Here is a 144,179-nt window from a genome sequence, read left to right on the forward strand (position 1 = left end):
AATGGAAATATGGCTTAAAATGGTGAGGACTGGGTGCTTAATAAAGAAAGATATAAAGTGTTCAGAAAAGATAGAGAAGGGAAAAAGAGAGGTGGGATGGCAGTACTGATTAGGGAAGACATTGTAGCATTGGAAAGAGAGATGCCTTTGAAGGGGCAAGGACATAATTCATTTGGTTACCGTTGAGTAGCAAAAAGGGTATGATCACTCTACTAAATATATTCTATAGGCTTCCAAATAGTATGAGAGAGATAGAGATGTGCAAGAATTATAGAGTGGTGATACTGGGGAAATTTAATTACCCAAATAACGATTAGAATAATATTAGAGGAAAGGTGGGGGAGGCATTTCTGAAATGTGTTCAGGAGAACTTCCTTGATCAGTATGTTCTCAGCTCAACCACAAAGGAGGCATTGCAGGGAAATGAGGTGGGCTAAGTACACCAAGTGCCTGTGGGGGTGTACTTGGGTAAGAGTGATCATCGTATCATAAAGTTTAGACTCACAATGCAGAAAAGCAAGGAACGATCTCAGGTAGAATGTCTGGATTAGAAGAGGGCTAATTTCAACATGATAAGGGATCCAAAGACTGACAAGAAAAGCTGTCATGGAACAATCTTTAAGGAAGAGTTGCTTCAGGTACAGGCTAGATACATTCCAACAAAGGCGAAAGGTAAGGGAACTAAAAACAAGGCTCCTTGGATGACGAAGGAGATAGAAATTATGATGACACACAAAAAATGATGCATGTCAGGTGAATTCTTCAAGTGAGAACCAGGCCAAATACAATAAGCTGAGAGGGGAGGTAAAGTGAAAAATAAGACTGGCAAAGAGAGAGTATGAAAATAGAATGGCAGTCAACATAAAAGGGAACCCAAAAATCTTCTACCGGCATAAAAATAGTAAGAAGGTAGTAAGAGGTGAAGTGAGGCTTATTAGGGACAAAGAGGATAATATATGTTTAGAGGCGCAAGGCAAGGCTAATGTACTTAATGAATACTTCATATCAGTGTTTACTAAGGAAGAGGAATCTGACAAAATATCAGTAGAAGTGGAGAGAGTAGAGACAATGGACAGGGTAAAAATTGAGATGGAGGAGGTACTGGAAAGGCTGTCTATGCTTAGGGTAGATAAGACACCTGGTCCAGATGGCTTTCATCCCAGCTTGCTAAAGGAAGTTGTGGTGGAGATAGCTGAAGGGCTTGCCATAATCTCCCAATCTTCCCAAGATGCAAAGGATTGGAGAGTGGCAAATTCAAGAAAGGATGTAAGGACAGTCCTAGCAGATACAGGCCAGTTAATTTAACATCAGTGGTAGGTAAAGTTTTATAAACAATTGGCAGGGAAAAATCAACAGGCACTTGGAGAGTTATATGTTAATTAAGGATAGCCAGCATGGATTTGTAAAAGACAAATCATGCTTGATTAATCTAGTTGAATTTTTTGATGAAGTATCAGAGAATGTTGATGAAAGGAATGCAGTGGATATTGTCTTTATGGATTTTAAGAAAGCCTTTGATAACGTACCAGCGAGTTGTAGTAAATGGTTGTTTTTCAGACTGGAGGATGGTAGACAGTGGTGTTCCCAAAGGGTCAGTGCTTTTTTTGCTATACATAAATGATTTGGTTCTTGGAATACAGAGTAAAATTTCAACATTTGCCGATGATACCAAACTTGGAGGAGTGGCAGACAGTGAGGATGAAATGGGAACTGCCTCCAGTAGGACATGGATAGGCTACTGGAATGGGCAGACAAGTGGCAGATGGAATTTAATACAGACAAGTATGAGGTGATGCATTTTGGCAGAAGGGATAGGGTGAGGCAATATAGTTTAATGGCACAGATCTAAAGAGTGTGCATTGATCTTTGAAACAGCAGGTCATATTCAGAGAGTGGTTAGTAAAGCATATGGGGTCTTGGGCTTCATAATAAAGGCATAGAATACAAAAGCAGGGAAGTTATGCTGGACCTTTTTAAAGCTCTGTTTAGACATCAAGTAGAGTATTGTGTCTGGTTCCGGTCACCACACTTTAGGAAGGATGTGAGGGTCCTTGAGAAGGAACATCGGAGATTTACCAAATTGGTTCCAGGGATGGGGGATTTTAGTTACAAGGTTAGGTTGGGAAAATCAGGGTTGTTCTCCCTGGAGCAAAGGAGAGTAAGGGGAGATTTGATAGAGGTGTACAAGATTATGTCAGCCTAGGTAAGTGTTACGATCAGCTGAAGAGGGGTCGAAAGGCTCCCTCTTGTCCCTCTCCTCATTTGACCGCAACAGGGTTTTTTTTTTAAAGTGAATGTGCTTGCCAATTCAGTGAGTGTTTAACTGTTTGGGTGCTATGATCGTAAAAGAACCAATTGGACAGGTTTTCTTGAGATCTCGATGGCGAGCTTATAAATTGCCGCCCTACGTCGCCACCTTGATGCATTGGAATGTAGGGTATTTTGATGCAAATTGTGGTGGGCATTTTAGCTGCTAGCAGTCACATTTTATCTGTTCCTTTTTTAAAATTAAATTCAGATTTCCAGCTGGTGGAATAAAAAATCATCAATTGGCATAGCATGCTTTCGTGACATAAGTTAGACAAGGACAAACTGTTCCAATTGACTAAAGGTACAAGGATTAGGGGACTCAGATTGAAGGTTTTGGGCAAGAGATGCAAGGGGAATGTGAGGAAGAACATTTTTACGCAGCGAGTGGTCATGACCTGAAACTCACTGCCCACAAGAGTGGTGGAAGCAGATACAATCAATGATTTCAAGAGTAAATTGGATGGGCACTTGAAGGAATTAAACGTGTAGGACTACGTGGATTGAGCAGAGGAGTGGGACTGACTGGATTGCTCCGCGGACAGCTGGCATGTACTCGATGGGCTGAATGGCCACCTTCTATCCCATAAATGACTCTATGACTCAAAGAAGGGGGGAGTTACCCTGGTATCCTAGCCAATATTTATCCCTCAATCAACATCACTAAAACAGATCATCTGGGCATTATCACATTGCTGTTTGCTGTGTGCAAATTGGCTGCTGGGTTTCCTACCTTACAACTGTGACTACATTTCAAAAATTGCTTCATTGGCTGTAAAGCATTCTGTGACATCTGGTGGTTGTGAAGAGCACTATTAAAATGCAAGTCTTTCTAACTCTGGAAACCACCAAACACTTCTTCAATCTCAGTAAAAACCAATAGAAATCAATCGGCAACTAACCTGAAAGTAATTGATGATCCCTTTAAACAACATTGATAGGTGGTACTTCCTGCTGCTGAACACTGCTGTGTGAGGTTTAGAGAAGGAATTACCTTTTGCATTGAGCTCCAAAATGGCAGTGTGGCATCAAATCAATACTGCACACTGATTGATGTCACAATCTACTTACACTACTTACTTCTAGACTACGCTTCCAGCGTATGCCATGTGTGCAGTAATGGCCTCACCATAATGGCGTCTAGCAGGGCAGGAACTACAAATGTGCATGTGCACGGTGGATTCCACTCTGGAGGAAAAACAGCACTCTTGGCATTGAGAAAGCAAGTGCTATGGAGCTGAATTTCATGGCCAATAACCTTTCTTTGCCTTCTTTCACTTCTTCAAACACTGCCTGAAATGTTGTGTGCAGTTGCACTAACAGCAGTTTTTAGTTTTCTAAGCCAGTTGCAGGGACAGATGACTTGATTCTCCAATTAAGTCATTTGCCACAATGTTTTATATCTAAAAGAAGTGGGGATATGAAGTAGGCCTTCACAACTAGCATGCTATTTTCTTTTTGAAGAGTTCTTCCGCTGCTAAGTTGCTCACCTTCTCTCTCTTCCTCAATGGGACATGGTTCCACACACCTCGGTGAATACCAGTGAACTATCTAACCATGTTAATTAAAACAGATTACCTAATCATTATCTCATTTCTGTTTATGGGACCCTGTGGTGCACAAATTGGCTGCTGATTTTCCTACATTACAAATAACTGCACTTGAAAAGTACTTCATTGGCTGTAAAGTGCTTTGGGACATCCTGAGATCATGAAAGGAGCTGGATAAATGCAAATCTTTCTTTCCATAGGGGCAACACGGTTGAACCTGATCCTGTCCTCACCAGATATTGGCATGTGTGCATTTACAGGAGGGCTTTACTAGATAGTAATTAGGGGCAGTAATCTAGGTTTATTTCCCCTGACCCAGCTCTTCCCTTAGCTCAGGACTGGCTGTCCCAGCTTATAGCACTCCTACCACTAGGCTGAGCGAGATCAGTAGCCTTACTACAGACTGAGGTTCGAACTTGGGGCCGTCGTGGTCTGTATGGCTCAATTGATCACTGCTTTAGTTGAGCTGTTGGCATCAGGAACTTGGTGGAATGAAAGCCAAAACCCATGTTCCAGCTGCTCATCTGTGGACTTTTGGTGCCTCAACTCACTGTAGACCATCTTTACCTTCTTAAGTAAAATAGTATTTGTTTTTTTTAATATATATTTGCGTGAGAGATAGTATACTTCACACGAATAGGTGTAGCTCATTAAAGGTACTTTGTGTTGTATTTGATTATTTTTCTAGATGAAATCTCTACTCTTTTCCCAGGAGTCACTGTCTTGCTGCTTCTTCTATCTCCGAGGGGGTGCAATGTGGGTTGTACATAACTAGTTACTTTCACTCCACGTGCAACCAACAACAGGTATACTTCTGTGTGGAAAGCCTGATACAAACCAATTGTACAATGTTAAAATGAGTGTCTCCTTGCTGTCCAGTGAGACCATTGACTTTGTACATACTTAAACAGAATGGAATGAGAAAATTCCATCTGCTTCTTTTACAGACCATGTGCAATATGTCCTCTTATGGATTCAGCCTCCCCTATTTAACCTCCTGAAAGCCTAAAATGTGCAAAGGTGGTGAAGCAGAACTCTAGAATATTCCTCCATTCCAATATCTCCACTACTAAACCTTGACCAACTGTCTCTTCCCTCACCACCACCTCACTGCCCCAATAGCACAGGAACTAACATCTAGTACAGTCCCATCCCTATAATCTGCAATCCATTCCCAACCAGAGTTTTATCCAGCTCCTTTAAATTAAAGAAGCGACTCAAAATCATTCACACAAAGAATGATGGTTAGGAATAGACTGGGTTGAATAGTGTAGGTAAAATATAGGAATCATGGATGCCATGATGGATTGGTGGGTTGGGGTGGGTGGAAAGTATCTGTTGGGCTTTTCTGCAGGAATGAGCTAAGGTGTGTCATCTGCATCTTGGGAGCTGTTTTCTGTTTTTTCACAGAAACAGTGGGTGAAAAACAAATCTTCCAGTCCCTTTAGGCACTGGCTTGTTAATATTACACCTGTGCCCACCAACTGTGCTCACGGTCTAAGTATTGTCTCCAAACCTTACTGCTCAGTTAAATTGTTGGGAGTGTGTTCTCCTCATATAACTCTGCTGTACATTAATTTCTACAGAAAGCAAATACACAGATACATTGATATATTCACCCAAAAGATACTGAATGACTGCTTGACCAGATACTGAAGATATTGACCAGACTACAGTCCAATCAAACAGTCTCATCAACCTTGCGCTGTGTGTTATCGACTGTCCCTCACTGGCACTCTTAACTATGATTCAATTTGAATGTTTGCTGATGGAGCAGTTCAATTAATGGATGATGCCTTACTGAAAGTGAGGTCACAGGTTGGATCTCACAGCTTAAGTCTTCTGTAAAGGAAGCTCCTCCAACTGGTAAAGAACTGAGTCAAACAGATTAGCAAAGTCCTCAGTTTTGTCCCTGGTCTGAGCTGAGTCAGCTGATCTCAGTCAGGGTGATGGTATGAGCATTGGATTGTGCCTCAGTGTCCCTGGGGAAGCAACAGAAAAATCATTGACTTCAGATCGGAATTCACTGACCCCAATGGAAGAGTGAGTGCGTGCGCGCATGTGCATGTGGACATTGAGAGAAGACAGGATCAGGCTGGGCCAGGATGCTCTCCAGGGTTGAATGTCCTCTCGCCACTCGCTATCTTGAGTTATTAAGTGAAGGGTGGCTGCTTTGCAAATGACTGGAACTTGGGGTGCATGTGTAGAACTTCAAGACCACTGGAGAGATGGGAAGAAAATTAGGAGGGAATTGCTGGGAAGTTTCTATGCAGCATTACTGGGTCACTTAGGGGAGAGAACAATGAAAAAACAAAAGCACAATATTCTGGATGCTGGAAATTTGAAATAAAAATAGGAAATTCTGGAAATACTCAGGTCAAGCAGCATCTATGGAGAGAGAAACAGAGTTAATTTTTCAGGTCTTGACATTTCATCAGAACTGGGAAAAGTTAGAAATGTAACAGTTTTAAGCAATTGAAAGGGGGGAGGGTGGGAAAAAAGAGCAAAAGGGGAAGTCTGTGATAGGGTGGAAGAGATTAAATGACAAAGGGGTTGATGGTGCAAGGCCAGAGGGAGAGGTACTGGGACAAGTAAAGAAACAAAAGATGTGTCTCGAGGTGTGGATGGCAGAATCATGAACAGCTGTCGTCTGAAAGCAAAAACAAGAGAGTAAAACCAAAACCTGTAAAGAAGAAGGAAGCAAAATGGGCCAGAGGTTACAGTCTGAAATTGTTGAACTCATTGTTGATCTTGGAAAGTGCGTAATCGAAAGATGAGGTGATGTTCCTGGAACTTATGTTGAGATTTATTGGAACACTGCAGGAGGCCGAGAAAAGGGAGGTCAGCATGAGAGTAAGATGGAGAATTAAAATGACAGGCGACCAGAGGCTTGGGGTCATGCTTGTGAATTGAATGGGAAAAGCAGTCAGCCAATCTGTGTTTGGTTTCCCTAATGTAGAGGAGACCGCATTGTGAGCAGCAAATACAGTATGTTAAATTGAAAGAAGTACAGGTAAATCGCTGAACAATGAGGAGAGAGGAGGTAAAAGGGCAGGTGGTGCATTTCCTGCACTTGCATGCAAAGGTGTTGTGGGAAGGGGATGGGCTGTTGAGGGTGATTGAGGAGTGAAACCAGGGAGTTGTGGAGGGATCAGTCCCTTAGCAATCCTGATAGGAGAGGGGAGGGGAAGATGTGTTTGGTGGTGGCATCATGCTAAAGGTGGCAGAAATGGTGGAGGATGACCCATTAAATACAGAAGCTGATGGGGTGGAAGGAAAGAAAAAGGGGAAGAGGTGAGAGCAGAAGTGTGTGAAATGGGATGGACATGGTTAAGGGCCCAGTCAACCACGTTTTCATTCAGGGGATGTGGGCGTCGCTGGCTCGGCCAGCATTTATTGCCCATCCCTAATTGCCCTTGAGAAGGTCGTGGTGAGCTGCCTCCTTGAACCACTGCAGACCTTGGGACGTAGGTACACCCACAGTGTTGTTAGGAAGGGAGTTCCAGGATTTTGACCCAGCGATAGTGAAGGAACAGTGATATTGTTCCAAGTCAGGATGGTGTGTAGCTTAGAGGGGAGCTTGCAGGCGGTGATGTTCCCATGCATCTGCTGCCCTTGTCCTTCTAGGTGGTAGAGGTTGCGAGTTTGGAAGGTGCTATCGAAGGAGCCTTGGTGAGTTGCTGCAGTGCATCTTGTAGATGGTGAGGGGGGAATCCTCAGTTGAGCCAAAAGAACCACATTTGGGAACACTATGCTTCACTTCAACTTCTCCTAACAATGAGTAATGCAGTGTATTGAATCAGTTGCAGAGAGGTAATGAGGTACAAATGAGACTAAAATGGAAATTCGAGCTGATGCCTCCAGACCAGACACTCCAATGGCAAGTAATCAGAGTCCCAGAGCTGCCACTTGAGGTGCCTGGACAGATCTGGAGGCATCTTTCAATACGCACCAGCCAGAGTCTCCGGAATGGTCCTGGTGTGCTGTGCTCTGCACAACATTGCACACCAACAAAGTTTGGACCTGCAGGATAGACGAGGGTGCAGAGCACAGAGCCTCCTTGGATGATTCCAAGGAGGAGGGAAGGAGGTGGAATATGATACTGGCTATGCAGCTCCAATGCGCACATTGCTGCCCGGGATGCCCTCATTATTGTGAGGTTCACTTAGGTTCCATCAGTATACCCACTTAACAACTACATCCAAAATACACTTCTGCCTCTCACCCCCACAATGAGGCTAACACAAAGCAGTCCTGAAAACAACCACCAACCCCTTTCACATCCCCACATTAAAGGCCTGCTACCCAACCTGAACCCGACGGGACCTGCCGACGTGTCGGGTTCAGGTCGCACTTCCGGGTCCGGCATTCGGGCTTGGGTCGGGTTGGACCGGATCGGACACGCTCTATCACCACCTCAGGTAAGTGACTTTAATGTTAATTTACTTTTTGGACTTTAAAAGTGGTTTTGTTACAGTTATTTTAAGCTTGAGCAGGTAAGGAACAAAGTGCAAACGGAAGGTAGATTAACTGATGGTCGGATCGGGTCGGGCAGGGTGCGGGAAAAAATGGAAGGACTCGGGCTTGGGATCGGATGGGATTCTGTTGGGCTGGGGTCGGGTCTCATTTGCAGACCCGAGCCGGCCTTTACCCCACATTGGGCACCATCAACTCATATCTTCCCTTTCATCATCTTCTTCTTTGGCCTCCTTATCTCGAGAGACATCATCACACAGCTGAAAAGCCACTCACCATCCAGCAACCAAGAATGGGGGAAAAACGGGAAAGTAGTGCAAAAGAATAATATTAAGTGCTTCAAATAGACAAATGAAATTTACCAATCTAACAATATGTACCATATACTTGTGCATACACTTGTGCAACTACAAATCTTTACTCTAACTTGTCCTAGCACTTCTGTGTGGTGCAACTTCTGTGGCTTCAGCAGAGGTAGAGACAGGCTGCTCAGATCCCTGCTCTGACTGCTGAGATGCTTCTGGCTGATGTCTTTTGGGTTTTGGAGCCCCTGAGGGCCCTGCCAAAAACTGCTCCACCTGCACCTGTGCAGGGGCAGACTCAGCCATCGGGAAATGAGGCAGTGTGTGGGGTACTGACTGAGAGTGGTGGGAGGGGCAATGGGTGAGAAATGGAAATGCTTTGAGCCAAGTCCCCACTTCCATGTCCCCTTTCACCATCATGTCTCTCATGGCCCAGTCGCACTTTCCTGCTCGTAATGAGCTGGAGAGCACTTTTCTGCATTTCAGTGGGGTGATGAACAGCCAAGTACTATTCATCTTATTTAAGGTGGTATTCATACTGTTCAAGCCATTGGTGAGGACCTGCATGCATTCGTGTGATAGCTGTGTTTGTTGCACCATTGGAGGTGGCCACTCTCAACGAAGCCATAATTGCATTGACCAGTGGCATCATGGCACTCATGCTTGAGTTGGACTCCTCCAATCTCTCTTCAAGCATCCACAGTGTGCTTGGAATGCCTGCCAGTACATTGCACGTACTTTACTGCCACTCCAGAAGTGTCCTGTTCATCGACGGCCCCTGAGGTACAGCATCTGCATCCAGCTGATCAGATTGAAGAGTCCTGCGCCATCTGACATGAGCTCTCCACTGTTGTTCCTGTCTCCACCACTATCTGCTCTTGCTCACTTGTGAAGTGTTAGTCACTATGTGAAAACTCAACTACCTCTTTAACTTGTCCCACTGAAGTGTAAGCATCTGAGCTGATGCATGGTCTGCATAAGTCCTGTGACGATGCATCCTCAGAGGGAGTGAGCTGAGGAGTTGTCCTTGTCATGGATGACCTGGACCATCTCCTGCTGGATGTGTGAAGTTCCTGTGGGAGATGAAGACTATCAAGGTAAGAATGCTTGAAGTTATTATGCACATGATCATATTTCCGTGCCTGTTGACATCAAGTCTGCATGGTTAAATGTTATAGGCCATGTAGCTGCCTGCTATTGAATTCTGTCACCAGGTAACTGGCAAGCCCCTAACTGCCCAGCTCCGACAGCCAGGCATGCTGAGACTCTGCTAATCTTGCATGTGCCCTCCTCTGCAGCTGTTAATTGAGAAATGCCTGAAGAACGACTTCTGGTTCTTTGCCTCCCCCTGGTGTTCTCCGCTCACTGCTCCTCCAAGGAGGGACCTATAAGTGAGAGTAATGCCATGTGTTCAACCTCTGGATCATGAGCATTTGTTAAGGGTGACTATTGTTATCATCCAGAAAGCCAGGAGGTGAAGGATAGAACTGAAGGCAATCTTTACACACTTTTATAAGCATTTATTTGCAAAGTTACACACTGCAAACATGCATGTCCTAACCCAACAACCACAGTTTCAGTTTGTTCCTATTTATAGGAGCACAAGTGAATTCCTAGTTAATGCTCATCACCTGCATACAATCAATAAATTAATAATTGAGGGAGTGACATGACATTGCATAAAGATGAGGGTGAGGGTCCGTGGTAGATGGATAGGTGAGGATGTGAGGTAGTGCATAGACAAAGAGGAATAGGTGCATCTGAAAAGTAAGTTAATGTGAGGAGTGATGTGCTGGAGTAGGCCTGAGAAGGCAGAGTGAAGGGGTTAGGATGATACACACATCAGAATGTAGGGGTAATGTGCCATTGCTCCCACCTTTCTTGCTCAGGTCATTGAACAGTATCCTACATTGTATCCAGAAGCATGGCACCACACTCCTGCTGGCCTCTTTGGCAACCTCCAACCACGCCTTCTTAGTCTCAGCTGTAGGCTTCTTCCTCTGTGCCAGCTCTGGCTCAGTTGGTAGCACTCTCACCTCTAAGTCACAAGGTTCTGGATTCAAGTCCCACTCCAAGGATTGAGCACACAAATCAAGTCTGACAGTGCAGTATTGAGGGAATGCTGCACTGTTGGATGTGCTGTCTTTTGGATGAGGCATTAAAACGAGGCCCCATCTGCTTGGTCGGTGGGAGTAAAAGATCCCCGGCACTATTTTGAAGAAGAGCAGGGGAGTTATCCACAATGTCCTGGATAATATTTATCCCTCAATCAACATCACAAAAACAGATTATCTGATCATTAACACATTGCTGGTTGTGGGAGTTGGCTATGCACACATTGGCTGCCATGTTTCCTATATTACAACCATGACTACACTTCAAAAAGTACTTAATTGGCTGTAAAGCGCTTTGAGATGTCTGGTGGTTGTGAAAGTGCGATATAAATGCAAGTCTTTTTTTCTTTCCTCTCACTAGGGAAGGATATCTCCCTCTGGGCCTTTACTGTTCCCAACAGCACATCCAGGGAGGTGTCGCTGAAATGGGTGCAGTCTTTGCCTGTCCATACAACTCCATAGCAAAAGGCCTGTAGGTCTTCTTAATAATTCCAAACTCCTTCAACTTGTATGTTTGGCGTGTATCATTCGCTGATCACCATCGAATCTGCAGATGCTAATTGGATGGGAAACCCAGAGGTAAAATGGTAATGGCATAGTTGAGTTGAAAAGCCACTGCCAGAGACACTGTGCTTAATTCTGGGTTTCCCGTGTGCTATCGACCACCTCCCCTCTGCTACTGCCATGGTGTATGCACATTAAAACCCAGCCTGCAGGCTCAGGAACAAAAGCAAGTGATATAATAAAACCTGAATTTTCCCACCTTAGTTTTTTTTTACAGTTGTCAGGACAATTTTCATGTCATGAACCCGTTTGTTGAAGCAGTGGGCCTCCTCGTTGCTCTTTACCAGAGTTAACCAATTAAGAGCCTGCCTCTGGGCTCCCCAACCAATTAGGGAGGACAGGTGTGATGGCACGGCCATTTCTAATTAAAGGGACCATGGCATGTTTCAGAGCGGCTCGCCAGGATTAGGCTGCAGCACCCACAGGAATACAAGAACACAAGAAATAGGAGCAGAAGTAGATCATACGGCCCATCGAGGTTGCTTTGCCATTCAATACGATCATGGCTGATCTTGGGCTTCAATTCCACTTTCCTGCCCGCTCCCCATATCCCCTGATTCCTTGCGAGACCAAAAACTATCGATCCCAGCCTTAAATGTATTCAGTGATGGAGCATCCACAATCCTCTGGGGTAGAGAATTCCAAAGATTCACAACCCTTTAAGTGAAGAAATTGCTCCTCATCTCAATCCTGAATGATTGACCCCTTATCCTGAGACTGTGTCCCCATGTTCTAGATTCCGTGACCAGTGGGAACAATTTCTCAGTTTTCTAAACTCCAGAGAATATTGGCCCAATTTACTCAGCCTCTCATCATAGGACAACCCCCTCATCCCAGGGACCAATTTAGTAATTCTTTGCTGCACTGCCTCCAGTGCAAGTATATTCTTTCTTAAATGTGGAGACTGAAACTGCACACAGTATTCCAGGTGTGGTCTCACCAAAGCCTTGTACAATTTTAGTAAGACTTCTTTATTCCTGTACTCCAATCCCCTTGCAATAAAGGCCAACATGCCATTCTCCTTCCTAATAGCCTGCTGCACCTGCATGTTAACTTTGTGAGTTCCTTGTCCGAGTACCCCCAAGTCTCCCTGAACTTCAACACTTACCAGTTTCACACCTTTTAAAATATATTCTGCTTTTTTATTTTTACGACTAAAGTGAATAACTTCACACTTCCCTACATTATACTCCATTTGCTATCTTGTTGACTAATCACTTAACCTGTCTATATCTCTTTTCAGCCTCTCTACATCCTCCCCGCAGCTTACCTTTCCACCAAGCTTTGTATCATCAGCAAACATAAATACATTACTCTCTGTCTCTTCATCCAAGTCATGAATATAGAGTGTAAATAGCTGAGGCCCCAGCACTGATCCTTGCAGCACTCCACTATTTACTGCCTGCCAACTTGAAAATGCCCCATTTATACTCACTCCCTGCTTCCTGTCTGTTAACCAACCCTCTATCCATACTAATATATTACCCTTAACACCATGAGCCCTTATCTTGTCTATTAATCTTTTATGTGGCACCTTGTCGAATGCCTTTTGAAAATCCAGGTATACTATATCTACTGGTTCCCCTTTATCTACGCTACTAGTTACATCCTCAAAAAACTCTAATAAATTTGTCAAACAGGATCTCCCTTTAGTAAAACCATGCTGACTTGTTCTAATCATGCTATGTTTTTCCAAGTGCAATGTTACGACTTCTTTAATAATAGTTTCCAGCATCTTCCCAATGACTGATGTTAGACTAAACGGCCTGTAGTTCCCTGTTTTCTCTCAATCTCCTTTCTTGAAAAGCGGCGTAATATTTGCCAACTTCCAATCTGACAGGACCATTCCTGAATCTAAGGAATTCTGGAAAATCCTAGCCAGCACATCCACCATCTCTGCAGCTATCTCCTTTGGAACCATAGGATGTAGGCCATCTTGTCATGGGACTTGTCAAATTTTAGTCCCTCAAGTTTTTCCAATACTTTTTCTCGGCTTTTATCAATATCCTTAATTTCCTCACTGTTTTTAGCCTCTAAGTTACTGCCTGTTTCTGGTATGGAATTTATGGCTTCTACTGTGAAGACACACAAAATATTTGTTTAATGCCTCTGCCATTTCCTCATTCCCCATGATGATTTCTCCTGAGTCTCCCCTAAGGGACCAACGTCTACATTAGCTACTCTCTTCCTTTTTATGTACTTATAAAAGCTCTTACAATCTGTTTTTATATTGCTGGCTAGTTTACTATCATTCTATTTTTTTCATTTTTTTAAATCAGTTTTTTGCTGGTTTCTAAAACACTCCCAATCCTCCATCTTGCTACTATTTTTTGCAACATTGTAAGCCTCTTCTTTTAGTCTAATACTCTCCTTAACTTCCTGAGTGAGCTACAGATGTGTCTTTCTTGACGAGCTTTTGTTTTTGAATGGCATGTACTTTTGTTAAACCCTTTGAATTGTTTCTTTAAGTATTTCCCACTGTTCATTTACTGCCATACCTTCCAGTCTATTTACCCAATTAACCTTAGCCAGTTCTTCCCTCATACCATCGTAATTGGCTTTGTTTAAGTTTAAGATCCTTGTCTGTGATTGAAATGTGTCACTTTCAAACTTAACATGAAATTATGATGAATGGTGAGGTGATCTGGGAAGGCTGGCCTGCGGGTCTCCCACTCTTACCTGGAGGTCTAGTTAAGGGAGCTGAGGGGCTGCAGTAAGGTGAGCTCCCTTAAGGGCAGGAGGAAGAGGGCAGCTTCAACCAAGTAGGCATGGATGGAAGTGACCGAGGAAGGGAGCAGCAGCAGCTTGGTCCCTCTAACCTGGAGTTCATGTAGCAGGAGGATCCGGACCTTAGGAGAGCATGACAGGTGAGTGGAATAACACTATCAGCCCCACACCCTGATTTGCCCGGTATTTTCCTGCACAGCAAGCTTCAGGTCAACACACCTTACAGCTCCACTCATTCCTCCCTCCGCAGGCACTTCACATCCCCATCTGAGCTGCCTACACTCACATCTACCCTCAGCCTATTGTGCTCTCACACCCATGCCTTCCATGCAACATACATAAATGTTGTCCTTCACTCCTCTGAACACAAGCCATTCCTAATAATCCCACCTCCCTGCTTCCTCTCCTTGCAGGAGACGAGATCATACAACTTGGCTAGAGTCAAGGACACAAAGGTTGTGGAGGCGGGGTTGGTGGTGGGCTTCCAGTGATGGGCACCTTGTTGGGCACTGGCAATGCATGGCCGACTGCTCCACTGTGAAGGTGGTCTGGCACCATGAGGGTACAGATGAGAGCAGCGACCTACCATAACAGACTGAACCTCCTGAGGCTCACATGCTTTCACATGTCAGGATAGCTGGTCCATTGCCTTTACACCCTCTGGGCGTCTGGCTTCCTTCCACCTGCGTCTTGGTGCCTATTCCCTCTGGCCCATGGAGGGCCATGTCCCTGCAGAGAAGGCAACTAGTGCTGCTGTTGGTGTTGCTCCAGCTGCAGCTGGAGCATGCTGCAATGGAAAGCCCCCTGCCCTAGACCCTCAGCAGAGGAGGATGGTGAAACTGTATAAGCTGACAGCAGGGAAGTGCATCTGGGGGTGGTTGATGTGCTGTTCACATGAAGTGCCTTCCAGGCAGTTGGACTCACCTGCCAAGCAGTGATGGCGCATTCTGGCCAAATCAGTGCTGTGCAAGGCAGCCTCTCAGCCTGTCCATTTCTGTAGCTCTTCAGTGCAAGTGAACAAAGCTGCACAGCTCCTCAGTTTCACTGAGGCACTCCACATTCTCTAAATTCCTCTGATTTGCTACTTCAGACTCACCTTCAAGATACTTCCTTAAACGGACCTCTTCAACCATCCCTTTGGTCACCATCCCTAACTCCTGTTGCTTCTTGCTATGTTTTTGCTTCTGTCATGCACCCTATGACAAAGGTGCTAAATAATTAGTTGTTGATTGCATATTGACAAAGGCTGAGGAATCACTTAGGCCTATCTGCCTCTTGGCTGAGGTTTAGTGCAAGCTGTATATATTTGTATCCGTTAAGACTCTTCCATGTGACAAAAAATTGACACAAATGCTGTAAATTACAACCTATTGTTCATTCAAACTATTTCCAAAGGGGTTGAAGTTATTTGGATAAGCCATGGGTTAGATAATACGATGCCATAGGGTTAAACCAACTGCAGTTAAGGTTTGGACTGTTTGTCTATTCCAGTGGCTGTAAGAGGTCTATGCAAAATGATCTCAATCCAGTCCCTAATGAGCATGGGTCTGCAGCCTAAAACTGGCCAGAATGTAGTTCTGATTAGCAATCTCAATTAGAGGCCACAGGCTAGCTGCTATAGAAAAAGGAAATTCTGTCAGTAGATCTTGCTTTTCAATGTTGGGCCTAAGACACATCATTGGGACAGTAGATAGAGGTTGTACAATTCTTGACCTGGGAGTACAAGAGGCTGGGCGTGTGAAATTAGAAGAATTCTGTCCTCAGCACTCATCAATACGAGGAGCTCTTAAAGTTCCAAAAAAGATACAACGGCTAAAGAAAAAAATAGTTTAGCGAGATTTATTTGAAAAATGTTTCCTATGAGGATCTCATTTTTAACAAGTCAATGGGTAAACACATAGCCTGATGTGGTACTCAGCCATACAGATCGGGAATGGCCCTGGTTCCATCCCCAATCTTTGCAGGGTCGGCTGATTTCAGTCAGGTGGCAGTGAGGTTCCACAATTGGTTGCAATGTTCCTGGAGTAGGGAGAAGCAAAAAATATAGCTTGGATTCCTGCATCTGATTATTATCCAAGGATTTCTGCTGGAATAGTATGGCTGTGAATGTTGAGCAAGGAGAAGGTTCAGTTGTGACACCCTCTACATTGAATATTAACCGGATTCAAACTCTAAGATTTATGAAGTACTAAAGAGCCAATAGAGGCCTTGAGCATGAGCTGAAACCTTCAGTGTGAGGGGATGCCTGCCAGTGTCAATGGTTAATGTGGCCAAAATTCCCAGTAGCTTCAGTCAACTCTGCTTCAAGCAATTAAAGCCTGGCGATTGTTGCTGTTGAGGTGATTTAGCCAATATATAGGAAAATCCTTGTGAAACCATCTATTTTCCAAGATTGGATAAAACCAGAAACTGGGCTCTTGTGATTTGGGCTTTAGAAACTTTTTTTTAAATTTGATTACCAATTTAGTTGAAGAAATGGCCTGATTTATCCAAATATTGGAAGAGGGGTGGGGAAGATACACATTTCTGCTTATCTTTAGAGGCAGATCCAGTAGCTGACAGTTGTAAATGCACTGCTGTATTTAGAATTTAGAATTTAGAACATTACAGCGCAGTACAGGCCCTTCGGCCCTCGATGTTGCGCCGACCTGTGAAACCATCTGACCTACACTATTCCATTTTCATCCATATGTCTATCCAATGTCCACTTAAATGCCCTTAAAGTTGGCGAATCTACTACTGCTGCAGGCAGGGCGTTCCACGCCCCTACTACTCTCTGAGTAAAGAAACTACCTCTCACATCTGTCCGATATCTATCACCCCTCAACTTGAAGCTATGTCCCCTCGTGTTTGCCATCACCATCCGAGGAAAAAAACGCTCACTATCCACCCTATCTAACCCTCTGATTATCTTATATGTCTCTATTAAGTCACCTCTCCTCCTCCTTCTCTCCAACGAAAACAACCTCAAGTCCCTCAGCCTTTCCTCGTAAGACCTTCCCTCCATACCAGGCAACATCCTAGTAAATCTCCTCTGCACCCTTTCCATAGCTTCCACATCCTTCCTATAATGCGGTGACCAGAACTGCACGCAGTACTCCAGGTGCGGTCTCACCAGAGTTTTGTACAGCTGCAGCATGACCTCGTGGCTCCGAAACTCGACCCCCCTACTAATAAAAGCTATGAACAAGGATCTTCAGTCTGCCTGTGTTCACTACTAACAAGGTTTACTTGCAAGCTAGAAAATATAAGGGAGGTGCCCATTAATATAGCAGGTCTGTTATTCACTGTAATTAACATAGATAGGAGCAGAAAATTGCAAAGGGACATTGATGTATTAAGTGAGTGGACGAAACTCTGGCAGATGAAAGTTCAATGTGGGGAAATTTTGAGGTTGTCCACTTTAGGGGTAAGAAAGATAGATCAGAGTACTTTCTAAATGGTGAGAAGCTAGGAACTATGGAGGAACAGATAGATATTTTGTTCCATGTACAGAAATCACCAAAAGCTAGAGGACAGTTCCAAAAAATAATGTAAAAGGATATCAGAATGTTGGCCTTTATCTCAAGGGGGCTAAAATACAAAGGGGTAGAAGTTATGTTACGGTTATATAACAATCTGGTTAGATCTTATGTAGTTCAGTTCTGGACACTCCATCTCAAGAAGAATACATTGGTCTTAGATGGAGATCAGCGCAGATACACCAAAATGAAACCAAGGTTAAACTATGAATGAAGGTTGCACAGACTAGGCTAATATTCACTTGAGTGTAGAAGACTAAGGGTGATTTAATTGAGGTGTTTAAGTTGATTAAAGGAATTGATGGGGTAGATAGAGAGCAACTATTTTCTCTGGTAAGGGAATCCAGATCAAAGGAGCATCACCTTAAATTTAGAGAGAGCTAGGTTGTTAGGGGTGATATGAGAAAGCACTTCTTCATGCAAAGAGTGGTGGAAATCTGGAATTCTTTCCCCCAAAAACTGTTGAGGTTGGGTCAATTGAAAATTTGAAAACTAGGATTGATAGATTTTTGTTAAGTAAGGGTGTTGAGGGTTACGGAACCAAGGCGGGTAAGACAGATCAGTTATAACTGAATTGAATGACGGAACAAGCTCGAGGGGCTGAATGGCCACTCCTATTTTTATACCCAACTAATCTTAACATTGCATGTGCTATAGTCAGTTGAGCAATTCCAATGTAGTTATTATTAGCTTGGTACATACCACCTTGCTGCACACCTCTTCCAATCAGTAAATGTATAGACCTGCTCATCTCTTCAGTTCAATAAAAACAAGCTTAACTTGGTTTGGCAACCAAACTGAAGTTCTTTTTTCAAAAAGCAAATCCTACATAGCACCTGAGTAACACAGTTGGAAATGCTATCTGTTACACAAAGAATGCTTACAATCTCCCAGGCTCACTCAATACGAAATAATGCAAATCTATACATGTATAGTTCTTTCCCATCCCTAGGGAGGTCCCTTAACACGTACAATTCCCTGACTGTGAATGGAGGCAGATGACTTGTGCCCAGACTCCAATCTTGGCGGCTCACACTCCGTCTGCTGGCTGGTGAGATGTCTGGGTTGACTCACCCAGCTCCTTTCCAGTGGGGAAGTACTTTGTCTTTTTTCCCTTGACCTTTGGTGTATGATGGGTTTGAGCCCAGGCGGTATGTTTGGGGTGCTCATTTTAATAATGTGCCTCTGGAAGCAAAGGAGCTGAGATGCAGCATGCCGTGAAGTGCCAGCTGTTTGCTTTGCGCCCACCTGGGTCCTGGCGTCAGAAGCAGGAACTGAACAGAGGTCAGGTACTTTTCCATGGCAAGAGAAGGAGCATCAGAAGTTAGTTTGCATTGTCCTGCTCCAGTGTCCCTCTTGGTATCCAGATTAAAACTGGCAAAGACCAGCAATTGAGGGGCTGCCAGTCTTTGGCAGTGGGACACTGAGTGGCACAGGATAACCTGGGAAAAGCAGCACCAAAATCAAAACAAAGCTAAGATTACAATCCTCTTACTAATACAATCCATAAAATATACAATCTAATAAAATCCATAGGTAATATAGTCTCTAACTAATATAATCCGTAATCTGTATAATCCCACAACCATTATAAACATGAATTTTGCCAGGGTAAGAGTTTAAAATCAGCCAATAATGCTTATAGTAAAACGACAATAAAAACAGAACATTCTGAAAATACAAAATATCTTAAGCACCTGAAAAGGAAAAAAACAGATTTGCATTTCAGATTGAGCTTCGTCAATTTATCAACACTTTGATGAGGAATCCCACCCGAAATCTGAACCTGATCAGGGACCCATGTTATACCTGAACCTGACCAGGGACCACACTAAACCTGAACCTGATCAGGGCCCCATGTTAAACCAGATCAGGATTCCCATGTTAAACCTGAACCTGATCAGGGCCCCATGTTAAACCTGAACCTGATCAGGATTCCCATGTTAAACCTGAACCTGATCAGGGACCATGTTAAACCTGAACCTGATCAGGGCCCCACATTAAACCCTGAACCTGATCAGGGCCCCATGTTAAACCCTGAACCTGATCAGGGCCCCATATTAAACCTGAATTTGATCAGGGCCTCATGTTAAACCTGAACTTAATCAGGGCCCCATGTTAAACCTGAACTTGATCAGGATTCCCATGTTAAACCTGAACCTGATCAGGGCCCCACATTAAACCTGAACCTGATCAGGATTCCCATGTTAAACCTGAACCTGATCAGGAACCATGTTAAACCTGAACCTGATCAGGATTCCCATGTTAAACCTGAACCTGATCAGGAACCATGTTAAACCTGAACCTGATCAGGATTCCCATGTTAAACCTGAACCTGATCAGGGCCCCACATTAAACCTGAACCTAATCAGGGCCCCATGTTAAACCTGAACCTGATCAGGGCCCCATGTTAAACCTGAACTTGATCAGGGCCCCATGTTAAACCCTGAACCTGATCAGGGCCCCATATTAAACCTGAATTTGATCAGGGCCTCATGTTAAACCTGAACTTAATCAGGGCCCCATGTTAAACCTGAACTTGATCAGGATTCCCATGTTAAACCTGAACCTGATCAGGGCCCCACATTAAACCTGAACCTGATCAGGATTCCCATGTTAAACCTGAACCTGATCAGGAACCATGTTAAACCTGAACCTGATCAGGATTCCCATGTTAAACCTGAACCTGATCAGGATTCCCATGTTAAACCTGAACCTGATCAGGGCCCCACATTAAACCTGAACCTAATCAGGGCCCCATGTTAAACCTGAACCTGATCAGGGCCCCATGTTAAACCTGAACTTGATCAGGGCCCCATGTTAAACCTGAACCTGATCAGGGCCCCATGTTAAACCTGAACTTGATCAGGGCCCCATGTTAAACCTGAACTTGATCAGGGCCCCATGTTAAACCTGAACTTGATCAGGGACCATGCTAAACCTGAACCTGATCAGGGACCATGTTAAACCTGAACCTAATCAGGGCTCCACATTAAACCTGAACCTAATCAGGGCCCCATGTTAAACCTGAACCTGATCAGGGACCATCTTAAACCTGAACCTGATCAGGATTCCCATCTTAAACCTGAACCTGATCAGGGCCCCATGTTAAACCTGAACCTGATCAGGGACCATCTTAAACCTGAACCTGATCAGGATTCCCATCTTAAACCTGAACCTGATCAGGGACCATGTTAAATCTGAACCTGATCAGGGCCCCATGTTAAACCTGATCAGGATTCCCGCGTTCAGCCTGAACCCGTTCTTTCCCTTTTCAGGATCTCCTGTCTAATTCCAGAAATTTACATTTTTACTTCAGATTTCCAGCATTCACAGTTTTTAAACTCTGCAATAAAAATTAGACAGCCTTTGGAACTGGATCATTAACCATTTACAACCTACGGAGATACAATGGACAACAAATGAAACAGGAGGCAACAAGCATAACCAACATTAATAGTTTAAAACAAAATCAACGAATGGATTTGTCTTTTGAGCCTGATTATACAGCAATCCTTGAAGCTCATTAGCTTAGAAATTCTCTCTTACCCAAAATATAATAGTGCAATTAAAATATTTACAGACTGTCTTTTCAATATCTGCTCCAATGGGAGGCAGCAACAGTGAGTCAGATCTTCCTTGTGGAGAAACAGGGTGTGAGCTCAGCCAGAGTCACGCTTGGCAGAAGGCAGTATGTTCTGAAGTAACATTGCTTTCTAACAGCTCCTCTTGATGATTTATCAGTGTCCAGGCACAAATGGACGTGTTGTGATAAGAGAAGGTCCTAGTTCCAACCAGTTAAAGATGAATTGTTTGGTTTTTCCTGGTATGAGCAATAGACTGAAACCAGAAGCACAAACAATTTTTCAAAATCGATAGGCTTAAAATTATGCTATGCAACAGTGTGCAGAACATTTTAAATGTTCATATAAGGTTACTTTCTGAGCTATTTCACACCAACATTAACCTTTTAAAGGGTAAATTTTAAGGTTAATGTCTCCACTAAATTACACAGAATAATTTTGTATGCTATTATACAGATAAGGTTCCACATAAAAGACTTAGCGAAAATTAAAGCTGATGGATTGGAAGGCAAATTATTGATCTCGTCAGGAGATTGGGCAGTAGAAGACAGAGAGTAGGGATAATAGGTATGTGCTCACATTGGAAGAAAATCCCACAAGGATCTGTGATGGCGCCACATCTATTTGCTATATTTATTTATGGCTTTAATAACACTCTACAGTCATTTATACAAATTTGGTGATGACACAAATATTGGTGACATAGTTAATGCAAATGGAAACATAAAGTTATAAAGAGACATTGATGGATTAAATGAATGGATAAAATAGTGGCAGATGGATTGCAATGCAGGTAAGCCTGAGGTCATTCACTTTGGATCAAAATAGATCTGAGTATTTTTTAAATAGTGATAAGTCAGGAGCAGTGGCGGTCAAAGGAGATATAGGGGTCCATGTACACAGATCATTAAAATGTAGTGGTAAGGTTGAAAAAAATTTTTTAAAAAGGCTAATGGGATGTTAGTCTTTATATCTAGAGGGCTAAAATATAAAGGGGAGGAAGTTTTGCTACAGCTGTACAAAGCTCTGGTTAGATCACATTTGGAATACTGTGTACAGTTCTGGGCACTACACCTTAGAAAGGCAATGTTGGCCTTGGAACAAGTGCAGTACAGATTCACCAGAATGTATCCAGGGCTCCATGAGTTAAATTACAAGGAGAGATTATCTAAACTAGGCTTGTATTCTCTGGAATATAAAGGCTAAGGGGTAATTTGATTTAGGCTTTTAGCGTTCTAAGAAATTGATAGGGTAGATAGAGAGAAACTTTTTCCACTAGTGGGGAGTTTATGGCAAGGAGATATAACCCTAAAAATCAGTGTCAGGCCATTCAGGGTAGAGGTTAGGAGACACGCAAAGGGTGGTAGAAGTGTGGAACACTCTCCTGCAAAAAGCAGTAGATACTAGCTCAATTAATAATTTTAAATCTGAGATCGATAAGTTTTTGCGAGCCAAAAGTATTAAGGGATATGTAGCCAAGGCAGACATATGGATATAGATCAGCCATGATCTCAATGGAATGGCAGAGCAGGCTTGGAGGGCTGAATGATCTATTCCTGTTCACATGTTCCTACAATCAATATTATGTCATTTTTTTTTAAGTGTATGTAACCATAACAGGTGCTAAGCACCATGGAGGAGATGAAAAGGGGTTTTGGTCATCTGTATTTTCCATGACATAGTCTGAAATTTAAACATCAGTGTTTAGTGATGTATTAGTTACTTGTAATTAACTAGCCAATATACCAGATATCTTTTTACAGTTGAACTGAAAGGTGGCATACATTGGCACCCCAGGGTGTCATGGCAGGATGCTGAATTGGGCCTCTGATTTTCTTACATGGATTCCCAATTATGCCAATGAGGGAGGTGACTAACTGAAGCTTTCTCATTGGTGTTCCCTCTTAACCCATCAAGTCAGCAACTAGATGATGTTCTTACCTGCCTCCTAGTGGTTTGCCACAGAATGGCGGTGGCTGCAGAACTGGAGAGAAGGTTCTGCTTTAAAAACGTATAGAAGAAGGAAAGAACAGAATTTCAGAAAGAGCTTTGTGTTGAAGCTTTAAAGGGATCATCATAATTTGGGAGAGAAATTATCTGCATAGTTCTGTGGTACTATCAGTTTGCTGTCAGCTTACAATGCTATAACAACTGGAATAACATTGCATTGCCTGTTTAATAAAATGTGCCTCCTTTTTCAGCCTCACATTACATGAAATTCTCTATCCTGATTGTAGAACTGATGTGCTATTTGTCAGTGAGCGTACTTATAAATTTCAACACTTAAATAATAAATTTTTATGTTCTTTTCAAGCTTGGCACAACACAAAATGTGTCTAAATCCGTAACTTTTATTTTGGACTTAAAAGTAGTTTCTTGAATTACAGCTGGCTGCTATTTCCTTCAGGTTGATGTGAAAGATTCAATTTAAAATGTTCATATTGTTGGAGTTGATGCCACCTACTGGTGTGACCTCAGTTTACAAAAAGCTTCAATCAGTTTGAATGACAATGTAGCTGGGCCGAGGAGTCATCAAAATTGGGGCAGAGAAGCGCTTTAACTTAAGACTCTTAGTCCTTGTTTAACATTACATTCCAACAGTAATATTTAAATACATCTCAATGAACGATGCAGTTACGCAACTCTCCCCACTTAATTTCTGCACTACTTATTTATTCTTCATCCTTCTTCGCCCCCCCCCCCCCCCCCCCCACCCCACTAGTGTTGTCTGGATGGGAGTGAGTTCTCACTGTAGAACACTCTTGGCTTGCAGATGAGTTGTGTAAACCACTCGGGTTTCACTCTCCTAAACTGCTCACCCTGAGGGATATATTACAACCTGTAAGATGTTTCCACATTCGTCTCATTGCTCTTTGGTAATATTGCTCATGCAGAATGGCTTCTGTCTTTTGCTGCACAACAACAATCACTGCACCCCCAAAAAGTTACTGCCCTGAGATATTTCCAAACTTTTATATAAATGTAAGTTTACAAAAAGAGTTTCATTTATATAGCATCTTGCATGCCATCAGGATGTCACAAATTGCTTTACAGCCAATTAATATTTTTTTTAAAATGTAGCCACTGTTGTAATGTAGGAAACACAGCAGCCAATTTGTGCACAGCAATCTCCCACAAACAGTGATGTGATAACAACCAGATCAGCTGTTTTAGTGTTGGTTGAGGAATATAAATATTGACTAGGAAACTGGGGACAACTCTCCTGCTCTTTTACAAAATAATGCCATGGGATCTTTTATGTCTGACTGAAATGGCAGACAGGGCCTCAGATTAATGTTTCATCTGAATGACAGCACCTCTGACAGTGCAGCACACTCTTGGTACTGCATGGAGTGTCAGCCTAGATTTTGTGCTTAAGATTTCACATTTGTACCCTGATATCTCTGTAATTTGAAGGGACCAAGGTTATGCAATGTTGGACAAGTACTGTTTGCCACTAGATGGCATCCGATGAACATACTTGCACAAAACCTCAAAAGGGTCCGTTTCAATGGATCTTTCTATTGAAGGAGTATAATTTTAGACAAGGCTTCAAAAGGCTTATTACCCTATATAACATGGTGAAGGGATCCAGGTTCTATCCTTTGCGTGACTTTCTAATAGCAGGGCTGTCTGAGGGTAAAAACTGTGCAAGCGAACGAGCATCCTTGCACATTCATCCTTTCCGTTATTAAATGGAAGCAGAGGGACAACCAGTCAGGACTATGCTGGGCTCCTGCTCAGTGTACTTAACCCAGCATTAACTTAGATCAGATGCAGGATAATGTTCACAGGCTGTTTGCTAGCAGCAGAGTGTGGGGAATGGGGAAAAAGGGAGAGGTGAAGGGGAGACCAGGCCAGGACCTCTATTCCACAGCTAAATATTCTCAGTACAATAATCAGGAATCACTGGGTCAAAACATGTTGTGTGTAGAGTCTGATATTTGGAAGCATTTTAAAGGGTGAATGGGGATAGAATACTTTATGCAGTGAAAGACACAATCCTCTCCTCCTTTCTTATCCCAGTAAAACGAATATTTACTAGATGTGCTTTATTTATGAAGGTCAATAACAATAAAATCTGTTAATGCAGTAGCTTGATTCATTCTGTGTGTAGGTAGAACCACTCTAATGTACAGTGAATGCCTTTGCCAAGGTCTATAAGAGCATAGGCAATAGGAGCAGGAGTAGGCCATTCGGCCCTTTGAGCATGCTCTGCCGTTCAATAAGATCATGGCTGATCTACTTCAATTTCACCTTCCTGCACGATCCCCATATCCCTCGATTACCTCAATTCTCAAAAATCTATTAATCTCTGTCTTGAATATACTCAACTACAGCATCCACAACCCTCTGGGGTCAAGAGTTCTATAGGTGGGAATGACAGTGTTTTGGGCTTTGGATGTATCTAGGTGAAACCATGGCAAAAGTTCCCAAAAGCAGATGAGCTCAATTAGCCCACGAGTAACACATGTTCTCACACAATCTGATTTCAGTTGCAAACCCTGGTCTCAGAATCCAGTGCTTGCCCCATTACAATCAGTCTCAAACATGCAGCCAGAGGGTGGGGAGCTAACTGACACTCATCTGTATGACATCTGCTTAAGTAATATTACTGATGTAACTGATCCATTTTCACAGTCTTCCACTACTCGGTGTCAAGAATCAATATTAAACCCAACAAGGACAGTATCAAGTGGTAAGTCTGCAGCATGAAGCATTTGGAAATGATTTATATGGCGCCAGTTAAAAGAAAATAGAATTTTGTGCCAACCTCCAGTGTGCACCTCACCAGTAAGAAAATAGCCCATTAATACAGCAGAATAAGGTCCATAGCCATCATCAATTTATAGCTGATAGTTTTGGCAGTATCGCTGGAAGCCTCTGCCTGGTGAGTGTGATATGTCTGGCAAGTGGAGGGCAAGGATCTTATGTTCTCACAACTCTGAAGGACATTCGAGTCATACTGGGAACAGACAACGCTCTTAGCCCCTTGTCCATGAAAGACAGATGGCACGGGGAGATCCGACATAAGAAAGGGGGTAAAAGCAGAAAAACAAGTTTTCTTTTCAATGATTGTTAATGGTTACCAATGGCTGTTAATGTACTAGAATATTGGATTTAATGGGATTTATGCTTCTTGAGCAAAGCCACTGACAATTTTTTACTATTCTGAACATTTGATATATTTCTGAAATTGCACCCTGGCATGAAGGATAGAGTTAAGATGCTTCCTCAGACTATGTTTGTTCACCTCTAACATTGCTGGTCCTTACCCATCAATCTACCACAGTTCCTGCTTTCAGACTCAGCGAGAGTCCATCCCGGCATCACTATCCGTGTAGAGCAGCTTTGCCAAAATCCCTGAGTAATAGGGTCCGAACACCATCCTGTTGTGGTGCAGTATACGGTTGAAAGTGCAGCCAATCTCCTTTAACTCTGCCTGAATTGGAGCAAGGCCCCCTGGGAGAGCATGAAGGCAATTCTGTGGACTTGGGGAACTGAGAAAACTCTTCAGGTACGAGTGGATCCGCTCACCTACAGAAAGAGATACAAGATAATGAAACCAGCTAAGTAACAATGCACAGTGGCCAGTATGGTGGGGCCTAGCAAGGCATGGTCTAACAGACAGCGCAGAAGATGCTAAAAAGTATGAATTGTTCTCAGTTAATATATGGAACAAGTTTCTGCATAAATGCAGTGATTGCAAAATATATTTACCTTCAAGCAGAAATTTGGTGGATCTTGAATTCAGAAATTCAGATCGGGGAGATGCAAATGTTTAGTTGAAACTGTCCAGATGTTTGGATTGTTTTTAGTTGAGTTATGCAGCTGTTTGGGTCATATTTGATTGGATTATCCAGCTGTTTGGGTCATATTTGATTGGATTATCCAGCTGTTTGAGTTGTGTTTGGTTGAAGATAAAGAGAAGAAACTTAATGGTGGAGATTCCCTATCAAATGTACATTCCTGATTAATGTTGAAAATATTTCTCAAACCCTTCATTCTGGTTGTAGCACATTAATTTGAGCTGTTGTTCCTGCTCCTCAATTTTCTGTTCTAGGTAATGACCCATATTGGGGTCCAGCTCTGTGGGTGCCAGTATCTTTTGGCATTTCATCAATGTGGCCACCCTTTATGTCAGAGCAAAGACAGTCGTGGCAGGCTGTTCAACTATGGGAGGAGCAGAGGCATCACAACCAAAGGGTGGGAACACTTTTCTTTCCTACGGGCTTTATGGCCAATTCTAATGCTGCTCTGCCTGAGATCAGCTCACTCAGCACAGAATTTAAATCAATTCCAGGACCTTGCTGCTCTGTGTGCCTCAGTTCCACGATGGGCATTGAATTAACCAACTGAGCTATTGTGAACATTAATAATGCTGATTATAAATAGAATTAATCAAACATTTTGTTTTCTTCACATCCGTGCTGAGTAAAGAACAACACATAATATCATTCAGAAAGTTGCCTCAGGTGAGCTCAGCTCCACTGATCACATTCCAGGAATACCTGGCTGACTTTACAATTTGTACAATGGACTCACCTATCAGTTGACGAATGACATTGTCTCTCTGTGTAATGCTTCTGATTTGTCCTTTTAAAATGGTTTCTTGCTCACTTGTCAGAGGAGTGTACCCGTGTTCAGGAAGTGACCTGCTGACCTCTCTGTGTATCTGGTCACTGACTGCAAGTAGAGCTTCTTCCAACCTGAATATCGTGGAGATTGACAGGAGGAGCAAAACAAGAATCCTTTAATGTAATCTTTTCTGTTATTTCTGATGGAAAGGGCTCCTTTGGTTAAAGATATCACCTTTTCGGGGTTCAAAATCAAAGCCTCAGCTGATCTTGGCCCTAAAGATCAAAGTTTCAACCCAGCTTGTGACATGGAGAAAAATAGCAAGAATCTGCACCCCCCCCACACCCCCCACCCCAAGCACCTTCCAAACATCTGTCCTCCTATTGGCCATCCAAACAAAGGAGAGTCCAGATCGTTCCTTAAGAACAAAGAACAGGCCATTCGGCCCTCCAAGGCCTGAGCCGATCTTGATGCCTGTCTAAACTAAAACCTTCTGCACTTCTGGGGACCGTTTCCCTCTATTCCCATCCTATTCATGTATTTGTCAAGATGCATCTTAAACGTCGCTGCTTCCACCATCATCCCTGGTAGCATGTTCCAGGCACTCACCACCCTCTGTGTAAAGAACTTGCTTTGCACATCCCCTCTAAACTTTTCCCCTCGCACCTTAAACCTATATCTCCTAGTAGCTGACTTTTCCACCCTGGGAAAAAGCTTCTGACTATCCACTCTGTCCATACCACTCATAACTTTGTAAATCTCTATCATGTCGCCCCTCACCTCCGTCGTTCCAGTGAAAACAATCCGAGTTTATCCAATTTCTCCTCATAGCTAATGCCCAACAGACCAGGCAACATCATGGTAAACCTCTTCTGTACCCTCTCCAAAGCCTCCACGTCCTTCTGGTAGTGTGGCGACCAGAATTACACGCAATATTCTAAGTGTGGCCTAACTAAGGTTCTGTACAGCTGCAGCACGACTTGCCAATTTTTAGACTCTATGCCCTGACCGATGAAAGCAAGCATGCCGTATGCCTTCTTGACTACCTTATCCACATGTGTTGCCATTTTCAGTGACCTGTGGACCTGTATGCCCAGATCTCACTGCCTGTCAATACTCCTAAGTGTTCTGCCATTTACTGTATACTTCCCACCTGTATTAGATCTTCCAAAATGCATTACCTCACATTTGTCCGGATTAAACTCCATCTGCCATTTCTCCGCCCAAGTCTCCAACCGATCTATATCCTGCTGTATCCTCTGACAATCCTAATCACTATCCGCAACTCCACCAACCTTTGTGTCGTCCGCAAATTTACCAAGCAGACCAGCTACATTTTCCTCCAAATCATTTATATATACTACAAACAGCAAAGGTCCCAGCACTGATCCCTGCGGAACACCACTAGTCACAGTCCTCCATTCAGAAAAGCACCCTTCCACTGCTACCCTCTGTCTTCTATGACCGAGCCAGTTCTGTATCCATCTTGCCAGCTCACCTCTGATCCCGTGTGACTTCACCTTTTGTACCAGTCTGCCATGAGGGACCTTGTCAAAGGCTTTACTGAAGTCCATATCGACAACATCCACTGCCCTTCCTTCATCAATCATCTTCGTCACTTCCTCAAAAAACTCAATCAAGTTACTGAGACACGACCTCCCCTTCACAAAACTGCTGCCTCTCGCTAATAAGTTCATTTGTTTCCAAATGGGAGTAAATCCTGTCTCAAAGAATCCTCTCTAATAATTTCCCTACCACTGACGTAAGGCTCACCGGCCTATAATTTCCTGGATTATCTTTGCTACCCTTCTTAAACAAAGGAACTACATTGGCTATTCTCCAGTCCTCTGGGACCTCACCTGTAGCCAATGAGGATACAAAGATTTCTGTCAAGGCCCCAGCAATTTCTTCCCTTGCCTCCCTCAGTATTCTGGGGTAGATCCCATCAGGCCCTGGGGACTTATCTACCTTAATGCTTTGCAAGACGCCCAACACCTCCTCCTTTTTGATAACGACATGACCCAGACTATCTACACTCCCTTCTCGAGACTCATCATCCACCAAGTCCTTTTTGGTGAATACTGATCAACTGATTAACTCAACTGATCAGGAAACAAGGCTATACCTCTTGGTAGGAGGGACTTAAAATAGACAAAAGGGAGAAAACAGACCAAAAAAACAGACTTAAACAGATTTAAATTAACATTTTCTGAAATGATATGTGTGAGAATTCATTTTGAGGCAGCATGTTACTGGAAGGTCTGATACTCCCAACATACAGTGAAAAAGCAAATAAGAGAAGCAAAGAGAGAGCATAAAAAGAGATTGGCAGCTAGCATTAAAGGAAATCCCAAAGTTTCCTAACGGCACATAAGTAGTAAAAGGGTGGTAAAAGGAGGAGTGGGGCTAATTAGGGACCAGAAAGGGGATTTACACATGGAGGCAAAGGGCATAGCTGAGGTATTAAATGAATAATTTGCCTCTGTCTTTACCAAGGAAGAAGATGCAACCCAGGCAATGTTGAAAGAGGAGGTAAGTCGGACACTAGAGGGGTTTAAAATTGATAAAGAGGAAGTATTCGATAGGCTGTCTGTTCTTAAAGTGGATAAAGCACCAGGACCAGATGAGATGCATCCAAGGATGCTGAGGGAAGTGAGGGTGGAAATCGCAGAGGTACTGACCATAATTTTTCAGTCTTCCTTAGATTTGGGGGTGGTGCCAGAGGACTAGAGAATTCAAATGTCACACCCTTGATCAAAAAAGGGTGTAAAGATAAGCCCAGCAACTACAGGCCAGTCAGTTTAACTTCGGTGGTGGGAAAGCTTCTAGAAAAAATAATTCGGGAGAAAACCAATAGTCACATGGACAAATACAAGTTAATTAAGGAAAGCCAGCATGGATTTCTGAAGGGAAAATCATGATTAGCTAACCTGCTGGAGGTTTTGAGGAGGTAACAGAGAGAGTTGATGGGGGCAATGCTGTTGATGTGGTGTACATGGACTTTCAAAAGGCATTTGATACAGTGCCACACAACAGACTTGTGAGCAAACTTGTAGCTCATGGAATAAGAGGTGCGGTAGCAACATGGATACGGAATTGGCTGAGTGACAGGAAACAAAGAGTAGTGGCTAATGGATGTTTTTCAGGCTGGAGGAAGGTTTGTAGTGGAGTTCCCCAGGGATCAGTGTTGAGACCCTTGCTTTTTCTGATATATATTAATGATCAAGACCTTGGTGTACAGGGCACAATTTCAAAGTTTGCAGATGATACAAAACTTGGAAACATTGTGAACTGTGAGGAGGATAGTGTACAACTTCAAAAGAAGATAGACAAGTTGGTGGAATGGGCAGACAGGTGGCAGATGAAATGTGAAGTGATTCATTTTGGTAGGAAGAACATGGAGAGACAATTTAGAATAAAGGATACAATTTTAAAGGGGGTGCAGGAGCAGAGGGACCTGGGTGTATATGTGCGTAAGTCATTGAAGGTGGCAAGACAGGTTGAGAGAGTGGTTCATAAAGCAAACAGTATCCTGAGCTTTATTAATAAGGGCATAGAGTACAAAAGCAAGGAAGTTATGTTGAACTTGTATAAGACACTAGTTCAGCCTCAGCTGGAGTATTGCGTCCAATTCTGGGTGCCGCACTTGAGGAAAGACATGGCATTGAAGAGAGTACAGAAGAGATTCACGAGAATGGTTCCCAGGATAAGGAATTTCAGTTATGAAGATAGATTGGAGAAGTTAGGACTGTTTTCCTTGGAGAAGAGAAGGCTGAGAGGTGATTTGATAAGAGGTATTCCAAATCATGAGGGGTCTGGACAGAGCAGATAGACAGAAACAGTTCCCAGTCGTGAAAGGATCGAGAACAAGAGGGCACAGAGTTAAAGTATTTGGTAAGAGAAGCAAAAGTGACATGAGGAAAAACCTTTTCATGCAGCGAGTGGTTAAGGTCTGGAATGCACTGCCTGAGAACGTGGTGGAGGCAGGTTCAATTAAAGCATTCAAAAGGGAATTAGACTGTTATATGAAAAGGAAGAATGTGCAGGGCTACGGAGAGAAGGCAGGGGATTGGAACTGAGGGCGTTGCTCTTTGAGAGCCAGTACGGACACAATGGGCGAATGGCCTCCTCCTGTGCTGTAACAATTCTGTGATTGTGAGGTACAATGCAAAGAATCTCAGAATGAATGCATCTTTCCCTCATGAATGTCCATGGAAGGGTTCTAGGGATGATTAAAAATCTGCCGATGAGTTGCTCCAAGTAGCTGGCTCGAGGGATACTGCAGCGTTTTGGCAACAGGTTTAAGAAGTAGGAAGAAATGAAAAATTCTGGGAGGGGGAAAAAACTACCCCCTTATCTCCTAAAACAATACCTTCCAAACAGTGATGATAAATCCTATTTTGAAACACTTGCACATATAACAGAAGAGGAATTAATTTGCATCATCGTGTGACGCAAAAGTTGCTCTATGTCCAGGTATCCATTTTCCCAGCAGTAGCCATTATGGTTTCTTCGGTTACCAACAAAGACAACTCTGACCAAAGGTCATCAATCTAAAACGTTAACTCTGTTTCTCTCTCCACCAGAAGCTGTATGACCTGCTGAGTGTTTCCAGCATTTTATGTTTTAAACACGGTCGACTTGTTTTACACTCAGCTGGATGATCAGCTTATCGGTTCAAGCTCAATCGAGATCTGAGTCACGACCAGGACCAACCCCCAGGTGTTTCGGAAGAAGATAAAGAGATTCACATCTCTGTTCAACAGCTGTGCAAAGGGACAATTCCAGTTAACATCTCATCACAGGCCATAGGTAAGCACCAGGGGAACAAGATGTGCCACAGAGGCTGTGGGTCAGCAAGCACTGATAAAGTTCAGTTCTGTAATATTTCTTGATTTGGATGAGACTTCTGTATCCTGCCCTTCCTACCTTTTTTTTTAAGATATCCTTTTTGCTCTGCCAATGTTTTTGACTAGGATTTCAGCTTTTGTACCACCTAGTTTCCTTCCAGCACCCAAAAACACCCTGAACAATCATGTATAGTTGCTATACTTATGCAAATCCCATATCCATGTTTAGAGGGGATTTGAGGAAAATTTATTTCACCCAGAGGGTGGTTGGAATCTGGAACACACTGCCTGAAGGGGTGGTAGAGGCAGGAACCATCACAACATTTAAGAAGTATCTAGATGAGCACTTGAAACACCATAGCATACAAGGCTACAGACAGGCCAAGTGCTGGAAAATGGGATTAGAATAGATAGGTGTTTTGACGGCCAGCATGGACAAAATAGGCCGAAGGGCCTGTTTCTGTGCTGTATAACTCAATGACTCTATCAATGTTAGCTAAATAATTGGCTTTTCAATGGTTCAATAAAATAGTTTTGAGCCTGTTACAGCCTACCTCCAGTTGTACCTTTCAGTCTTACCCTCCAAAATGCCTATGATGGCACTGAAAAACAGATAGAACTGGGAAGGTGGTCTTGGTTTAAATGCTTAAAATGAGGCCTTTCCAGTGGATCAACAGTCTGCACATTATTAAATAAAATTAGGCCCATTTTGGCCAGACTAATTTGCTTAGCAGAGATAGTGCAGTGGGATCATTAACATTCTAAGCCTGAACAGAGGTGAGAAAAAAAAAGAAAGGTTTGCATCTATTTAGCACCTCTAATGACCACAGGATGTCCCAAAGCACTTTACAGCCAAGGAAATACTCTTGAAGTGTAGTCACTGTTATAATGTAGCAAATGCAGCAGCCAATTTGCACACAGTAAGATCCCACAAACAGCAATATGATAATGACCAGATAATCTGTTTTTTTAATGATTTTAATTGAGGGATAAATAATGGCCAGTGCACCAGGGATAACTCCCCTGCTCTTGTTCGAAATAGTGCCTTGGGATCTTTTATATTCACTGTAAAGCGTTTTGAGACGGCATGAAAAGCGCTATATAAATGCAAGTCTTTTTTTTATCTACCCAAGCAGGGAAATGGGACCTCAGTTTAACATCTCATCTGAAAGACGGCACCTCCAACAGTGCAGCACTCCCTCAGTACTGCACTGGAGTGTCAGTGTAGATTTTTTGTACTCAAACCCTGGAATGGGACTTGAACCCAGAGCCTTGTGAATCAGAGGTGAGAGTGCTGCCAACTGAGTCATGGCTGACAGGCAGAATATCAAGGCCCATAGCTGAATACAGAATTAACGGAGCCCTGTGGCTGGAGAAAACAAGAATGAACAGACCAAGCCTGGAAGGGTTTCTTTAGAGGGTGACTGACAGCTGGAATGCATTGCTTGGTGATGTATTGGAGGCAGGACTGGACATTTCAAAGCTGACAGGGGAAGACTGTAGTGTTGGTGTTCTGGAATGATGCAATCAAATGGGGCGAAACAGCCTTCTACTTCCAAACCTACTGTGTGATCATAACTCATTGGGCAAGACTAGAAACTAGAGGAGCTCCGCATTATGCTGTCAGCCTTCCACAAAATACTGGACTACACAGGTGTCTATTTACACTCTGACAGCTGGAAGTTGATTTGCACTGTGCAACATTTTCACCTGTGTATACTGAAAGAGTAGAGTCGTAATTATAGCAAGCGCTGATAGATATGCTTCAAAATATTCTGTCTCCGTTGTCGCTTCCTGGAGACTTAAGTGGTCAGATTAACTTACTTGTAATTCAGCCCATCTAACAGGGCACAAGTGACCTGCTTTAGTTTATCTATAAGCCCAGGCAAACCACAAATGGGTGCTCCCACTGCATTATTGGTTACCAATAGGACGGAAGCCACCAGAGTCAGCTGATCGAGTCTCTGCTGCAGCTCCTGTAGACGTGATCTGTCCATCAGCACAGTCTGTATGGGGAGGAAAAAAGAGTTGGTTCATGTTGTCTGTCAACAGAAAGACCACAGCGTTCAGTTGAACAGTTGGATTGAGGGACCATCTGAGCAACGATAGCTCATTTAAAGTGTTAAGTCAGTTCAGCTAGCTTTGATTCCTTGTCCACGATGATTAGCTAGAATCAGTCAGCACTACTGTTGCATGCGTTAGAGTTGGCCCAGGCAGACTTTGGGCTATGGGGACATTGGAGGGGTAAGGGGGGGGTGGGGGGAGGGGAACCAGCCTAGATTCCTATGCCAAATTGTTGTTGAGTGACCTTTGCTGTACAGCATGCAGGTGTGCATGTCGGGACTAATATTTGCTGTGCTCGGTGAATAGCTTACCAACACCCACGGCGTAGAATCCCACACAAATGGCCACTTGGTCATGATACATAAAGGACTGCCAGCATCCAAGAACCACGTCCCAGCAAAGGTCAGCACAATCAGGAAAAGGGAGATAAGAGCAACTAAGACAAAAACCCTGACCTGATAAAAGAATTCAACCCTCCTAAAGTAATCTTGGTGACAACTGAAGGTTTTGCCATGTTTGGGGAAGAATAGACACATTTTAACTTCTCCAAACCCACAGCAGTGGTTGAATGTGCTGAGTTTTATTTTCAGAACAGCTTTCTCTTTTAGAGGCAGTGATGACAATCAAGTTCCCAGATTGAGGACGGACTTCAAATGTATCTTGGGGTCAGTTTTTCTGTGTGTTTTCCTCCCTCGATTTTAATAGTTTTCTTCCTGGCAAAAGGTTAGTATGCAGGTACAGCAAGTAATTAGGAAAGCTAATAGAATGTTATTGTTTATTGCGAGGGGAATTGAATACAAAAGTAGGGAGGTTATGCTTCGGCTATGCAGGGCATTGATGAGACCACATCTGGAGTACTGTGTACAGTACTGGTCTCCTTATTTAAGGAAGGATGTAAACGCGTTGGAAGCAGTTCAGAGAAGGTTTACTAGACTAATACCTGGAATGGGCAGGTTGTCTTACGAGGAAAGGTTGAATAGTCTAGGCTTGTATCCATTGGAGTTTAGAAGAGTAAGAGGCGACTTGATTGAAACATACACGATCCTGAGGGGTCTTGACAAAGCGGATGTGGAAAGGATATTTCCTCTTGTGAGAGAATCTAGAACTAGGGGTCACTGTTTAAAAATAAGGGGTCACCCATTTAAGACAGAGATGAGGAGAAATCTTTTCTCTGAGGGTCGTAAGTCTTTGGAATTCTCTTCCTGAAAAGGCGGTGGAAGCAGAGTCTTTGAATATGTTTAAGGCAGAGGTAGATTCTTGATAAGCAAGGGGGTGGAAGGTTATTGGGGGTAGGTGGAAATGTGGAGTAATCAGTTCAGCCATGAACCTATTGAATGGCGGAACAGGTCAAGGGGCTGAGTGGCCTACTCCTGCTCCTAATTCATAAGTTCCCATCTCAGTGCTTTGCCCCTTCCCCACTGGGATAGATGTTGAATTTCATTTTGACACCTCTGTTCATGTGGGAACAGAACGCAATCTGACAAACCTGGTGGGGGTGGCGGACTGAGGAGCGAACTGTATGAATGTTCTTTTCTGTAGGTGCAGGCAGGTTTGAAGCTGGCTCCAGGAATGATCGACAGTTTCAGGTGCAGACAGTGCCATTCATTTACTCTTAATAAATGATTTAAAGCAGCCCTATCATCAAAATAAACCTGGATTTTAATAAGTATTTTGAATTTAAATGGTTGGAGAAATAATCTGCACGAGACAGACAGCTTCCCAGCTTCATGACAAGGGATCAGGAAGCCCATTCACAGGTATTGTACTTGGAGTGAATCTCGCTATCAGTGCTGCTGTCAAAAGTCAATTGTTAAACAGAATCTATTTTATTTATCTCCATTTGTTTATTTTCCAGATGGCTGATGGTCTTTTGGGAGCAACAATGCAGAAGAAGTTATGGAACTTGGCAGTGTCTACAGAGCTGGCCTCACACTTTCCAAAATTGTATGGGGCAAAAGGTCCTTGGGCCCACTTCAACTTTGATCAGAAAATCTCAGACTTTTATATGCAATAGCCAAAGATTTTGCCACGTTGTTCAGGCTATGTCTGACTCTACCAGACCTCGTCCCTCAGTCTCTCCCTGCAGCTGCCACATGAAACATGCCCACCTGCTGGTTTCACTGGCAGGAAGTAGAGGGGCCACTGACTGCCAACAGGAATTGCGTACAAAAACACACCAGGGCAATGTCAGAGTGTGACTAAGTACAGGAAGGTGGGACTTTCCATGTGTGCAAAAGGGAGGGCACAGACCTATCACTATCAAGATAAACTGGTTCCACACATGCACACCCTAGGACTGAGACTGTCCTACACAGGCTGTGTACGGCCTTGCATTCTTATTACACATGTCTTGTCCATGTTGTTACAGTGCTGAAGTTAATATGTGCGCTCGCACAATAAAGTGGAGCCGTCAGGTCATGTCAACTGCATGTGACCAGGATCAAAGAGATTTCAAGTGAGAGGCAAGAGAAGATCTACAAAGGTGTGACTGAGGAAGAGAGAAGAAATGGAGGAACAAACTAGTACCACCCACCCACAGAGTGAGGCTGTGTTCAACCACATCAGCAGCATAGGCCTAAGGCTGGCCTTGAACTTAAAATAACTCAATAACCTGATTGTCTATTGATCCTAATTCAGTTCCTGTGTGCTGTATGATTCAGTATCCTCTGTTAATTAAAAGTTTTTGTGTAATTTAATTGATCCGGGCACATTTACTGCATCTTTAAGGAGGAAATGGAGTGGTGGCATGCAAGACACTTCAGCTGAGTCCATGGCGGCTCTTTATTTGTCATATAAGTTTTGTGGTTGCTCGCCCTTATTGAAGGAACTTGCCCTCTTACAGCACAGAGCAGGCTATCTGCATACCCTAGCATGGCATCAACAATAGTTGATAGGCACAGTACCCCTTAACCTGTTCGAATGGGCACTCTCCACTCATTGGTAACTTGGAGCTTACCTCTGGATAAGTATCAGTGTCATGGTCCCATTTCAGCAAGTTCATGTAGCCTTGATTCAGCACCACCGTTGGGCTCACCACTGCTGGACAGTTACCATGAGATGGTGAGACTGAATTGACAGTTTTGTCAGTTGCTGCCTTCAGCCATGCAGTTGTGTGCTCCAAAGCGTCTGAGAAATGAAAGAACAGGGAAGGTAACAATGACAGAGTGATGTGGAAACTACTCTTATACTGGCTCAGTTATCTGTTGCCTTTACCAACTGAGCCATATTGACCAAAATAGGTCCTTGGTTTGATTCCTGACCTGTGAAGAGTTAGCTAATTTCAACCAGAGTGATAGTGTTATGAAAGAACGAGTTGGTGATGCAGAGGTTGTGATAGGTACACAACTCCACCTGGAGCCCTCCCTCTGGCCTCTTACCCACTCTTGACCTTTTCATTGAGAACTGTCGGCGAGACATCGGCCGTCTCAATTTCTCTGCTCCCCTCACTCGCTCTAACCTGTCTCCCTCTGAACTTGCTGCACCTTCAGCATCTGCAGGGTTTTACTTTTATATTAAACGTCCAGTTTAGTGTGTGAAGCCTCAGCTCACACATGACTTTCATGACTACTTCCCTTGATGTCTTTCATTTGATTTATTTTAGTGTGTGTCATGCAGACTCCCATCTACCAAGAATAAGGCATATTAATTTTGTCATATGAACATTGATTTTAGACTATTGGAGCGAGGAAATGACTTGTTAAACAGATCAGCCGTGGCTGGAAAAATATTTATATGCTAACAGACAGTACTTGTGGAGACAAAGGACCATTCCCTGACACATTCAACCCACAATGGACTTTGATCACCAGACACTGAAGGTGAGGAAGCTCACATACCAGGATGACCGCTAAGATGGCTGAATCCACAAACAGATGTGGTCAAACCAGCTAGTCGCATAACTAACCTGCTGGGCAACCAGAGGTTTTTTGAATTGTACAGAGAGCTTGAGAGAGAGAGAGACTGTTTGCTCCTGAACTGTAAACACCTCCCCTGGCTGGCTTGCCACAACCTCTCCTGTCTGCTCCCATCTCTTTCTCACAGAACTCCAAATCCACTGAAGATGTGAATCTCAAGAGAGAACAAAGTTTAAGAAGAATACTGGGCCCCAACATAAAACAAGACCTACCTACAATCAAGGACTCTACAGCGAGCTTGAAGAACAGTAACCAAAACCATCTTTAGATATTGCCTCAAACGTTTCCACTTTATTTCTTCTGCTCTTTTCTGTCTCTATCTGCATGTGTGTATCGCGTATGCATGCTAGCATAGGTGCGTCGCATATCCATAGGCGTTAACTGAATTTGAGTTTAAGTTTAATAAAGTTCAATCTTTCTTCTTTAAACCTAAGAAAACTTGTTTGGCTGGTTTCTTTGCCTTATAATTGGAAAGCAGTGAACAAGGATTCACTAAGGGGGAGCTAAAAAAACAGTGTGTTTAAAATAAAACCCTGTTACGGTAAGACCAGGTGAAGGCTGAGAGGGAACCTAGACTCCTTTCTCACCTGGTCGTAATGAGGTTGAATGTGGAATCAAAGCAAATTTAAAAGCTGTATTTTCTCAGTCTATTCTTAAACGTCCACAAAATAATTGTATTTAACTCTCCTTTGGAGGAGGGTGGAATCACTCTGGCAACAATATATGCAGCCACATTGCAAATGCATTCAGAAATAACGGGTTAACAATTTAGCGACCAGAGCAATTCTTCCCCCTGCCCTGAGCCCCTTGTCTCTGCATTCTCCCTTCATTTTAAGCACATCAACTCTTGCTCCCCAGTTCTCAGGCAATTCTTTGCATTAATTCTCATTAGTTCCTGCAGTTCATCTTCTCTCTAGCTCAGTGCCGGTACAGGCCGAATGATAACCCTTTCACTGAGTTGCTTACTGGGCTGTTTATTGAGGAACTCCTGGAACTTGCTGCGCTCGTACTGGATGGACTCTTGTTGCAGGTGAGGCTTCAAGGCCTTCATGGTAAAGTTCACCATGTCGATCTTCATCAGGTCGAGCACACGGAAGATCTCCCTAAGAGAAGGTAAAATCAGACTGATTAGAGATTTAATTCCTCTCTTGACGATATAGGGTGTTTTACTCTGATATGCTGAGTATGCAACTCCACCCCACTGGAGCAGGGTGATGAACTGCAGAGAATCAAAGAAACTTATGAGATGGTTTAGTCGGTGACCTCTTGAACATATTTAAAAATGAATGCATGGAACAAACAGAAGAGGCCACAGGTGGTTTGTTGTGAAGTTTTACTGTCAAAGTTTAACATGCTTCAACAGTGTAAAATTACAAGGTTCTGATCTAATCAATTTATCAATCTAATCAATTATACTTATAATAATGCAAACCTAGGGTGATAGTCCCACTGATGGATTTGATGACTTTCTAAAGTGTGTTATATATGTTGAATGGATAATAATCATCTGAAGAGCTAACCCAGAAGGGATTGCAGCTGAAAATAGAAGAACAAAATCAGTAGAACCAGAGGACATGGCCTGTGTTTGAAGGCAACGTGGAAACATTGACCTCAATATTTACTGCGGTGGGTTTTGTGAGAGGGGTGGGGGTGAGTTTTGATCTGAAATCCAGGTTTCCCCACACACTCTGAAGTTTTGACTCCATCATCATGTGCATCTTTTTATTGAAGCAGGTTCTCCACCTGCAAGTCAGCCTGGGCCAGGCTTGGCTCCCTGTTGGATGGGGAATGTTCCAGAGAAGGCCGCAGTCCAAGAGCAGATAGCGAGCTTGAAACTGCATTGTGGGAGTATGGGGATGAGGGGACGGGGTCTGCCCACGGAGGTGGGATGGGAGAATTGATCATCGATTGGGGTGGGGTGGTCAGGTGGTGGACAGGGAAGGAGGTTGGCTTGGTGAGTTTGAGCAAGCACTCATGCTCCTCCTGGTCACTTACCTTTCCCACAAAGCTGCCCTGCCTCCCTTTAGCTGCCAGGTTTCCAGGCCTGGAAAGCAGGTTAAATCTAAGGCTCGCAGCCTGATTATAATATTTAAATGACTAAATCCTCTTCCTGGGAGCAGGGTGGTTGCCCACCCCCTCGCTCCGCCTCCAATAAAACCAGAAGTGGGTCTGTTAGAGACAGATTGAGGTAGGGTTTGAGATTTTTAAAATTTTAACATCCCACCCAAACCCATTTTTTGGGGGGTGGCGGTGGGGGGTAAAGTTACGCCCATTTTTGCAGTGAGCGAGCAGTCAAGCCATGGATCAGGCTCCACAGGGAGATGATAGAAGCCAACAGTATTGATCCATTCAAATGCAAATTAGAGTTCTTTCAAAATTTTGGGATACAGTATGAGTAGGAATTTGAGACAGGCTAGATGGTAACGGTAGCATATTTGTGAGAAACAGGTGACTTTGGACCTAAGATTCCCAAAGCTTTTCACCACTGGAGATTTCCTCACCTCATGTCTGGGTCTGTTGTAGACTAATTGATGGAGATCTATTGCTAACAATTAGTCAACATCTCCATTATTGTTGTATCATTGCAATGGCCAGGATGGTACCTGGTCCTGTTGGGCCAAACGGCCTGTTTCTGTGCTGTTTGGGCTTCTTTTGTGTAGCAATTCCTATGTTCCTAATGAAATTGTTCCCTTGGTGCTGGGGAAACTTCTACAATTGATTATTATGAACAAGCTGGTAAAACATTTATGGAGATAATAAACAACTTGGCAAGAGCAGGCATAGATTTACAAAAGGAACTCACACCTGACTAATTAAACAGTTTTAAGATAAAGTAACCCCTAAAGATGAAAATGGGGTGACAGTTTATTTTAATTTAGAGATACAGCACTGAAACAGGTCTTTCAGCCCACCGAGTTTGTGCCGACCAAGAAACACCCATTTATACTAACCCTACAGTAATCCCATATTCCCTACCTATACTAGGGGCAATTTACAATGGCCAATTTACCTATCACCTGCAAGTCTTTGGCGGTGGGAGGAAACCGGAGCACCCAGTGAAAACCCACGCGGTCACAGGGAGAACTTGCAAACTCTGCACAGGCAGTACCCAGAATTGAACCCAGGTCCCTGGAGCTGTGAGGCTGCGGTGCTAACCACTGCGCCACTGTGCTGCCCATACTTGTTTACTTGTGGTTTATTTGGATTTTATGTGAATAGTTGCAGGAGGATTACTCCAGACTCATCTGACTCTCGTGGGACAACAACAACCTACATATGGAATCTTTAATGTAGTAAAGCATCCCGAGGCACTTCACAGGAAGGGTAATGAACAAAATTTGACACTGAGCCACATAAGGAGGTGTTAGGACAGGGCCAAAGAGGTACATTATAAGGAGTGTCTTTGAGGAGGCAGAGCTTACAATGTCATGCCCTCATACATCCTGCCCCCTCCAAACATACCTGAAGAGTGTAACAGTCTCTGTGAGTCCTTTCAGTTTCTTAATCTCTTCATCCCTGACTGGAGCACACAGATTTCCCATCGTGCTTATGACGAAGCTGGCCAATCGCTGGATATCCAGTGCATCATGCTTAGCCTGCTGCTGGATCAGCTCCAAGTCCAGAACCTCATTGATCTGGGTCCGCAAACGGATGTGACCAGGAAGCAGGAGAGACAACAGTGACTAAAAAGAATAAAACCAGCAATGAATAAGATCCAGTTCAGACCAGCAGCTCTACTCCTCTCTGACCCATTTACTCTTTTATTAAATTCCAAGATATAGAGATCACGAATCCAACTGTGAAGATGATATACCTTGTACCAACTTGACATGGCAATAATTGTGTGATGGTCTGGTCTCCTGCTTGAATGGTTTACACATTCCCAGCTCAATGTGTGTTGCGTGTTTTAAAAGAAATGCATGTCAATTTTATTTTACTGATAAACCATTGTGAAGGTCAAAGGCCCACTGTGAAGGTCAGCATCCAAATTGAAACCAACAGGACAGAAAGGAGCATAAAATGAAGTAGTCATGGTTAAGTGATGTACACTTGGGTTGGAAGACCTTTTAGATGACTGTGGAAAGAAGAGAAGACTGCAGGAGGTAAAGATTTGTACAGAATGACTTAGAGTTGGAGATGAGGTATTTATTGCTGTCCCGAAGATGGGTTGGACAATCTGCTCTGAATCGGAGTCCTTCGATCTCGCCTCAGGATCCCTCCAGCTACAAGCTGGCTTATCTCATTTGCAAATGTTCAGATACATGGTATAGGTATAGGAGGAAAGTATAGGTGGTCTGATTAGCAAGTTTGCAGACGACACTAAGATTGGTGGAGTAGCAGATAGTGAAGGGGACTGTCAGAGAATACAGCGGAATATAGATAGACTGGAGAGTTGGGCAGAGAAATGGCAGATGGAGTTCAATCAGGGCAAATGCGAGGTGATGCATTTTGGAAGATCCAATTCAAGAGTGAACTATACAGTAAATGGAAAAGTCCTGGGGAAAGTTGATGTACAGAGAGATTTGGGTGTTCAGGTCCATTGTTCCCTGAAGGTGGCAACGCAGGTCAATAGAGTGGTCAAGAAGGCATACGGCATGCTTTCCTTCATCGGACGGGGTATTGAGTACAAGAGTTGGCAGGTCATGTTACAGTTGTATAAGACTTTGGTTCGGCCACATTTGGAATACTGCGTGCAGTTCTGGTCGCCATATTACCAAAAGGATGTGGATGCTTTGGAGAGGGTGCAGAGGAGGTTCACCAGGATGTTGCCTGGTATGGAGGGCGCTAGCTACGAAGAGAGGTTGAGTAGATTAGGATTATTTTCATTAGAAAGACGGAGGTTGAGGGGGGACCTGATTGAGGTGTACAAAATCATGAGAGGTATAGACAGGGTGGATAGCAAGAAGCTTTTTCCCAGAGTGGGGGATTCAATTACAAGGGGACACGAGTTCAAAGTGAAAGGGGAAAAGTTTAAGGGGGATATGCGTGGAAAGTTCTTTACGCAGAGGGTGGTGGGTGCCTGGAACGCGTTGCCAGCGGAGGTGGTAGACGCGGGCACGATAGCGTCTTTTAAGATGTATCTAGACAGTTACATGAATGGGCAGGAAGTAAAGAGATACAGACCCTTAGAAAATAGGCGACAGGTTTAGATAGAGGATTTGGATCGGCGTAGGCTTGGGGGGCCGAAGGGCCTGTTCCTGTGCTGTAATTTTCTTTGTTCTTTGTTGTTCTATTACACTATGAGGTATCGAGTCATCCTGGACATGAAAGAACTAGACCAAGCCAGTCAGAAAAATGGGAGGTTATCTACTGGGGGCTCAACCTTTATGAGCTATAACAGGAGACAGTAGAAATCTGACTGGTGAAATTCATGTAGGAATGTTTAACATGCTTGTGCCACATTCCTGCGTGTTCCTTTTCTCCTTAAGTGGTAATCACCTGGGAGAAAACAATTCAGTACAGGCACATTTAAAAATCCCTAAATAAAAACAAGAAATGCTGGAACCACTCAGCAGGTCTGGCAGCATCTGTGAAAAGAGAAGCAGAGTTAACGTTTCGGGTCAGTGACCCTTCGGAACTGACAAATATTAGTAACTCTGCTTCTCTTTTCACAGATGCTGCCAGACCTGCTGAGTGGTTCCAGCATTTCTTGTTTTTATTTCAGATTTCCAGCATCCGGAGTATTTTGCTTTTATTTAAAAGTCCCTATATGGGCTGTACTGATCGGAATATCTATCCTTATAAATCAACAGTCGAAAAGGAAAAGACTTCAAATCTGCTTCTGATACCTTTATCCCTTGCAGTATTTCCTTCTCAATTCTGTTTGAATCCTTCTAGATTTATGAAGCTTAATGAATTGGGGGCTAACATACAGGATAGCCCCGATCGCTGGCTTGGATAGTCAAGAGAACGCTGAAATGAATTTGAGACTCTGTTTAGTCGGTTCTGATCACTTTTTTGTTAATAGCAGAGAAAATCTTATGTAGTTGCTTTGGTAGAAAATCTCTGTGGTAGTACTAGCAAATCCCATTTGCAAACTATGCTGGCCCATTCAGATTTCTAATTGGTCCAGGCTGAAATACCAATTTTCCAGCTTTTAATTGAAGTTGGCGCAGTTATCTCTCTCTTTCTCTCCTTCTCTCTCTCTCCCCTTCACCAATTCCTCTCTCAGGTCCTTCACAGATTCCATTCCTATGCTAGAATCTCTATGTAATCCTTTTCTAGGATAACTTCCTGTTGGAAGGTGGAAGATCAGCAGAACTTCCAGAGAATCAGAGAAACAGCCCAACGAGCTGAAAACGCAGTTGTTGCCACTTCTCTGGTGTTTCCTCTGGCCTCCTAAGCAGGGGAACAGGACAGCCTCAGCTGAAATTCAGGGCCAAAGTTTTTGAAGTCAATTTGGTGATTTATGAAGTATTCTTAATTGCCAAGACATGAGCAACTTTTAAAATATTTTCTAACCCAAGTGTAAGGGTAAACATAGATTTGGCAGTTTTATTGCTAAAATGTCACCAATTTGGCACACTGTGAGGGTTTATAAGGTCATTCTATAGTACAGACTGACTCATTGAACAGATAAACAGTGAATGTGAATGATGCTGTTGTGTTGTAAACAGATGCCTTAAAGTTTCAGTGATAAATTCCAACCTGTCTTACCCAAGGAAGAGAATTGAAATCTGAGCCAATTAACTTAGCACAAGCTTAAGTTGGTCCGGTCCAGCCTGAAGTGGACCTCAGCAATATCTCTAGCCCTCACCTCTTTAACTTCCTGCAGCAGCTTGATGGCCTGGGAGTACTGTGGGGGTCTCTCGTTTAACTGGGCCTGAAAGCTATCCCAGAATGCTTTGTGCACAATCTCCTTCACTCTTCTTTCCAAACTGTGAAAGAAATGCACAGATGTTTAATGGAGACTTGCCCTGCAACTGTACCTCAAGAAAGAGATAATGCCATATCATAGAATCACAGAATGATATAGCAGAGAAGGAAGCCATTCGGCCCATCATGCTTGTGCCAGCTCTTTGGTCGAGCTATCCAATTAGTCCCACTCCCCAGCTTTCCCCCTCGGTTTGTAAATTATTCCTCTTCACATTTTTATCCAATTCCCTTCTGAAAGTTACTATTGATTTTGATTCCTCCACCCTTTTGGGCAGTGCATTCCAGATCATAACAACTTGCCGCGTAATTTTCTTTTCCTCATGTTGTCTCTGGTTCTTTTGCCAATCACCTTAAATCTGTGCCATCTGGTTACCTCGCCCTCTGACAATGGAAAAAGCTTCTCCTTCGTTATTCTATCAAAATCATTCATGACTTTAAACAGCTCTATCAAATCTGCTGTTAGCCTTCTCTGTTCTGAGGAGAACAACCCCAGCTTCCACAGTCTCTTCACATAACTGAAGTCCCTCATCCCTGGTACCATTCTAGCAAATCTCTTCTGTACCTGTGCTAAGGCCGAAGCATCCTTCCTAAAGATAGGTGCCCAGAATTGAACACAATATTCTAGCTGTGGCCTAACCAGTGTTTTCTAAAGGTTTTGCATAACTTCCTTGCTGTTGTACTCTATTCCTCTATTAATAAAGCCAAGGATCCCATATTTTTTTTTAAACAGCCTTCTCAACTTGTCCTGCCATCTTCAAAAATGTGTGATTTTTAAAAAATTCATTCATGGGATGTGGGCGTCGCTGGCCAGGCCAGCATTTATTGCCCATCCCTAATTGCCCTTGAGAAAGTGGTGGTGAGCTGCCTTCTTGAACCGCTGCAGTCCATGTGGGGTAGGTACACCCACACTGCTGTTAGAAAGGGAATTCCAGGATTTTGACCCAGCGACAGTGAAGGAACGGCAATATAGAGTCATAGAGTGACACAGCACTGAAACAGGCCCTTCGGCCCACCGGGTCTGTGCCGACCATCAACCACCCATTTATACTAATCCTACATTAATCCCATGTTCCATACCACATCCCCACCTTCCCTCAATTCTCCTATCACCTACCTACACTAGGGCAATTTACAATGGCCAATTTACCTATCAACCTGCAAGTCTTCGGCTGTGGGAGGAAACTGGAGTACCCGGCGAAAACCCACGCAGTCAGAGAGAACTTGCAAACTCCACACAGGCAGTACCCAGAACCAAACACAGGTCGCTGGAGCTGTGAGGCTGCGGTGCTAACCACTGCACCACTGTGCCGCTAGTTCCAAGTCAGGATGGCGTGTGACTTGGAGGGCAACTTGCAGGTGGTGGTCTTCCCATGAATTTGCTGCCCTTGTCCTTCTAGTTGGTAGAGGTTGCGGATTTGGAAGGTGCTGACTAAGGAGCCTTGGTGCATTGCTGCAGTGCATCTTGTAGATGGTACACACTGCTGCCACTATGCGTCGGTGGTGGAGGGAGTGAATGTTTGTAGATGGGATGCCAATCAAGTGGGCTGCTTTGTCCTGGATGGTGTCGAGCTTCTTGAGTGTTGTTGGAGCTGCACCCATCCAGGCAAGTGGAGAGTATTCCATCATACTCCTGACTTGTGCCTTGTAGATGGTGGACAGGATTTGGGGAGTCAGGAGGTGAGTTGCTCACCGCAGGATTCCTAGCCTCTGACTTGCTCTTGTAACCACGGTATTTATATGGCTACTCCAGTTTAGTTTATGGCCAATGGTAGCCCCTAGGATATTGATAGTGGGGGATTCAGTGATGGTAATGCCGTTGAATGTCAAGGGGAGATGGTTAGATTCTCTCTTGTTGGAGATGGTCATTGCCTGGCACTTGTGTGACACGAATGTTACTTGCCACTTATCAGCCCAAGCCTGGATATTGTCCAGGTCTTGCTGCATTTCGACACGGACTGCTTCAGTATCTGAGGAGTCAAGAATGGTGCTGAACATTGTGCAATCATCAGCGAACATCCCCACTTCTGACCTTATGATTGAAGGAAGGTCATTGATGAAGCAGCTGAAGATGGTTGGGCCTAGCACACTACCCTGAGGAACTCCTGCCGTGATGTCCTGGAGCTCAGATGATCGACCTTCAACAACCACAACCATCTTCCTTTGCGCTAGGTATGACTCCAGTCAGTGGAGGGTTTCCACCTGATTCCCATTGACCTCAGTTTTGCTAGTGCTCCTTGATGCCATACTCGGTCAAATGCTGCCTTGATGTCAAGGGCAGTCACTTTCACCTCACCTTTTGAGTTCAGCTCTTTTGTCCATGTTTGAATCAAGGCTGTTATGAGGTCAGGAGCTGAGTGGCCCTGATGGAACCCAAACTGAGCGTCACGGAACAGGTTATTAGGGGTGTGGCAAGTTCTCGAGCACAGGTCTTCAGTACTATTGCCGGAATATTGTCAGGGCCCATAGCCTTTGCAGTATCCGGTGCCTTCAGTCGTTTCTTGATATCACGCGGAGTGAATCAAATTGGCTGAAGTCTGGCATCTGTGATGCTGGGGACTTTAGGAGGAGGCCGAGATGGATCATCCACTCGGCAAATCTGGCTGAAGATTGTTGCAAATGCTTCAGCCTTATCTTTTGCACTGATGTGCTGGGCTCCCCCATCATTGAGGATGGAGCCACCTCCTCCAGTTAGTTGTTTAATTGTCCACCATCATTCACGGCTGGATGTGGCAGGACTGCAGAGCTTAGATCTGATCTGTTGGTTATGGGATCGCTTAGCTCTGTCTATTGCATGCTGCTTATGTAGTTTGGCACGCAGATAGTCCTGTGTTGTAGCTTCACCAGGTTGACACCTCATTTTGAGGTATGCCTGGTGCTGCTCCTGGCATGCCCTCCTGCACTCTTCATTGAACCAGGGTTGGTCTTCTGGCTTGATGGTAATGGTAGAGTGGGGGATATGCCAGGCCATAACGTTACAGATTGTGGTTGAGTACAATTCTGCTGCTGCTGATGATCCACAGTGCCTCATGGATGCCCAGTTTTGCATTGCTAGATCTGTTCGAAATCCATCCTATTTCGCACGGTGGTAGTGCCACACAACACGATGGAGGGTATCCTCAATGGGTCTCCACAATGAATGTGCAGTGGTCACTCCTACCAATACTGTCATGGACAGATGCATCTGCGGCAGGCAGATTGGTGAGGACGAGGTCAAGTATGTTTTTCCCTCTTGTTGGTTCCCTCACCACCTGCCGCATACCCAGTCTAGCAGCTATGTCCTTTTGGACTCGGCCAGCTCGGTCAGTAGTGGTGCTACCGAGCCACTCTTGGTGATAGACATTGAAGTCCCCCACCCAGATTACATTCTGTGCCCTTGCCACCCTCAGTGCTTCCTTCAAGTGCTGTTCAACATGGAGGAGTACTGACTCATCAGCTGAGGGAGGGCGGTAGGTGGTAATCCCTTGTCCACGTTGGATCTGATGCCATGAAACTTCATGGGGTCCAGAGTCGATGTTGAGGACTCCCAGGGCAACTCCCTCCCTACTGTATACCACTGTCCCGCCACCTCTGCTGGGTCTGTCCTGCAGGTGGGACAGGACATACCTGGGGATGGTGATGGCAGTGTCTGGGACATTGTCTGTAAGGTATGATTCCGTGAGTATGACTATGTCAGGTTGTTGCTTGACTAGTCTGTGAGACAGCTCTCCCAACTTTGGCACAAGCCCCCAGATGTTAATAAGGAGGACTTTGCAGGGTCGACAGGGCTGGGTTTGCCGCTGTCGTTTCCGGTGCCTAGGTCGATGCCGGGTGGTCTGTCCGGTTTCGTTCCTTTTTATTAACTTTGTAGCGGTTAGGTACAACTGAATGGCTTGCTAGGCCATTTCAGAGGGCATGTAAGAGTCAACCACATTGCTGTGGGTCTGGAGTCACATGTACGCCATACCAGGTAAGGACAGCAGATTTCCTTCCCTAAAGGACATTAGTGAACCAGATGGGTTTTTACAACAATCGACAATGGTTTCATGGCCATCATTAGACTAGCTTTTTAATTCCAGACTTATTAATTGAATTCAAATTCCACCTTCTGCTGTGGTGGGATTCGAACCTATGTCCCCAGAGCAATACCCTGGGTCTCTGGGTTACTAGTCCAGTGACGATACCACTACACCTCCCCTGTGTACATACATTCCCAGGTTTCTCTGTTACCTTCACCCTCTTTAAAATTGGACCTTTTAATTATAAAGCCACTCCTCATTCTTCTTGTCAAAATGAATAACTTCAAACATCTCTGCATTAAAATTCATCTGATGTGTATCGACCCATTTTACCTGATTGTTTGGCAACTAAATTGGATAGGTTCTGACAATGGGGATGGAGATCACGATGTGTGATTAAATCAGACCCGTTGATTGAAATGCAGACAGCATGCCAACTTCGTGCTGCCTGCACGTTAGAATGATTTCTATGTACTGCCAGCACTAACTGTGCTGTTCACTGGCTGCAACGCATCTGTAGCATCATAACTTCATAGCTTAAAACGAGCCTTCACTACTTAAAGACAGCTCACACCTCTTAAAGGGGGGGAGGGGGGTTCAATGTGTCTGGAGCAGGTGTACAGGATGTGAATTGGACCTGGAAAAAAACAAGTGAGGAATTGCTCAACATGGGAGAGAGTGAGTACCAAGGTTTTCAGATTCTGAACTGGAAGTCCTGGTGGGGGAAGTGGAAAGGAGGAGAGATGTATCCACGGCAGGAGGGAGGGAGTTGGGTGTCGGGGAGGGCCAGCCACCAGACACATAGCCAAATGGCAGTGGGAGCAGGTAGCCATGGAGGTCACTACCTGGAGTCAAGCCCCGAGGATCTAGATGCAGTGCCATGAGAAGTTCACTGACCTCACACAAGTGGTCAAAGTCAGTAAATGCATCTTCAAAAGCCAAATTTCGCCAACTGCACCACTGATCTCACACACTGCTCAATGCACCACAGCCCCAACATTCATCTACAAACAATCTCTATCAATCAGGGCTTATACCTAACATTCATAGCTTCACCTCACCCTCAAACATTTAGCACTGCTGCAAGCCTCACACCCACATCTCACAGCTTGCACACACTGCCAGCTATTCAACCATGAGAGCCACATCAGCCAAACAGATTGCACCACACTCATTGGTACACTTCCCCCTCCCTTGCAGGACAAGGTGGCACATGACCAGAGGTAGCAGGACTGAACCAGAGGGGGCAAAGGTGGCCTAAATGTCCTAATCACCATGGAGGAGATAGTGCTGGCCAATACTGCATGGCCATTGTTGAGGCTGTGGCCAGCAGCTGGGTTGAAACCATTGAAGATCACTGTATTCTCGTACCTAATGCTCCTTCTCACTTCCCACTTTCCCCTTATCTCATACTTTTGATTTACAAGCTGCAGATGATGTTAGCATGCACCTCTTACTTTACCTCCCTTCCTCTCACCACAGCCTTATCCTTGTGCCTTTCTCCTTTCAGGTACCCAAGAGGTCCAACCTGGCCAAGCAGTGCAGAAACAGCAAGAAGACTGAGATGATGAAGACACAACACCATCATTCGATTTCACAATTGCAGCCACCAGTTCGGATACAGACACTCTGTGTATCTTAGGGGGCAGATTAGAGACGGCATCTGCATGTGGTGAGACAGCAACCACAGCTGTGCTGCAGCCAGGGCAGGGGGAAAGGATAGCTCAGGTGCCAGCTCGCCAGAGGGCGAGATCACACACAGGTTCTGCTGCAGAGAACTCAAAAGAGCAGCCTACAAAAGAACCTTGATGGGTATGCACAACACAATGCTTGGTGCACTGGGAAGCCTGCCAAAAAGACTGTGTTCAATGTCAAGGAACGTGAAGGAGTATAGCATCAACTGGACTTTGCACAGAGCTTGGAGCTCATCCTTTCCAACATGAAAGTGGTGGCCAACTCCATTCACGCAATCATGATGCAGCATTTGGTGGCCAACGTCGCAACGTCCATTGCTGCACAATCAGAAGCCACTCAATGTCTGAGTGCTGCAGTGGAAGCTCAGACTGCTGTCATGCAAGGTCTGCTTGTTGCCATGCAGGTTCCGACTGCTGCCTTCATGACTGGGGATTACAGTGTGCAAAGGGGCTTTCAGGGTGTCACAGCAATCTGTCCTCTAATACATTACTCTGATTGCTGAGGTGCTGTCCTGTGTAGGGGTCCTGCCGACAGCAGTAGTGGCCAGGTTTCTGATTCTGTTTTTTTTTAATTTGAAAATGTTGGAGACTGGACACCTCCAGCTTGGGGCGCCGTCTCTTTCACTTAGCTGCTGAGGTATCCTCCTGCCGCTTTGGAGCTGGAAGGCATCCTATTGGCCTTCCAGTTTCGAGAGACCATCTGCCATCCTTAATTGGATGGCGAGCCTGGCCTCTGGTCATTAATTGGCCAATTCAGGGAAAATCACAGATGAGTGACTGTTCCCTACATAATGCGGACTTCTGACCCCCATTTGAGCCTGGTGGCAGTGTTCCAAACCCTGTGGGGAAAATCCTGCTGTAGATATCCTGCAGCGAGAAACTCTACCCCTGACACCCCAAAGCCTTTCCATCATCTACAAGGCACGTGTCAGGAGTGTGAAAGAATACTTTCCACTTGCCTGGTTGAGTGCAGCTCAATTAATCCTCAAGAAACACACCACCATCCAGAACAAAACAGCCTGCTTGATTAGCACATCATTTACCACCTTAAACATTCATTCATTCTCTACTGCACTGACGCACAGTGGCTGCAGTGAGTACCATCGACAACAGGGTTGTCCAACCTTTTCGGGCGGAGGGCCGCATTGCGATTTTTGCTCAGTCCGGGGTGGTGGGGGGGGGGAGCGGGGGGGTGGGGGGGGGTGGGGGCGGTGTTGGTGAGCAAATTTCAAAAATAAAGGCATTAAAAATTTATCTTACTAATAAAAACAACTACAAACGAGCATTTTTGTGAAGCTTTAAATGAGAAGACTAATTTATTGACTTACTTTCTCGTCACTATATTGAAAACTGATTTAGCGACATACCTTACATTGTTTGCATAAGTAGTCAATCTCTGCCCACTACTTGATGTAGCGATGCAGGGTATTCTGGATAGATTTCCATCTGTCAGAAGGCATTTGATAAGAGGCCACATCAAAGGTTATTGCAGAAAATAAAAGCTCATGGTGTAGGGGGTAACATATTGGCATGGATAGAAGATTGGCTAGCTAACAAGAAACAGAGAGTAGGCATAAATGGGACATTCTGTGCTTGGCAAGATGTAACGAGTGGTGTGCCACAGGGATCAGTGCTGGGGCCTCAACTTTTTACAATTTATATAAATGACTTAGATGAAGGGACCAAAGGTATGGTTGCTAAATTTGCTGATGACACAAAGATAGGTAGGAAAGTAACTTGTGAAGAGGACATGAGGAGGCTACAAAGGGATATAGATAGGTTAAGTGAGTGGGCAAAGACCTGGCAAATGGAGTATAGATTGGGAAAGTGTGAAATTATCCACTTTGGCAGGAAGAATAAAAAAGTATATTATCTAAATGGTGAGAGATTGCAGAGCTCTGAGATGCAGAGGGATCTGGGTGTCCTGTGCATGAATCGCAAAAGGTTAGTATGTAGGTACAGCATGTAATTAGGAAAGCTAATAGACTGTTATTGTTTATTGTGAGGGAAACTGAATACAAAAGTAGGGAGGTTATGCTTCAGCTGTACAGGACATTAGTGAGACCATATCTGGAATACTGTGTACAGTACTGCTCTCCTTATTTAAGGAACATCGAGTGGCCTATTCCTGCTCCTAATCCGTAGGTTCGTATGTTCAGGAGAGACCTTGATCTCTGTTTCCCCTCGTGTGTGCGTGTGCATGTGGATTAAGCCAGGGAATGGGACTGATTGCATAGCTCTGTGGAGAGCCAGCATGGGCTCGATGGGATAAATGGCCTCCTCTGTGCTGTAAGCAAATGACTCTATGACTCTCTCTCCCCTCTCTGTCTCTCTCTTCCCCCACTGACGCCCCCCCCCCATCTGTCTGTCTGTCTTTCTCTCTCTCTCTGTCCCTTTCTCCAGCCCCCTGTATCATCCCTGTTCCTTGGTCCATGTTCCCCACTCCCTGTTCAGTGCTCCCTGCTCAGTGTTCCCTGTTCCCTGTTCAGTGTTCCCAGCAGTAACCATTGTCACAACCAGATACTTACTGTGCCTGTACTATTTAAGTTGGGCCGAGTGGAGGCGGCAACCTGTCCAGTGTGCAGGATTCAGGACCTTTAATGAATAGTGTGAAAGCAGCCTGTGCCGCATTCCACCAATCAGCGCTAATACCGCCTGGGCAGCCCCCGTCAGTCACAGAGAGTGACCAATCACAGACAAGGGGCCCCTGCCCGTCAGACTCAGGTCCTGCCTACACCCTCTGCCTGACATTCATGGGAGCCATGAATCAGAGCTGAGCCACAGGCAGATTGGCGGGCCGGATGGAAACCATTGGTGGGCTGGATTCTGGCCCATTGGACCATATGTTGGACAACCCTGATATATAATATGCACTGCAGCAACTCGCCAAGGCTTCTTTGACAGCACATTCCAAACCCGTGACTTCTGTCGCCTAGAAAAGCAAGGGCAACAGACGCTTTGGAACACCACCACCTGCAAGTTCCCCTCCAAGTCACACGCCATCCTAACGTAGAACTTTATCACTGTTCTGTCATCGTCGCAGGGTCAAAGTCCAGGAACACCCTCCCCAACAGCACTGTGGGAGTATCTTCACCACATGGACTGCAGCGATTCAAGAAGGAGGCTCACCATCACTCTCAGGGCCAATAGGGATGGGCAATAAATGTTGGCCTTGCCAGCAACACTCGTGTCCCATGAACAAAAAAAAAATAGGCATGCTGTCTTTCAAAAGGAAGGGCTACTGATGCATACATGTCTGAGAGCAACTGGTTTGTTCAGAAGCCATGAAGTTAGCAAAACCTCCTTCAGCACCTGCCACACCACTCCTGGTAAACCTACTGAAACAACAACAGAAAGCACCAAACACTTGCAGCAACAGCCAGAAGAAATCAACCAGCAATTAACCTGTAAGTAGTTCTCCAGGGAGAATGCTGTCACTGAGACTGCCCTCAATGCAGCCCAGCCTCTACCAGTCATGGATGAGCTGGACATACAGCCAACCAAATCGGAACTCAGTGATGCCATTGATTCCCTAGCCAGCGGAAAAGCCCCTGGGAAGGACAGCATTACCCCTGAAATAATCAAGAGTGCCAAGCCTGCTATACTCTCAGCACTACATGAACTGCTATGCCTGTGCTGGGACGAGGGAGCAGTACCCCAGGACATGCGCGATGCCAACATCATCACCCTCTATAAAAACAAAGGTGACCGCGGTGACTGCAACAACTACCGTGGAATCTCCCTGCTCAGCATAGTGGGGAAAGTCTTTGCTCGAGTCGCTCTGAACAGGCTCCAGAAGCTGGCCGAGCGCGTCTACCCTGAGGCACAGTGTGGCTTTCGTGCAGAGAGATCGACTATTGACCTGCTGTTCTCCCTTCGTCAGATACAGGAGAAATGCCGTGAACAACAGATGCCCCTCTACATTGCTTTCATTGATCTCACCAAAGCCTTTGACCTCGTCAGCAGACGTGGTCTCTTCAGACTACTAGAAAAGATCGGATGTCCACCAAAGCTACTAAGTATCATCACCTCATTCCATGACAATATGAAAGGCACAATTCAACATGGTGGCTCCTCATCAGAGCCCTTTCCTATCCTGAGTGGTGTGAAACAGGGCTGTGTTCTCGCACCCACACTTTTTGGGATTTTCTTCTCCCTGCTGCTTTCACATGCGTTCAAATCCTCTGAAGAAGGAATTTTCCTCCACACAAGATCAGGGGGCAGGTTGTTCAACCTTGCCCGTCTAAGAGCGAAGTCCAAAGTACGGAAAGTCCTCATCAGAGAACTCCTCTTTGCTGACGATGCTGCTTTAACATCTCACACTGAAGAATGCCTGCAGAGTCTCATCGACAGGTTTGCGTCTGCCTGCAATGAATTTGGCCTAACCATCAGCCTCAAGAAAACGAACATCATGGGGCAGGATGTCAGAAATGCTCCATCCATCAATATTGGCGACCACGCTCTGGAAGTGGTTCAAGAGTTCACCTACCTAGGCTCAACTATCACCAGTAACCTGTCTCTAGATGCAGAAATCAACAAGCGCATGGGTAAGGCTTCCACTGCTATGTCCAGACTGGCCAAGAGAGTGTGGGAAAATGGCGCACTGACACGGAACACAAAAGTCCGAGTGTATCAGGCCTGTGTCCTCAGTACCTTGCTCTACGGCAGCGAGGCCTGGACAACGTATGCCAGCCAAGAGCGACGTCTCAATTCATTCCATCTTCGCTGCCTTCGGAGAATACTTGGCATCAGGTGGCAGGACTATATCTCCAACACAGAAGTCCTTGAAGCGGCCAACACCCCCAGCTTATACACACTACTGAGTCAGCGGCGCTTGAGATGGCTTGGCCATGTGAGCCGCATGGAAGATGGCAGGATCCCCAAAGACACATTGTACAGCGAGCTCGCCACTGGTATCAGACCCACCGGCCGTCCATGTCTCCGTTATAAAGACGTCTGCAAACGTGACATGAAATCGTGTGACATTGATCACAAGTCGTGGGAGTCAGTTGCCAGCATTCGCCAGAGCTGGCGGGCAGCCATAAAGACAGGGCTAAATTGTGGCGAGTCGAAGAGACTTAGTAGTTGGCAGGAAAAAAGACAGAGGCGCAAGGGGAGAGCCAACTGTGCAACAGCCCCAACAAACAAATTTCTCTGCAGCACCTGTGGAAGAGCCTGTCACTCCAGAATTGGCCTTTATAGCCACTCCAGGCGCTGCTTCACAAACCACTGACCACCTCCAGGCGCGTATCCATTGTCTCTCGAGATAAGGAGGCCCAAAAGAAAAAAGAAAGAAAGAAAGTTGATGATCCCATTAAATAGTGTTACTGGGGCTTCCTTCCTGTTGGTGAATGCATATTGAGCTGTGCGAGGTTAAGTGAGGGTGTTGGCTAAAGCGTTGAGCTCCAAAATGGCACACTGCCACCAAATAAATGTTGCATGCTGACTGATGTCATGATCTGCCTGCTGTGCAGACTCCCATGGCTGTTAGCTGAATGTGCACTAACACCTTCACCAAGATGGTGTCTGGTGCGATTCGTGGCAAAAGTGCATGGGTGTGCACATTGGACACCATTTTGGTTCATGAACACACCTGCAGTGCCCAAACAATTGGCACGACTGAGCCCAATTTCACACCCTTGATGTTCTCCTGAAGTCAGTTACTATCCCCCTCATCGTTTACTCCATTTTTGTCTTTCATGTTATCTGTAAACTTTGAAACTATGCTCTGTGTACCCAAGTCCATGTCATTAAGATATATCAAAAAGAAACATAAAAAGATTTACTGCATAGAAGGAGGCCATTCGGCCCTTTTGTCTGTGCCGGCTGAAAGAGTTATCCAGTCTAATCCTACCTTGCAGCTCTTAGTCCGTAGCCGTGTAAGTTATGGCACTTCAAGTGCAAATCCAAGAATTTTTTAAATGCAATGAAGGTTTCTACCTCTACCGCACTTTCAGGCAGTGTGTTCCAGATCTCCATCACCCTCTGGGCAAAAAAAATTACCCCTCAACTCCCCTGTAATCCTTCCACCAATTACTTTGAATCTATGCCCTCTGGTTATTGACCTCTCTGCTAATGTAAATAGGTCCTTCCTATCCACTCTATCTAGGCCCCTCTTAATTTTATACACCTCAGTTAACTCTCCTCTCAGCCTCCTCTTCTTCAAACAACCTCAGCCTATACAATATTTCCTCATAGCTGAAATTCTCCATTCCAGGCAACATCTCATAAATCTCCTCTGCATCCTCTCTAGTATGATCACAAGAACTCTAGCTGTCATCTAGATAGTGTTTTACATAATTCTAGCATAACCTCTGTTCTTAGATGCTTGGCATTGCCCAATAAAGGAAAGTATCCTGCATGCCTTCTTGACCTGTCCTGCTACCTTCAGGGTTCTATGGATATGCACTCCAAGGTCCCTCTCTTCCTCTGCACTTCACAGAATCCTACCATTTACTATATATTCCCTTGCCTTGTTTATCCTCCCCGAACGCATTACCTCACACTTCTCCGGATTGGATTCTATTTGCCACCCTGAGCTCGAGCTGCACCAGCTGATGACACATCCTGTGCATGTAGTAGTGCGGGATGAGAAGTTTCCTGGAGTTCCCACATGAAATAGGATGTGCATTCCTTGGGACTGAGGTGTCCTGCCATGCCTCTATTTATTAGACTGACTTCAGTTATGTGGATAGATTGGAGTGGATAGATTGGAAAAGCTGGGTTGTTCTCCTGAGAGAAGGTTGAAAAGAGATTTAATACTCAAAATCATGAGGGGTCTAGACAGAGTAGATAGAGGAAAGCTGATCGCATTGGTGAAATGGTTGTGAACCAGAGGACACAGATTTAAGGTGAATAACAAAAGAACCAAAAGCAACATGAGGAAAAAAACTTGTTTTTTATGCAGTGAGTGGTTAGAATCTGGAAAACACTGCCTGAGTGTGGGAGTCAGATTCAATTGTGGCTTTCAAAAGGGAATTGGATAATTATCTGAAGAGAAAATTTTTCAGTGCTATGGGTAAAGGACAGGGAGTGGGACTAGCTGAGTTGCTGTTGCTGAGAGCTGGCGCACACATGATGGGCCGAATGGCCTCCTTCTGTGCCGTAACCATTCTATGATTCTATGAAATAAAATAAAGGCTTAAAAAGCACTCACCAGCTACTCGTCAATCAGCACCTTGTGCTGACATCACTTTTTTGTTACCTCACTCTCTGATAATCAGGCTCCTCCACTCTGCTCCCGAACTCCTTCGGGTTGTTATAAAGGTGCCTCTGTGTTTCGTTACATATATATTTTTTGAGGATTCATTTTTGAAAGATTGAAGAAATGTTAAACTTTGAGGTTTTCAAAGGGGGTCATAAAAAGACCACTTGACTTTGAAAAATAGTCCCTGGAAATTTTTTTTTTTAAAAGGGTCACTGAGGTCTTGAGGAAAACAAGCCTTTTTGGGAAACCACCTGACTTCCAGCTCAATAAACAACAGAGAACTTTGTACACCTGGAGAAGTTGTTTACCAAGAAGTGACAGGTCAAGATTGATGGAGGTCAAAAGGTTGACATCCTGTTGGTTTCGCTTTTGAATTGTTTTGAGTTGAGGTTGAACTGTCTAAAAAGGGAGAGAACTTCCAAGGAGAGAAGAGAATTCCCGAGGAAGGAGAGAAGACCACAACCCAGCTCAGCTTTCCAGCACCTCTCTAAAAGACCCTGAGAAGTCCATTGTGTCAACTCATCTTGTCTCATGTCTTTGAAGAAAAGCCTGCTAAATTAATTCTCAATGCTGCCTGAAAAGAACTGTTCTAAAAGATCCCTGTGATCCCAGTGAGTCGGACTGCATGCCAGTTCTGGAACACAACATCTCATTTGCTGTTTCTTCAAGAATGAGCAAGTGTTTTTTGTCTGTAATAGAGCTCTAGAAACAAAAATCCCTTTATTTTTCCAATTAACCAGTGTATGTATATGTGTGTGTGAGGGGACTAAGGTAAAAAGGGAACTTTAATATTTCAATCTGTGTGTTTATGATTTACTTCATTACTGGTTAAGACTTGTTTTATAATAAATTGATAGTTTAGTGGTTTATCAAAGAAACCTTGTTGGTGTATTTTATTCTGGGATAAAAATAGAGTCTATGATTGACTGACTGTATCGGTAAGTAGGAAAACATTCAAATATATGTTGTGACCCATGGAGAAGTGAAACTAGAATAAACAGTGCACTCCTCCTGTCTTGGTTGTAACAGTGTCCGCACTCTCCCTCTCCAATTGAAAAACAGCAGTGGTCCTAATATCAACTCCTGGGAGGCACCACCGTATACTTTCCTCCAGTCTAAAAAACAAGCGTTCACCATCACTCTCTACTTTCTGCCCCTGAGCCAATTTTGTATCCACACTGCTACTGTCCCTTTAATTTACTTATTTCAAAGCTCAGTCCCTAAACTATTTCCACTTTCCATCCCACCCTTTCTATTGATTTTATTCCTTCATTTTGTCTCAGCCCTCAGAACTATCTATCACACCAACAAATTACATGGGAGAGCCAATCCATTCAACTCCATTGCCAACACCACATCATCTCCATTAAATAATAGAGCCACTGATGCAGCCAGAGCACAGTGCTGCTCTCCCTGCTTACACGATGAGCTTATCTCAGCAGGTAAATTGAGGTCAGTCTATTTGCATGTTTCAGTGGTAGCCGGGATGCACATTATTGGGAGTCCCCAGGCCACACTGTCTGGTGTCAGCAGCCAGGAAAGGGCTGCTGGCTGCCCATTGTTCATGAGACACTTTGCTGTTTTGGGGGGAGAGCCACTGGGCACATGGTGGGAAGGCAAGGGGGACAGGAGGGCCAGGGGTATTGGAAACAAAGAGCAAAGGTACCTCAATTACTTGTTTTTAATGGAATAGTAGCCACCCTTTCAGCACCTGTTGCTAATGGATCTTGGTCGGCTTGAGCATTGTTTAGGCACTCCAGCTTCTCAATGGGGATGACCTGTTTAGTCAGGAGCCTAACGAGCTTGTGTATAGGCTCCTCGACCGCCTTGTGCTCGCAACATGTATTGGGATATGCCGAGATGTCGGCTTGAGGATGATTTTCCAAGGATTGTCAACCACCTGTATAACATCACAAGTACTGTACCACTCCTATCATAAGCCAACATATTCTCTGATTTACTATGAGCAGTGTGACATAGAATAACTAGAATCTATCATATTGTAAAAACTTTGAGCATGTGCAACTAGCGGTTTGTCACACGCTGTCTAATGCAAATTTTTGTGACACACTTGGGAAAGAAAGTTATATAGAAAACAGACTACCATTGTCTAGAGAATCTCTACAGCAACAGAAAATACTTCAGCAACAATGTCTGCAGTTCGTTAACCAACCCACATATGAACTCACCCAGTGTTTACTTGACATAAATTAGCATCTGTAGCCTTAAAAGAATTTTGCACTTTAGGAGCAGGATAATACAATTAGGCAAGAACTGAGTAGTGCAGCGAGTTAGACACTGGCCTAAAACTTCCACAGTGCCAGCGAGATATTATACAACTGGAATATTACAGCCAAGCCTACTCCAAACTCCAAACACTTGCATATTCAGTAGGAGTTGTCAGATTACAATCAGGAATGGGAGCCAAATCTGATTTTTCCATTCCCTCCTCCCCACAAACTTCCTATCTTTGGGATGCTGAGGCTGACCATAGCACCCCTACTGTCAAGCCAGCTGAGATCAGCCAACTGAGGATTAACTTGACACCTCTCTGATCTGAATGGCTCAGTTAATTAGTTGAAAAACTCACGGATTCATTGGGGAGTACATGATTAATTTAATTGAGAAACTAAACTCAGTAAATTAGTCTTTTACCTGTTCTGAGGAGATTCCATCTGCTGGATCTGGAAATTGTTGTTTATAACAATTTCATGTGCAATGGCCATGTTGGACACATCTCGGGCAGTTTCCAGAACTTCCGCCATAGATATTAGACTTGGAGGACTGGCTGTGGAAGGGATGCAATACAGAGAGCATTTCTTTACTTTCAAAGTGATACAAGTCCCTAGACCTGCAACAAAATAACCAAAATGTACATCTCTATAATATCGGAATAAAATATGAATCTTTTTCAATCTACATCAAAAACCATAAGCCAATAGCCTAACCTTTGACCCTCCATTCACCAAGATACCTCTTTAACTGTCAATTTACTCACCAACTCTCACCTCCACCTGTCATTCTATTTTCTCCAGCAAAACATTCACTGTCTCCCATCATGGTCATTCCCATTGGTCTTTAGAATTCTTTACCCCAGAAGGCTACGGAAGTTCAGTCATTGAGTATGTTTAAAGCAGAGATTGACAGATTTCTGAATACCAATGACATAAGGGGATATGAGGTTGGTGTGGGAAAAAGGCATTGAAGTGGATGATCAGCCATGATTGTACTGAATGGTGGGGCAGGCTCAATGGGCTGAATGGCCTACTTCTGTTCCTCTGTTCCTGGCATGGACCGCTTCTTTACTCAAGTCCAAAGGGTGAAGATTTAAGCATATCAACAACAACAATAACATATATTTATATAGTGCCTTTAATGTAGTAAAACATCCTAAGGTGCTTCACCAAGCCACATAAAGAAATATTAGGGCAGATGACCAAAAGCTTAGACAAAGAGGTAGATTTTAAGGAGTGTCTTAAAGGAGAAAAGAAAGGTAGAGAGACGGAGAGATTTAGAGAGGGGATTCCAGAGCTTCGGCTCTGAAGGCACTGCAACCAATGGTGGAGATGATCAAGAGGCCAGAATTGTAGGAGTGCAGCTATCTCAGTGTTGTAGAGCTGGAGGAAATTACAGAGATAGGGGTGAGGCCATGGATGGATTTAAAAACAAGGATGAGAATTTTAAAATCAAGGAATTGCTTCACCAGGTGCCAATGTATTCAGCGAGCACAGGGATGACGGGTGAATAGGCCTTGGTGTGAGTTAGGACATGGGCAGCAGAGTTTTGGATGACCTTAAGTTTACAGAGGGCAGAATGTGGGAGACCAGCCAGGAGTGTGTTAGAATAGTCAAGTCTAGAGGTAACAAAGGCATAGATGAACCATCCATCACCAAATCTGGCTGGGCACAACAAGCTCCACCAGGCCTCACACGTCTCTGCCAAAACCACACAGTAATTTTGGAGGGCAAAAATAAACCCTGGATTCTTTTCTCCTGCACCAAAGCCTCCTTAAACCCCTCTCCCCTGCTACTTCAACTCCTAGTAACAAATGTGAGTAGAACATGGACCTCTTTTTGTTAACAAGATAGAGACGAGTGTTCAGTTGTCTCAACTGCTTCCTTTCTTCCTCTTTGCCCACTATACCAAACTCTCCCTGCTCCCTCCACATCCCTCGATATTGTAGCCCTAATCCATCCTGTCTCTCTACAGTTTCTCTCCCATGTTATCCCCAAGCTCATTTTCTCTACGAGACCCACTCCTGCTTCTCTGATACTATATTCAATAATTTGCTGACCACCTCACTACCCTTCTTTTCTCCTGTGCTAATGGACGTTGAAAGTCATTCCGAGGCACTTCCTCCCTCCTTTTCTAAAACCTCACACTTGATTTCTTTGTCCTTGCAAACTACCACCCCATCTCCAACCTCGCTTTCCTCTTCAAAGTGCTCCTCAAAAATGACTTTTGTTGGTTCAGCTGGTGCCGGCTGCCCTCCAGTATCTCAACCAGGTGGACATTCTTTATGTGTAGGCCTGGACAGTGAGTGGCAGTGGGGTGTTTTGTTGTGGAGGGTAGTTGATTCAGCCCTTACTTGATGTCCATGCACGCAAACTTCCAACAAGGTCCTGGCACTGCAAATCAGGAAAGACAAACCTGACTGATTTATTTTCACCCCTCCCTTGCCCAGGGACACCGAGGCCAAATGTAGTTTTTCCACTACTGTACTATACTGAGGTCAGCTAAACCATCACACAGCAGAGTACAAACTTAATCTGTGTCATAATAGCGTGCTACCTTGTGCATTTTTCTACTGAGCCTTTGCTTGGAGTGGGCATGAAAATTCCCCTCTAAATGGCTTGGTCAGCTTGCAAAAATATTCACTGCTATCTATTCACATTTTGGTTTCATCAAGAAAGCAATATCTGTAATTTTAAAAGTATAATGCTGGGAAGATACTACCAGCCAGTACACCTATATTGCTTATGTTTTTATCTGCTTCCTGCTCATTTTGTGTGCCCAAAACCTAAGTGCTATTTTTAATAAGATTTTGTTTTTAACATTAAGAGAGTTGGGGATTGATTTGAGAGTTGGGGATTGATTTGAGAGTTGGGAAGGGGTGTGGACCTTAAGAAAACCAGAGGTATCTGGATGAAAAGATAGTTGACATCTATACGGTGCATCGGGGAACTTGGCCAATTCCCATCCTACCATTTTTTCCATTATTGCATCTTCTTTGATGGACATCTGAGGACACCAGTTGTTCACCTTAAACAGAATAAATATTAAATGTTGCTTTAAAGGGAATAGACATAGAATGCTAACACAGAAAGCTCAGAAGAGAATTTATGTATATATTCTGTGGCACCCATAGGTGCACATTCATTGGAAGAATTGAAAGAAATCCCATTGTATCAAATGGATAACCCATCCCATCTTTCCTGGAGTGTAAGAAATTAAATTGGGGTATCTAGCAGTTGAACATATTGTTGAACAAATACTAATACATATCAAGTCTTAGGTGATCACATTCTGTATTATTAGCTGGGCTAGTTTATTAACTATTTCCTCACGAGTCTCAAATCCAAGAACTTTCAGTTCTCATCTGATACGATTTAGAAATCTCTCTACTCAGGATAATGGAAAATGACTTGTTGCGACAAATGGTTTATTATTGGTCAGATCCACTTAGAAACCAGCTTTTCGCTACCTTTGGTACTTTTTATGCAAAAATTTACATAGAAATTACAACACCCAAATAGGCTGTTCAGCCCAACCAGTCTATGTTAGCATTTATCCTCCAAATGAGCAGTTGTCCTAATCATATGTAACACCCTGTTCCCATATCCCTTTATTCCCCTTTCTTTCAACCGACTATCTAATTTATTTTACATTTCGACATAGTCTCTGCTTCAATCACTCACTCTAGTAGTGTATTTCATAGTCTCAGAACGCTGTGTGTTGTTTTTTATTCTTTCACGGTATGTAGGCATCGCTAGCTAGGCCAGCAGTTATTGCCCATCCCTAACTGCCCTTGAGAAGATGGTGGTGAGCTGCCTTCTTGAATCGCTGCAGTCCACGTGGTGTAGGTTCACTTACAGTCCCATTAGGAAAAGAGTTCCAGGATTTTGACCCAGTGACTGTGAAAGAACGGCAATATAGTTCCAAGTCAGGCGGTGGTGTTCCCATACCCTTGTCCTTGTCCTTGTCCTTCTGGTTGTGGGTTTGGAAGGTGCTGTCGAAGGAGCCTTGGTGAGTTGCAGCAGTGCATCCTGTAGATTGTATACACTGCTGCCACTGTGCGCCACTGGTGGAGGGAGTAAATGTTGAAGCTTGTGGATGGGGTGCCAATCAAGCGGACTGCTTTTTCCTGGATGGTGTTAAGCTTCTTAAGTGTTGTTGGAGCTGCACTCATCAAGGCAAGTGGAGGGTATTCCATCACACTCCTGACTTGTGCCATGTAGATGATGGACAAGCTTTGGAGAGTTAGGAGGTGAGTTACTTGCTACAGAATTCCCAGCCTCTGACCTGCTCTTGTAGCCACCATACTTATATGTCTGGTCCATTTCAGTTCTGGTCAATGGTAACCTCCAGGATATTGATAGTGGGGGATTCAGTTATGGTGCCGTTGAATGTCATGGGGAGATGGTTGGATTCTCTTATGTTGAAAATGGCCATTGCCTGGCACTTGTGCAGTGCAAATGTAACTTGCCACTTATCAGCCCAAGCCTGAAGGTTGTCCAGGTCTTTCTGCATATGGACATGGACTGCTTCAGTATCTGAGGAGTTGCGAATGGTGCTGAACATTGTGCAATCATCAGCGAATATCATCACCTCTAACCTTATGAGGGAGGCAAGGTCATTGATGAAGCAGCTGAAGCTGGTTGGGCCTAGGAGATTGCCCTGAGGAGCTCCTGCAGTAATGTCCTGAGAATGACCTCCAACAACCACAACCAGCTTCCTTTGTGCTAGGTATAACTCCAACCAGTGGAGAGTTTTCCCCGATTCCCATTGACTTCTGTTGTGCTAGGGCTTCTCACCTACCCTGTAAAAAGGGTTTTACTGCTCTGTCAAACATCTTTTACATTTAATCTTATTCTTATGTCCTGTTATTCTAAATCCTCAATTACTGGAAACAGTTCATTTCCAGCTTCCCTATCCCACCCCTTCATTATAAACACCTTCATCAAATCACCTCATAATTTACACTGTTCTAATAAAAGCATTACATTTAAAATACTGCCCAGTGGAACGTGAGATTATTAGATAACAATAGCTAATTGAAGGAAAGGCTAATGTCCTAACAGAATCATGTTTGAGTTAAGGTCTAATCTGAGGAACTAGCTGCTCATTCACTCAACTTCTTCAACTTGCCCCATTTACTGGTGTTGACCCATCCAATGATAAAGCTGCAGACATCATCATCCCCCCACAGAAGAGAAATGTCAGTCACCTCCCCCCCCCACTCCCCCTGCCCCAGGAATTTCAGTCCAGTATCCTTACTGTTAGTCATGTTAAACTCGTGGATAACATACTGACCTATATTTATGGTACTATACCTCAATGACGCCAACCTGCTTGCTGGTTTCACAACAAATTAGTCAACTAGCGACCCTCTCAATCTCATGGAAAATAAACAGTCATTATGTGGATGCTCAAGAGGAAGTCTGAATATTCCTTCCAGAGAACTCAATAAGACATTGTACACGGTCAGCAAATGACACCACGTGCAATAAGTGTAGAAATTTGCAGGATTCGATTCAAGATGTGGCATAACCTAAAATCGTTTTCCCAACTGATGGCTACAGAGTTCATGGAGCAGATTCTATTGTACTTGAAGTGTATTCATCCATATTGATACACCTGAATGTTTAAAGGGAGATTTTTTATACCCTTTCCTACTGTGTCAATGTTCCTTTGTTTTAAACTTTATAAGCGAAAAGATACTCGGAGTTAGGCACTTTGCATAAGATTTCCTTTTCAGTGAGATCCCCATGGCAGGCTGATGGAGAAAGTGAAGGCGCATGGGGTCCAAGGTGTACTAGCTAGATGGATAAAGAACTGGCTGGGCAACAGGAGACAGAGAGTAGCAGTAGAAGAGAGTTTCTCAAAATGGAGACGTGTGACCAGTGGTGTTCCACAGGGATCCGTGCTGGGACCACTGTTGTTTGTGATATACATTAATGATTTGGAGGAAAGTATAGGTGGACTGATTAGCAAGTTTGCAGACGACACTAAGATTGGTGGAGTAGCAGATAGTGAAGGGGACTGTCAGAGAATACAGCAGAATATAGATAGATTGGAGAGTTGGGCAGAGAAATGGCAGATGGAGTTCAATCAGGGCAAATGCGAGGTGATGCATTTTGGAAGATCCAATTCAAGAGTGAACTATACAGTAAATGGAAAAGTCCTGGGGAAAATTGATGTCCAGAGAGATTTGGGTGTTCAGGTCCATTGTTCCCTGAAGGTGGCAACGCAGGTCAATAGAGTGGTCAAGAAGGCATACGGCATGCGTTCCTTCATCGGACGGGGTATTGAGTACAAGAGTTGGCAGGTCATGTTACAGTTGTATAGGACTTTGGTTCGGCCACATTTGGAATACTGCGTGCAGTTCTGGTCGCCACATTACCAAAAGGATGTGGATGCTTTGGAGAGGGTGCAGAGGAGGTTCACCAGGATGTTGCCTGGTATGGAGGGCGCTAGCTATGAAGAGAGGTTGCGTAGATTAGGATTATTTTCATTAGAAAGACGGAGGTTGAGGGGGGACCTGATTGAGGTGTACAAAATCATGAGAGGTATAGACAGGGTGGATAGCAAGAGGCTTTTTCCCAGAGTGGGGGATTCAATTACTAGAGGACATGAGTTCAAAGTGAAAGGGGAAAAGTTTAGGGGGGATATGCGTGGAAAGTTCTTTACGCAGAGGGTGGTGGGTGCCTGGAACGCGTTGCCAGTGGAGGTGGTAGATGCGGGCACGATGGCGTCTTTTAAGATGTATCTAGACAGATACATGAATGGGCAGGAAGAAAAGAGATACAGACCCTTAGAAAATAGGCGACATGTTTAGATAGAGGATCTGGATCGGCGCAGGCTTGGAGGGCCGAAGGGCCTGTTCCTGTGCTGTAATTTTCTTTGTTCTTTGTTCTTAGAGCTAAGTCCTCTCCAGTAATGACAGGTATTGGAACAGTAGAGGCCTGTGGGCTGCATTCCTAATTTATGATGCCATTGTAGAGCACACTCGTGAAGATGGGATTCTGTGCCAGGCTGCCTCTCTATTACTATAGTAAGACTGGAGACAACCAGTAAATGTGCAGGTGATTGCTCTTGCTTATTGACTTTATTTGGCATTCAAATGAATACTTTCTATTTTAAGCAACTGGCAAAAGACCCTCTGTCCCTAATCCAGCAGAGCATACTACACTCACACAGCTATTTGCTTGACATATTGAATAGAAACATTTTAAAAGAGCTAGTAGTTACCCATAACCAGGGACAAATTTCACGCCTTTTGCCTGTTTTGACTAATGAATAGATGGAGTCTCTGAAGTTGACATAATTAGAAACTAACTTTATTTTGAGCACTGATAAAGCTTTCAACTTAATTCAATATGCCAGATGATGATGACATAAAAGAAATGAACATTCCCTCACCCCTGAATAGAAATAGTTTTAAATTGGCATGTTATAATCTGAGAGTTGCCCTTCATCTGTTCCTGGATGTCTAGACAGCGGCTGTCTAGAAATGCACAGCTGAGCGTGATTGGAATCATGGCAGTGACTGAATGCATTAGTGAGACGCTACTGCTCGGCTGTTATGGTCCATCTGCCCAGGTTTAGACTCTAGGCTCCCCTTTCACAGTTAAAAGCAACTTGCACAATTTCTCTTGTGCAAAAAGAATGGAGCTTATAAATAGATCTCCTCTGCCATTCTGACTGGCATCGCTCTTCCTTCATAGCCCTGGTTGACAAACCTCTTTATACCTGGGTTTGGGGACAAGGGGAAGGATAACCACAAATGTGCATCAGCCTACAATCCGTGCTTGAACTGGACACAAATAGGCTTTGTACATTTCAAAATGGCTATCAAGAAGAACATTTTGAATTGTGAAAATACTTGATTTTCTGACAGAATTCTGAGATTTAAATGATCACATTCAGGGCAATGTGGGAACTGAGCGACTTTGCATTGTTACATGTCACAAGAAGTTGGATTTGTTGAAGGTAAATTATCTCTGACTAACTTGGTTGAATTTTTTGATGCGATAACAGAGAAGGTTGATCAAGGTAGTGTTGTAGATGTGTATATATGGACGTTCGAAAGGAATTCGACAAAATGCCACACAAAAGGTTTATTAATAAGATGAAAGTCTATGTAATTAAGAGGAAAGTGATGGGGTGGATTCAAAATGAGCTCAGTGACAGCAAGCAAAGGGTGGCGGGGGCTGGATGTTGTTCCGACTGGGAGGTGGTTTGCAGTGGTGTTCCACAAGGGTCAGTTTTGGGTCTATAAATGACAGACTCGTCTGTAGGGAGCAACATTATAAAATTTGAAGATGATACAAAACTTTGTAAAGTAGTAGATAGTGATGAGAACAGTTATAGGGTTCAGGATGACATAGAATGGTGAAATGGGAAGAAACATGGCAGATGGAGTTCAATGTGGAGAGATGTGAAATGATTCACTTTGGGAGGACTAATATAGAAAGACAGTATACTATAAATAACACTATTTTGAGAATGTAACTGAGCAGAGAGGCCTTGGTATCCATACACACAAACCCTTAAAGGTGGCAGGGAAAGTTGATAAGGTGGTTAAAAAGCATATGGGTTACTTGGGTTTATAAATAGAGAAATAGAATATTAAAGCAAAATCATGCTAAACCTTTATAAGTCACTGTTTACACGTCAGCTGAAGTATTATGCACAATTCTGTGCAGCACATTTCAGGAAAGACATAGAGGCCTTAGAAAACCTACAGAGGAGGTTTACCAGGATGTTAACAGTGTTTAGGAGGTTGAGAAATATCCTAATAGAGATTTTCAAAATGATGATAGTTTTGATAGAGTAGGGAACAGGGAAACAATATTCCCTCTGGCGAATGGATCAATCACTAGAGGTCACGGATTTAAAATCACTGGCTAAAGATCTAAAGGGGAGATGAGGAGAAATGTTTTCACGAAGAGAGTTGTCAGGATCTGGATGCTCGACTTGAAAAGGTGATGTAGGCTAATGCCATAGATAACTTTAAGAGAAAGTTGGACAGTTACTGGAGGATGAGGAACTTGCACGGCTACAGACAAAAAGCGGGGATGTGGGATAAAGGATGATTGTTCTTACAAAGAGTCAGCACAGGTACAATGGGGTGAATGGCCTCCATCTGTGCTGTAGGTTTCTATGATTCTATTCTATATTCAATCCTGGATGGAGTCAGTCAAACCCCATCCTTCTGTCACCCTACATTCACATATATGTACTTTCAAGCAATGCTCACTAGACAGCAATTTGCAGTGCGAATACAGGCTATTTTTCCTGTTCCTAGCCTAAGGGCAGAGAATCTACTGCAACTCTTCCCCTGAGATAGGGACTAGATTTCTAAATATGATTGGGGTTGGATCAGAGTCAGGCACGTGCGCGATTTGGTGCGCCAGCCTCCGAGCTGGTTAGCTGCCACGGTCCCAACCCTGAGCCATTTTGAATGAGGGTGGCTTGGGATCGGATTGGCTGCCCACTAAGGCAGCCCACATTGGCCTGGAACATGTCAATGCCAACGTGTTAGGATCAGGGCGGGAGGTGTAAAGCCTGGCTCGGGTATAAGAGTAAAACCCAACCCAAGCCCAACCACAGCCAACCCGAACCCGACCCGAACCTGAGCCCTTTACTTTTTTTTTGTGCCCGACCCAACACGCATCTCCTTCATCTGTTCCAGCAGCAGGCTATTCCTGCAGCTGGAGTTGTGGGGAATCATGGGTAAGCCTGATCCTGTGACTTCCCGGAAGCAGTGTTCAGCCCAACCCAACCCAAGCCCGAATGCTGGACTCGGAATTTCGACCCAACCCGAACACGACACATGTCGTCGGGTCTAGTCGGGGTTAGGTCGGGTAGCCAGGTTTTAGGGAGGTGGCATGGAGCAGGCGAGGACCCACCCCCCCCCCCCCCCACCTCCTTCCAGACCTACCACTGTCCTCTGGAGGGGTTGTCCCTTCAGGATCATGGCTAGGCAGCTGTGGCTTTTTAAAGAATTACAAAAAACGTAACTGGCCGCCTTCTTCTCTCTCTCCATCTTCAGATTGGCAGCTCCCACTTCTGCCAGTAGTGCTAGACGGCCTCCCATTGGCCCTCTAGCACTGGGAACCCGCCCACCATTCCTGATTGGATGGCAAGCCTGTCGCTGGCCTTTACTTGGCTGAGGATTTGAAATTCCCAGTGAGTGTGCTTAAAGCATGCCGTGTGGGGTGTGGACCTGGAACTAGCCCCAATTTCCGGTTCTTGACCCCTGATTGAATTAGAATTAAAGCTGGAACCTATTGAAACATATAAGATCCTGAGGGGTCTTGACAGGGTGGATGTGGAAAGGATGTTTCCTCTTGTGGGAGAATCTAGAACTCGGGGTCACTGTTTAAGAATAAGGGGTCACCCATTTAAGACAGTGATGAGGAGAATTTTTTTTTCTCAGAGGGTCATGAGTCTTTGGAATTCTCTTCCTCAAAAAGCAGTGGAAGCAGAGTCTTTGAATATTTTTTAGGCAGAGTTAGGTGGATTCTTGATAAGCAAGAGGGTAAAAGGTTATCGGGGGTAGGCGGGAATGTTGAGTTGAGGTTACAATCAGGTCAGCCATGATCTTGTTGAATGGCAGAGCAGGCTCAAGGGGCCGAGTGGCCTACTCCTGCTCCTAATTCATATGTTAGTATGTATGGTCTGTACGAGGTGGGCAGTGAGTTCACTCACAAACTTGTAGCATTATTTAATCTTACAGCACAAAAGGAGGTCATTTGAGCTATCCAATTAGTTCCACTCACTTGCTTTTTCCCCAGCCCCTACAGTGTTTTTCCTTTATTTATCCAATTCCCTTTTGAAAGTTACTATTGAATCTGCTCTCACCACCCTTTCAGGCAGGGCATTCCAGAATCACAACAACTAGCTGCATAAAAAAAAAATTCTCCTCATCTCCCCTCTGGTTCTGTTGTCACTTATCTTCTGTGTCCTCTGGGTACCAATCTTCCTGCCAATGGAAACATTTCCCCTTGATTGGACCTGATTTTAACTCTGCAAGTGAATGGGTTTCGAGTGAGTTAAAATGTCACCCACCTACTCTATCAAAACCCATCATAATTTTGAGCAGCTCCATTAAATCTCCCCATTATGTTGAGATCCCCTTTCCTCTTTGGGTACCCTCTGTCAGCAACAAGAACTCCTAATTCAGGCGTAGCATAGTTCAGATGCAGAGTAAAACTCAATCTTCTCCAATATTGTCTTGCACCCCAACTCAGGAGCATACAATAGAATTATCACCAATTCTCTCACAGCTCTGTCAGTGGGAAAACTTCAATTTCGGCATCCTTGAAGTTCTGCTGAATAAGATTACTAATTTACTGTCATTTTTTGGCATGGACTCATTGTGCACTGTTATGTATTTGCAAATATTATTTATTTATTCCACAAAGGGGCCTTTCCAATCGGCAGAAAAATGAGTCTTTGATTCCTTCTCTGTGGATTGAATTGGAACCCAGAGACCAGCAGCAAAAAAAATTGCATAACAAAATATTCCACCTTTAACAAAGTAAAATGTTCCAGGGCACTTTGCAGAAGCATTATCAGACAACATTTAATACTGAGCCACATAAGGAGATATTAGGATAGGTGAACAAAAATGTGGTCAAAAAGGTAAGTTTTAAGGACCATCTTAAAGGAAGAGGGAGAGAGTTGGAGTTGCAGAGAGGTTAGTGGGGGGTATTCCAGAGGTTAGGGTCTCAGCAGCTGATTGCATGACCACCAATGATGGGAGAGATTAAAATTAAGGATGCACAAGAGGCTAGCATTACAGGAACACAGAAATCTCGGAGGGTTGTAAGGCTGGAGGAGGATAAAGAGATAGCGAGGGGCGAGGCCATGGAGGGATTTGAAAACAAGGAAGATAGTTTTAAAATCGAGGCGTTGCCAGACCGGGACCCAATGTAGGTCAAGCAAGTACAGAGCTGGTGGATGAACGGGATCTGGAGCAAGTTAGGAGGTGGGCAGCAGAGTTTGGATGAGCCCAAGTTTATGGAGTGTGGAAAATGGGAGGTTGGTAGGATAACATTGGAATAGTCAAGTCTAGAGTTAGCAAAGGCATAGATGAGGGTTTCAGCAGCAGATGAACTGAGGCAGGGTCAAAGACAGATTATGTGGTGGAAGTAGATAGTCTTGCTGATGCAGAGGATATGTGGTCAGATGCTCAACTCAGGTTTCAAACAGCACGCCAAGATTGCAAACAGTCTGGTTCAGCTTCCTACTGAGGCCAGGAAGAAGGATGGAGTTGGCGGGCAAGAAACGGAGTATGTGGTGGGAACCAAAGACAATGGCTTCAATCTTCCCGATATTTAGTTGGAGGAAATTTTTGCTATTCAGTCCTGGATGTCAGACAAGCTGCATGACAAATCAGAGGCAGGGGAAAGGTTGAGAGAGAGGTGACCACCGTGTCACCCACCCCCATAAACCCAATTTACTTCTGAAGCTCTTTTATATCAATCTCTCAGATGTGCTGATCCAACATTTATTATTTCTTGGTTAAGTTGGTGTTATGTGAGTTGACATACAATTTGTTATAATAGGGCATCACGCCAACATAGAAATTTCAATACAGAGGAGGCTATACTTCCTATTGTGCTTGTACTGGTGCCAGCTCCCTACCCAAGGCGTATACTCTAATCCTGCTTCCTCGCTCTTTCCCCGTACCCTTTTATATTTTCCTGTTTCAAGTGGGCTTTAATTTTCCTCTAAAGTCATGATTAATTCTGCTTCAACAGTCATCTGTGGTTAAGCATTCCACATAATAACCCTTTCTGAGAAACAAGTAATTCTGACCTCCCCCTATATGCTTCTAGTACGAATCCTGAGTGTATGCCCCCTTGTTGCCAACTCACCCACCAGCTATTAATCACTATTAACTCTTTCAAATTTGCTGGGATGCAGGCCCACATCAATGATTTTCACTTCATGGCATGTTCCTGACTCTGCCTTGCCTTCAAGGTGAATCACAAAAGAAGGTTTTTTGAAGACCATGTAAGGAGTCTGCAAAGGGATATAGATAGTTTAAGTGAATGGGCAAAGATTTGGCAGATGGAGTATAATGTGGGAAAGTGTGAACTTGTTCACTTTGGCCAGAAAAATAGAAAAGCAACATATTATTGAAATGGAGAGAGACTGCAGAACTCTGAGATACAGGGGGATCTGGGTGTCCTAGTACACAAAAAGTTAGCATGCAGCTACAGCAAGTGATTAAGAAGGCAAATGCAATGTTGTCGTTTATTGCAAGGGAATGGAATATAAAAGTAGAGATGTTTTGCTACAGTTGTACAGGGCATTGGTGAGACCACATCGAGAGTATTGTGTTCAGTTTTGGTCTCCTTACTTAAGAAAAGATATGATTACATTGGACACCATTCAGAGAAGGTTCACTCGACTGATTCCTGGAATGAGAGAGTTATCTTATGAGGAAAGGGTTGGATAGGTTGGGTCTGTATTCACTGGAGTTTAGAAGGATGAGAGGTGATCTTATTGAAACATATAAGATCCTGAGGGGACTTGGTAGGGTGGATGTTGAAAGGATGTTTCCCCTTGTGGGAGAGACTAAAACTAGGAGCAAAATTTAAAAATAAGGGGTGTCCCATTTAAGACAGAGATGCGGAGAAATTTTGTCTGTCAAAGTGTCTTGAGTCTGTGGAACTCTCTTCCCCGGTGAGCGGTGGAGACAGGGTCATTGAATGTTTTAAGGCAGAGGTAGACAGATTCTTGACAAACAAGGGAGTCGAAGGGTAGGCAGGAAAGTGGAGTTGAGTCCACAAATAGATCAGCCATGATCTTATAGAATGGCGGAGCAGGCTCGAGGGGTCAAATAGCCTGCTCCTGCTTCTACTTCATATGTTCGTATGTATATTTGTATGTTTTGGAGGTGAGAAGGGGAGGAAGGTACAACCAGCAGGCAATTGACTCAAAGTCCCAGTCGCTGGTTCAAGAATTACATTGGTAACTGGATGCAAGTCTGCTCTCTTGGCTGATAATGAAATCGTGGGATGGGAGACCTAAAAGATGGTCAAAGTGAGGAGGGGAGAATAATTAGAAACTGACCAACAACATTTACCTCTAAGATCAATGGCCTTTACTGAAAGCAGTTTAAATTGTGGTTCACATATGATTGTTGGCTGCTTGGAATTATGTCAACTGTTTGGATCAGTCAACTAGTTGATCTGCAGGATATCTTCAAGACTGTTTTTGCTGTTTATCATGCCCTATTTCATGTTCATACTGAGAAGATGACTATCCTCCCACTTCAGTTACTGCCTGCCCTTTGGTTGAGCTTCACTAGTTAGTACCTTAAAGTGGCTGTAATGTCTGAGGGACACGCATAGAGAAGGCAGCCATATTTAATTATTGGAAATCTTTAAGTGGAGCCAGCTACCAGTTACACCACCAGGAAATCCCCACATGAAAATTTCTAGCTCAAGTGGAGCTACTGTTCCTCATGCCCTCTTGACAATTCAGCCCGTTTTCTATAATAAACTGTTCTATTTATCAGACTGCAGAGCATTTTGAAGTAAAAACGTAATTAATAGTTAAGGTGTTACACCTGTAATTGCCTCAAGTGAACACTCACATGCCTGCTCCTGCCCTATGCAAACCTCAAAGGCATCCAGGACTGCAACTACAGGGATGCTCAGTCCCAAGGCCATGAGCAGAATGAGTTTCAAACAAATATTAAGTCTTGTGAGAAATAACTGCCTTCTTATTCCTTTGTGGTCTGTTTTTAAAATCTTAGTCATGTTTTCAAATACTTACAGAAATAATCATGTTCTGAAATTTCTTTCATGTCTTTGTGTAGCTACGCAGACCTGTCTGAAGGATTTTAGTTTGTTTTAAACCTGCAATGACGACTCTGAAAGCTTTCTTAAGCACCTAATTTGTGGCTTTGACTGAAAACTGTTCTTCCATTACTTTAATTCTTACTTTAATTATGCCAGAAAAATTTTGCTTCTGCAATGTCCCCGTCTGCATCACTGTCCCCATGTGCATCACTGACCCTCTGTACAGCATGGTCCCTGGAAATCTGCCATCCTTACCTGGTCTGGCCTACATGTGACTCTAGACACACAGCAATGTGGTTGACTCTTAAATGCCCTCTGAAATGTCCTAGCAAGCCACTCAGTTGTATCAAACTACTACAAATGAAACCGGATGGACCACCTGGCTTCGAGCTAGGCACTGGAAACAACAACAGCATATCCAGCCCTGTCAACTTTACAAAGTCCTCCTTACTAACGCCTGGGGGCTTGTGCCAAAATTGGGAGAGCGGTCCCACAGACTAGTCAAGCAACAGCCTGACATAGTCATACTCACGGAATCATACCTTACAGACAAGGTCCCAGACATTACCATCACCATCCCCGGGTATGTTCTCTCCCAATGGCAGGACAGATCCACCAGAGGTGGTGGCACAGTGGTATACAGTCGGGAAGGAGTTGCCCTGGGAGGCCTCAACATTGACTCCAGACCCCATGAAGTCTCATGGCATCAGGTCAAACATGGGCAAGGAAATCTCCTGCTGATTACCACCTATTGCTCCCCCTCAGCTGATGAATCAGTACTCCATGTTGAACACCTACTGGAAGAAGCACTGAGGGTAGCAAGGGAACAGAATGTACTCTGGGTGGGGGACTTCAATGTCCATCACCAAGCATGGCTTGGTAGCACCACTACTGACCGAGCCCTAAAGACATAGTTGCTAGACTGGGTCTGCAGCAGGTGGTGAGGGAACCAACAAAAGGGAAAAACCTACTTGACCTCGTCCTCGCCAATCTACCTGTCGCAGATGCATCTGTCCATGACAGTATTAGCAGGAGTGACCACTGCACAGTCCTTGTGGAGATTAAGTCTGGTCTTCACATTGAGTGTACCCACCATCGTGTTCTGTGGCACTACCACCAGGCCAAATGGGATAGATTTTAAACAGATATAGCAACGCAAAACTGGGCATCCATGAGGCGCTGTGGGCCATCAGCAGCAGCAGAATTGTATTCAACCCACAATGTGTAACCTCATGGCCTGGCATATCCCCCACTCTACCATTACCATCAAGCTGGGGGATCAACCCTGGTTCAATGAAGAGTGCAGGAAGGCATGCCAGGAGCAGCACCAGGCATATCTAAAAATGAGGTGTCAACCTGGTGAAGCTACAACACAGGACTACTTGCATGCCAAACAGCAGAAGCAGCATGCGATAGACAGGGCTAAGCGATCCCACAACTAACGGATCAGATCTAATCTCTGCAGTCCTGCCATATCCAGTCGTGAATGGTGGTGGACAATTAAACAATTAATTGGAGGAGGTGGCTCCATAAATATCCCCATCCTCAATGATAGGGGAGCCCAGCACATCAGCGCAAAAGATAAGGCTGAAGCATTTGCATCCATCATCAACCAGAAGTGCCGAATGGATGATCCATCTCGGCCTACTCCTGAAATCCCCAGCATCACAGATGCCAGTCTTCAGCCAATCCGATTGACACCACGCAATATCAAGAAACGGCTGAAAAGACTGGATACTGCAAAGGCTATGGGACCTGACAATATTCCAGCAATTGCGCTGAAGACTTGTGCTCCAGAACTAGCCGGACGCCTCGCCACGCTGTTTCAGTACAGCTACAACACTAGCATCTACCTGGCAATGTGGAAAATTGCCCAAGTATGTCCTGTACACAAAAAGCAGGATAAATCCAACCCGGCCAATTACCGCCCTAGCAGTCTAATCTTGATCATCAGCAAAGTGGCGGAAGGGTTCGTCGACAGTGCTATCAAGTAGCACTTGCTCAGCAATAACATGCAGGGCACTCAGTTTGGGTTCCGCCAGGGCCACTCAGCTCCTGACTTCATTACAGCCTTAGTTCAAACACGGACAGAAGAGCTGAACTCAAGAGGTGAGGTGAGAGTGGCTGCCCTTGACATCAAGGTAGCAGTTAACCGAGTATGGCATCAAGGAGCCCCATCAAAACTGGAGTCAATGGGAATCATGGGAAAAACTCTCCGATGGTTGGAGTCACACCAAGCACAAAGGAAGCTGGTTGTGGTTGTTGGAGGTCAGTCATCTCAGTCCCAGGACGTCACTGCAGGAGTTCCTCAGGGTAGTGTCCTAGGCCCAAACATCTTCAGCTGCTTCATCAATGACCTTCCCTCCATCATAAGGTCAGAAGTGGGGATGTTCGCTGATGACTGCTTAAGGTTCAGTACCATTCGTGACTCCTCAGATACTGAAGCAGTCCATGTCCAGATGCAGCAAGACCTAGACAACTTCCAGGCTTGGGCTGATAAGTGGCAAGTAACATTCACACCACACAAGTGCCAGGCATGGACCATCTCAAACAAGAGGGAATCTACCTATCTCCCCTTGATGTTCAATGGCATTACCATCATTGAATCCCCCACTATCAACATCCTGGGGTTACCATTGACCAGAAACTGAACTGGACCAGCTGCATAAATACTGTGGCTACAATTGCAGGTCAGAGGCTGGGAATTCTGCGTGAGTAACTCACCTCCTGACTTCCCAATGCCTGTCCACCATACACAAGGCACAAGTCAGGAGTGTGATGGAATACTCTCCACTTGCCTGCAGCTCCAACAACACTCAAGAAGCTCGACACCATCCAGGATAAAGCAGCCTGCTTGATTGGCACCCCATCCACCACCTTCAACATTCACTCCCTTCACCACTGACGCACAGTGGCAGCAGTGTGTACCATCAAGGTGCATTGCAGAAACTCACCAAGTCTCCTTCAACAGCGCCTTCCAAATGCCCGAACTCTATCACCTAGAAGGACAAGGGCAGCAGATGCATGGGAACACCACCAACTGCAAGTCCCCCTCCAAGCCACACACCATCGTGACTAGGAACTATATCACCGTTCCTTCACTATCACTGGGCCAAAATCCTGGAACTCCCTCCCTAGCAGCACTGCAGGTGTACCTACAACAAATTGACTGCAGTGGTTCAAGAAGATAGCTCACCACCACCTTCTCAAGGACAATTAGGGATAGGTAATAAATGCTGAACTTGCCAGCGACACCCATCCCATTAGCGAATTTTTAAAAAATCAAAATTAGCGGGAGGGGAAAAGACCTTTATTGTCCCCATCCACCCCTTTTTCAGTGGTTGTTCCCATGGCCTTGGTGCCTCTGGGCTAGTGAGGGAAAAATCACATAGGTTCCTGCTCTTGATTACTGTCCAGTGACCATGGTTAAAAGTGGGCATAGGTACAGACACACACTTCCATTGAGGTTCCATATTGTTATCCCTGCAACAATCAAAGTCAGTTCAAAGGGGGACCTGTTACAACGTCAGCTACTTTACACAACCAGTTTGGACATGTGTTTAGCGATATAGAATGCTCTAACATCAACTTTGTAATAGGGACTGACACTATGGAGCTGATAACGCAAAGTCCGCTGTGATACTGCTAACTTATATTGGACCTCAGCACCCCACGTACTGGAGCACTGATATCTGAGGCCTACCCATTGCCCTGTCAAAGCCCCCTGATGTACCTGTGGCACTTAGAGCACAGCACTACCATACGCTGGTCTCATTGTGGCCCCAAATTTAATTCAGATTGGGCGTCCTCCTCACAACTTGGTTAGAATGACTGGGCAATTCACCAGATGCACAGTACATGTTTGGAAAGATGCTTCCAGGGATGGTTCTGAAAAATGGTCCACCCTGAGCCTCCAAAGGTCAATCTTCCCAAGAGGTTCAAGCCTTTCATGGTCAGAAAATAATACACTTTGGGGGAACCTGCTGGAGTCCAACACTCCGACAATCATTGCCTTTCCATAGCATTGAGGGTTAAGCATCAGGAAGAGTACAAAAATATTTAAATGAGGATAGTCATGTGATGCCAGTTCCGATGTATCAAATGTGGAAATTACTAATTATTGCCTATCAATACCTAATTAATGACATTCATTATTATACATTGGTAATATAAATATTTATTGCGTCTTTGGGTGTTATTGTAAGGATTAAAATAGGATGATGGCTGGCAATATCTGGTGGTGTAAGTAGCAATTTTGTGTGATTGCACTGCTGATTTAATAATACAGGCACCACAGTAAGCCATTTGTAGAGGTATTGGTTTCTCAATGTCATGTTGGCTGGATGTAGTTGGTGCATGAAACATGACAAGTGATGCCTGGTGAATGGTCACTTTGTACTTACAACAGGAAATGCCTGGCTTGCAGAGGCCGGGCATGTCGGTATCACCATTTTCCCTAGAGGACTTGATGTCGTCGAGCAGAGCTCCTCTGTCCTTTTGTTCCTGTTGGCCTTTGTCACTGTTGTCACTCGTGGGTGGTTTATCCTCACTTTTGGGCATTTTGTCTGGCTTTTTCCACCCTTCTAAAACCAGTTGGATAATAAATCTGTTGATAAAAAAAATGACACGTCTTCCAAAGTACTGCTGAGCCACACGTTTTCTGTCATCCAATCAACAGCACTTTCCTAATTCCCTGTATTTTTAGAATGGTTACCTCAAGGACTAACAGTTGCATCATAGGAGACAAACAGCTAAATCTCGCCTCCGTGTTGCAAAACTCACTTTTAAAATCGGCTCTCAATCATAGAATCATATCATCGAAAAATTTTCTGGAAAATAAATTGCTTCTGGTGCTGTATCCTCACACACAAGTCCTTGCATGTACAGAGGCCCACCTGCAGCCTTGCTGTTCCTGAGACCCTGGCAACTCTCAATCGGGCAGAGTGTAAACATCATTGCCCCTTCGGCTCCTGATTTTTTTTTAAAGCAGATGGCCCTCAAAACCCTTGTCAGTTATACATTTGTACAGCATGCCCTGAATAAAAGATAGCAATTCACATGCTATTATTCCTTTTTCTCCTAGAATGCCTCTCCTTGCTGACTTCCACTGCCTCACCATCTCTTATTTTGGAATCCTTGTCCTTCTTTATAAATTGCTTCATTGCCACTTCCCACATCACCTTTCTAACTCCCTCCAGCCCCACTTCCCAGCTTGCCCCCTGGACTCTTCCAACTCTGGCCATCTATTTCCCCCCTCTAACCATCACCACCATCCACCTCATCCCCTTTCCTCTCCAGAATTGATGGCTTCAGTTGTCACACCCCTTCACTCTGTGCTTCCCTCCTACAGCCCCCTGCCATGCCACATCTTTCCCCAGTTTCAAATATCTCTGCAAAATCTCTATCGCCAACTCTGTCTTTGGTCACCTCCCCAAACATTCCTTCCAAACTGCAGCTGAGAGACTGTTTCTTGTCTTTCCCCCTATGTTTGATGTTACACTACATTAAAGATTTTATAAGTGCCATTGTTCTTGTTGAGATTGAATATAAATGACCAAATATCCACAAGTTTGTGCAACGCCATTGATTGAGGAAATGATTTCCTTTTCAATTGAGTTAATTCAAAACTATTGCTTTTTTATAAGTCTTCCCTGTGTTTTATGATTCCCCCTTCCCTCTCTCCCCCATCCCCCCATCACCCCCCCCCCCCCCCCCCCATACTGTCCGGTCAGTGCTGACCCAGGCTCGGAAACAGGTGCTCAGGCTACAGCCACCCACCAAAAATAAACCAAGCTGCCATCTTCCATCTGTGAATCTAAACAGAGAACATGGGAACCTCAGGGCCATTACAGTCAAGTCCAATCCTGTCCTCACCGGACATCCATATATACAAGACTCACCTGGAGTTCAGGTACTTTTCTCTCATCTGCTACTATTTTTGGCTCAGGATTTGGTGCTGGTAACATCTTCATACAGGCTCTTGTTATGTTTAAAATGGGTTAGAAGTCATGCTTCAGCCATACAAAACCCTGGTTAGAACACACCTGGATGGCTGTGATCAGCTCTGGGCACCACACCTTAGGAAAGATATATTGGCCTTGGAGGGAGTGCAGTAAAGATTTACCAGAATGACACCAGAACTCCAAGAGTTAAATTACAAGGAGTGATTACACAAACTAGGGTTGTATTCCCCAGAATTTGGAAGGCTAAACTGATATTTGAACAAAGTTTTCAAAATAGTAAGGGGAACTGAAAGGGTATGTTTAGTTTAGTTTAGTGATACAGCACTGAAACAGGCCCTTCGGCCCACCGAGTCTGTGCCGACCATCAACCACCCATTTATACTAATCCTACACTAATCCCATATTCCTACCACATCCCCACCTGTCCCTATATTCCCCTACCACCTACCTATACTAGGGGCAATTTATAATGGCCAATTAACCTATCAACCTGCAAGTCTTTGGCATGTGGGAGGAAACTGGAGCACCCGGAGGAAACCCACGCAGCCACAGGGAGAACTTGCAAACTCCACACAGGCAGTACCCAGAATTGAACCCGGGTCGCTGGAGCTGTGAGGCGGCGGTGCTAACCACTGCGCCACTGTGCTGCCCCTATTTCTGCTGGTTGGGGAATCTAGGGCTAGGAGGCCTAGTGTAAAAATTAGAACCAGACCTTTCAGGAGTGAAGATTAGGAAACACTTCTACACACAAAGGATGGTACTTTCTTCTCCAAATCACAATTGATGCAAGAGCAATTGTTTATCTTTAAATCTGAGATTGATAGATTTGTTCAACCAAAGATATTATGGGATCTGGGGCTACAACAGATACATTAGACTGAATTTTACCAGTTCTTTGGTGACGGGCTGGGAGGCGGGAAGCCTGGCAAAATGGCACGGGAAGTGTCGGATTTCGTGCCCATTGTCTTCCCACTGCCATGCCATTTTGCCAGCAACAGGAAAGGTGGCAGATGTGCCACCCACCTGGAGCCCAATTGAGCCACTTAAGTGGCTAATTAAAGGCCTGTTTCCGCCTCCACTGGCATTTTACCAGTGGTTGAGGGGCCCGCCACTGTGTGGGGAGAACGCTAGCATGCTCTGGGGGAGTGGGCCTCTGTTTCGGGCACTCTGACCCGTAGCAACGACACTGCTTGTCATCAGCGACCCTCCCCCTGCCCCTCCCCCCCCCCCCCTGCCCCACCGGGGCCTGTCTGACTGGTCCCAGTGCCCCCAGTTAACTGATTTTGAGGGCACCAGCCATCGATGCACCCTCATCCTCCAGGTGCAGCCCCAGCAGTGGCAACCACCAGCGGTGGCACTGCTGAGCTGTTAAGCACTCTGATCAGGCTGGCAGCTCTTGGGGGAGGTGGGCCACCATCCTTAATAGGGATGGCAACCCCGGTGGCAGCCACTTAACTGGCTGCCTCCAGCAAAATGCGATCCCAGGTCCCACTGCTCGCCCTCTGCTTTCGGCCCTGGCAGTGCGATCCCTGTGGGTGCTGCAATGACTCCTTTAATTAAATTCACTGTAAGCCTGGAGATTCCAAAGCTGGAACTCAGTGCTTGGAATTCTGAAGAATGGATTCTCTCGGTGCCGGGGAGAGTTCCACACATCAGGGACATGACCAGTGACTGCACTGAGAATAAAAATAAAAAACCCCACCGTCATTACTTATCAACGAACCAGTGCAGTGAGTTTAGGAGTACTTTTAAAAACAAACTTCCGGGGTATTCAGGAGATGCTGGGCATTTAAAAATAAATGGACCACCAACAATGTGCTCCCACATTGCCTCCTGCATTATTTGCACTGGTGACAACTATCTGTGACACATTGTCACATCCATCTTCTGCATTACTGTACCCTCATCACATCTCGACCCTCACAAAGCAGAGGATCCCTGCATCGTAAGAATGAAGAAGTGGCGGAGCCTCGGCACAGACCAGCAAACACTCCAGCACAACCGTCAGGATCAAGTCGACCTTCCGTCAGAAACTGCTTGTGAAAGGTCTCTGCTTTCCAACATGAAGCTGCCTTCCTGGTTCAGGCAGTGGTTGATCTGTAGTGCTTTTTTTCCCCGTAATTTCAGATTTCCAGCATTTGCATTTTATCTCTAATAGAATGTCATGTCTTAAAATTTTAAACAGCAATTGCACCATAACTCGATATTAAAGAAAAACGTGTATGATAAATATAAAGTGCATAAATTTACCCATTTTAAAACTGAAAGTTTTAGCCCGTCCGTCCGATATTAAGAACAAGAACGCTGCATTACCCATTGCAGATTTGCCAAGTGATTTTAACTCTTTCCTCCCAACATTAGAAAAGGTTGTTGCCCCCTGCGAATCTGCAGTGAAGAAGCGTTTTAGAAGTGATAAGAGTCGATGGAAGTTTCTGCAGTTGCTCCTGAGTTTAGCTGACTTACCTGTACGATCGCTCTGATCTGCCTGTTTACAGCGACCCCGAGTCCCGCCTGTAACTTCAAACTAAACTCCACCAATCTGCAAACAGCAGGGGGGAGCATGCAAACACAGAGCTGCTGCATTCGCTACCCAGCTCCATAGTGAGGAGAATCTTTGATCATATTTAGGAAAATAATATTTATAATCTTCTGATATGTGCATAGTCTGTACATGTTTTATTTTCAGGATGACAAACCAGTGTTTTCTGTGACTTCGCTATTCCCCTTGCTGAATGATCTCTTCCAATATTGAAACTAAACAAGAGTTGGCGCTCCACCCCTTGCAATGTTGCTGAATGTCATTACAATTCATAAAATTCCACCAAAGTTATATCTGGGGGCTTCACGCAGATGCTGTAAGGCTAAATGATTTGCAGAGTCCACCCGCTGTAATATGCAGAATAATTTGCATCGAATCGCGAATCTGAAAAGGACCGTTTGCAATATATAGTCAAAACATTTTTAAAAATAAGCAACATTTTACCATGGCAACCAGGAAGTGACACGCAATAACTACAACCCTCTTCACATATGATGTGCAGCCTCAGTACGGACGAATGTACACTGAATTGTTGAGTCCATATAGTGGCGGAAAAAAACATAAGAAATAGGAGCAGGAATAGGCCATTCGGCCCCTCAAGCCAGCCCCGCCATTCAATAAGATCATGGCTAATCTGTCCCAGGCCTCAACTCCTTATAGTATTATATATATCTATTATTCTATTAATTTCCCTTTCTGTGTTGCAACTTGACGACGTTTTGAGCAGACCTATAATTATCAGCTCGGGACCTCTTACTGGGCTAAAGTAAAATACCGTCGATGCTGAAAATGTGAAATAAAACCAGAAAATGCTGGAAACATGCAGCAAGTCAGGCAGGACAGTTGGAGAGCGAAAAACACTTACTGTTTCAGGTCAATGACCCTTAATAACCCAGAGGCCTAAGCAAATGATCTGGAGACTGTGGGCTGGATTTTGAAACCCCCACTGAATGCAGGTCCGGAGGCAAGTGCACAATTTGAAGATTGTGTTCTCGGAGGTCAGCAACCACTGCCTCCGGCATGTGATGCCATTTTTAAAGGAACGCTGGGAGGGAATAAGTGGGCGCGCACTTCCAATTAAATGCCTGTTGAGCTCATCAACAGGCTTGGCAGCAGCAGTTTTTAATTTTCAAAGGTTGGAAACGTGGAGGACGCCATGTGGGGAACACGACAGGGTGTTGACATCATGAACACAGCAGAGGGACATGAGGGCTGTGGGATGGGGTGATTAAAATACTGCAGAGTCACAAAGCAAAGCTCAGCTGCTTCAAAAGTGTCACAGAGTAGCCATTGATGGAGCTGGAAGACTTGCTTTTCTCAGTGGTAAGAGGCAGGAATCCAGAGAGGGACATGAGGCTGCTGGCATCACTGGAGCAGCTAGGGTGGGCAGGGGAAGGCCTGATGAATGCACAAAGCCCAGCTGAGGGAGGTCAAATTGGAACAGGCTAGTCTGACATTGGACTGAGCAGTCAGGATGAACTGCAGCAAATCAACCTGGACAGCAGGAAGGCTGAGGAGGATGGTGCGGGGAGGGGGGGAGGGGCTGCAAGGTGAGGAAGGCCCTACTCATGACATCGGGTGCACAGCCCAAGAGTCAGCTCCCTGCAAATGACAGAGCGCCAGTGCCGTAGGAGGCTGTGCCTATCCAGGCAGATGGTCTCGGTCTTGTGTGCTCTGATCCACAATGACCTGAGGCCTCGCTGCCTCCATGGCAATCCCTAACCTGCAGATGTAAAGGTCTCTGTCACCCTAAACTTCTATGCAACTGGGTCATTCCACAGATCAGCTGTGGACCTAGGTGGCATCTCACAGTCAGCAGCTCATCAGGCAGGTCCCCGATGCCGTTTTCAGGAGGGCAGGGGACTATACATCCATTTTGATGCAGATGGGTCTATGCAGGCACGAGGGCACTGAGTTCAGCCTCCATCGCTGGATTACCCCAGATGCAGGACATCGTCACTTGCACCCATGAGGCCATCAAGGCGCCCAGCGACCGGCCAGTGAGATCCATCAATAGGAACGGCTTCTACTGCCTTAAAGTCCGGCTGGTCCATGACCACAACAAGAGCTTCCTCCGTGTGTATGCTCGCTTTCCTGGCAGCTGCCATGACTCCTTCATCCTCCACTAGTCCAGGCTGCCTTGGTACTTCACACCATCCCCCAAAGCAAGTGGATTGATTCAAGGAGACAAGGGAAATCCCTTGAAGAGATGGCTACTGACCCCTCTATGGGAGCTTCAGATAGAGGCACAGAGGGGATACAACCAATGCCACCTGCTCAGCAGGACAACCACTGGGTTTCTGAAAGTGCAATTCTGGTGCCTGGATTGGTCGGGTGGCATCCTCCAATACCCTTCTGCAAGGGTCTCAGTCATCATGGTGGTCTCCTGCGCTCTCCATAACATGGCCCTCCCAAGAGGTGTGGACCTTGAGGACAATGAGGTGCTGGCATGAGACAGCTCATCAGGGGAGGAGCAGGAGGTAAGAGAGGAGGTGGAAGAGGGGCGGAGGGGAATAACACTGAACGATGAGGTCCTCCTCCTGCCCCATCCAGGAAGAGGAGCTCCCTCCTCTCTCTCACAGCCTGCAGCATTAAATCCAGGTGGGCATCCATGAAGCGAGGTTCTGCCCTGCCCGAAGCGCCAGCCCTCCAGCTCCCCTGTGACTTCTCACCTCCCTCTGGTGCTGTGGAAGACAGATCTCTCCCTCAGGCAAACCAGCAATTTCAGTGATGGCTTCTGACCCAAAACCAGACCCGGTTCCTGTTTCCCACCTCTGTAACGAAAATCCAGGCCTATGAGTTCAACCCCTGCCATGGCAATTGTGGAATTAAAATTCAGTTAATAATTAACTAAATCTGGATTAAAAAGCTAGTATCAGTTGTGCTGACCATGAAACTACTGGATTATCGTAAAAACCCATCAGATTCGCTATTGTCTTTTACAGATCATCATTTACAAAAAGATCATCAACCTGACACTTTAACTCTGTTCCTCTCTCCACAGATGCTGCCAGATCTGCTAATAATTTCCAGATTCTTCTGTTTTTATTTCAGATTTCCAGCATCGGCAGTATTTTGCTTTTGTAGATTCAGAACAGACCTAGCAGCTCCATTCTGAGCATCCGAGGTGCTGCGGGCCAGCAGGAGCAGCGGAATTGTATTCCACCACAACCTAAAACTCATGGACCTGCATATTGCTTACTCTACTATCATTACCATCAAGCCCAGGGGACCAATCCTGGTTCAATAAGGAGTGTAGGAGTACTCCTGGAAAAGTACTGGGCATACCTAAAGTAAGATGCCTGCCCTGTGAAGCTACAACACAGGACTACATTCATGCTGAACAGTGGGAGCAGCAGGCTATGGACATAGCTGAGTGATCTCACAACTAAAGGATCAGATCAAAGCACTGAAGACCTACCACATCCAGTCATGAATAGTGGTAGAGAATTAAACAACTAATGGGAGGAGGAGACTCCATGACATCCCTACCCTGAATGATGATAGAGCTCAGCTTGAGAGCACAAAAGACAAGGCTGAAGAGCTCGCGGTGTCTTCAGCCAGAGTGCCGAGTTGATGATCCATCTAGGCCTCTTCCTGGGCTGCCCAATATCAGAGAAGCCAGTCTTCAGCCAATTCGCTTCAATCCAAGTGATATCAGGAAATGGCTGAATGCACTGGACAGCAAAGGCTGTGGGCCCCGACACCATCCTAACTGTAGTGCTAAAGACTTGTGCTCCAGCCAAGCTGTTCCAGTACAGCTCCAACATGGCATCTACTGAAAAAGTGGAAAATTGCTCAGGTATGTCCTGTTCACAAAAAGCAGGACAAATCCAATCTGGCCTATTACCACCCAGTCTGTTCTCAATCATCAGCAAAGTCATTGAAGGTGTCTGTGATACTGCTTTCAAGCGGTACTTACTCAGCCATAACCTGCTTATTGATCTCAGTTTGGGTTCTCCCAGGACCAATTGACTCTAGACCTCAGTGTAGCCTTGGTCCAAACATGGACAAAAGAACTGAATTCCAGAGGTGAGGTGAGAGAGACTGCCCTTGACATTGAGACAGCATTTAACCAAGTGTGACATCAAGGAGCCCTTATAAAATTGAAGTAAATCAGAATCAAGTGAAAACTCTCCACTGGTTAGTCATACCTAGTACAAAGGAAAATGGTTGCGGTTGTTGGAGACCAATCATCTCGCTGCAGGAGTTCCTCAGGGTACTGTCCTAGGCCCAACATTTCATCAGCTTCATCAGTGACCTTACCTCCATCATAAATCAGAAGTAGGAATGTTCACTGATGACAGCACAGTGTTCAGTTGAATTCATAATTCCTCAGATACTGAAGCAGTCTGTGCCAGCACACAGCAAGACCTGGACAACATTCATGTTAGGGATGATAATTGGCAAATAAAATTTGCGCCACACAAGTAATGACCATCTCCAACAAGGGAAAGTCAAACCACCCTTGCCAGTCAATGGCATTACCATTGTCAAAGACACTTTCATCATCATCCTGAGCATCATCATTGACCAGAAACTTAACTGGACCCACCACATAAATACCGTGGCTATATGAGCAGGTCAGTGGCTGGTCAGAGGCAGCAAGTGACTCACCTCCTGACTCCCAAAGTTTGTCCAAAATCTACAAGGCACAAGTCAGGAGTGTGATGGAATACTCTCCCATTACCTAGATGAGTGCAGCTCCAACAACACTTAAGAAGCTTGACACCATCCAGGACAAAGCAGTCCATTTGATCAGCACTCCAATCACCACTTGAAACATTCACTCCCTCCATCACCGACGCACCATGGCCAGTGTGTACCATCTATAAGTCACACCGCAGAAACTCGCCAAGACTTATTCAACGACACCTCCCAAACCCACGACCTCTACCATCTAAAAGGACAAGGGTAGCAGGTGCATGGGAGCACCACTATCCGCAAGTTACCGTCCAACTCTCACATCATCCTGCTATAACTATATCACCATTCCTTCATCATTGCTGGGTCAAAATCCTGGAACTCCCTTCCTAACAGCACTACTCACTACATGGACTGCAGTAGTTCAAGAAGGTGGCTTACCACCACCTCCTCAAGGGCAATAAGGGATGTGCAATAAATGCTGACCTTGCCAATGATGCTCACATTGCATGAATGAATTTTTTTCAAAGTCTGTTACATCTCTAACCTTTGCCAGTTCCGATGAAAGGTCACAGACCTGAAACACTGGGCAGAATTTTGGCAGTGCAGTGGAGATGGGCTGGGAGGCAAAATGCCGGTGGATACCATCGGGATGGAAGCCCAATGTCTTTACGTCGCTAGGGATATTCCTGGAGGCAGCAGCGCTGGTGGGTGGCGGCTGCACTTGAAGGCGGTGGGAAGGGAATTGAACCTGTTAAACTGGTAATTAATGGAGATTTTACGAGCTATTTACAATTTTGCAAAGGGAGGGCGCATGAGAAAAATGGAGTTTCAGGGTCTTGCCCACTATAAGGAGGTGGAAGCTCAGCAGAAGGTCAGTCTTGGCTGCAGTTGGCAGCCGTTGTGAAAGGTAGCATGGCCTTGTAGGGAGGCTGATAGAGAATAAACCGTGGCAGCAGCAATCTGGAGGCCAACCAAACTTGGTGGAGGAATTCTGATTGAGTGTCCTCTTTGACTTGCCATGTGTCTTCAAAGTAAGGGGGGGGGGGTGGTGCTTGTGTGAGAGCTGTTGAGAAGTGAGTGCAGCAATTTGCAATGGGTCTCATTCACTCAAGCTTTGAGACGTTCAGTGAGGAGGAGCATCAGAGAGGCAGAGAGCTGTAGCCAATGGGAGCAGAGCTGCAGCACCCAGAGGGGCATGAGGATCATGAGGCTGGAAAGGGGCAGGGATGAGGAGGGCACAAAGGGGCACCCAACCAACCTCTTGTACATAGAAGATGTTACCCACCAGAGGGAGTTTACTATCAGAGGCTCTGCTTCCTGCAAATGTTGGAGAAGCATCGTTACAAAAGACTGGACCTCTGCAAGGAGGCGGTCACTGAGCTGTGCGCCATGATGGAGCGGGATCTGAGCCCAATGGGAAGTGATGGGCACCCATTGCCTGTTGCGGTGAAGGTCACTGTGGTGCTGTATTCTTACGCCTCAGGATCATTCTAGGAATCCTCTGCAGATATCTGTGGGATTTCCCATTCTGCAGCTCATTGCTGCATCAAGATAGTCATGGCATGTTCAAGAGGACCAGCAATATATGCAGTTTTACACTGATCCAAGTCAGAACTATAGGATTCAGGGCCATCGCTGGATTCCCCCAGGTGCAGGGTGCCATCGACTGCACGCACGTAGCCTTCAAGGCTCCCAATGAGCAGGCAGCAGGCAGCAGCCTTCATCAACAGGAAGGCTTTCACTCATTCAATGCACAACAGGTTTGCGACGACTGCAAACGGATCCTTCAGGTCTGTGCAAGGTTCCTGAGAAGCTGTCACAACGCCTTCATACCAAGCATGTCCCGGGTGCCCGACCTTTTCAAGCACCCCCTTTGCACCTTGAAGGATAGATACTGGGTGACAAGGGCTACCCACTGAAGACATGGTTCTTTATGCCTGTGTGGAACCCCAGCACAGATGCAGAGAAGAGATACAACAGCTGCCATGTGACAACTTGAGCGACCATTAAGCAGACTGTAGGGCTTCTGAAGATGCCTTGATAGATATGGTGGAGCCCTTCAATAAGCCCCAGCAAGGGTCTTGCTTATCATGGTGGGGTGCTGTGCTCTGCACAACCTGATGCTACTAAGAGAAGAAACTTTGAACAATGAGGACATCCTGGAGCACAATACTTCCTCTAAGGATGAGGATTGGAGGGGGCTGTTGACCAGGCGGATTATCGTGAGGAACCCGATGAACCACAGGTGAGGTGCAATGAGGTACAGTCAAGGGATGCTCACTAATACAGACACGTTTCTCATGAGCCTTTCTTATGCGCCCATGCAAACAAATAAATCTACCTTCTATAGCCCTGTTGGCCTTTCCGTGATTGCCCTTACCATCTCACTGGACCCGTCATCACATCAGGCCACAGCATGGATAACCTATTGACCTAATATGGTGTGGTCCTTCCCATTACACTATTTGCAAGAGCAATCGAACTGTTAATGGCCCAGTAGTGCAATAAATGAGTAAAGGATTGTTTTTGTGGTGCGGCATATCAGATTTCATTAAAGACAAATAAACATCAAGGTGACATCGAACTACATATTATAGCCCCATGAAACCTAAGTGCAGCTAGATGAAATTTCTCATGTGCTTGCCGGTACTCCTACGTGGTGCTTTCCTCTGCTGAGTTGGAGGCAGGCTGCTGACCTTTCTGCTCTATGGCTAGCGATGGTTGTGGCGGTCGTCGTCTAGTTGCCTAAGCCCTAGAGAGCCACAGCATATTGGGGGTCTGCTGCACCAATGCAGGAGTTGTCTCTGTCTTCAGGGCTTCCTGAGCTGTTGGTGCCATCGCCAAAGGGGACGAGGACTTACCGTCCATACCAGGAGCGCCCTGTGAGGAGCCTCAGGCAGCTGCTTCTCTACCCTTTCAGGGCACACTTGGCCCACCCTGCTCAGCTGAGGAGTCCAAGGACCTGGCGATGACTCCTGGCATCTTGTTCCCTCCACAGAGCTCATGGAGGAGGCGATGGCATGCAGGCCCGTGCGCATCTCCGGCATCCACTGTGTGGTATTCTAAATGTGGCTCTCCATGAGTGTCACCACTCTCTCAACAGAGCATGGAATGCATGCAGATGGCAGTGGCATGACTGCACTCATAACCTGGATGGACTCCTCCATCATTCACGCATAGGTCCGCAAAGCTCCACCAGATGTTCACGCATCTCACGCTGCAGCTCCAGCACCTGCTGCCTTCTTTTTGACTCCAGAGGCATGTCACCAGCCTGAAGCTGAGTATCGCTGTGCCCTCCCACAATCCTCTAAGTGTGAGTAGCCGCAACTGTCACTGCCTGAGTCTGCTGCTCGGGCGTGTTTGTGCTGTGCGCATCAGATTGTGCCCCCATTGCTATTCACGTGTGACTACTCACCAATGCGAGAGTATCTGTGCTGGTGAAGGGTGCAGGGAAATGATGTGACACTGCATCCTCTGAGGTCTCCTCCTGCTCAGAGGTGGAAGACTGTCCTGCAGGCTCTGCAGATGCCTCTTCTTGTACATGGCCTGCGCAAGAGAGAAGAGTGATGAAAAGGCATTGCACATTCGAACATATCCTTCTGACTACTCTTGACCAGTGGTGGCCACATGAGCGCTATGCTTTTTGCTCGCCACAGTGTCTACTGCTCCAATCCATTAGGCTACTCACTCTCTGGGGGACTCCAAACCTGTCTCACCAACAGTGATAGCCTTCCCTGCTCCAGGCCTCCTCTGACATTGGCATCAGGATTGCCTTATATGAGATGTCACCTCCAGTTCTTCCTCTCTCTTGCGCATTGTGAACTCCTTTCTTCTGCAAGCGTATAAATTAACATTGTTACTTGCCTGTCATGGACATGTGCCACATCTTTCTTGGTGGCAGCCTAACTGTCCACTATGGCGCCACAGGGATGCCTGCTGCACACAGTCATTCAGTACTGGCACTGCAGGAGTCAACTCTGACTGACTGATGTCCTCCACGGAGAGGCTGCCATGCATGTGCCATTTAAGGCTGCAAGCTTAATGTTATGCGCTGCACTCACCTTGCCAGACCCCATCATGTAATTGATCCTCTTCCTACACTGCAACCACGTACATGGGACCACCCCACGGTCACTCACCTCCTCCGATATCTCCAGTCATGCCCTTTTAGTCTGGTCGAGCTGGCCTCCTCCTCCCGTCCCAAGGAAAAAGGACCCCCCTGAGCCTTGCCGCCTGGGGGAGCACCTCCAGGGAGGCATCAGAAAACCTGGGCACCTCTCTTGGTCTACCTTCTGCCATTACCCAATCACTCCAGTTGTCAGGCCGCCCTCTCAGCTTTATCTTGGGTTTCTGCCTTTAAAACTATTGCTGACTGCCTTTTAAATATGGCACCAGCCAAGCATCACCCAGTACTTCCCCACTTCCCCCCACCTGCACTGCCTAACTGGCCAGCTCCCACGCTTGCCAGTCATTAATTGGACAGCTCTTATAATATTACAGCTTCACTTCCGCCTCCATCCACCACCTGCCACGTACGCAGCCATACCACCCACTTTATGTCCTTGCGTGGGGCTTTTTCGCTGCTGGTAAAATCCTGGCCACTAATCTCTCTCCAGATGCTGCCTGACCTGCTGAGTATTTCCAGCATTTTCTAGTTATATCTCAGATTTCCAGCATCAGATGTGTTTTGCCTTTTGAATTTAGATTGCGCTTTCCATATCCCCAGAATGTTCCAAAGCACTTCACAGACATGAGTTGCTTGTGAAGTGTAGTTGCTGTTATTTTATAGGCAAACACATCAGCTAATCTTCACACAGTAGCATCCCACAAACAGCAATGAGATTAACTGAGGTAAAAGTTTTGAGCAGAACACTGGGAGAACTTCAGTTACTGCCCTAGAATCTTTTACATTCACCAGAGAGGGCAGCTGGATCATTGCTTTAATGTCTCCTCTGAAAGATGGCAGCTCCATCAATGTAGCACTCCCTCAGTACTGCACTGAACTGTCAGCCTGTCTTAAACTCAAGTCTTAGGGTGAAGCTTTAACCCACAGCCTTCTGATTCAGGTGAGAGTGCTACCACTGCGCCAAGTCTGACACAAAAGACTGTTCATCGGAGGTGCAGAAATTTCTTGATGGTTTTGTATGTGTAATGGAGGAAGGATTAATACTGCAGTTATTTTTCTTCTGGTTTTTTGGGGCTCTGACACAACCTTAATTAAGTCTATGAAAATTTCCATCATATTTGTTATTCTTTTCCAAGTTTTCGCTCTGACACAGTCTTCCTCCTATTTCTTCCATCCTTTGTAGCTACCATTATACTGCCAGACCCAGCCACTGTTTCCATCAACTAGACATCCCATCTGATCCTATCACATCTCATCCCAGGTACATGGCCACCTACATATTTATAGAAATAGAATCTGTATCAGAAATCTAGTTGCTGATGATTTCAGATTTCTTATAGTAATAACTTATGGTATAGAGGTCTTTATATACTTTTGAGCAAAGATTTTTTGCTACGAATGCATCCTGGAAAAATACTTTGCTGTTTGTGTTAGAGCCTTCCTCTTTTGTTTCCATGTGCAGTCAAGAAAATAATTATTTGAATCAAAGCTGTGCTGTTTGGGGATCTGCCGATTTCCAAAGACCACCTGAGGTCTGGCTGCAAAGGTTCATTATCTTCTGAAGGACACAGTTGAACATGTGCAGTAACGGATGTCTTTCAAAGGGATTAATCATCCGTCACTTGGATTTATAATTACTGTGAGATAGATCAACAGTGATACAAACTGTTCCAACTTGAGAAAAGCTATTTTAAACAACTGGACCTAAGTAAAGGGGCCCATCCCTATACACTTATAGCAGCCCTGCAAAAAGACATAAAATGATTGCACAGATGACCAAAGTGAGCTAAGTGCTGATTGAAATACTGTTTGTTTTGTATCTGCAGTAAAGCAAAAGAAAATGTAATGTTTTTCAGATCGGAGACAGAAGCTAGCAAATTGATGGCCAAGAATTATGTTAGCGACACAGAAATTGAACAATATTTCCTCTGTTTCCCATGTTTCTCTTAATGTGCATTGTACAGTGTTATTCATGAGTGCTTCCAGGCTAACTTACAATTGTCTTGCTGATCCTACCTCTGGTATAAATATGAAAGGAGTGGTAATACTTTTCATTGATGTGAAATGCTCCTCATTCAATGGCCTTTAGAGGGCTGTGAGTTGCATACTCAGACACTTTTGATAGGTGAAAAAGGAGAAGGGCTAGATGTATACAGTGTATCGAGTATTACAAAGCGTTGCATGATTGTGGCTCTTGGATATAAAAGGCCCACTTTAGAGACTGATGTTTCACACCAGTATCATAATAATTGGAGTACCCACTTGCCTTCACCATTCTGTTCTAAATAAGTTGCTTTGTAAGCAACAGTATGTTGCATACCTAGTGTTTGTCAGCAAAAATTTCTAACTTGCGGATAATCACTGATCATACAAAGGCTTTAAAACAGAAGATAAGAACATAAGAAACAGGAGTAGGCCATTTGGCCGTTCAAGCCCGCTCTGCCATTCAATGATAATAGCTGAACTTATACATCAACTCAACTTTCCTGCTTTTTCCCCATATCCCTTGATTCCATTAATGACCAAGAATCTATCACAGTCTTGAATATACTCAATGACTGAGCATTCACTTCTCTCTGGGTTAGAGAATTCTGAAGTTTCACAACACTCTGAATTAAGAAATTCTTCCTTATCCCAGTCCTAAATGGCCTTATCCCGTGACCCCTCGTTCTAGATTCTCCAGCCGGCGGAAACAGTCTCTCAGCACCTATCCTATCAAGCCCTCTAAGAATTTTATGCGTTTCAATGAGATCACCTCTCATTCTTCTAAACTCCAGAGAATATCGGCCCATTCTACTCAATCTCTACTTATATGACATCCCTCTCATTTCAGGAATGAATCTAGTGAACCTTCATTGCATCCCTTCTAAAGCATGTATATCCTTCCTTCGGTAAGGAGACCAAAACTGTACACAGTACTCCAGGTCTGGTCTCACCAAAGCCCGATATAATTGCATCAAGACTTCTATACTGCAACCCCCTTGCAATAAATGCTAACATATCATTTGCATTCCTAATTGCTTGCTGTACCTGTATGTTAATGTCGGAGCAGACAGGGTGGGCTGAATGGCCTCCTTCTGTGCCATAACTTTTCTATGGTTCTCTACCCAGAGGGTAGTGAGTGTCTGTAATTCACTGCCCGGATCGGTGGTGGAGGCAGAAACCCTCAACTCAATTAAAAGGTACCTGGACCTGCACCTGAAGTGCTGTAACCTGCAAGGCTACGGAACAGCTGGAAAGTGGGATTAGATTGGGGGGCTAGTTTGTTCAGCTAGTGTAGACATGATGGGCTGAATGGCCTCTTTCAGTACCATAACTTTTCTATGGTTCTTGAATCTAGAATCTAGAATCCCTCTCAATACTAACATTTACAAATCTTTCACCTAATAAAAAAATTCTGCTTTTCCATTCATCCTTGTCCACATTATATTTCATCTGCCCCTTCTTGCACAATCACTTAACTGATTCATAACCCTTTGTAGCCTCTTCACGTTCTCCTCATATCTACTTTCACACTGAGCTTTGTATTGTTACGACCAGGTGAGGAAGGGGTCTAGGGGTTCCCTCTCAGCCTTTGCCTGGTTTAACTGTAACAGGTTTAATTTTTAAATACTGTTTTTAGCTCCCCCTTAGTGAATCCTTGTTCACTGCTCCAATTGTAAGGCAAATAAATCAAACAGGTTTCCTTAGATTTAAACAAGAAAGGTAGAAGTTTATTAATCTTAAACTCTAATCTGGTTAACGACTACAAATATGTGACGCCACCATGCTAGCATGCATACGCGATAAACATACACGCAGATAGAGACAGAAAAAGTAGAAGGAATAAAGGGAAAAGTCTGAGGCAATATCTGGTAGTTACAGCCCTTTAAGTTCAATGTGGAGTCTTTGGTTGCTGGTAAGTCTTGCAATTCACTGGGACCCAGTTCATGCTTCAACTTGTTCCGATGTAGGAGTCTTTTCTCTCTTGAGGTTTTTGTGTCTTCTGTGGGTCCGGTGGCTTGGGTGAAAGTGAGAGAGAGAGAGAGAGAGAGAGAGGCATCCTTGTTCCAGCCTCAGTTGCATACTGCCTTCTGAGTTCAAACTGTCCTGTGGCTAGTTCAAAAACCTGGATCAGCCAGTTAGTCATATGACCAGCTGGTTTAACCAGTCCTGGCTCTGTGGATTGTATCATCTTAGCAGGGCCTGGAATGCGCTTCCTTACACCTTCAATGTCTGGTGATCAAAATCCAATTGGATTAATTGGAGCAGGGAGTAGCCCTTTGTCTCCACAAGCAACGTCTCTTAGTAAGCAAATGTCCTTCCAGCCCAGTGTCTGGTGATCTTCAAACAAGTCATTTCTTCACTCCAGCAACAGTTTAAAATCAATGGTCATATGACAAAATTAATATGCCCCATTCTTGGCAGCTGGGGGTCTGCATGACAGTATCATCAGCAAACTTGGATTTATTACACTCATTCCCCTCATCTAATCATTGATATAGATTGTAAATAGCTGATGCTCAAGCTCTGATCCTTGCAGTACTCCAGTAATTACACTGTGCCATCTTGAAAATGATTCACTTATTCCTACTCTTCCTTTACTGTGCATTAACCAATCCTCAATTCATGCTAATACACCACCCCAATCCCATTAGCCCTAATCTTGTGTAACAACCTATTGGGTGGTTTCTTATCAAGTGTCTTCTGAAAATCCAATATACACTACATCCCCCTTACCTATCCTGCTAGTTACACTCTCACATAGGCTTGTCAAACATAATTTCCCTTTCATAAAACTGCATTCACTCTGCCTAATCATATTGTGAATGTCCAAGCGCTCCCCACCACCGCACCACCCACCCACGCCCGCCCCCCCCCCACCCCCCCGCAACAATGTCTTTAAGAATAGGTTCTAGCATTTCCATGAAACTGATGTGAGGCTATCTGGTCTGTTTTAACTCTCCTTCCTTTCTTGAACAGTGGGGTTACATTTTCTGCCTTCCAACCCATGTGGGCCATTCTAGAATTTAGGAAATTCTGGAAGATCACAACCAATTCCTCCACTACCTCTGCAGCAACTTCTTTTAAAACTTGAGGATATAGGCTATCAGGGGATTTATTGGCTTTTAATTTCTCCAGTTCTTTCTATTTACTAATATTAAATTACTTTAAGTTCCTCATTCTCATTAGATGTTTGCTTCCATATAATTTCTGATATGTTTCTTGTTTCTTCTACTGTGAAGACAGACACAAAATATTTGTTTAATGTCTCTGCTATTTCCTTATTCCCGATTATAATTTCTCCTACATTTACTTTTGCTTATCTCTTCCCTTTTACATACTTGGAAAAGCTCCTAAATTCTGTTTTTTATATTTCTTGCTAGTTTATTCTCATTTTATTTTCTCCCTTTTTATCAGTTTCCTGCTCATTCTTTGCTGATTTTTAAAACCCTCCCAATTCTCAGTCTTACATTTGGCAACATTTATAAGCTTTTGTTAATCTAATACTATCCTTAACTTCTCTAGTTAGCCATAGGCTGACCACTTTTCCAGTGGAGTTTTTAATCCTCAAGGAAATATATTATTTATTTAAAATTCTGAATTATTTGTTGAGAATTATGAATTATTTCTTTAAATGTTTGTTATTGCTTTTCTACTTTCATATCTTTTAACCCAATTTCACAATTTATCTCAGCAACCTGCCTCTCATTTCTCTGTAATTGTCTTTGTTTAAATTTAAGACCTTAGCTTTGGACATCACTCTCAAACTTAATATGAAATTCTACCATATTATGATCACTCTTCCCCAGAGGATTCTTTACTAGATTGCCTTATCTCATTACACAATACTAGATCTAAAATAACCTGTTCCCTAGTTGGTACCTCAAAATATCATTTTGGAAAACTATCTTGAGTATATTCCATGAACTCATCCTCCAAGCTACTATTGTCAACTTGGTTTGCCTAGTCTATATGAAGATCAAAAGCACCAGGATTATTGCATTACCCTCATTACAGGCTCCTCCAATTTTCTGCTTTATAGTCTGTCCAACACTATGATTACTGTTAGGGGACCTAGAAACTACACCCACCCAGTGTTTTCTGCTCTTTCTTATATATTTGCTCCACCCATACTGATTCTACATTCTGTTTTTCTGGGATAAGACCTTTTCTCACTACTTCCTTCAAAAAGGATAACACTACAATTCGTACAGTTATTTGCACAATATTAGGGCATTGAACATAGTACTGCACGATGGTAATCCAAGTTGGTGGGCGCAGATTCCCTTTCAGCTCATGTCAGTTGGACTGAGCAAGTGAATTTGACAGAGTGCCCCTTTGGGAGTTGCTAATGCAGGCAAACTTAAAACCGTAATCTCTGTTCTGGACTAGCAGCCAGTAAGGTAGAAAATCTCTTTCTACATCTACTTTCTGTTTAGCTACTTACTGACTTGTGTCATTGCCAATGTCAGTTGAATGGAGACTGGTACCGGCAACAAAATACTTCTAAACCTTTCGTTGTTCATTAAAAAGCTATTATTACAACAATGTCTCTTTGGTTACCAAGTAGATATGTTTTAAATGACCCTGTACAGCTATCATTTGATTGATAATCTGGGGTTTCACTACAGCATGGTTCAGAATTCAAACTAAACATTCCTCTTCGTAGAGAAAACGATTTTTAAAAATCCATGCAGTTGGGTTGTACTTTGTTTTAAAATTATGACTGCCGATAGGACTGTCCTTCATTAAATAATCTCAACTAAAATGAATGTGGAACAGCCCTACATCACAATCCCTTGAACCATTTACATTTTGATATCCATTCTGCCATTCATAAAGGAATGTCAAGAAAATGCTACAAAGAATTAAAACTACAAATGACTTTGTAAATCTGCAGGTTTGTGGAAGCTTGTGCAATTCCCATTTCATAAATCAGTTCAAAGTGTTTCACATAACATGTAACAATGAAATTTTCTTGACATTCCTTTACATGGTTAGCATCAATTCTGACACTTCCATGTTGTGTCAGACGCAGCTCAGTGGTAGCACTCACACCACTCCAGGAACTTGAACACAAAATCTAGGCTTCAGTGCAGTACAGAGGGAGTGCTACACTGTTGGAGGTACCAGTTTTTGGATGAGACATTAAAGCGAGGCCCCATTTTCCCTCACGTGTGGATGTAAAAGATCCCTTGGCACTATTTTGAAGAAGAATAATGGACTTCTCTCTGACATCCTGGCCAATATTTGTCCACAAACCAACACCTAAAACATGTTATCTGGTCATTTATTTCATTGCTGTTTGTGACAGCTTGCTGTAAGCAAGTTGGCTGCCTTGTTTTCTACACTTCAAAAGTACTTAATTGGCTGAAAAGCACATTGTGACATCATAAAATAAGTTGCATAAATGCAAATCTTTCTTTTCTTTCAGACACCTGTTGCTTGTAATGTCTGACTCCTTGACTGAAACTCCATACCTGGCCATAGGTTCATGTTTGCTGTGTATGTTGTGAGTTGGACTGGTCTTCCTGTTAGCATTTTTCTTCCCTGAGATACAGGCCAGAATTTTACGCCCCCACAAAGAGTGAAAGAGCGGATGGTGGTGGGGGGGGACGCGGTGGGTGGCGGGTGGAAAATGGAGTGGGATGCTCAGGGAGCCCTCCATTCAGACAGTATGGCGGGAAATGGCCCACCCCCACCCCCAGGCCAATCAAGGCCCTTAAGTGGCCAACTGATGGCCACTTAATGGCTTTCGCCTGCCGCCATGGGGATTTTACCCTTAGTTGGTTGGGCGGCCCAAGCCTGTGAAAAGCCACCTGCTCTCTGTCGGCCTGCGGGAGACCCTCTTGATCAGGCACCCTGGGCCCAACGGAGTGCTGCCCCCCGATGTCCCAACCACCCCCAAAGTCCAGCATGCCCCTCACCCCCCCAGTCGACAACCCTTACCTTGCCAGGGTCTGACTGATCACCCCTGGCGAGGCCGCTAAAACTTACCTTTTCCTGGGGCCGTCCTTCCTTTCCTTCACGAAGCTGGGCTGCAGTCCCAGCAGTGGCCACTGCTCCCAGTGGCGCTGCTGGGAGTAAGAGCTGCCGACCCACTGTAAAATCCAGACTGGTTCCCCAGGCCAGGCGGAGGCAGGATCGCCACTGACCTTTTGGTCGATGGACGGCTCCCGTCCAACGAGGGTAAAATTCAGCCCAGAGTATCTGACTCCTATGAGATGTATTGTCCAATGTCTGGATAAAAAATAGGAAATGCAATTAAAAAGGGAACCTAAGCTCAAACATCAGTTAAGGCCCAGATAAAAACCCAGGACCCAAGAATGGGAGATCACAGAACTATGATAGCTTCTGCTCAGTGAAGCTTATCCATAACCTTTTGGGCTGAAATTTATAGTCTTGCCGCCAAAAACAATGGCGGCCTGCACGTTGCAGAGCTGCTGCGATATTAAGTGCAGCGGCTCGTTTAAATAGCCGGGGCAGACTGCCCACCCCGAAAACATGGTAGTGGCGGGTTGGCCCTCTCTGGCAATGACATCAGCAGCCTTTGCGCATGTGCTGACGCCATTTTTAAAGGGCTTCGAGCACTACATTTCAATTTAAATGTTTAAAGATATATTGATGTAAGATTGATTTTTAAAAATTAAATAAATGTTTCTTGCCACTTTCCCATCCTCCCCAATAACTGTAGAATTAATTACCTACCCTCTAACCCCCAAAACACTTACCTGCGCACCTGACCTACCTGCCCCCCCCAAAGTTCATAAACTTTACACTTTATCCCTTCCCACCACCCACTACACCAATGAAATTATGTTGATGCCGCTCCCCCCAACCTCACAGCACTGAAAAACTTACCTGCCTCCCCCCTCCCTTGAGTATTCCACCTCGGATCCCGGACTGGGATCCGAAGGTGAAGCAGTGCCGGCCACTGACACCAATATCGTACTGGGACAGTAGGCAGAGGTGCAGGTTGGATTAATTCATTATTTTTAACGGATTTAAATATGTTAATAGGTGTCCCGTCGCCAACCGGCAGGGAATCCGCCACAAGGCCTCGCCGCTGCTGGCAATATCAGGCCGGGCCTTCCAGACGTCGAGGCCCATGGCGGGCCTATGCCAGAGGCATTTTCCAGCTCCCACCCCACCCCCGCCACGACTCCAACTTCGGGGAGGTCTGTAAAATTCAGCCCATTGTGTTTTGAGGTATCCAGTGGTGTCATCGTTTGTGTGAAAACAATACAATACATACACTCTTGTTCTTTCTGTGTGTCTGCTAATTGTACCACAATTCACATATTCACCTGCTTGAGTGCCTTTAGGTCTGCAAAGTGTTTAAAAATGGTTGCCCCTCCTTGAACAGATTACACCCTTGACTGGGCAAACAGTAGTAAATAGGCACTAATGGTCATAGGTATACCACATGCTTTGGGATTGACATTGGCAATGAATCTGCACTCTTTTATGCTGATGGTTTGTGTTCTTTGATGGCTTTAAGAGTGATGTTCCTTTAAGAACTCAGTATGCTAATGAACTAAGTACCAGGATGTAGTCATGTGACTAGAAGTCATTGCCTCTCTGTACTGGAACACCCTAAACAAAGGTTCTGTATATAGTTTGTTCTGTATTGTATATACTAGTTTAACAGTTAATAACACCTCTAAAGATCTTCAAGGAACTGGAATCCACGTACCTCATTGTGTTGCTTAAGATAACACAAAGAAACTCATGATATGGTTGCAGCGGTGGTGAAGAGACAAGATATCAACTTGAAGACCATGGGTAAAACAGCTATGAAAGCAACCCTTCCTACAGCCAAAGGAGAGAAAGTACAAAAGAAATACTAGCCCAGTGCAAAGAAGAAAAAACTTACCTTCAGCTGTGGGAGACAGAGCAGTGAACGGCAGGCTGCAAATAAATTCCTATGAACAGGTGAGTCATTGTGACGACCGTTGAGAAATCGTGGTTTAAAAAAAAGCTTTGAAGTTGTTATGACCAGGTGAAATAGGTGTCTGGGGGTCCCTTTTAGTTTTCACCTGGTCTTATTGTAACAGGATTTTTTTAAAAATACACTGTGGTTTTAGCTCCCCCTTTGGTGAATCCTTGTTCACCACTTTCTAATTATGAGGCAAAGAAATGAGCACACCAGGTTTTTTTAGATTTAAAGAAGGAAAGTGAAATTTATTAAACCTTAAACTTAAACTCTAATTCGGTTAACGCCTACGGATAAATGCCGCGCCCCATGCTAGCATACAGACGTGACACGCACATGCAAATAGAGACAGAAAAGAGCAGGAAAAAAATAAAATAGAGGTTTGAGGCAATATCAGAAGAGTTTCCTGTTTACTGTATTTTGAGCTCACTGTAGTCCTTTTGTAAGTAGTCTTGCTTTTCGTTGGGCCCAGTATTATTCTTAAACCTTGTTCACTGTAGGAGACTTTTCTGTCTTGGGATTCATCTTCAATGGGTCTTCATTACCATGAGAAAGAGATGGGAGCAGACAGGAGAGAGGTGTTCTCAGTCCAGGAGCAAACAGCTTTCTCAGTTCAAATTCCCTGTGGCAAGTTCAAATTCAAAAAAACTCCAACAGTCAAGTCGTCATGTGAATAAACTGGTCTGACCACGTCTGTTTGTGTATTCGGCCATCTTAGCAGTTAACCTGTAATGCTAGCCTCTCCACCTTCAACTTCTGGTAATCAAAAGTCTATTGTAGATTAAATTGGAGCAGGGAGTGGCCCCTTTGTCCGTTCCAAGTACTGTCTGTTACCATGCAAAAAAAGTTTTTCTGGCGATGGGCCTGGCAATTCCTTGAGATAGGCCCTCTTTTCTTCCCAGCAGCAATTTTAAGTTTTAAATAATGTGTGCCTCATTCTTGGCAGGTGGGGGCCTACATGACAAAGTGCTTAAAAACTTGATTTTTTAAAGGTTCCATGGGACAGAGAAAAAAAATGGGGAAAACCCAATTCCTCTCTCAGGTTGATTGAGGTCAGTGCTATTAGAGGAGGCAGACAAAAAAAAGCTCAGAAACCCCAAACACAGCAGAGTCTCCATTCACGCAGCCAAAGCTAAAAAAAAATGAACTAGTCCAGTGTGAAGAAGATAAATAAACTCTAGCAAAAAAAGCAAAGGGGAAACCCCTGAACTGCCCATCAAACAACTGTGTAAACATACAAGCAAAGTGCTGAAACAGAAAAACAGAGAACACTGTCAAGCATCTGTTACACTCCATCAAAGCAGTTAGCTTAGAAAAAATTAATTTCTTAAAAGGGAAACAGTGCAGAGTTAATAGAACAAGTTTTAAAACAAGTTTCAAGCCACAAAAAGAAAGGTCATAATAAGTACAGTGCTGAAGGCACACACATAGGTGAACAAAATTAAATAGAGAGCAGAAAACAAAAGAACAGCAGAAGGATGGATATCAAATTTCCCAACATTAACTGGAAGGCCATTGATATCCTATCCGAGATCAAACTTTTTAAACAAAGAATGCAGTTATTCTTCATAGACCAAGCAGTTACAGAACCAGAGAAGCAGGCTGTGAATGTACTGATAGCAATTGAAATGAGGGGTTATACAGAATCAATACGTCTGGCTTATCTGAAGAGGACCAGAAAGATCCCGCAAAGATATGAAAATTGCTAGAAGATCAGCTTCGGGTAAGAGTGAATTTTAGAATTCATCGCCTGGAATTGGTGTCCTACAGGCAACAGCCACAGTAATCAATAGATCAATTCATCATTAGATGCCGTAGTAAGGCCAACTAATGTGATTTTTCAGAAACTAAGCTATCGGAGCGAATAATTGAGCTAGTGATTATCTTAGCACCTATTGAAGCATTTCAAAAAGATCTCTTGGGAAAAAGGAAAGGTGATAACATTGATGCACTGCTAGAAGATGGCAAGAAATACGAAGCCATTGTAGCTGGACAACAGCATCTGCAAGCACTAGGCGCAGCCGATAGTATCGGCACGGTAACCAGGTCATAAAAAGCAAGCAAGCTGTGTGATAAGTGTGGTTTGTCCCATTCACCGTGATGTTGTCCTGCATTTCGCAAACTATGCAAGGCATGTGCTGCAAAAGGACACTGGGCCTGTCTATGCAAGAAATCTGGCTCCAAAGACACAACCAGAAGTCACAATAGGATACAAACAAACAGAAGACAGGCACAGCGACATGGCAACAGCAGCAAGGAGAGCAGAAGAGATCTGCATAAATGCAAGCTGATACACAAAGCTGGCAGTAAAATAGACTCGAGGCAGGACTCAGAGTGGAGCGATTCTCAGCCAGAAGACGATCAGGCATTTTACATTGTGAACCTGACACATTATGTTGATGAAGTCAAACAACTGAAAGCTTTTTCTACTATTAATATCATGTGCCAAAAGAAAGTTTGCAAACACACATTCAGGACTAAGACAGACATGGGAGCTAGTGCAAATATCCTACCAGTCCGAATCCTGAAGGATATGTACCAGGGTCATTGGAAACTAATGATACAACTGACAACTGCAAAGTTAACTGCATACAATGGGTCACCCATTCCTTGCAGTAACACACTAACAATACAATGCAGCATGGAAACCACAAATATTTTATTTGTGTTATGACCAGGCAGGAGGAGTGCACTATTTTTCTAGTTCCACTTCTCCTCAGGTCGCAACATATATTTAAATGTTTTCCCATCTACCAATATGGTCAATCATGGACTCTATTGTTATCCCAGAATAAAATACACCAGCCAGGTTTCTTTAATAAATAACAACATTATCAATTTATTATAAAACAAGACATAACCAGTAACAAAGCAAAGCATTAACATACAGAGTGAAATATGTAAGTTCCCTTTCACCTGAGCCCCTCACACACACCGGTTAACGGAAAAAATAAAGAGATTTTCTCTTTCGTGCTCCATTCCAAAAAAAAAGACAAAAAGAATAATTTGACCAAGATCTTGCTAATTCTTGAAGAAAAAAGAGAAGATATGAAAAGATGTCAGATGTCCTTTATTTTGGTTTGGCGTCTGAAATGTGCACAGATGGCTGTCGCTGGGATCTTCCTAGAACAGTTCTTGTCTGGCGATGTTGAAGATCAGTTCGGCAGGCTTTCCAGGAAAAATGCAGCACCAGTTTCAGTCTGTTTCCTATACTTGCTTCTCAGGGCTTCTTAAAGAGATGGAAAAGTTGGCAGGTTTTTAAAGAGATGGAATAATCTGAGTTAGGGTTTGCTCCCTTGGCAAGCTTTCTCCAACTGTCGTTTTAACACTGTCCACACCCCCAACTCACTGTCCAACCTGAAACCAAAAACAATGTCACAATAGTCAAGTCTCCTGACCCCTATAAATCTTGACCTGTCACTTCTATGTAAACATCTTTCCCCAAGTCAAGAAATTACCCTGCGGGTAATTATTTGAAGACAGGTGACTTCAAGTAAGGGCTTATTTTTAGCACTCCTTGATTCTTCCAGTAACTGTTGTTTACAAGCTCAGTCCAAAAGATCTTCTGATCACCTCTTTAAAAAAAAAGCTCCAGCATCTATGGAATCCTTGTCAGTTTTAAAACCCAAGTCCTCAAAAAAATTTAACCAAAAAATGGAAGCACTCGTAACTCCTGGTAGACACGAGCAAACCAGCAGTGGCAGGACTACCAGCGTGTAAGGACCTCAACTTCGTGACTATCCATGAGATCACCAAGGTACCCATTACAGCAGAAGAAACCAAGGGTACCCACATTGAGTCAGTCCAGGACTTACAACAAATGTACCTGGACAGGTTCAACACCATGGGAGATTTCAAAGGCAATGCCATACTACACCTCAGAAAGGATGCACTCCCTGTGTCTAGCCCCCTGATGTCTGAGATTAAGTCACAGTTCTTCCAGGATCTCAGCGGCTCTGGTTTGGAGAGTATTAGCCTCTTCTCAGAGGTGCCACACCAAGAAAATGAAGATCCAATTTCAGATGGTGAAAGTTCTTTGTCAACAGGCAGTGTTTCTTCATGCTCCAGTGACTCAAAAGAGATTGACGTTGTAACCGCTGAGAAGCAAAGGCTGGCAGTGGGGAGCATTGCCAAGGGGAAATCTCCAAGGACTAGAACCTGCTCGCAGACTCTGGCCAGCATCAAACGGTACAGTCTGGAAATCTAGCAACAGCACAATATGCTGCTCCCTCACCTCTGCTCCCTAGAGAACTGCCAGCACTAAAACAAGCCAGAACGGACAAGTACCTCCATGAGGCCAAGTACTCCTCCCCAAACAATTCCTCGATCTTGAGCCCCAGGCCTTCAGTCGCAGAGGATGTGGATTTCATCAGCAGATATACTAGCTAGGGGCAGAGGTGGGCAATGCTATGGAGGTTGAAGTAGGCGATCTTTGTGATCGAGAGGATATGGGTCACAAGCTTAGGGTCAAATGGCACATTGATGTTGCAAATAGCATGGTTCAACCTTGTTACGAGAGTGTTTCTATTTTTTTTTTAAATATGTTTTAAGAACTTATAGTTGAATTATGGACATTGATTCATCTGGAATTTTGAAAAGATGCTGAACTTTGTTTTTTTAAAAGATGTCACCAGTAGGTTTCTGGACTTGGCTTGTAAACAAGTCTTACTGGAAGGCACCTACCTGTGGATAATCACCCAGCAGGGGTTGCATTTGACTTGGGGAGATGTTTACAAAGAAGTGACAGGCCAAGATTTATAGAGGTCAGGAGGCTTGACTTCTGGAATGTTTTTAGTTTCACTTTGAATTGTGCCAAACACAGTTGGTTTTCTGCCTGCCAAGAAGACCCAGCTCATCTTTCTCTTGAAAAGAAATCCTGCATACAGTGTGTCAGTTTCCTATTTCCAACTGTATTTGAAGAAACCCTGAGTATCGAATGTCTGGGAACTGAAACTCCATTGCTGCGTTTCTGCTGTAAGACCTATCTGAAGCCTCTGTAGCTGCATTTCTTGGAAAGCCTACCCAAACTGATCTTCAACATTGCCTGGAAACAACTGTTCTAAGAAGATCCCAGTGACCACCTTCTATACACATTTGGGACACCAAACCAAAACAAAGGACATCTTTCCATGCCTTCTCTTTTTTCTTACAGTATGAGCAAGTACTCCGCCTAAGTGTTTTTTTTTCTGTTTTCTTTGTAATAGCGCTATAAACAAAAATCCCTTTTATTTTTCCGGGGTGTGTGTGTGAGGGGTTAAGATTAATAAGGGGCTTTAATATTCCAATGTGTGTGTGTATGGTTTACTTCATTATTGGTTAAGACTTGTTTTATAATAAACTGATAATTTTGTTGTTTGTTAAAGAAACCTGGTTGGTGCGTTTTATTCCAGGGCAAAATAGAGTATATGATTGAACTTATCAGTAAGTGCGAAAATTTAAATATATGTTGTGACCTGTGGAGAAGTGGGACTCCAATAAACAGTGCACTCCTCCCGCCTCGGTAGTAACAACCTGAAACAGTGAACAGGGTGGAGTTGATGGCAGAGCCTGTGGAACCACTGAAGAGATATCTTCCCAATATTTAGCTGGAGGACATTGAGGTTCATCTACACTGGATACCAGACAAACAGTATGATAGCACTGGAGATAGTGGAGGGGCTGAGAAAAATTAGGTAGAGTTATGCATGAATATATAGTTTAGATGCCGCCTAAATTGCAACCCTGTTTGTAACTACTTATTTTCACAGGCATATACTCAGGACCTATCTTGAGTTGTTAGCTGTTTTAGGCAGGGGGGCGGGCGGTGAGGGTGGGAGGTGGCAGCCTTCTTTGAAGCGGTTGCTCAGCGTTTTTTGGTTTACTATGTGGGTATATAGGGGAAGTATTTCTTTAAGAGTTGTTCATACCACTGCTGACTTATTCTATGCCGCACGTTGATTAGAACCAGCGTGGAACATGTTTCTCGCATTTGACATTTTAGTTTAGTATCTGGGCATCCAGTCAGTTGGAGTTAATCCAACAGTAAGCTTTGAAGATAGGGATCCTAATGATGCATTTAGGATGGGCAACTTAGAAAGATTAGCATAAAAGGACTGTTTTGTAGAAAAGATAATTTACAGAGATTTGAGCAGCTTTCTCATGAACTGCATAACTTACTTGTTAAAGATGAGAGACAGAATAATCACTTTGAAACCTACGTGAATGGCTGATTCTAAAATGAAAGGAGTAATCAGTTTGATTCAGTAACAGTAATACTTTTGAGTATTGCACTTATATTTTTATTCAGTATTGTGAACGAATGTTAAAATGGGCAAAGTTGAAAGATGTACAAAGATTTTCTGATTTTTTTTTTCTGTTCTCTTTAGTTCATAGAAATCCAGGCACAAGCAAAGTCTTCATTAGTGTGACATTTCATGGTAAACTACACATTCTGGCACATGATAATCAGCACGATGCACATAGTTTTGATTAATAATTAGTCCATTATCTTGTCACATAGTTGAGGCTGCTAACTCACTTGTCAAGAACACACATTTTCAAATTAGAATTCAATGGTGACCCTCGGTCTATAAGGTCCTCAGATTTATATCCTTTTGGAGCTGAGCATTCACACGCCATGAGCAAAGTGTATCAAATTTTGTATTCTATAGTTGCAGAAATAGCATGATAGTCCTACTTCTATCTATCAGTGAAGATCAGACTGCATTCATTTCTATTGGGTAGTTGACCCTGTCTTTCAAAGTTAGGGCAGGGAGATTTACAGTGAATCCCCACACAGAACAACAACATGCATTTAAATAGCATAGTTAACACGACAAATGTTTCAAGGCACTTCATGGACAGGATTAAGAAAAATGGACAGCGAGCCAGGAAGGGAGAGGTAACCAAAAACCTGGTTGAAGAGATTGGTTTTGAGAAGGTTTTCAAAGGAGGTGGAGATGTTAAAGGGAGGACTTTTCCCAACCGTTGTGAAGCACCTTGAGATGTTAAAGGCACTTTATCAATGTAATTTGTCATTGTTGTTATTATAACTGAAATTGCAGAGAGTGAGGTTCAGGTAATTGAAAACTGCCTGTAATGGTGGACCAAGGGAGGGACATTGCAGAAGAGACCAGTACCAGAGGAACAGAGTGTTCCAGGAGATTTAGGACAGGAGGTGATTACAGAACTAGGATGGGGCAAGGCCACAGATGGATTTAAAGATAGTTTAGGAAAGGTTAAAAAAAAACACTGATGTAAGGGCATTAGAAATTGACGAAGAAGGGAAGACATTTTGTCCCAAAACCCATTCATTCACAAATCATGTACAAATCTCTCTTATCATGGACTGTAACAGAGGAAACTGCTATAAAAATACCCTTCGATACCCAAAGGTAGTCAAATAAAATTCCAGAAGAGTTATATAGCTCCACTATTCAACACTGGCCTGTTGACTTCCAAAAATCATAGGATTGCCATATAACATTGAGTATTTGGTCATCTCAGTCTATTTCTAACCCTAAAACTGCAAAATCACATTTTCACACAGATATTTATCCAGCTGCTTTTTGAAGGAATTACGTATCTCAGCTTCAACTGTTTTGCTGGGATTGTTGTACTCTCGTCTCACTTTCTAATTTTAAAATTGTATCCTGTGTCCACAAATGCAGGGGATTCCAAATGTGGCCTCTGTACTGATCTATACATGGTTATAATAACTTGCATCACACAATTTTCTAATACTTCTGAGATATATCCTAAGATTAGATTAGCTTTGGTGATGAGCATCACATTTAGTAAAGAGTAACGGATGTCATCAAAATCCTTTTCCTTTTCCACATTCAGGTTGGGATTTCCATTCCGGGGTCAGGAACCCACGTCAGGAGCAGCTCTGGGTCCTGACCCTGCACAGCATGTTCCTGAGGCCCACCTCAATTTTTAAAGTGTCAGCCAATTAATGGCCAGGGAGTGGGAGCTCCCTCGGCAGCTCCCACCTCAGCTAATGGCAGGCCCTCCCGCACTGACACATCCCACTGGCTGAGGTGGAAGCTGCCGATTCGTGATGGAGAGAGAGAGAGCCCGCCTCAACATGGAGGCACCCTCTGAAGAAAAGTCAGATTTAAAAAAAATTAAAATGGCCACAGCAATTCGGTCATTACATGGTCACTGTTACTGATACGAGATTTTTATTCCAGATTTATTTGATGAACTGAAATTAAATTCCCCAGATGCCATTTGAACTCATATCTCTGCAGTATTTGTCTAATCCTCTGGGTTACGAGTCCAGTAACATAACCATTCCTGGTGGAGTAACATGACCATTCCTGGTCAATTGCACGGGCCTCAAACGTTTTTGAAAAAATCTTGTGCCCCTTCTAAAAAATATTCAAGCAAATGATATCAATTGAACAGCCCTGAAAGGATTCCATTAGATTATTGAGGCATTCCCTAGTGCTTCGATGTTCTTGTTAACTACTCCTGTTGGCCTTTGTGCTCTTTAGATAAGCTTTGATAGCATTCCATCTAATCCTCTCAAGCATTTTCTCTATTACAGATGTTTGGCTGACTGGTCTATAATTTCCAGGCCCCTCCATTTCCTGTTTTAATATATTTTACCTTAATAAGCACCACAGTAAATTCTTAACATTTGAACTGCAAGGGGGAAATGGTCATTAGAAGCTGAGATTGTAGAGCAAATGTTCCACACTCCCAGCCAACTGTTGTGTATACATTGCAGAAAATAAACAGATCAGCACTTCTTACATTCAACCAGGTGGCCAGCTGCCTGACCTGTATCCCCTACTTCCTGTTTTCTAGTTTTTATTTTTGAGTTTTCTGCTGCTACAAAGTTTAAAGCTAGCCATAGAAAGAATCAGTAAATAGCAAATGAACAGTGACCTGATGTGATTTCACGTTGTAACTGTGTTCTGGTGGGGGTGGGGGTGTGGTAGGATTGTGGGGGGTGGGGTGCGGTTGCTGCTGGGGAGGCAGTAATTTTATGTTATCTCACTTTTTCATTTTCAAGCCTTTCCTGGCCTTGCAACATATTCTTAAATGATTCCAGGATATTTGCCTGAAATATCCTATTGAAAGTCCATTCCATATGCTGATCTCCCTGTGTGAAGAAAACATCTTGATATCAGTCCTAAATTTGTCTTTTGTTTGTTCATATTTGAAGCCTCTTGTCCTATCTGGTTTAATTTGAAATAATGTTCCAGATTTGACTTTTACTCTTGGGAATTGTTAGAACATCAATTTAATATTTCATTAAGTGGTCACAGACTCATGTATGGGATTACTTCAGTGTTGCCAAAATAGTTAGACCCAATAAGTATTATTTGACAAATCCATTGATTTGAATCATGAAATACTGGCTTTACAACTAAAATCCTCTGGTGTATTGCAATTATGCGAGAGAAAGGGATATAGATACAATTTTATACAATGTGTTGAAAGGACCATCTTGTATATATTGTACATGTATCTGGAGATGCACTGTATTATTGCATTCTGTTTTAATATTTATTTTACACAGTACTGGTAGATCTCCCCTAACATTGTCTATGGGGAGTCAGAAGATTATGTGCATTTATGCCACACAGGAGGTAGCATCATGTTCACTGATTTACTGAATAAGCCACATTCCATTTTTAAATAAATGGTGTTCTGTGATCTTTACAGATACTTTTGGTGTTGAATCCACAACTCTAACCATTATTCTGTGGGAACAGTAATTAACTGATCTTAATTGTATTTTATATATAAAAGTATAAATTTTATTTCCCTCATCATTTTAAAGTTGAGAATAAACAGAAAGCTGATATATAAGATGCAATAATTGGAAGTAGAGATCTGAAATTTAGCTGTTCCTGGTGAGACGGAATAGGGTTTAGCTTCACATTCATGAATGGTCCTGGGCATTGGTCACAATGGGGAATGTTCCTGGGCTTTAGTAACTTTGGGGAATGGTCCTGGGTTTTTCTCACATTAGTGAATGGTCCTGGGCATTAGTCACATTAATGAATGGTCCTGGGCATTGGTCACATTAGTGAATGGTCCTGGGCATTGGTCACATTAGTGAATGGTCCTGGGCATTAGTCACATTGGGGAATGGTCCTGGTATTGGTCACTTTGGGGAATGGTCCTGGGCGTTAGTCACATTGGGGAATGGTGCGGGTTTTCTCACATTAGTGAATGGTCCTGGGCATTGATGACTTTGGGGAATGGTCCCGGGTTTTCTCACATTAGTGAATGGTCCTGGGCATTAGTCACATTGGGGAATGGTCCTGGGCTTTAGTAATATTGGGGAATGGTCCTGGGTTTTTCTCACATTAGTGAATGGTCCTGGGCATAGTCTCATTGGGGAATGGTCCTGGCATTGGTCACTTTGGGGAATGGTCCTGGGCGTTATTCACATTGGGGAATGGTCCGGGTTTTCTCACATTAGTGAATGGTCCTGGGCATTGATGACATTGGGAAATGGTCCCGCGTTTTCCCACATTAGTAAATGGTCCTGGGCATTAGTCACATTGGGGAATGGTCCTGGGCATTAATCACATTGGGGAATGGTCCTGGGTTTTTCTCACATTGTGGAATGGTCCTGGGCTTCAGTCATATTAGTGAATGGTCCTGGGCATTAGTCACATTGGGGAATGGTCCTGGGCAATAGTCACATTGGGGAATGGTCCTGGGCATTGGTCACATTGGAGAATGGTCCTGGGCATTGGTCACATTGGGGAATGGTCCTGGGCATTGGTCACATTGGAGAATGGTCCTGGGCATTAATCACATTGGGGAATGGTCCTGGGTTTTTCTCACATTGGGGAATGGTCCTGGGCTTCAGTCTTATTAGTGAATGGTCCTGGGCATTAGTCACATTGGAGAATGGTCCTGGGCAATAGTCACCTTGGGGAATGGTCCCGGGCTTTATTCACATTAGTGAATGGTCCTGGGCATAGTCTCATTGGGGAATGGTCCTGGCATTGGTCACTTTGGGGAATGGTCCTGGGCGTTATTCACATTGGGGAATGGTCCGGGTTTTCTAACATTAGTGAATGGTCCTGGGCATTGGTCACATTGGGGAATGGTCCTGGGTTTTTCTCACATTGGGGAATGGTCCTGGGCTTCAGTCATATTAGTGAATGGTCCTGGGCATTAATCACATTGGGGAATGGTCCTGGGTTTTTCTCACATTGTGGAATGGTCCTGGGCTTCAGTCATATTAGTGAATGGTCCTGGGCATTAGTCACATTGGGGAATGGTCCTGGGAAATAGTCACCTTGGGGAATGGTCCTGGGCAATAGTCACCTTGGGGAATGGTCCTGGGCAATAGTCACATTTGGGAATGGTCCTGGGCATTGGTCACATTGGAGAATGGTCCTGGGCATTAATCACATTGGGGAATGGTCCTGGGTTTTTCTCACATTGGGGAATGGTCCTGGGCTTCAGTCTTATTAGTGAATGGTCCTGGGCATTAGTCACATTGGAGAATGGTCCTGGGCAATAGTCACCTTGGGGAATGGTCCCGGGCTTTATTCACATTAGTGAATGATCCTGGGCATTAGTCACATTGGGGAATGATCTTGGGCATTGGTTACCTTGGGGAATGGCCCTGGGCATTGGTCACATTGGGGAATGGTCCTGGGCATTGGTCACATTGGGGAATGGTCCTAGACAATAGTCACATTGGGGAATGGTCCTGGGCATTGGTCACCTTGTGGAATGGTCCCGGGCTTTATTCACATTAGTGAATGGTCCTGGGCATTAGTCACATTGGGGAATGATCCTGGGCATTGGTCACATTGGGGAATGATCTTGGGCATTGGTCACATTGGGGAATGGTCCTGGGCATTGGTCACATTGGGGAATAATCTTGGGCATTGGTCACCTTGGGGAATGGTCCTGGGCATTGGTCACATTGGGGAATAGTCCCGGGCTTTATTCACGTTAGTGAATGGTCCTGGGCATTAGTCACATTGGGGAATGATCCTGGGCATTAGTCACATTGGGGAATGATCTTGGGCATTGGTCACATTGGGGAATGATCTTGGGCATTGGTCACCTTGGGGAATGGTCCTGGGCATTGGTCACATTGGGGAATAGTCTCGGGCTTTATTCACATTAGTGAATGGTCCTGGGCATTAGTCACATTGGGGAATGATCCTGGGCATTAGTCACATTGGGGAATGATCTTGGGCATTGGTCACATTGGGGAATGATCGTGGGCATTAGTCACATTGGGGAATGATCTTGGGCATTGGTCACCTTGGGGAATGGTCCTGGGCATTGGTCACATTGGGGAATGGTCCTAGACAATAGTCACATTGGGGAATGATCTTGGGCATTAGTCACATTGGGGAATGGTCCTGGGCATTGGTCACATTGGGGAATGGTCCTGGGTTTTTCTCACCTTGGGGAATGGTCCTGGGCTTCAGTCATATTAGTGAATGGTCCTGGGCATTGGTCACATTGGGGAATGATCTTGGGCATTGGTCACCTTGGGGAATGGTCCTGGGCATTGGTCACATTAGGGAATGGTCCTGGGCATTGGTCACATTGGGGAATGGTCCTAGACAATAGTCACATTGGAGAATGATCTTGGGCATTAGTCACACTGGGGAATGGTCCTGGGCATTGGTCACATTGGGGAATGGTCCTGGGTTTTTCTCACATTGGGGAATGGTCCTGGGCTTCAGTCATATTAGTGAATGGTCCTGGGCATTGGTCACATTGGGGAATGATCTTGGGCATTGGTCACATTGGGGAATGGTTCTGGGCATTGGTCACATTGGGGAATGGTCCTGGGCATTGGTCACATTGGGGAATGGTCCTAGACAATAGTCACATTGGAGAATGATCTTGGGCATTAGTCACACTGGGGAATGGTCCTGGGCATTGGTCACATTGGGGAATGGTCCTGGGTTTTTCTCACATTGGGGAATGGTCCTGGGCTTCAGTCATATTAGTGAATGGTCCTGGGCATTGGTCACATTGGGGAATGATCTTGGGCATTGGTCACATTGGGGAATGGTTCTGAGCATTGGTCACATTGGGGAATGGTCCTGGGCACTGGTCACATTGGGGAATGGTCCTGGGGTTTTCGCACATTGGGGAATGGTCCTGGGCTTCAGTCATATTAGTGAATGGTCCTGGGTATTGGTCACATTGGGGAATGATCTTGGGCATTGGTCACATTGTGGAATGGTCCTAGGCAATAGACACATTGGGGAATGATCCTGGGCATTAGTCACATTGGGGAATGATCCTGGGCATTGGTCACATTGTGGAATGGTCCTAGACAATAGTCACATTGGAGAATGATCTTGGGCATTAGTCACACTGGGGAATGGTCCTGGGCATTGGTCACATTGGGGAATGGTCCTGGGTTTTTCTCACATTGGGGAATGGTCCTGGGCTTCAGTCATATTAGTGAATGGTCCTGGGCATTGGTCACATTGGGGAATGATCTTGGGCATTGGTCACATTGGGGAATGGTCCCGGGCTTTATTCACATTGGGGAATGGTCCTGGGCATTGGTCACATTGGGGAATGGTCCTGGGTTTTTCTCACATTGGGGAATGGTCCTGGGCATTAGTCACATTGGGGAATGGTCCTAGGCAATAGACACATTGGGGAATGGTCCTGGGCATTAGTCACATTGGGGAATGATCCTGGGCATTAGTCACATTGGGGAATGATCCTGGGCATTGGTCGCATTGGGGAATGGTTCTGGGCATTGGTCACATTGAGGAATGGTCCTGGGCATTAGTCACATTGGGGAATGATCCTGGGCATTAGTCACATTGGGGAATGGTCCTGGGCATTGGTCACATTGGGGAATGGTCCTGGGCATTAGTCACATTGGGGAATGATCCTGGGCATTAGTCACATTGGGGAATGATCCTGGGCATTGGTCACATTGGGGAATGGTCCTGGGCATTGGTCACATTGGGGAATGGTCCTGGGCATTAGTCACATTGGGGAATGGTCCTGGGCATTAGTCACATTGGGGAATGGTTCTGGGCATTAGTCACATTGGGGAATGATCCTGGGCATTGGTCACATTGGGGAATGATCCTGGGCATTGGTCACATTGGGGAATGGTCCTGGGCATTAGTCACATTGGGGAATGGTTCTGGGCATTAGTCACATTGGGGAATGATCCTGGGCATTGGTCACATTGGGGAATGATCCTGGGCATTGGTCACATTGGGGAATGATCCTGGGCATTGGTCACATTGGGGAAGGGTTCTGGGCATTAGTCACATTGGGAAATGATCCTGGGTATTAGTCACATTGGGGAATGATCCTGGGCATTGGTCACATTGGGGAAGGGTTCTGGGCATTAGTCACATTGGGGAATGGTTCTGGCCATTGGTCACATTGGGGAATAATCCTGGGCATTAGTCACATTGGGGAATGGTTCTGGGCATTGGTCACATTGGGGAATGATCCTGGGCATTAGTCACAGGGGGGAATGGTCCTTGGCAATGGTCACATTGGGGAATGGTCCTGGGCATTAGTCACAGGGGGGAATGGTCCTTGGCATTGGTCACATTGGGGAATGGTTCTGGGCATTAGTCACATTGGGGAATGGTCCTGGGCATTAGTCACAGGGGGGAATGGTCCTTGGCATTGGTCACATTGGGGAATGGTCCTGGGCATTAGTCACAGGGGGGAATGGTCCTTGGCATTGGTCACATTGGGGAATGGTTCTGGGCATTAGTCACAGGGGGGAATGGTCCTTGGCATTGGTCACATTGGGGAATGGTCCTGGGCATTAGTCACATTGGGGAATGATCCTGGGCATTGGTCACATTGGGGAATGGTCCTGGGCATCAGTCACATTGGGGAATGGTCCTGGGCATTGGTCACATTGGGGAATGATCCTGGGCATTAGTCACATTGGGGAATGATCCTGGGCATTAGACACATTGGGGAATGGTTCTGGGCATTAGTCACATTGGGGAATGGTCCTGAGCATTGGTCACATTGGGGAATGATCCTGGGCATTAGTCACATTGGGGAATGGTTCTGGGCATTGGTCACATTGGGGAATGATCCTGGGCATTGGTCACATTGGGGAATGGTCCTGGGCATCAGTCACATTGGGGAATGGTTCTGGGCATTAGTCACATTGGGGAATGGTCCTGGGCATTGGTCACATTGGGGAATGGTTCTGGGCATTGGTCACATTGGGGAATGATCCTGGGCATTGGTCACATTGGGGAATGATCCTGGGCATTGGTCACATTGGGGAATGATCCTGGGCATTGGTCACATTGGGGAATGGTTCTGGGCATTAGTCACATTGGGGAATGGTCCTGGGCATTGGTCACATTGGGGAATGATCCTGGGCATTGGTCACATTGGGGAATGATCCTGGGCATTGGTCACATTGGGGAATGGTTCTGGGCATTAGTCACATTGGGGAATGGTCCTGGGCATTGGTCACATTGGGGAATGGTCCTGGGCATTAGTCACATTGGTGAATGATCCTGGGCATTGGTCACATTGGGGAATGGTTCTGGGCATTAGTCACATTGGGGAATGATCCTGGGCATTAGTCACATTGGGGAATGGTTCTGGGCATTAGTCACATTGGGGAATGATCCTGGGCATTAGTCACATTGGGGAATGGTTCTGGGCATTAGTCACATTGGGGAATGATCCTGGGCATTAGTCACATTGGGGAATGGTTCTGGGCATTAGTCACATTGGGGAATGATCCTGGGCATTAGTCACATTGGGAAATGATCCTGGGCATTGGTCGCATTGGGGAATGGTCCTGGGCATTAGTCACATTGGGGAATGATCCTGGGCATTAGTCACATTGGGGAATGATCCTGGGCATTGGTCACATTGGGGAATGGTCCTGGGCATTGGTCACATTGGGGAATGGTCCTGGGCATTAGTCACATTGGGGAATGGTCCTGGGCATTAGTCACATTGGGGAATGGTTCTGGGCATTAGTCACATTGGGGAATGATCCTGGGCATTGGTCACATTGGGGAATGATCCTGGGCATTGGTCACATTGGGGAATGGTCCTGGGCATTAGTCACATTGGGGAATGGTTCTGGGCATTAGTCACATTGGGGAATGATCCTGGGCATTGGTCACATTGGGGAATGATCCTGGGCATTGGTCACATTGGGGAATGATCCTGGGCATTGGTCACATTGGGGAAGGGTTCTGGGCATTAGTCACATTGGGGAATGATCCTGGGTATTAGTCACATTGGGGAATGATCCTGGGCATTGGTCACATTGGGGAAGGGTTCTGGGCATTAGTCACATTGGGGAATGGTTCTGGCCATTGGTCACATTGGGGAATAATCCTGGGCATTAGTCACATTGGGGAATGGTTCTGGGCATTGGTCACATTGGGGAATGATCCTGGGCATTAGTCACAGGGGGGAATGGTCCTTGGCAATGGTCACATTGGGGAATGGTCCTGGGCATTAGTCACAGGGGGGAATGGTCCTTGGCATTGGTCACATTGGGGAATGGTTCTGGGCATTAGTCACATTGGGGAATGGTCCTGGGCATTAGTCACAGGGGGGAATGGTCCTTGGCATTGGTCACATTGGGGAATGGTCCTGGGCATTAGTCACAGGGGGGAATGGTCCTTGGCATTGGTCACATTGGGGAATGGTTCTGGGCATTAGTCACATTGGGGAATGGTCCTTGGCATTGGTCACATTGGGGAATGGTCCTGGGCATTAGTCACATTGGGGAATGATCCTGGGCATTGGTCACATTGGGGAATGGTCCTGGGCATCAGTCACATTGGGGAATGGTCCTGGGCATTGGTCACATTGGGGAATGATCCTGGGCATTAGTCACATTGGGGAATGGTTCTGGGCTTCAGTCATATTAGTGAATGGTCCTGGGCATTGGTCACATTGGGGAATGATCTTGGGCATTGGTCACATTGGGGAATGGTTCTGGGCATTGGTCACATTGGGGAATGGTCCTGGGCATTGGTCACATTGGGGAATGGTCCTGGGGTTTTCGCACATTGGGGAATGGTCCTGGGCTTCAGTCATATTAGTGAATGGTCCTGGGTATTGGTCACATTGGGGAATGATCTTGGGCATTGGTCACATTGGGGAATGGTTCTGGGCATTGGTCACATTGGGGAATGGTCCTGGGTTTTTCTCACATTGGGGAATGGTCCTGGGCTTCAGTCATATTAGTGAATGGTCCTGGGCATTGGTCACATTGGGGAATGGTCCTGGGCATTGGTCACATTGGGGAATGATCTTGGGCATTGGTCACAATGAGGAATGGTCCTGGGCATTGGTCACATTGGGGAATGGTCCTGGGCATTAGTCACATTGGGGAATGATCTTGGGCATTGGTCACATTGTGGAATGGTCCGAGGCAATAGACACATTGGGGAATGATCCTGGGCATTAGTCACATTGGGGAATGATCCTGGGCATTGGTCACATTGTGGAATGGTCCTAGACAATAGTCACATTGGAGAATGATCTTGGGCATTAGTCACACTGGGGAATGGTCCTGGGCATTGGTCACATTGGGGAATGGTCCTGGGTTTTTCTCACATTGGGGAATGGTCCTGGGCTTCAGTCATATTAGTGAATGGTCCTGGGAATTGGTCACATTGGGGAATGATCTTGGGCATTGGTCACATTGGGGAATGGTCCCGGGCTTTATTCACATTGGGGAATGGTCCTGGGCATTGGTCACATTGGGGAATGGTCCTGGGTTTTTCTCACATTGGGGAATGGTCCTGGGCATTAGTCACATTGGGGAATGGTCCTAGGCAATAGACACATTGGGGAATGGTCCTGGGCATTAGTCACATTGGGGAATGATCCTGGGCATTAGTCACATTGGGAAATGATCCTGGGCATTGGTCGCATTGGGGAACGGTCCTGGGCATTAGTCACATTGGGGAATGATCCTGGGCATTAGTCACATTGGGGAATGATCCTGGGCATTGGTCACATTGGGGAATGGTCCTGGGCATTGGTCACATTGGGGAATGGTCCTGGGCATTAGTCACATTGGGGAATGGTTCTGGACATTAGTCACATTGGGGAATGATCCTGGGCATTGGTCACATTGGGGAATGATCCTGGGCATTGGTCACATTGGGGAATGGTCCTGGGCATTAGTCACATTGGGGAATGGTTCTGGGCATTAGTCACATTGGGGAATGATCCTGGGCATTGGTCACATTGGGGAATGATCCTGGGCATTGGTCACATTGGGGAATGATCCTGGGCATTGGTCACATTGGGGAAGGGTTCTGGGCATTAGTCACATTGGGGAATGATCCTGGGTATTAGTCACATTGGGGAATGATCCTGGGCATTGGTCACATTGGGGAAGGGTTCTGGGCATTAGTCACATTGGGGAATGGTTCTGGCCATTGGTCACATTGGGGAATAATCCTGGGCATTAGTCACATTGGGGAATGGTTCTGGGCATTGGTCACATTGGGGAATGATCCTGGGCATTAGTCACAGGGGGGAATGGTCCTTGGCAATGGTCACATTGGGGAATGGTCCTGGGCATTAGTCACAGGGGGGAATGGTCCTTGGCATTGGTCACATTGGGGAATGGTTCTGGGCATTAGTCACATTGGGGAATGGTCCTGGGCATTAGTCACAGGGGGGAATGGTCCTTGGCATTGGTCACATTGGGGAATGGTCCTGGGCATTAGTCACAGGGGGGAATGGTCCTTGGCATTGGTCACATTGGGGAATGGTTCTGGGCATTAGTCACATTGGGGAATGGTCCTTGGCATTGGTCACATTGGGGAATGGTCCTGGGCATTAGTCACATTGGGGAATGATCCTGGGCATTGGTCACATTGGGGAATGGTCCTGGGCATCAGTCACATTGGGGAATGGTCCTGGGCATTGGTCACATTGGGGAATGATCCTGGGCATTAGTCACATTGGGGAATGATCCTGGGCATTAGTCACATTGGGGAATGGTTCTGGGCATTAGTCACATTGGGGAATGGTCCTGAGCATTGGTCACATTGGGGAATGATCCTGGGCATTAGTCACATTGGGGAATGGTTCTGGGCATTGGTCACATTGGGGAATGATCCTGGGCATTGGTCACATTGGGGAATGGTCCTGGGCATCAGTCACATTGGGGAATGGTTCTGGGCATTAGTCACATTGGGGAATGGTCCTGGGCATTGGTCACATTGGGAAATGGTTCTGGGCATTGGTCACATTGGGGAATGATCCTGGGCATTGGTCACATTGGGGAATGATCCTGGGCATTGGTCACATTGGGGAATGGTTCTGGGCATTAGTCACATTGGGGAATGGTCCTGGGCATTGGTCACATTGGGGAATGATCCTGGGCATTGGTCACATTGGGGAATGATCCTGGGCATTGGTCACATTGGGGAATGGTTCTGGGCATTAGTCACATTGGGGAATGGTCCTGGGCATTGGTCACATTGGGGAATGGTCCTGGGCATTAGTCACATTGGTGAATGATCCTGGGCATTGGTCACATTGGGGAATGGTTCTGGGCATTAGTCACATTGGGGAATGATCCTGGGCATTAGTCACATTGGGGAATGGTTCTGGGCATTAGTCACATTGGGGAATGATCCTGGGCATTAGTCACATTGGGGAATGGTTCTGGGCATTAGTCACATTGGGGAATGATCCTGGGCATTAGTCACATTGGGGAATGGTTCTGGGCATTAGTCACATTGGGGAATGATCCTGGGCATTAGTCACATTGGGGAATGGTCCTGGGCATTAGTCACATTGGGGAATGGTTCTGGGCATTGGTCACATTGGGGAATGGTTCTGGGCATTAGTCACGTTGGGGAATGATCCTGGGCATTGGTCACATTGGGGAATGGTCCTGGGCATTCGTCACATTGGGGAATGATCCTGGGCATTAGTCACATTGGGGAATGATCCTGGGCATTGGTCACATTGGGGAATGGTCCTGGGCATTAGTCACATTGGGGAAGGGTTCTGGGCATTAGTCACATTGGGGAATGGTTCTGGGCATTAGTCACATTGGGGAATGATCCTGGGCATTGGTCACATTGGGGAATGATCCTGGGCATTAGTCACATTGGGGAATGGTTCTGGGCATTGGTCACATTGGGGAATGATCCTGGGCATTAGTCACATTGGGGAGTGGTTCTGGGCATTCGTCACATTGGGGAATGATCCTGGGCATTGGTCACATGGGGAAATGATCCTGGGCATTGGACACATTGGGGAATGATCCTGGGCATTAGTCACATGGGGAAATGATCCTGGGCATTAGTCACATTGGGAATGGTTCTGGGCATTGGTCACATTGGGGAATGATCCTGGGCATTAGTCACATTGGGGAATGGTCCTGGGCATTAGTCACATTGGGGAAATGATCCTGGGCATTAGTCACATTGGGGAATGGTTCTGGGCATTCGTCACATTGGGGAATGATCCTGGGCATTAGTCACATTGGGGAATGATCCTGGGCATTAGTCACATTGGGGAATGGTTCTGGGCATTCGTCACATTGGGGAATGATCCTGGGCATTGGTCACATTGGGAAATGATCCTGGGCATTAGTCACATTGGGGGAATGGTTCTGGGCATTAGTCACATTGGTGGAATGGTTCTGGGCATTAGTCACATTGGGGAATGATCCTGGGCATTGGTCACATTGGGGGAATGGTTCTGGGCATTGGTCACATGGGGAAATGATCCTGGGCATTGGACACATTGGGGAATGATCCTGGGCATTAGTCACATTGGGGGAATGGTTCTGGGCATTAGTCACATTGGGGGAATGGTTCTGGGCATTAGTCACATTGGGGAATGATCCTGGGCATTGGTCACATTGGGGAATGGTTCTGGGCATTCGTCACATTGGGGAATGATCCTGGGCATTGGTCACATTGGGGAATGGTCCTGGGCATTAGTCACATTGGGGAATGATCCTGGGCATTAGTCACATTGGGGAATGATCCTGGGCATCGGTCACATTGGGGAATGGTCCTGGGCATCAGTCACATTGGGGAATGGTCCTGGGCATTGGTCACATTGGGGAATTGTCCTGGGCATTGGTCACATTGGGGAATGGTCCTGGGTTTTTCTCACATTGGGGAATGATCCTGGGCATCGGTCACATTGGGGAATGGTCCTGGGCATCAGTCACATTGGGGAACGATCCTGGGCATTGGTCACATTGGGAAATGATCCTGGGCATTGGTCACATTGGGGAATGGTCCTGGGTTTTTCTCACATTGGGGAATGATCCTGGGCATTAGTCACATTGGGGAATGATCCTGGGCATTGGTCACATTGGGGAATGGTCCTGAGCATTAGTCACATTGGGGAATGATCCTGGGCATTGGTCACATTGGGGAATGGTCCTGGGCATTAGTCACATTGGGGAATGGTCCTGGGCATTGGTCACATTGGGGAATGATCCTGGGCATTGGTCACATTGGGGAATGATCCTGGGCATTAGTCACATTGGGGAATGATCCTGGGCATCGGTCACATTGGGGAATGGACCTGGGCATCAGTCACATTGGGGAATGGTCCTGGGCATTGGTCACATTGGGGAATGGTCCTGGGCATTAGTCACATTGGGGAATGGTCCTGGGCATTGGTCACATTGGGGAATGGTCCTGGGCATTAGTCACATTGGGGAATGATCCTGGGCATTGGTCACATTGGGGAATGATCCTGGGCTTCAGTCATATTAGTGAATGGTCCTGGGCATTAGTCACATTGGGGAATGATCCTGGGCATTGGTCACATTGGGGGAATGGTCCTGGGCATTAGTCACATTGGGGAATGATCCTGGGCATTCGTCACATTGGGGAATGATCCTGGGCATTAGTCACATTGGGGAATGATCCTGGGCATCGGTCACATTGGGGAATGGACCTGGGCATCAGTCACATTGGGGAATGGTCCTGGGCATTGGTCACATTGGGGAATGATCCTGGGCATTGGTCACATTGGGGAATGGTCCTGAGCATTAGTCACATTGGGGAATGATCCTGGGCATTGGTCACATTGGGGAATGGTCCTGGGCATTGGTCACATTGGGGAATGGTCCTGGGCATTAGTCACATTGGGGAATGATCCTGGGCATTGGTCACATTGGGGAATGATCCTGGGCTTCAGTCATATTAGTGAATGGTCCTGGGCATTAGTCACATTGGGGAATGATCCTGGGCATTGGTCACATTGGGGGAATGGTCCTGGGCATTAGTCACATTGGGGAATGATCCTGGGCATTGGTCACATTGGGGAATGATCCTGGGCATTAGTCACATTGGGGAATGATCCTGGGCATCGGTCACATTGGGGAATGGTCCTGGGCATCAGTCACATTGGGGAATGGTCCTGGGCATTGGTCACATTGGGGAATGGTCCTGGGCATTAGTCACATTGGGGAATGGTCCTGGGCATTAGTCACATTGGGGAATGGTTCTGGGCATTAGTCACATTGGGGAATGATCCTGGGCATTGGTCACATTGGGGAATGATCCTGGGCATTGGTCACATTGGGGAATGGTCCTGGGCATTAGTCACATTGGGGAATGGTTCTGGGCATTAGTCACATTGGGGAATGATCCTGGGCATTGGTCACATTGGGGAATGATCCTGGGCATTGGTCACATTGGGGAATGATCCTGGGCATTGGTCACATTGGGGAAGGGTTCTGGGCATTAGTCACATTGGGGAATGATCCTGGGTATTAGTCACATTGGGGAATGATCCTGGGCATTGGTCACATTGGGGAAGGGTTCTGGGCATTAGTCACATTGGGGAATGGTTCTGGCCATTGGTCACATTGGGGAATAATCCTGGGCATTAGTCACATTGGGGAATGGTTCTGGGCATTGGTCACATTGGGGAATGATCCTGGGCATTAGTCACAGGGGGGAATGGTCCTTGGCAATGGTCACATTGGGGAATGGTCCTGGGCATTAGTCACAGGGGGGAATGGTCCTTGGCATTGGTCACATTGGGGAATGGTTCTGGGCATTAGTCACATTGGGGAATGGTCCTGGGCATTAGTCACAGGGGGGAATGGTCCTTGGCATTGGTCACATTGGGGAATGGTCCTGGGCATTAGTCACAGGGGGGAATGGTCCTTGGCATTGGTCACATTGGGGAATGGTTCTGGGCATTAGTCACATTGGGGAATGGTCCTTGGCATTGGTCACATTGGGGAATGGTCCTGGGCATTAGTCACATTGGGGAATGATCCTGGGCATTGGTCACATTGGGGAATGGTCCTGGGCATCAGTCACATTGGGGAATGGTCCTGGGCATTGGTCACATTGGGGAATGATCCTGGGCATTAGTCACATTGGGGAATGATCCTGGGCATTAGTCACATTGGGGAATGGTTCTGGGCATTAGTCACATTGGGGAATGGTCCTGAGCATTGGTCACATTGGGGAATGATCCTGGGCATTAGTCACATTGGGGAATGGTTCTGGGCATTGGTCACATTGGGGAATGATCCTGGGCATTGGTCACATTGGGGAATGGTCCTGGGCATCAGTCACATTGGGGAATGGTTCTGGGCATTAGTCACATTGGGGAATGGTCCTGGGCATTGGTCACATTGGGAAATGGTTCTGGGCATTGGTCACATTGGGGAATGATCCTGGGCATTGGTCACATTGGGGAATGATCCTGGGCATTGGTCACATTGGGGAATGGTTCTGGGCATTAGTCACATTGGGGAATGGTCCTGGGCATTGGTCACATTGGGGAATGATCCTGGGCATTGGTCACATTGGGGAATGATCCTGGGCATTGGTCACATTGGGGAATGGTTCTGGGCATTAGTCACATTGGGGAATGGTCCTGGGCATTGGTCACATTGGGGAATGGTCCTGGGCATTAGTCACATTGGTGAATGATCCTGGGCATTGGTCACATTGGGGAATGGTTCTGGGCATTAGTCACATTGGGGAATGATCCTGGGCATTAGTCACATTGGGGAATGGTTCTGGGCATTAGTCACATTGGGGAATGATCCTGGGCATTAGTCACATTGGGGAATGGTTCTGGGCATTAGTCACATTGGGGAATGATCCTGGGCATTAGTCACATTGGGGAATGGTTCTGGGCATTAGTCACATTGGGGAATGATCCTGGGCATTAGTCACATTGGGGAATGGTCCTGGGCATTAGTCACATTGGGGAATGGTTCTGGGCATTGGTCACATTGGGGAATGGTTCTGGGCATTAGTCACGTTGGGGAATGATCCTGGGCATTGGTCACATTGGGGAATGGTCCTGGGCATTCGTCACATTGGGGAATGATCCTGGGCATTAGTCACATTGGGGAATGATCCTGGGCATTGGTCACATTGGGGAATGGTCCTGGGCATTAGTCACATTGGGGAAGGGTTCTGGGCATTAGTCACATTGGGGAATGGTTCTGGGCATTAGTCACATTGGGGAATGATCCTGGGCATTGGTCACATTGGGGAATGATCCTGGGCATTAGTCACATTGGGGAATGGTTCTGGGCATTGGTCACATTGGGGAATGATCCTGGGCATTAGTCACATTGGGGAGTGGTTCTGGGCATTCGTCACATTGGGGAATGATCCTGGGCATTGGTCACATGGGGAAATGATCCTGGGCATTGGACACATTGGGGAATGATCCTGGGCATTAGTCACATGGGGAAATGATCCTGGGCATTAGTCACATTGGGAATGGTTCTGGGCATTGGTCACATTGGGGAATGATCCTGGGCATTAGTCACATTGGGGAATGGTCCTGGGCATTAGTCACATTGGGGAAATGATCCTGGGCATTAGTCACATTGGGGAATGGTTCTGGGCATTCGTCACATTGGGGAATGATCCTGGGCATTAGTCACATTGGGGAATGATCCTGGGCATTAGTCACATTGGGGAATGGTTCTGGGCATTCGTCACATTGGGGAATGATCCTGGGCATTGGTCACATTGGGAAATGATCCTGGGCATTAGTCACATTGGGGGAATGGTTCTGGGCATTAGTCACATTGGTGGAATGGTTCTGGGCATTAGTCACATTGGGGAATGATCCTGGGCATTGGTCACATTGGGGGAATGGTTCTGGGCATTGGTCACATGGGGAAATGATCCTGGGCATTGGACACATTGGGGAATGATCCTGGGCATTAGTCACATTGGGGGAATGGTTCTGGGCATTAGTCACATTGGGGGAATGGTTCTGGGCATTAGTCACATTGGGGAATGATCCTGGGCATTGGTCACATTGGGGAATGGTTCTGGGCATTCGTCACATTGGGGAATGATCCTGGGCATTGGTCACATTGGGGAATGGTCCTGGGCATTAGTCACATTGGGGAATGATCCTGGGCATTAGTCACATTGGGGAATGATCCTGGGCATCGGTCACATTGGGGAATGGTCCTGGGCATCAGTCACATTGGGGAATGGTCCTGGGCATTGGTCACATTGGGGAATTGTCCTGGGCATTGGTCACATTGGGGAATGGTCCTGGGTTTTTCTCACATTGGGGAATGATCCTGGGCATCGGTCACATTGGGGAATGGTCCTGGGCATCAGTCACATTGGGGAACGATCCTGGGCATTGGTCACATTGGGAAATGATCCTGGGCATTGGTCACATTGGGGAATGGTCCTGGGTTTTTCTCACATTGGGGAATGATCCTGGGCATTAGTCACATTGGGGAATGATCCTGGGCATTGGTCACATTGGGGAATGGTCCTGAGCATTAGTCACATTGGGGAATGATCCTGGGCATTGGTCACATTGGGGAATGGTCCTGGGCATTAGTCACATTGGGGAATGGTCCTGGGCATTGGTCACATTGGGGAATGATCCTGGGCATTGGTCACATTGGGGAATGATCCTGGGCATTAGTCACATTGGGGAATGATCCTGGGCATCGGTCACATTGGGGAATGGACCTGGGCATCAGTCACATTGGGGAATGGTCCTGGGCATTGGTCACATTGGGGAATGGTCCTGGGCATTAGTCACATTGGGGAATGGTCCTGGGCATTGGTCACATTGGGGAATGGTCCTGGGCATTAGTCACATTGGGGAATGATCCTGGGCATTGGTCACATTGGGGAATGATCCTGGGCTTCAGTCATATTAGTGAATGGTCCTGGGCATTAGTCACATTGGGGAATGATCCTGGGCATTGGTCACATTGGGGGAATGGTCCTGGGCATTAGTCACATTGGGGAATGATCCTGGGCATTCGTCACATTGGGGAATGATCCTGGGCATTAGTCACATTGGGGAATGATCCTGGGCATCGGTCACATTGGGGAATGGACCTGGGCATCAGTCACATTGGGGAATGGTCCTGGGCATTGGTCACATTGGGGAATGATCCTGGGCATTGGTCACATTGGGGAATGGTCCTGAGCATTAGTCACATTGGGGAATGATCCTGGGCATTGGTCACATTGGGGAATGGTCCTGGGCATTGGTCACATTGGGGAATGGTCCTGGGCATTAGTCACATTGGGGAATGATCCTGGGCATTGGTCACATTGGGGAATGATCCTGGGCTTCAGTCATATTAGTGAATGGTCCTGGGCATTAGTCACATTGGGGAATGATCCTGGGCATTGGTCACATTGGGGGAATGGTCCTGGGCATTAGTCACATTGGGGAATGATCCTGGGCATTGGTCACATTGGGGAATGATCCTGGGCATTAGTCACATTGGGGAATGATCCTGGGCATCGGTCACATTGGGGAATGGTCCTGGGCATCAGTCACATTGGGGAATGGTCCTGGGCATTGGTCACATTGGGGAATGGTCCTGGGCATTAGTCACATTGGGGAATGGTCCTGGGCATTGGTCACATTGGGGAATGATCCTGGGCTTCAGTCATATTAGTGAATGGTCCTGGGCATTAGTCACATTGGGGAATGATCCTGGGCATTGGTCACATTGGGGAATGATCCTGGGCTTCAGTCATATTAGTGAATGGTCCTGGGCATTAGTCACATTGGGGAATGGTCCTGGGCATTAGTCACATTGGGGAATGATCCTGGGCATTGGTCACATTGGGGAATGATCCTGGGCTTCAGTCATATTAGTGAATGGTCCTGGGCATTAGTCACATTGGGGAATGATCCTGGGCATTGGTCACATTGGGGAATGATCCTGGGCTTCAGTCATATTAGTGAATGCTCCTGGGCATTAGTCACATTGGGGAATGATCCTGGGCATTGGTCACATTGGGGAATGATCCTGGGCATCGGTCACATTGGGGAATGGTCCTGGGCATTAGTCACATTGGGGAATGATCCTGGGCATTGGTCACATTGGGGAATGGTTCTGGGCATTAGTCACATTGGGGAATGATCCTGGGCATTGGTCACATTGGGGAATGGTTCTGGGCATTAGTCACATTGGGGAATGGTCCTGGGCATTAGTCACATTGGGGAATGATCCTGGGCATTGGTCACATTGGGGAATAGTTCTGTGCATTAGTCACATTGGGGAATGATCCTGGGCATTGGTCACATTGGGGAATGGTTCTGGGCATTAGTCACATTGGGGAATGATCCTGGGCATTGGTCACATTGGGGAATGGTTCTGGGCATTGGTCACATTGGGGAATGATCCTGGGCATTGGTCACATTGGGGAATGGTCCTGGGCATTAGTCACATTGGGGAATGATCCTGGGCATCGGTCACATTGGGGAATGGACCTGGGCATCAGTCACATTGGGGAATGGTCCTGGGCATTGGTCACATTGGGGAATGGTCCTGGGCATTAGTCACATTGGGGAATGATCCTGGGCATTGGTCACATTGGGGAATTGTCCTGGGCATTGGTCACATTGGGGATTGGTCCTGGGTTTTTCTCACATTGGGGAATGGTCCTGGGCTTCAGTCATATTAGTGAATGGTCCTGGGCATTAGTCACCTTGGGGAATGGTCCTGGGCATCAGTCACATTGGGGAATGGTCCTGGGCATTGGTCACATTGGGGAATGGTCCTGGGCATTAGTCACATTGGGGAATGGTCCTGGGCATTAGTCACATTGGGGGAATGGTTCTGGGCATTAGTCACATTGGGGGAATGGTTCTGGGCATTCGTCACATTGGGGAATGATCCTGGGCATTAGTCACATTGGGGGAATGGTTCTGGGCATTAGTCACATTGGGGAATGATCCTGGGCATTGGTCACATTGGGGAATGATCCTGGGCATTAGTCACATTGGGGGAATGGTTCTGGGCATTGGTCACATGGGGAAATGATCCTGGGCATTGGACACATTGGGGAATGATCCTGGGCATTAGTCAAATTGGGGGAATGGTTCTGGGCATTAGTCACATTGGGGAATGATCCTGGGCATTAGTCACATTGGGGAATGATCCTGGGCATTAGTCACATTGGGGAATGATCCTGGGCATTGGTCACATTGGGGAATGGTCCTGGGCATTGGTCACATTGGGGAATGGTCCTGGGCATTGGTCACATTGGGGAATGGTCCTGGGCATTAGTCACATTGGGGAATGGTTCTGGGCATTAGTCACATTGGGGAATGATCCTGGGCATTGGTCACATTGGGGAATGATCCTGGGCATTGGTCACATTGGGGAATGGTCCTGGGCATTAGTCACATTGGGGAATGGTTCTGGGCATTAGTCACATTGGGGAATGATCCTGGGCATTGGTCACATTGGGGAATGATCCTGGGCATTGGTCACATTGGGGAATGATCCTGGGCATTGGTCACATTGGGGAAGGGTTCTGGGCATTAGTCACATTGGGGAATGATCCTGGGTATTAGTCACATTGGGGAATGATCCTGGGCATTGGTCACATTGGGGAAGGGTTCTGGGCATTAGTCACATTGGGGAATGGTTCTGGCCATTGGTCACATTGGGGAATAATCCTGGGCATTAGTCACATTGGGGAATGGTTCTGGGCATTGGTCACATTGGGGAATGATCCTGGGCATTAGTCACAGGGGGGAATGGTCCTTGGCAATGGTCACATTGGGGAATGGTCCTGGGCATTAGTCACAGGGGGGAATGGTCCTTGGCATTGGTCACATTGGGGAATGGTTCTGGGCATTGGTCACATTGGGGAATGGTCCTGGGCATTAGTCACAGGGGGGAATGGTCCTTGGCATTGGTCACATTGGGGAATGGTCCTGGGCATTAGTCACAGGGGGGAATGGTCCTTGGCATTGGTCACATTGGGGAATGGTTCTGGGCATTAGTCACAGGGGGGAATGGTCCTTGGCATTGGTCACATTGGGGAATGGTCCTGGGCATTAGTCACATTGGGGAATGATCCTGGGCATTGGTCACATTGGGGAATGGTCCTGGGCATCAGTCACATTGGGGAATGGTCCTGGGCATTGGTCACATTGGGGAATGATCCTGGGCATTAGTCACATTGGGGAATGATCCTGGGCATTAGTCACATTGGGGAATGGTTCTGGGCATTAGTCACATTGGGGAATGGTCCTGAGCATTGGTCACATTGGGGAATGATCCTGGGCATTAGTCACATTGGGGAATGGTTCTGGGCATTGGTCACATTGGGGAATGATCCTGGGCATTGGTCACATTGGGGAATGATCCTGGGCATTGGTCACATTGGGGAATGGTTCTGGGCATTAGTCACATTGGGGAATGGTCCTGGGCATTGGTCACATTGGGGAATGGCCCTGGGCATTAGTCACATTGGTGAATGATCCTGGGCATTGGTCACATTGGGGAATGGTTCTGGGCATTAGTCACATTGGGGAATGATCCTGGGCATTAGTCACATTGGGGAATGGTTCTGGGCATTAGTCACATTGGGGAATGATCCTGGGCATTAGTCACATTGGGGAATGGTTCTGGGCATTACTCACATTGGGGAATGATCCTGGGCATTAGTCACATTGGGGAATGGTTCTGGGCATTAGTCACATTGGGGAATGATCCTGGGCATTAGTCACATTGGGGAATGGTCCTGGGCATTAGTCACATTGGGGAATGGTTCTGGGCATTGGTCACATTGGGGAATGGTTCTGGGCATCAGTCACGTTGGGGAATGATCCTGGGCATTGGTCACATTGGGGAATGGTCCTGGGCATTCGTCACATTGGGGAATGATCCTGGGCATTAGTCACATTGGGGAATGATCCTGGGCATTGGTCACATTGGGGAATGGTCCTGGGCATTAGTCACATTGGGGAAGGGTTCTGGGCATTAGTCACATTGGGGAATGGTTCTGGGCATTAGTCACATTGGGGAATGATCCTGGGCATTGGTCACATTGGGGAATGATCCTGGGCATTAGTCACATTGGGGAATGGTTCTGGGCATTGGTCACATTGGGGAATGATCCTGGGCATTAGTCACATTGGGGAGTGGTTCTGGGCATTCGTCACATTGGGGAATGATCCTGGGCATTGGTCACATGGGGAAATGATCCTGGGCATTGGACACATTGGGGAATGATCCTGGGCATTAGTCACATGGGGAAATGATCCTGGGCATTAGTCACATTGGGGAATGGTTCTGGGCATTGGTCACATTGGGGAATGATCCTGGGCATTAGTCACATTGGGGAATGGTCCTGGGCATTAGTCACATTGGGGAAATGATCCTGGGCATTAGTCACATTGGGGAATGGTTCTGGGCATTCGTCACATTGGGGAATGATCCTGGGCATTGGTCACATTGGGGAATGATCCTGGGCATTAGTCACATTGGGGAATGGTTCTGGGCATTCGTCACATTGGGGAATGATCCTGGGCATTGGTCACATGGGGAAATGATCCTGGGCATTAGTCACATTGGGGGAATGGTTCTGGGCATTAGTCACATTGGTGGAATGGTTCTGGGCATTAGTCACATTGGGGAATGATCCTGGGCATTGGTCACATTGGGGGAATGGTTCTGGGCATTGGTCACATGGGGAAATGATCCTGGGCATTGGACACATTGGGGAATGATCCTGGGCATTAGTCACATTGGGGGAATGGTTCTGGGCATTAGTCACATTGGGGAATGATCCTGGGCATTGGTCACATTGGGGAATGGTCCTGGGCATTAGTCACATTGGGGAATGATCCTGGGCATCGGTCACATTGGGGAATGGTCCTGGGCATCAGTCACATTGGGGAATGGTCCTGGGCATTGGTCACATTGGGGAATTGTCCTGGGCATTGGTCACATTGGGGAATGGTCCTGGGTTTTTCTCACATTGGGGAATGATCCTGGGCATCGGTCACATTGGGGAATGGTCCTGGGCATCAGTCACATTGGGGAACGATCCTGGGCATTGGTCACATTGGGAAATGATCCTGGGAATTGGTCACATTGGGGAATGGTCCTGGGTTTTTCTCACATTGGGGAATGATCCTGGGCATTAGTCACATTGGGGAATGATCCTGGGCATTGGTCACATTGGGGAATGGTCCTGAGCATTAGTCACATTGGGGAATGATCCTGGGCATTGGTCACATTGGGGAATGGTCCTGGGCATTAGTCACATTGGGGAATGGTCCTGGGCATTGGTCACATTGGGGAATGATCCTGGGCATTGGTCACATTGGGGAATGATCCTGGGCATTAGTCACATTGGGGAATGATCCTGGGCATCGGTCACATTGGGGAATGGACCTGGGCATCAGTCACATTGGGGAATGGTCCTGGGCATTGGTCACATTGGGGAATGGTCCTGGGCATTAGTCACATTGGGGAATGGTCCTGGGCATTGGTCACATTGGGGAATGGTCCTGGGCATTAGTCACATTGGGGAATGATCCTGGGCATTGGTCACATTGGGCAATGATCCTGGGCTTCAGTCATATTAGTGAATGGTCATGGGCATTAGTCACATTGGGGAATGATCCTGGGCATTGGTCACATTGGGGGAATGGTCCTGGGCATTAGTCACATTGGGGAATGATCCTGGGCATTGGTCACATTGGGGAATGATCCTGGGCATTAGTCACATTGGGGAATGATCCTGGGCATCGGTCACATTGGGGAATGGACCTGGGCATCAGTCACATTGGGGAATGGTCCTGGGCATTGGTCACATTGGGGAATGGTCCTGGGCATTAGTCTCATTGGGGAATGGTCCTGGGCATTGGTCACATTGGGGAATGGTCCTGGGCATTAGTCACATTGGGGAATGATCCTGGGCATTGATCACATTGGGGAATGATCCTGGGCTTCAGTCATATTAGTGAATGGTCCTGGGCATTAGTCACATTGGGGAATGATCCTGGGCATTGGTCACATTGGGGGAATGGTTCTGGGCATTAGTCACATTGGGGAATGATCCTGGGCATTGGTCACATTGGGGAATGATCCTGGGCATCGGTCACATTGGGGAATGGTCCTGGGCATTAGTCACATTGGGGAATGATCCTGGGCATTGGTCACATTGGGGAATGGTTCTGGACATTAGTCACATTGGGGAATGATCCTGGGCATTGGTCACATTGGGGAATGATCCTGGGCATCGGTCACATTGGGGAATGGTCCTGGGCATTAGTCACATTGGGGAATGATCCTGGGCATGGGTCACATTGGGGAATAGTTCTGGGCATTAGTCACATTGGGGAATGATCCTGGGCATTGGTCACATTGGGGAATGGTTCTGGGCATTGGTCACATTGGGGAATGGTCCTGGGCATTAGTCACATTGGGGAATGATCCTGGGCATCGGTCACATTGGGGAATGGACCTGGGCATCAGTCACATTGGGGAATGGTCCTGGGCATTGGTCACATTGGGGAATGGTCCTGGGCATTAGTCACATTGGGGAATGATCCTGGGAATTGGTCACATTGGGGAATTGTCCTGGGCATTGGTCACATTGGGGAATGGTCCTGGGTTTTTCTCACATTGGGGAATGGTCCTGGGCTTCAGTCATATTAGTGAATGGTCCTGGGCATTAGTCACCTTGGGGAATGGTCCTGGGCATCAGTCACATTGGGGAATGGTCCTGGGCATTGGTCACATTGGGGAATGGTCCTGGGCATTAGTCACATTGGGGAATGGTCCTGGGCATTAGTCACATTGGGGGAATGGTTCTGGGCATTCGTCACATTGGGGAATGATCCTGGGCATTAGTCACATTGGGGGAATGGTTCTGGGCATTAGTCACATTGGGGAATGATCCTGGGCATTGGTCACATTGGGGAATGATCCTGGGCATTAGTCACATTGGGGGAATGGTTCTGGGCATTGGTCACATGGGGAAATGATCCTGGGCATTGGTCACATTGGGGAATGATCCTGGGCATTAGTCACATTGGGGAATGATCCTGGGCATCGGTCACATTGGGGAATGGACCTGGGCATCAGTCACATTGGGGAATGGTCCTGGGCATTGGTCACATTGGGGAATGGTCCTGGGCATTAGTCACATTGGGGAATGGTCCTGGGCATTGGTCACATTGGGGAATGGTCCTGGGCATTAGTCACATTGGGGAATGATCCTGGGCATTGGTCACATTGGGGAATGATCCTGGGCTTCAGCCATATTAGTGAATGGTACTGGGCATTAGTCACATTGGGGAATGATCCTGGGCATTGGTCACATTGGGCGAATGGTCCTGGGCATTAGTCACATTGGGGAATGATCCTGGGCATTGGTCACATTGGGGAATGATCCTGGGCATTAGTCACATTGGGGAATGATCCTGGGCATCGGTCACATTGGGGAATGGACCTGGGCATCAGTCACATTGGGGAATGGTCCTGGGCATTGGTCACATTGGGGAATGGTCCTGGGCATTAGTCACATTGGGGAATGGTCCTGGGCATTGGTCACATTGGGGAATGGTCCTGGGCATTAGTCACATTGGGGAATGATCCTGGGCATTGATCACATTGGGGAATGATCCTGGGCTTCAGTCATATTAGTGAATGGTCCTGGGCATTAGTCACATTGGGGAATGATCCTGGGCATTGGTCACATTGGGGGAATGGTTCTGGGCATTAGTCACATTGGGGAATGATCCTGGGCATTGGTCACATTGGGGAATGATCCTGGGCATCGGTCACATTGGGGAATGGTCCTGGGCATTAGTCACATTGGGGAATGATCCTGGGCATTGGTCACATTGGGGAATGGTTCTGGGCATTAGTCACATTGGGGAATGATCCTGGGCATTGGTCACATTGGGGAATGATCCTGGGCATCGGTCACATTGGGGAATGGTCCTGGGCATTAGTCACATTGGGGAATGATCCTGGGCATGGGTCACATTGGGGAATAGTTCTGGGCATTAGTCACATTGGGGAATGATCCTGGGCATTGGTCACATTGGGGAATGGTTCTGGGCATTGGTCACATTGGGGAATGGTCCTGGGCATTAGTCACATTGGGGAATGATCCTGGGCATCGGTCACATTGGGGAATGGACCTGGGCATCAGTCACATTGGGGAATGGTCCTGGGCATTGGTCACATTGGGGAATGGTCCTGGGCATTAGTCACATTGGGGAATGATCCTGGGAATTGGTCACATTGGGGAATTGTCCTGGGCATTGGTCACATTGGGGAATGGTCCTGGGTTTTTCTCACATTGGGGAATGGTCCTGGGCTTCAGTCATATTAGTGAATGGTCCTGGGCATTAGTCACCTTGGGGAATGGTCCTGGGCATCAGTCACATTGGGGAATGGTCCTGGGCTTTGGTCACATTGGGGAATGGTCCTGGGCATTAGTCACATTGGGGAATGGTCCTGGGCATTAGTCACATTGGGGGAATGGTTCTGGGCATTCGTCACATTGGGGAATGATCCTGGGCATTAGTCACATTGGGGGAATGGTTCTGGGCATTAGTCACATTGGGGAATGATCCTGGGCATTGGTCACATTGGGGAATGATCCTGGGCATTAGTCACATTGGGGGAATGGTTCTGGGCATTGGTCACATGGGGAAATGATCCTGGGCATTGGACACATTGGGGAATGATCCTGGGCATTAGTCACATTGGGGGAATGGTTCTGGGCATTAGTCACATTGGGGAATGATCCTGGGCATTAGTCACATTGGGGAATGATCCTGGGCATTGGTCACATTGGGGAATGGTTCTGGGCATTAGTCACATTGGGGAATGATCCTGGGCATCGGTCACATTGGGGAATGGTCCTGGGCATCAGTCACATTGGGGAATGGTCCTGGGCATTGGTCACATTGGGGAATGGTCCTGGGCATTGGTCACATTGGGGAATTGTCCTGGGCATTAGTCACATTGGGGAATGGTCCTGGGCATTAGTCACATTGGGGAATGGTTCTGGGCATTAGTCACATTGGGGAATGATCCTGGGCATTGGTCACATTGGGGAATGATCCTGGGCATTGGTCACATTGGGGAATGGTCCTGGGCATTAGTCACATTGGGGAATGGTCCTGGGCATTAGTCACATTGGGGAATGGTTCTGGGCATTGGTCACATTGGGGAATGGTTCTGGGCATTAGTCACGTTGGGGAATGATCCTGGGCATTGGTCACATTGGGGAATGGTCCTGGGCATTAGTCACATTGGGGAATGATCCTGGGCATTGGTCACATTGGGGAATTGTCCTGGGCATTAGTCACATTGGGGAAGGGTTCTGGGCATTAGTCACATTGGGGAATGGTTCTGGGCATTAGTCACATTGGGGAATGATCCTGGGCATTGGTCACATTGGGGAATGATCCTGGGCATTGGTCACATTGGGGAATGATCCTGGGCATTGGTCACATTGGGGAAGGGTTCTGGGCATTAGTCACATTGGGGAATGATCCTGGGTATTAGTCACATTGGGGAATGATCCTGGGCATTGGTCACATTGGGGAAGGGTTCTGGGCATTAGTCACATTGGGGAATGGTTCTGGCCATTGGTCACATTGGGGAATAATCCTGGGCATTAGTCACATTGGGGAATGGTTCTGGGCATTGGTCACATTGGGGAATGATCCTGGGCATTAGTCACAGGGGGGAATGGTCCTTGGCAATGGTCACATTGGGGAATGGTCCTGGGCATTAGTCACAGGGGGGAATGGTCCTTGGCATTGGTCACATTGGGGAATGGTTCTGGGCATTAGTCACATTGGGGAATGGTCCTGGGCATTAGTCACAGGGGGGAATGGTCCTTGGCATTGGTCACATTGGGGAATGGTCCTGGGCATTAGTCACAGGGGGGAATGGTCCTTGGCATTGGTCACATTGGGGAATGGTTCTGGGCATTAGTCACAGGGGGGAATGGTCCTTGGCATTGGTCACATTGGGGAATGGTCCTGGGCATTAGTCACATTGGGGAATGATCCTGGGCATTGGTCACATTGGGGAATGGTCCTGGGCATCAGTCACATTGGGGAATGGTCCTGGGCATTGGTCACATTGGGGAATGATCCTGGGCATTAGTCACATTGGGGAATGATCCTGGGCATTAGACACATTGGGGAATGGTTCTGGGCATTAGTCACATTGGGGAATGGTCCTGAGCATTGGTCACATTGGGGAATGATCCTGGGCATTAGTCACATTGGGGAATGGTTCTGGGCATTGGTCACATTGGGGAATGATCCTGGGCATTGGTCACATTGGGGAATGGTCCTGGGCATCAGTCACATTGGGGAATGGTTCTGGGCATTAGTCACATTGGGGAATGGTCCTGGGCATTGGTCACATTGGGGAATGATCCTGGGCATTGGTCACATTGGGGAATGATCCTGGGCATTGGTCACATTGGGGAATGATCCTGGGCATTGGTCACATTGGGGAATGGTTCTGGGCATTAGTCACATTGGGGAATGGTCCTGGGCATTGGTCACAGTGGGGAATGATCCTGGGCATTGGTCACATTGGGGAATGATCCTGGGCATTGGTCACATTGGGGAATGGTTCTGGGCATTAGTCACATTGGGGAATGGTCCTGGGCATTGGTCACATTGGGGAATGGTCCTGGGCATTAGTCACATTGGTGAATGATCCTGGGCATTGGTCACATTGGGGAATGGTTCTGGGCATTAGTCACATTGGGGAATGATCCTGGGCATTAGTCACATTGGGGAATGGTTCTGGGCATTAGTCACATTGGGGAATGATCCTGGGCATTAGTCACATTGGGGAATGGTTCTGGGCATTAGTCACATTGGGGAATGATCCTGGGCATTAGTCACATTGGGGAATGGTTCTGGGCATTAGTCACATTGGGGAATGATCCTGGGCATTAGTCACATTGGGGAATGGTCCTGGGCATTAGTCACATTGGGGAATGGTTCTGGGCATTGGTCACATTGGGGAATGGTTCTGGGCATTAGTCACGTTGGGGAATGATCCTGGGCATTGGTCACATTGGGGAATGGTCCTGGGCATTAGTCACATTGGGGAATGATCCTGGGCATTGGTCACATTGGGGAATTGTCCTGGGCATTAGTCACATTGGGGAAGGGTTCTGGGCATTAGTCACATTGGGGAATGGTTCTGGGCATTAGTCACATTGGGGAATGATCCTGGGCATTGGTCACATTGGGGAATGATCCTGGGCATTAGTCACATTGGGGAATGGTTCTGGGCATTGGTCACATTGGGGAATGATCCTGGGCATTAGTCACATTGGGGAGTGGTTCTGGGCATTCGTCACATTGGGGAATGATCCTGGGCATTGGTCACATGGGGAAATGATCCTGGGCATTGGACACATTGGGGAATGATCCTGGGCATTAGTCACATGGGGAAATGATCCTGGGCATTAGTCACATTGGGGAATGGTTCTGGGCATTGGTCACATTGGGGAATGATCCTGGGCATTAGTCACATTGGGGAATGGTCCTGGGCATTAGTCACATTGGGGAAATGATCCTGGGCATTAGTCACATTGGGGAATGGATCTGGGCATTCGTCACATTGGGGAATGATCCTGGGCATTAGTCACATTGGGGAATGATCCTGGGCATTAGTCACATTGGGGAATGGTTCTGGGCATTCGTCACATTGGGGAATGATCCTGGGCATTGGTCACATGGGGAAATGATCCTGGGCATTAGTCACATTGGGGGAATGGTTCTGGGCATTAGTCACATTGGTGGAATGGTTCTGGGCATTAGTCACATTGGGGAATGATCCTGGGCATTGGTCACATTGGGGGAATGGTTCTGGGCATTGGTCACATGGGGAAATGATCCTGGGCATTGGACACATTGGGGAATGATCCTGGGCATTAGTCACATTGGGGGAATGGTTCTGGGCATTAGTCACATTGGGGGAATGGTTCTGGGCATTAGTCACATTGGGGAATGATCCTGGGCATTGGTCACATTGGGGAATGGTTCTGGGCATTCGTCACATTGGGGAATGATCCTGGGCATTGGTCACATTGGGGAATGGTCCTGGGCATTAGTCACATTGGGGAATGATCCTGGGCATTAGTCACATTGGGGAATGATCCTGGGCATCGGTCACATTGGGGAATGGTCCTGGGCATCAGTCACATTGGGGAATGGTCCTGGGCATTGGTCACATTGGGGAATTGTCCTGGGCATTAGTCACATTGGGGAATGGTCCTGGGTTTTTCTCACATTGCGGAATGATCCTGGGCATCGGTCACATTGGGGAATGGTCCTGGGCATCAGTCACATTGGGGAACGATCCTGGGCATTGGTCACATTGGGAAATGATCCTGGGCATTGGTCACATTGGGGAATGGTCCTGGGTTTTTCTCACATTGGGGAATGATCCTGGGCATTAGTCACATTGGGGAATGATCCTGGGCATTGGTCACATTGGGGAATGGTTCTGGGCATTGGTCACATTGGGGAATGGTCCTGGGCATTGGTCACATTGGGGAATGGTCCTAGACAATAGTCACATTGGAGAATGATCTTGGGCATTAGTCACACTGGGGAATGGTCCTGGGCATTGGTCACATTGGGGAATGGTCCTGGGTTTTTCTCACATTGGGGAATGGTCCTGGGCTTCAGTCATATTAGTGAATGGTCCTGGGCATTGGTCACATTGGGGAATGATCTTGGGCATTGGTCACATTGGGGAATGGTTCTGGGCATTGGTCACATTGGGGAATGGTCCTGGGCATTGGTCACATTGGGGAATGGTCCTGGGGTTTTCGCACATTGGGGAATGGTCCTGGGCTTCAGTCATATTAGTGAATGGTCCTGGGTATTGGTCACATTGGGGAATGATCTTGGGCATTGGTCACATTGGGGAATGGTTCTGGGCATTGGTCACATTGGGGAATGGTCCTGGGTTTTTCTCACATTGGGGAATGGTCCTGGGCTTCAGTCATATTAGTGAATGGTCCTGGGCATTGGTCACATTGGGGAATGGTCCTGGGCATTGGTCACATTGGGGAATGATCTTGGGCATTGGTCACAATGAGGAATGGTCCTGGGCATTGGTCACATTGGGGAATGGTCCTGGGCATTAGTCACATTGGGGAATGATCTTGGGCATTGGTCACATTGTGGAATGGTCCGAGGCAATAGACACATTGGGGAATGATCCTGGGCATTAGTCACATTGGGGAATGATCCTGGGCATTGGTCACATTGTGGAATGGTCCTAGACAATAGTCACATTGGAGAATGATCTTGGGCATTAGTCACACTGGGGAATGGTCCTGGGCATTGGTCACATTGGGGAATGGTCCTGGGTTTTTCTCACATTGGGGAATGGTCCTGGGCTTCAGTCATATTAGTGAATGGTCCTGGGAATTGGTCACATTGGGGAATGATCTTGGGCATTGGTCACATTGGGGAATGGTCCCGGGCTTTATTCACATTGGGGAATGGTCCTGGGCATTGGTCACATTGGGGAATGGTCCTGGGTTTTTCTCACATTGGGGAATGGTCCTGGGCATTAGTCACATTGGGGAATGGTCCTAGGCAATAGACACATTGGGGAATGGTCCTGGGCATTAGTCACATTGGGGAATGATCCTGGGCATTAGTCACATTGGGAAATGATCCTGGGCATTGGTCGCATTGGGGAATGGTCCTGGGCATTAGTCACATTGGGGAATGATCCTGGGCATTAGTCACATTGGGGAATGATCCTGGGCATTGGTCACATTGGGGAATGGTCCTGGGCATTGGTCACATTGGGGAATGGTCCTGGGCATTAGTCACATTGGGGAATGGTCCTGGGCATTAGTCACATTGGGGAATGGTTCTGGGCATTAGTCACATTGGGGAATGATCCTGGGCATTGGTCACATTGGGGAATGATCCTGGGCATTGGTCACATTGGGGAATGGTCCTGGGCATTAGTCACATTGGGGAATGGTTCTGGGCATTAGTCACATTGGGGAATGATCCTGGGCATTGGTCACATTGGGGAATGATCCTGGGCATTGGTCACATTGGGGAATGATCCTGGGCATTGGTCACATTGGGGAAGGGTTCTGGGCATTAGTCACATTGGGGAATGATCCTGGGTATTAGTCACATTGGGGAATGATCCTGGGCATTGGTCACATTGGGGAAGGGTTCTGGGCATTAGTCACATTGGGGAATGGTTCTGGCCATTGGTCACATTGGGGAATAATCCTGGGCATTAGTCACATTGGGGAATGGTTCTGGGCATTGGTCACATTGGGGAATGATCCTGGGCATTAGTCACAGGGGGGAATGGTCCTTGGCAATGGTCACATTGGGGAATGGTCCTGGGCATTAGTCACAGGGGGGAATGGTCCTTGGCATTGGTCACATTGGGGAATGGTTCTGGGCATTAGTCACATTGGGGAATGGTCCTGGGCATTAGTCACAGGGGGGAATGGTCCTTGGCATTGGTCACATTGGGGAATGGTCCTGGGCATTAGTCACAGGGGGGAATGGTCCTTGGCATTGGTCACATTGGGGAATGGTTCTGGGCATTAGTCACATTGGGGAATGGTCCTTGGCATTGGTCACATTGGGGAATGGTCCTGGGCATTAGTCACATTGGGGAATGATCCTGGGCATTGGTCACATTGGGGAATGGTCCTGGGCATCAGTCACATTGGGGAATGGTCCTGGGCATTGGTCACATTGGGGAATGATCCTGGGCATTAGTCACATTGGGGAATGATCCTGGGCATTAGTCACATTGGGGAATGGTTCTGGGCATTAGTCACATTGGGGAATGGTCCTGAGCATTGGTCACATTGGGTAATGATCCTGGGCATTAGTCACATTGGGAAATGGTTCTGGGCATTGGTCACATTGGGGAATGATCCTGGGCATTGGTCACATTGGGGAATGGTCCTGGGCATCAGTCACATTGGGGAATGGTTCTGGGCATTAGTCACATTGGGGAATGGTCCTGGGCATTGGTCACATTGGGAAATGGTTCTGGGCATTGGTCACATTGGGGAATGATCCTGGGCATTGGTCACATTGGGGAATGATCCTGGGCATTGGTCACATTGGGGAATGATCCTGGGCATTGGTCACATTGGGGAATGGTTCTGGGCATTAGTCACATTGGGGAATGGTCCTGGGCATTGGTCACATTGGGGAATGATCCTGGGCATTGGTCACATTGGGGAATGATCCTGGGCATTGGTCACATTGGGGAATGGTTCTGGGCATTAGTCACATTGGGGAATGGTCCTGGGCATTGGTCACATTGGGGAATGGTCCTGGGCATTAGTCACATTGGTGAAT

At 45.7% G+C, this 144,179-nt stretch overlaps 1 protein-coding gene across 6 annotated transcripts; it reads right to left on the reverse strand.

Moving 5' to 3' along the window:
* Positions 1 to 15,863: 15,863 nt before the first annotated feature.
* On the reverse strand, positions 15,864 to 83,860 carry LOC137383820 (T-complex protein 11-like protein 1). 6 transcript variants are annotated; one of them, XM_068057085.1, is made up of 14 exons: positions 83,799 to 83,818; positions 83,586 to 83,720; positions 79,776 to 79,978; positions 63,530 to 63,586; positions 60,980 to 61,112; positions 45,310 to 45,430; positions 42,015 to 42,235; positions 39,519 to 39,655; positions 37,595 to 37,764; positions 34,399 to 34,580; positions 27,692 to 27,855; positions 26,422 to 26,683; positions 19,861 to 21,401; positions 15,864 to 19,774 (listed from the first exon to the last, which is right to left on the reverse strand). In XM_068057085.1, the coding sequence occupies exons 3-12, from the start codon at positions 79,930 to 79,932 to the stop codon at positions 26,454 to 26,456; spliced, it is 1,572 nt and encodes a 523-aa protein (XP_067913186.1). In that variant the 5' UTR covers positions 79,933 to 79,978; positions 83,586 to 83,720; positions 83,799 to 83,818; the 3' UTR covers positions 15,864 to 19,774; positions 19,861 to 21,401; positions 26,422 to 26,453. The 6 variants fall into 6 exon arrangements, with proteins under 6 accessions (XP_067913186.1, XP_067913189.1, XP_067913190.1 ...); XM_068057088.1 differs by lacking the exon at positions 83,799 to 83,818 and having other exon boundaries at positions 19,861 to 20,211; positions 20,248 to 21,401; positions 83,586 to 83,786; XM_068057089.1 differs by lacking the exon at positions 83,799 to 83,818 and having other exon boundaries at positions 19,861 to 20,211; positions 20,242 to 21,401; positions 83,586 to 83,786.
* Between the last annotated feature and the right edge of the window lie 60,319 nt (positions 83,861 to 144,179).

This window comes from Heterodontus francisci, chromosome 25 (assembly GCF_036365525.1).
Source record: "Heterodontus francisci isolate sHetFra1 chromosome 25, sHetFra1.hap1, whole genome shotgun sequence".
NCBI lineage: Eukaryota > Metazoa > Chordata > Chondrichthyes > Heterodontiformes > Heterodontidae > Heterodontus > Heterodontus francisci.

Excerpts from the sequence above, each read along its gene's own strand:
- LOC137383820 (XM_068057086.1), bottom strand. The coding sequence starts at position 79,932 with ATGCCCAAAAGTGAGGATAAACCACCCACGAGTGACAACAGTGACAAA. Across the intron at positions 61,113-63,529 it reads ATGCAATAATGGAAAAAATG|CCAGTCCTCCAAGTCTAATA; the intron begins GTAGGATGGGAA and ends TCCCTTCCACAG. Across the intron at positions 42,236-45,309 it reads TGCTGCAGGAAGTTAAAGAG|TCACTGTTGTCTCTCCTGCT; the intron begins GTGAGGGCTAGA and ends TATTCTTTTTAG.